This window comes from Ostrinia furnacalis, unplaced genomic scaffold (assembly GCF_004193835.3).
Source record: "Ostrinia furnacalis isolate ACB-3 unplaced genomic scaffold, ASM419383v2 OfSCF2395, whole genome shotgun sequence".
Classification (NCBI taxonomy): Eukaryota; Metazoa; Arthropoda; class Insecta; order Lepidoptera; family Crambidae; genus Ostrinia; species Ostrinia furnacalis.
This window is the reverse complement of record NW_021132634.1, coordinates 659,136-803,314: the sequence shown is the minus strand read 5'-3', so window position 1 is coordinate 803,314 and position 144,179 is coordinate 659,136. Positions and strand designations below refer to the sequence as shown.

Here is a 144,179-nt window from a genome sequence, read left to right as displayed (position 1 = left end):
AAGAGATGGCCCTATACAGTGGCCTACACGTTCCCCAGACCTAACTCCGTTCGATTTTTACGTCTGGGGACAAGCTAAAGAACTGGTGTACGTAACGGATTCAAACAATAGAAAAACTACAACGAATAGAAAACGCCTTAATAGTAATAAAAAGAGAAATGTGGCTGCATACGACAACAGTCGAAATTAGAAGAAGATGTCTTGATTGTATACGTTGCCGAGGCGGACATTTTGAACAAAATTTGTAATAATTAATAAACGATCAAAATAATTATTTTCGTCTTTAATTTCAAGAAATCCACATTGAAAAACGATAGGGAAAAGGTTTTTACATTGCATAAGATAAATAATTTTTACCTTTTAAGTGTTCCACGTGCTAAATTCACACAAAAAGGAGCTATAAACACAAATTTCGCAAATCAGTCCGAGTACAGTCAATGCACTAATTTAAGGAATTTGTGAAGTTGTTGTTATTATTTAAACAAGATTAGTATACCGTTTGAATGAGGATAGACTAGAGAAGTTTTGATAAAATCCGAAGATCGCTATCTCTTTTAAAAAAAAAATTATACCCTTGTAAACTTAAATGTTCAGTCCATTTTTAACTTTTCGGAAAACTTCAAAGCTGAATTTTAAAAAAACTAGATGATATTTGCCAATAAATTTAAATTTGATGCAACCCTACACTAATGCACGTCAAAACAAAATATTTACTTTAGGGCTGCGCCTAGTAGTTTTTTTTAAATCGAAATTAAATGATGCGATTTGGGTATTTTGGTGAAATTACTAAAAAAAATAATTTAAAAGTAGCCGCCTGGTATGGAACGTGTTATGGGGGCTGAAAATGTAGGAAATGACCCATTCTATCCGCCAAATCATTTTGGCACACGATGCGCCAAACACCCTGTATTATTATTTGGGTCCGATTCTAATTTGTATGAATAATCGGCCGATACCAAAGTCTGTAGTCTAAGGCTAAATATCCAGCCTATAACAATAGGTAGGTACTAATTAATGAAACCACATCTACACCCACGTCAAAATCCGCCAAGCGAATTTTTGCAAAAGACATTTTAGGCATTATACATACATACCTACATATGTATAGTAATATAGTTATGTCTGTCCACTGCGTTTATGGCTATCAAAGTAAACAACTCCTAAAATCAATCATTCGGGCTAACTTTTTTTCAAAGAAGCCCACGCGGCGCCGTCGCGACTACGAAAATCTTAATTGGTTCGAAATAATTGGCTGGAAGTTTGCTTGGTGAGGTCATTTTATATGGCTTTCCAGACATTTGGAGGTAAATGTCTGGCTATAAACCAAATCTAGAATATGGTGGTCATTGATCAATATGGGGGTTAGGTATACATATAACTATAGCAGTGCAGGGTTGGTCATGTAATCATATTATAACTTCAATATTTTACAAACCTTCTCCATGGAAAATTATGCTTTTAAATTGTCACAAATTAATAAATAATACACATGAACTACTGATACTCCGAAAATACATAATCCTACAATGCCAAGTAACCTACCTAAATGGTTTTGTAGCGCCTGACATAATATACTAATAGGCAAGCGCTTTATTTGTCACAGACACGGGCATATCCGAATACGAATGAAACATATTTGAAGGCGTTACCTCCAGTTAACTACCTACCAACCAAAGTCGTATGTAACTACGAATAAGTAACTGTAGCTTTCAATTGTAGTTACTTCTTCTATGTAGGTATGTATCTTTTGTTATATTCAAGACAACCTCCGGGTCTACTTAACCATTACTGATGATCATTGCTATCAATGCAATTACGTCTAATCGCCATCGCCATAGTCATCGCGCACGCGGGCTGCACGCGTTGGTTTTGTCAAACCTTTAAAGGTTCGGCCAAACCAACGCGATCACACGCGATCAGCCGACGTGCAGCGATGGCGATCAATGCATTTAAAGGTTCAGCCAAGCCAACGCGATCACACGCGATCAGCCGGCGTGCAGCGATGGCGATCAGACTTCATGACATACCATGACCGTCCTTGCCATGCAGATGCACGCGACTGTTGTCACCCCCTGATGCTTGGCACCCGAGGCGGACCACCTGAGTCTAGTCGCCATCGCTGCACGCCGGCTGATCACGTGTGATCGCGTTGGTTTGGGCGAACCTTAAGAAAGCAGATCAACTGTCTTTACAAACATCGGTGACAATAGATAGACAACATACCCTCAAAACGCCATAGACGAACACCAAATCAGAGAGGAACTTGACCAAGTACATGAGGACCAGTATGATCGATATGACGTATAGACCGGTCATGTACGCTTCAGCATCCGGGTCGTTTTTAATTTCTTCGTTGCTCTGCAGGCTTCCGAAAATCGCAGCAGTCACTATCAAGGCGACCAACATAATGAAGGATAGAATCTGTAAAAAATACTTATTAGTTGTTTTGAAGTGTGTTCTTTCTTAGCTCACAGTGATATTTATGTGTCAATGAGCTTTTAAGCGCGATTATCTTACTACAAGCTGTGCCCGCGACTTCGTACGCGTGAAAATAGTTAATATTTTCCGTTTTTGCAACATTTACTTTTACTGCTCCGCCCCTATTGGCTTTAGGGTGATGTTTATACTTATAGCCTAAAGCCTTCGGTAAATGGGCTATCCAACAATTTTTTTTTTTTTTGTAATCGGTACAGATTTTTTTTATTTACAGTGGACCCCCGGTAGTCCGACAAACATTTTGCAGGGCAGTGTCGAACTATCGAATTCGTCGGATTATAGAGTACTGCCTAAGACCCCCTATAGTCCGGATTTTTTTTACAAAAGAGTACCTTGTAATCCGACAAATTACAGATCCAATGATAAGATTCTTTATACATACATATGTACATATTATGTACTCTGAAATACCTACTAATTATACTTCATTATGTATGTCAAATTTAGTAAATTAAACAACAACAGAGAGCTTACGTTTTATTATAAAATTAACGTCATTAATGCTATAGAACTTACAAAAAATATGCAATAACTTTTCATGCTTAGTGAATACGTATTCAATAATAAATAATAGACCATGTCGGATTACAGGGGGCGCCGGATCAGACAGGGGCCGGACTACCGGGGGTCCACTGTATCTTCATTAAAGAAACATACAGCCTTGTTTGATACATTCAGATTTTTTTCCCATCCAGCATCGCCATCTTTGCATCGCCATCGCGCACGCGGGCTGATCGCGTTGGTTTGGCTGAACCATAACATGTTACTCGTTTGAGTGTGACTGTGTGACTCGTTAGGAACAAGCTAAACAATAGCAATGGCTTACTTTAAGACGTGCCATACGACACGATACGATACGATAGTGCTCACCTAGCCAGGACAAGGCCTGCTCCGGTCAAACCGGCATACCAGGAGGCACGATTTTAAGGAAAGACACGCTCTGGGACGGGAGAGGACGGCCGACTAGCCGCTGCGTCTTTAAACCGCAACCGGTCGACCACAACCAAGTAGAGCATCGTGCGTCAAGCATGCATCCTGAGCCTGGTCTAGGAAAATAGGTAAAGACGGGTTATCGTTGATAGGACTGAGCGTTGATGCGATGAGATGGGCGGTCTGGCCTTTGATGAGATGGCTTACTTTAAGACGTGCCATTGATAATAAAATAATGCTAATAAATGACGTCTGATAGGTACTCAATTAAAATTTCAAAGTCCAAACTCTTACCGAATTTATGACTCCACATATGATCGTCCCAGTTTTTAGGTCAAAAAAGAAGCAGCACGAATTCAGTTGTGGAAGTCCCATTTTATCTGAAACATAATAAGGTTAATAATTAGAAAATTAAAGCCCCTATTGAAATTACAAAGAAGTCACATTTTTTTACTTTGACGCTTGGACGAATAAACCCGTTACCCGACACGTTACGCTTGTAAACATCCGTTTTTTTGACCGGACAACGCGACGACCCGATTTCTTCGCCGGATTTAGCGGTGAGGTATGGTTTATAATGAACGTGTGCACATGCATCTGACAAAGGTCCTGCGACAAATTGACAACAAACAAAGGATATCCGTTTTTTGACTGTCCGTCGTCCGGTGAAAGTGTATAGGAAAGGAGATGTGAGCTGTGCGTAGCTGTCAGCTGTCAGTCTATTGTCACCTATTGCTGTCCTCGAATCGTAAAGCTGGTGTGCGAGGTACGGGGAGAATTTTATTAAGGCAATGGGGGATGAGGCGCGCCAAGGATTGTCAGATGTCTGGCTTTAGTCGGACATTTGGCTTTTTACGGACGTGTCCTGCCAAATTTTATCTCGTTTGGCCTGTCCGGCTTTTTTTAGGCTTTTATGTGGCTGCAGGGACTTATGTGCTAACTTTGGAATAAGACACTGGCTAACATAAATCTACCTAATGTTTCATGTAGGCAGTGCCAGATTAACCCATAAGTGAATGTCCGGCTTTTAGGGTAAAATGTCCGACCCAGTCCGGTTTTTGAACGTGGTAACCCTACCGCGCGAAGCCCGCCCGCCCTGCTCGATTCCGCCCGCCCCGGTCGAGTCCGCCCGACAAATCAAAATAAGTTCGCCCGGTCCGAAGTCTTTTATAGAAAATTGAGTTCGCCAGGCACTTCCGGAAGGGATGTGCAAATTGCGATAAGGACTTCCTGCTGAAAATCAGTGTCAAGACATCCTACAAGGTGTACCTACCCTATTAACATGCACATATTTGCCTAAATAAAAGTTTAATTATTTTTAACATTTCTTATCCTCTTCACTCGTTAAATAATTAATCAATTTCCACCGAAGCTGAGCGGAAATGTGGAAATAACGAAATGTGATTGGTAAATGTATTCGAAAACATCTCCTCTCCGTTTTCGTGAAAAACTGATTGGTATTCGAAATACGTCATCTCCGCTCCGCCTCTCTCCGCCTAGTCGAGGAAACCGGGCCTAAGATTCTGGCAGATATGTTTATTATATTTTAACATATTAAATAACGTGTAACTTATAAAATTCGATCAAGCAATCAAGCTAATTACCACACAATTTTTGTTTCACCACAAACCTTCCTACATTTGATAATGATCGATTGGATTATCTCAAGGTGTTCGCAAAATAGTACCTACCTATTTCACATATTTTATTCCCCATTGGAGCAGTTAATAAATGTGTAATAAAACCCGCTTCAACGATGGCTCAGTCGGCTTGAAGGCTACATTTGCAATCTAATTTTAACCCCTCGTGGGACCGGGGTTGATGGAAAGGGTGTAAGATGAGTCACCGTCTACAAGTTACTACGATTGACCTTCATGAATAAATTATTAAGTGTTTACATAGATTATGAATAGTTAAGCATAGTTTAGGCGTTAGGCAACAAACGCAGATTGGCGCTCTAAACTAATTGCCATTAATCTCAATTTAAAAGCATTTTGTAGATAAACATTCGAAAACTAGTAAGTAACACGAATGCCAATAAAGTTACACTACACTTAAAACAGTATTGTATTCAGTAATTTACATTTCAGTCAAGCATTTAGGTAAACTAAAAATGATGGACCAATCAAACTGATGATGGACGAAATAAGGAAATTTTAAAATACCGAACGCGATTAGATGGCGCTTTAGTTGCAAAAAACTTTTTGTCCGTTGAGTTGTTCATTCGACAGACAAGACCTCGAAAAGGTAAAAAATACTGACTTTCCAACATATTAACAAAACATTAACCTCCTTACTAATAAAAAGTTACACAGTTGTTGAAAACTGTTTTAAAATGACATTTCCATACTAAACGTCGCTTTAAAACACTGTTCAACGAGCGTGTAAGTTTTATTAGTAAGGGGGTAAATGTAAATGTAAATGAAAACCCATTACAATGGGCCTTTGTTGGCTAGTGTGAAATGTATGTTAATCAATGGAAAATCACAACATATGTGTGTTTCATGTCACATATGCTTGCACGCACTTGCAATGAGACAGGATTGAGAAAGAACAAAGAACATTAGTTATTACCTACAACACAATTTAGTCGTACAATCTTAATTCAGACTTACCTGCTAACGATGTCCTATGTAATGGAACTTTTTAGTAATGCTTGTTACCCCGAATGCCAGCTGTCGGCGACACAGTCGTGTACGTTCTAGTGGTCCAGTGGGTGGCAGGCATCGCTCCCGACGGCTGGCAAAGAGTATAAACTTGGACCCGAGCAGAGGAGACCGTGAAGGACCTAAATAAATGTAATATCCCTTACATAGCGATATTTTATCGGCTGCCAAATTAAGGATAGCTTGTACTGGTGGAGGGTACAATGGACATAGACTATACTTTAGGTTTAAAGACTTATTCTCAAGAACAACATGTAGGCATAGTTCAATTAAAATAAGATAAATGTTAAATTACTAGCTACCCGCCCGCGTGGAATTTTCAAAAACCGGGACAAAAACTATCCTATGTCCTTTCCCGGGACTGAATCTATCTCTATGCCAGATTTCATCAAAATCGGTTCAGTGGTTTAGGCGTGAAAACAAGACAGACAGAGTTACTTCTATTCTGGTAGATAATGCCACCCGAGATCAAGTCCGCCACTAAAACATTTTTACGTAGGTATAAAACCTTACCATAACGCATATCTCTCGTCTGCACGTCTGTATAATATTATTCTATGGCCGCCCAAGGCGTCTAAATGTCTAGCTATGGGATCAATAAGTCTGACTCAACCTTTGGAGAAAGTCTCGGTATGAAAAAAAAAGTTCATTTACTTTTAGAGACGTAAAATGAAAATAGCTGTAAGTAGGCATTTCTAATATTACATAGGTAGGCGTACAAGCAGCACCGCCCGAGCTTCATCTTTCTTTAAACGCTAATCTATACCGGAGTAGGTTGTGTGTGACTACATTTAAAAATCATTTTAACTAAGTAATTTTGAGATTTGGGAGATTTTATATAAATAATAAATATCTTTGGACGATTTCACACAGCGCCATCTAGCCCCAAAGTAAGCAATTAAATGCTTGTGATAAAGGTGCTAGCTATCATTTCAATTTCTGCCCGGCCGGAAATCGAACCCGGGACCTCTCGGCATAGTAGTCTGTTCTGAACCTACTACACCAAGATTATGCAATATGCATCATATTTTTTTGACTGATTTTGTGATTTAGGAGATTTTATATGGAATTGTGTAAGCATTATTATGTATCACTACACAACGCAAGACAACAAGATGCAACGTATCACCACGCTGCCGACGCAACGTACGATCCACAGTAGCACTGTGCATCGTAAACGTAGTGCCGTAGTACCACAGTAGCACTGTGCATCGTAACGTAGTGCCGTAGTACCACAGTAACACTGTGCATCGTTAACGTAGTGCCGTAGTACCACAGTAGCACTGTGCATCGTAACGTAGCGCGTTACTATTGAAAGGAAATTACGCGACGCTATCAGCAATGCGTCGCATGATCGCATCGCAAAGTAACGTAGCGAAATTATCAGAATTGATGACCTTTGTTATTTGGTATTTCTAATTTACATCATACATAAAATACCTACATGAAATGGAACATTTAATGTATCATACATTTTATCAGTCACGTACAAAAAGTTTTTTACTTTAACATGCTTTATGGTATTAATGCCACTTTCATAACTAATTTCAACACGAAGCTATTATTATCAAAGTTAATTATTTTAGATAAAACCGGATGCTGGATCCATAATGCCATTCATAAATAAACAACAAAATTATATGTATGAGGAAAACACCGCAAACAAATACTTTAAAAGTTCGTCTTATGGCTCCTACATTCCGTTTTGCGAAAAACAACTGGTTATTTCTTGACGTCACTAAAGGTCAAAAGCGTATTTTATATCCCGTTTTGTAAAGCTATGAATAAAGCTTCTTTATACGGCTTCGCTCACGTGGATTTTTTGTCAGAAGAAAGAAGACAGACGAACGTAAAAATTCTAAATTATTCTGAAACATTACCAACTTCTTTTACCTTAAAGCCTGCTCTCACCAGCAAAGCTTTTCGTAGATGGCACCAGAGTCCACTAGAACTTATTTTAGATTATGGTTTCATTGGATTTTCACATTAAAATAGTGCCAATTAAAATTTATGTCAACTTTTGAAACTTTGTATTTGAAAACTCTTATTTTATTATGTTAGTCGTATGTTAACTCGTCGAATCCTAAGGCTGAGTTGCACCAACTTATTTTAACCGTAAGTAACTATGATAATGACCGGTGTTTTTTGTATGGAGTTTGACAGATTTTCGACATTTGTAAAAGTTAAAATAAAATGGTGTAACCCAGCCTAAGTTATCCATAATAACACCACGCTAACAATTGATTTCTTTTGTGTCTCGCTTGGCTGCTAGGTACCTACCTACCTACTTGAAGGGAGCGAAAGATAAATGTAATTATTATTTCTATTGATTTTAATCTTAACTCCGCAATTATGAGATTTGTTCTGTTCATTTTCGTTTTGTTCGTCATAATACCTACGCAGGCCAATAAAAAACATACGAAGATGCACTGCCTAAATTAAATAAATAAACTAGTTAAATTCGTAGCGTGGTGAGCGTGGTGGATCCCTATTTCGTCGATGACGAATGAAAAGTGAAAACCTCGGGAGTAGTGAAAACAATTTTGTTCAGGAGAGACGAAAAACACCAGACACAGAGTACTCTCGAGGTTTTCATTGAACGCGATAGATGGCACTACAATCATGCCATTCAAATATAATATAGGTGACCTCGAAATGTGCGTTAAAGTGTTTTTGGTAAAAAATAGACTTACGAGGTTTTCACTCGTCAACGACGATTTGGAAGTGATGAAGAAAGAAGACCAAAGTTGGAAGCAAGCTTTATTCGAACTTCAATCACAGAGAAACTGGCATTCTTTCCTCCAACTGCCGAAATACAATAATGCTGTTTATTTTCTTTTATGGGGTCATACTTAAGTTAAGACACGGTTGCAGCTAGCCAGGTTGACTTGGAACAAGCCTTACCACCAACCAACAAACCAAACAGAAAATGTTGCCTAGTAAGTACCTATTATATACTGTGCCTCAACTGTGGGTTGAACCCGGGTATGAGACAGTCGGTCCTGCTACTAGAGCAAAGATAATTAATTACTTACCTCAGTTATGTATACCTAAATGCAACTACAAAAAAGAACATTTTCGTAAATACTAATTTGTATTCTGTTGCTTTACTTACTTACCTAAATAAATAAATAACATAAATACGACAAAAAAGTTTAGATTTAGTATCAACAACTCAAACTTTTATGCGAAATTATAAAGATGACTAAAAGACAACATACTCGTACTACTGGTGATGTGGCAACTTTTTAACTTGCAAGGAAACCCTATTTCCTATAGTAGTTAGACAAAATTAATAAACACTGTAAGCGCTACTTTAAAATAAGTAGACAAAGTAGGTAAACAACTTTTTACAATGAATATAATCTTATGTTGCAGACTTAATACATATTTATTTAGTTACGAAAACGCTACAAATAAGTAATCTAGGTGTTTTTATTTTCATTCTGATCAAACCTGCATGCATGAGCTAACTATGCATTCATAGTCTGAAGGTTACTCGATGTTTTGCATTCGTCAAAACAATACTAGCCCGCCAACCGGTTCTTGATGCTAGCTTTGGTTGGGAATTCACAAAAAAATACGTCAGGCACGCAGGAAGATTAAACGCGCGTCTGCGAACCGGAGAGCGCTCGTCGTCTACAAAGTTCTCGCAGTCGGTCAGTTGTGTCGGGCTGTTGTCGAGTGGCAAACGTCTCGTTGTGTCATCTTTATTTTAAAACTACTGAAATGTAAGTATAGTTTTTTATAATTTTCTAGGGTATCGCTTTATTTAAACGATTATTTTTAGACGCAGCCTGTTTTATGTAAATTTATATCTGCGCGCGTAACGCAATAATGTTTATTTGTAAACTTTCGTTTTCACATCGCGCCGCGCCGGCCGGTATTTTACGCACTTGTTGAGAAGTAGGTTTTTACGGATTTTTAATAATACAATAAAAAATATTTAACATCTTTTAGAATTATTTGGATAGCTTGCTTATTTTTACTGAGATTGCACAGAACTTTAGTTAGTTTAGCACGCACTTGGGTCCGCCATTTTGTTAACGTTTCGTTGGTATTTTCGAAAGAAATGAGAATGAACTCGTAAATTGTAAGAGTTGCCAAAACTGTAATCAAAATTCGATTTATTAATATCAGTTTTTCCCAGCTTGCAGTTTTAAATACCAGTCCTACTTTGTTTCGAATAAAAAAAATATTACACAGGTTTTGTTTAACCGTTGAATCACTGATAGTTAAATAAGTACCTTAGTTATTAAACTAGACGACAATTTTTCCTGCTAAACCTATTGTTTAAGTAGTTTCTAATGACTATAGCTTAATAGCTATATCATATCAGCTCGAATTTACGCAACGCGTAAATAAATTCCAACCTACCTGCATAATTTGCATAAGTACTACCTACTTATTCTGAATTCGTTTTTAGTAATGTAATGATAGTCTTGTTTCAATACGTGCTCCACGTTCGGTAAATAAATAATTAGTACCTACTATTTACAACAATTAAAAAGTTACGTCCAACTTATCTTTTGTTGTATATGCAATTACCTAGGTACTGAGATATGCTTTATTAAAATAACTTTTATTTAAACTTTATCTCCATTACTCATTAATTATATTTATGGGCTATTGTAACGCAGTATTTAATCTTACCTTAAAACTCCTAAGCCCACTCTATTTTCTGTTTGCTCTGGGAGGGTTGACTAGAAGACAATTCTACATGGCAAAAGACCTTTTAAAGGTTAGTGTAAGGTTCCTTTATTCTACAAACCCTTGGAATGTCTTAAAAAAATGTACGCAACCAACGTTGGCTAACTTTTTTCTCCAAATCTTTTGTAGTGTTATCGAAACTTCTTGGGTATTCTCATCCCCACGTATTGTGTTAATCTTTTTTACGCATTACTATTTTGTGTTAACCTGTTCTTTGTGAATGAGTCACATAATTACAATACGTAGTATTTTGAACGATTTTGGATAGTTATAATCGTTTATAATACCACGCATTTAGCAAACTGCAAAGCAGACATATTTTATATTCATGTGCAATTTAAGTATATCAATAATATCATTGACATTGACTTAAATAAATCGCAATTTGGTGGTCATTAACAAAAAACAAATGACACAAGACTGGTTTTTATGAGTTTAGCTTAGATGATGATGTATTGTTATCTACATCGTTGCAAGTTTTGGTTTCGTTTATTTTATTTACTAACGCAAATAAGACATTTTTTTCCTAATGAAACGTGGCTGATACTGAAATAATAAGTGATTAAGGACTGTAGACCTACTTTTACGTCCTTAATACGACTGATAGTAAAGACTTTATAGGGCGAACAGGCGTCTGTCGGTATGGGGCCGACACCATGGCGCCTTTTAGGGTCGTCACGAGCTGGGCCACAAGGCCACAACCACAAAAAGCCGCCAGCTGCATATTTACATACCTACTTGTATATATTTTCGTGTGGCGGGGCGTTTACCCCGGTATGCCCGTGTAATGTAAAAATGTCGGTGTCGGCGTTTTGTGACTGTGGCGTGAAGCCCGTGTGCGGCAACCCTTAGGCACGGATTGTAATAGAGTAGATCATCCACTTTATATGTAGGTATAGGAAAATCAGGCCGGCAATTTCCGAGACTGCGGATTTTGACAACATAATAAGAATGTTCAATTTGAGCCTGGATTCGAATGTAGGACTTTCAGGTCGCGAGTCCATATGAACACAAAACTGTGAAACACGTTCCCTGACTACGATTAGACACTGTAGGGAGAACTTAACTAAGTCATGTAACTAGGTATTTTAATTGACTCATAGAATCATCAAAGGAACTATTTTAATTGACTCATAGAAAAGGAAATCGAACGTCACTAAATGTAGAGTCCATTATGTACAAACATTAATAACGAGCGCATATTGATTGTGATCCGAATAACAACTCAACCGAAGTCCCCTACAAATTGTATAGGTTAGATCCTATAGATCTTACTTCTACTGTTATTGATTGACAGAGCTTATAATGACTACACCGTAGACAATGGCATTGACATCGACGAAACCTGTTTTCGCAGAAAAGTCTATTGCTTAGAATTCCCTCTTACAAATAACATTTACCAGTATTTAAGTAATGGCCTGTTTTATGGAACTGCTAATATTAAGGACAATACATACCGTGAGTGACTTTTGCAGCAATATAAACGCGTTTAGCATCCCAACGCTGCAAAAAGTCGCATGTGTTTAAAGGCCCTAATGGCAACAACTCTTGCTATCTTATATTATTAAGGGCTTTAGATACTGGGAAATAAATGTTTATTTTAGGTAAATAATGCTATTTGATGACTAATAGTGAAATCAGTCGTATTGGTCATCCCGGGGTTCCCGAAGCTCTAACTAATCGAAGGGTACTTGTAAATAAAAGATAACTGCTCAAGTATTTAAATGAATAATTGAATCAATAAATGCATAGTACAGCGACAGCACATCAGACTAAAACATTTTCGTTGCAAAGTCGCCCTTATCGCAACTACGTAAGATACCACAGTGTTTACGTTGACGTGCTGTCGTCTATACATAAGATAAGAAGCGGTAGGTACTTAAAAAAAAATAACAAGTGACAATCACGAGAAAGACAAAAGGCACTCGTAACTTATTATGGTTATCGTTTTGAAATAAGGTTTTATGGCGCGTATTAATAATTAAGACGTAGGTACTGACGACAACATTATCAAGCTAAACTAACACCTACCTATTTATTGTAAGAGCGAAGATGCAAAAAGATTGTACCTACCTATGCTGTTTGATTCGAACTGAAATCGTATCTTTTCCTTATGTATTTTTTGTGAATTTTGCAATTTTTATTTGTAAGTATTTTTAATTAGGCTTTCAAAGAGTGCCGTTAGTTGTAATTTTTGTATTTTTTTCCCTAAGTTACTAAAATCATTCACCGCGAGGGGAAATCCTAGTAAATAAAATATGAAACTTTAATGGTGGTGACTGGTGTGGTGACTAATAAATATTGTGCAATGTACAAATAAAAATAAATCATTTAGAATAAGTAGTAATTCACGTATAAAAATAGGTGAAACTTGACCTACTTTAATCGTAGGAAAAAATGTCCAAAAATATCTGAGATTTTTTTTATTTTTTTTTCTTTCAATTACTTATTGTAAAGAAAACGTCATAACTTTTAAACTAAGAGGTACCTATATCCTGATAAAATAAAGAACATTAATAATGCTAAATAATAGGCGATACTAATAAAATACATAAAATACCCAGAGAACGGCAAGAAGTAATAATAAACTGTTATTTTTGAGAATAGCCTGTATTTTAATTTGTGTTGTTTTGGTTATTTGATAAATTTCTCCAAATAATGCCCCTATTACAGGTGTTTTTTTTATTACTTTGTGTTATTCTCTATCGTACCTATTACCTTTGTAAAACCAAAAATCTCATGTCTCTATCCCTCCCTATCACAACGTTTGCTTTGATCGTTTAATATCGAACTAATTAGGACTCGTATTTATAAAAACAAAACAAAAGTACCGAAGAAAAATAAATAGTTGTTTTGAGAGTATATCACAAACCTGTTAGTGTTTTACGACGCAAACTCGATGGCCTAAGGTCACTTTGTGATATTACTTAAATCCAATATAACAAGTAAACTTACGATAAGAGAAAATACCCACTTACCTTACTACTTTTATTATCTCGGCCAGAATTATACTGTATTACCCGTTCGCACTAAGTTTGCCGGTCCGTGGAATGCGCGTCCCCTCTCGCAACCGCGATTAAACGCAATTAATGTGTCTTATTTTACGCAAATACACAATTTTTATCAATAATAATAAATAAAAAATATTTTAATAAAAATATTTTAGTTTGTTAGTTATAGTGACGTCATATCGCCAGCGACAAACTTAAAGCGAACGGATAGTAATAAAACGCAATTAAATACATCTTTAACAGCTCATTTTAAAACACGCTTTTATTAGGTCGTCGTGTATGTAACTAACTAAGTATAATGGAATCTAAGAATCTGAATTAGGTAGGTACACGCATTTCTAATTCTTGTATCATATGGCAATCATAATTATGTAGATTAGATGACAAAATAATAATACAATACATATTATGGTAGTTACCATCGAGCTGGTCTGATGATGGGACTGGAAGGTGGCCATAGGAACTCCTAAACGAAACGGCGGAATCGCATCGAGTTTGGATTCATTGGATTTGTATTTTCGAGCACTTTAGTGTTAGATGATGACCAGGGTGCTGATGATGGAGTCGGGAGGATATTTGGCCTCTTGGTGCAGTAATTAAAAGTGTGTTTTTAGATCTAAATATTAATTTTTATAGGTACTCATACTACTCATTCATTTCAAAGTAAACAACTACATGTATAGTTTCTCACTGCAATTTCGTCATCATGAATTTTGTTTTTTCAGAAAAAACAAATCGGGTTTCGACTAAAACCCTTTTTTCAAACAGTTTTTTTTTATAGCACTGGCCGTTCGAAGACCCTTTTTCTTTACGATCCAGTGTACCAAAAGCATACAAACACAAAATATAAACTGAAAAAAGAAATAACTATTTTTAGGGATATTCCTCGTATAATAACTCTGGATTTGAAATCAATGATACCAGCTGTCTGCCAATTTACGGCGCTAAATGTCATGTAGGTTGAGGTGACTCACACACACAACTGCCTATTAATAAATACTCTTTCAGAAGTCTAGAAAATAATATATTTCACGCGTCTGTTCAAACATTTGCTCAATTTTCACGGTGTCTTCCTTCACTTCGATTGTACTCGTATAGTTTCTGTCTGCAAGTTCGATTGCAGATTTTAGTTTTTTTCATCATCATTTTCATAGGATTTATCATTTCTTTATTTCAACATAATATGATTTTTTTTATTATCCAAGGCAATGATATAATACTTGAATATGATAGCGCACACTAAGTTTTTTGTAACAAAAAGACTCCAAGGTTATCAAAATTAGTTCAGCGTTTTTTAAACATTGAATTTAAATTGGGAACTAAAACACATACAGACTGATTAGACGCAGACTGACCTTCACATTTTAAGTATTATTTATTATAGACATTTTAATATGAGCAAATGCCCAACTAAGCTTGGGTCTAGTAGTCATTATGGGTGGGAAGATAGATTTTTTTTATTTCCTTGTTTTTATTGTGGCTTCGTGTTTGGTCAAATTGTGGTAATGTCCCTTCTATCTAGTAAAGTTGTTAGGTAGATATAGCTCGATGACATCACCCGGTTGACTTACGCTTAGATCCTTGGCCTGGATTGCCATTCGATCGGTAGCTTTTAATAAGATTTCGGGAATGGGAGCAGAGATATTTTAGCGACTGATACTCGTATTAAGTATAGCGACTAATTATTATCAATGGTGTTGCGAATACACTAAGAAAGATCAGATTAATTGTAAAAAAATAAGAATTATTAAAAACGCCAACTAACAAAAAAAATAACAATAAGTAACAACATTGACGATTTGACAACATAAAACAAAATAAGTTATGTGCAATAAAATGATTCCTAAAACAGGTAAATGTCACAGAAAACCTCTAATTTTAACTACATCGTAAACATTCGATTTATTACAATTGAGCAGTAAATAACTGAATTATAATCGCACTAGGCAAATATCGGAAATGATTGGTAATTAATTTTATTTGATTTGTCAAATATCGTTTGGTTAAATCGTAGGTAGTATAGGTAGGAGATTATTAATTAATTAATTAACTTTATTTTATTTTTATAATTATGTGTTACATATTAAGCTTTTAGGAAGGAACGACTGAAGGAAGATCAATATAATATTGATAATTAAGACTGTATGAATCATATTTACTAACAAGGAAAATGATTTTCGACATCTTATTTATGAAGAATCTTAGTTCGCTGTTAGTGGAATTCCTGTGACACAGGTATTAATTTCCAAGCGACAATATCACGTTTTCCTGTTATTTTACCTGCCTTAGTACTTACTAAATGCCTTTAATATAAGCAGTAATTAAACCTACGCCTTTTATGGTTCGGCCAAACCAAGGCGTGTACGATGGCGATCAGACTGAAGGTTCGGCCAAACCAACGCGATCAGCCTTTGCTCAGCCTTGGCTTAGCCGAACTTGTGGCCGAACCTTAGTCCTTTTAAAAAGTCCTTTAAATTTAAACTCTTTTACTCTCGTTCCACTTGGGAACGCCCTCAGATCCCCTTCTATTATCTGAGGGAACGCCATTTGGGATCAACATCGTAATTGGAACAACGGTGTGTACTTACTCAACTATGCTATATTTAGGTCGCTTACAATTTTATACGAGATCGCAGACAGCTCCATGATCGTTTAACTAAATTGAGAAGTGGGTAGCGTGAATTCACTTCGCGGGAACATTGAGCAGAAACGACGGCATACTTAGGTACCTATCTTCAGGATGTTTGGAAGAGATCGCTTACAAGCGATAAAGCAGTTTGAGTAGTTCCATTCCAATTATTATCAATTTTCGTGTAGTGTCATTACATAAATACCACAACTAAACATTAGGAAGGTGGCATGTAAGTACACCTACTTACTTTACTTTTGATTATAACTCATGACACATCACATGTCCCCCGCATGATCAAGTTGTGACTTACTTAGAAAAGGCTCTTAAGCCTTTTATTGATTACTTTTTATTTTCCTCATACATTGAAAATTTACACATGTTAAGATTTACTATAAAGTCTATATTAGACCGTCAGTCTACCTAATAAGGTAGGTACTTTTTTCAAGTATTTTACGAGAATAGCGATAATGTTTCATTGCACCTGCATCATCACAGCTGCAGTTTATAAAATTATTGCATTACATTATTAAAAATCACATTACCTTTATGGTCATGTAAGGTATGTGGACACCACATGGGGAATGTGGCTTATCTTATCTTGGACTTTGAAACTCCATATGACTACGTTCTGAGAATCTGAAACCGTTCCGTGTCCCCCTAATAACCTTGAGGACAATTCCCATGTTTTTAATGGAAAATCCCTGAAACAGTCTATTCAGTTGGGCTTTGTAATATATTAAATTAAATTAATTAAGGGGTTTTCCATCCAAAACGTAGGAATTGTCCTCAAGGTTATGGGACCCGTAATGGTTCAGATTCTCAGAGCGTAGTCATAGTAATTACTTAACCAGCGGTCCGCCCCAGCTTCGCACTTTCCCGGCTTTTCTATTCTATGATATGCATGTTTTATACATTAGGGGAGACTGGCCCAAAGCGGGCACCTTAAGGTAAAGTAGGAAAAAAACACACAGAATAAGCAAAACGGAATAAGTTTTTATCGTGATCAGTTACTACATTTATTGTAGTTTGACATGGCGATTTCAAATCATTCATTTGTCTAATATATAAAAAGTAGGCACTCAAATACGAAACTCTATCACTTGCTCACTTTGCCCGAGGGGGTGGCCTAAAGCGAGCACCGGCACACGGGCAAAACGGGCATGCAGAGGGCAATAGTTTTATTTTTATTTTTACTATATAATTTTGACCTTTGAATAATAAGGAATGTCTCTATTCAAACACAGAATGAGAATCATACTTTCTGTATTGCAATAAAATAGATTCTAGACATAAAAATTCATCAAACAACATAAAAATTAAAACATAAAACTAATCAGAAGGAACTCTCTTTGAATAATGCAGTCTTGATTCATTGTCTTTTAGTATTTTGAAGCTTTTGAGCTGAAGTATTGCAGCTTCACTCCAAGAACCTTGTTGTGATTTTCTTTTATATTTATTTACCATCTAAAAAGTCAAATAATAAGAGATTAATGTCTACACTAAAGTCTGTTTTTCTTTGCTTGTCCAATATTGTAAACAATCTTAATATTTCTTTTTAACGAAATAATTCGTTTTAAAATAAGATAAACACAAAGCTCACAACCTACATAGGTAAGTCATCGTTGAACACCGATATCTTTTCAAATCATATAATTTATTAATTTTTTTCACTGATATTACTTTAAAAGTTATAAAAAGATTGTTTACATTGTTCGACTAGCAAAGAAAAACGGACTATACCTACACGATAAATATAGAGGACTAACAATGAAAGCAAGTTAGTTTATATGGCTATGAAGAGGGTAAAGTGAGCATGCTCATTTTGCCCTGCTCACTTTGCCTTTTGCACCACACCACGTTTCATAAAACATAAACTATAATTCCTTTTTAATAATTTTCAAGGAAATATCCTTAAAACACGGTTAAGTAGGTGCAACACATTACGCATACATTGATAATAACGTACGTCACTCAGTTTAATCCAAAACACAATGAACATACCTTTGTTTTTTCAAATAAAATTGACGAATTTCGTTTATCGCTGTCCACGCGTGGTGTTGTTACTCGGAGGTGGTGCACACGACTTCCGCGGGAGCGGCGGGGCGGGGGGATAACGTTAACAAGACAAGACAACAAGTCGAGCAAATGAGTGTAAGTTTAGAGGGGGGTGCCCGCTTTAGGCGGAGTGCCCGCTTTGGGCCAGTCTCCCCTAACCCTTCCTCTTGAATCCACTCTATTTAAAAAAACCGCATCAAAATCCGTTGCGTGGTTTTAAAGATTTAAGCATGCATAGGGACAGACAGCGGCAAGCTACTATGTTTTATACTTTGTAGTGATAGTGATATTATGAAAAATCCAGGTCACATTACACATTCCAGCGCGGCCAGCGCGTCAGTCCAGATGGCATCTGTATCACAAAGATTCCCCTGTTGCTCGCCCATTTACTTGAATCAATTAACAAATAAGCATCAAAAGGATACAAAAGGCCATATTATCAGCCTTCAGTTATTACGCTAGTCACACATTTTGTTTTTATAATACAACTAGCTTTCCGCCCGCGGCTTCGCCCGCGTGGAATTTTGTCTGTCTCAGGAAAATTTTATCGCGCACGTCCCTGTTCCAAAAACCGGGATAAAAACTATCCTATGTCCTTTCCCGGGACTCAAACTATCTCTATGCCAAATTTAATCAAAATCGGTTCGGTGGTTTAGGCGTGAAAGAGAGACAGGTACAGACAGACAGACAGAGTTACTTTCGCATTTATAATATTAGTATAGATAGTCCAATTGCCAACACCTGGAACTTACTTTTTTCGGTCTAATGTGACCATAAGTATTCTCGTCTACATTTTGTGATACTAAAATACTTCGGAGTGAACCCACTGTATGGCTATTTCTTGGGGTAAAGTGTACAAAGTTAATGAAACAAAACTAGGGTGCCCCTCCTGCTTGCCCAATCTAAATGTTATATCGAGCAGTTACGTCATCAAGGGATTTGTCGTACCACAGGGTGCGGTGAATCAGCAAAAATATTCGATTTCTCATAATTAAGCTTTGTGCATGATTTACTAGTAGATAAGTGGTTATTGTCTGGCTAAACGTAGCGTTCAAAGGTGATGTATCTACTGTTGAAAAAGAAGTTGCAATTATCACTAACACATTCATTAATTATTTATTTTCCCTAAATTGGGTTTTAACAAGCACTTTAACACGTTGAGTGCGAAACCAGGTCTATAGACCTTGTGTACGTCTCGCTTACCGTGCGGCTAAGAAAATTATAGTCTTCCTTGTCGTGCGAAAGGCATAACTTCAATTGGGTCCGGTGTAGGAAAGTGATGAATATATATCTATGATGTATTCTTAAAATACAATCCAATGATGTACCTACCTTAATACCAGGTTTTTAGACCTGGTACCGCACGGAAGTAATAAAATGTCTTCACAATGCGAAACCAGGTCGAAGCACCTTGTACCCTGCGCACCTGGTACCGCACCCCACGCTAGCTTTGTGCAGCCAGTGTTGCCTCGCATTCGTAAGAAACGCACATGTCGACATGGCGTCAAGAGAAACAAACAAAATCAAAACTGCAAATTGATTATAATTTAATTTGCTACACGATTTATTGCTAATTTAAATAGTTTTTCGTGACAAACATTTGAAGTTGTAACTAAATGTTATTAAATAATATGTTTTCTTTAAATATAGCTTATTTAAGTATTTAAGCACGTATGTCTTATTTGTAAAATATTTAGACTAAATTATTAAAACATCTTTGTTTGTTACTTTTTTAAATTTTTATTAAAACTTAATTTAAACTATCGATATTTGTATTTCACATCCCTAGAATACCCACCAGACTTCCCTACTTCAGTGCGGCACAGGGTGCATAAGCCTTGTATTTTGAATATAGCTATAATTTCTATACTAAACAAGTTATTCACGAACGCCTTCAGGTGTATGTCAATAAATGCATTATTATTAATATTCAAAGAAAAAAAACACAATATCTATTAACATGAAGCCAAAAATAAAATTAATATATCTTAAATATTACAAGGTCTTTAAGCCTTGTGCCGCCACAATGTAAGTTTTAATACCAGGTTTACTGACCTTGTACCGAAGGAATGGAAAGTATTAGAAAGTTACTGCCGCAGCAAAGGTGTTAACTCGTCTAAAAAGGTTGGATTAACCCTTTTACTATCCAAGTGTTTGCGTGCACACACAACTAGTACTTAGTGACCTCCATCAGGTTACTTCTACCATTTTTAGCATATATCAAAACGTATTGTTAATTCACCTGTTATCCGTATGGTATCCGCATGTGCGAAATAAGTATAAGTAGACGTACCTTATTTGTTTTAAACTAACTGACTGAGGAAAATAACCTTTGAGGAAAACTCTGCAGAAAACATACTAAATGATTTTAATGGGGGACTTATCAATAATAAATAATTATTTTCATATGAGTACCTACCTACCTATTATTATACGAGTATTGATTTTGATTAATCATATTTACGACGCCCAATGATATTATAGATTTTATATAATATCATTGACGACGCCCAATTATTACATGATTTATAGAAAAATCAGGAAGTGATTTATAAAAAAATCAGGTTTTTGTAGGTTGCACAGAAACCACTTGTATGTTTTTGAAGAAGATGCATTAAATTCGGAATTTCTTCACAAAGAAGGCATATAATTTAAGGCTTTACCCGTTGACAAGCAAGGTTATCGGGACAAAGGACGGCGCATGCTATTTTTACTGGCAGCATGACGTCAACCACTCCATGCGTATTCGTATCCCAGTGGGTGCCCTACTGAAGGTTGCCGTTCGTAGCTTTTAATTTGAGAACATTTACTACAGAATGGAATATCTGCTGTTTAGATAGTCAAGGATTATTTTATAGGAACGCATAAACCTACACGGAGCCTCTTAAATATTAGCATAATACGATAACTCTTCGTGTTAACTCTATCTATAACTACAGTCGCAGTAATGTTTCATTATGGAACAATAATTCTGATTTGGCGTAGGTACAAACAAAGCACATTAATTTTAACCTTGTAGTAGGTACCTATTATTAAACAAAAAAACAATCTTGAAAAACGGTTCACAATTGTCGGAGTAATCGGTGAACATACTCTACATAGAAAGAAAAAACTACATACAGTGGAACTTCCTCCTTTTTGATGTCGGTTAGCAGATTCTGTTTTGTGTTAGTGATTGGCGCGAAAAAATTTACTCTCCGTTTCTGTTTATTATTATTTCATTTCACGTTGATTAAGTTCTCAGAATGAAGCAGATGTTTATACCACGATAGCATATATCAGCCGTTTTGTAACTTAAGCCGTGTTGGCAAAACATTGGAATGCACAGGCGACGGCTGGTCAAAGTGGTCGAGCTAAGCCCAGTAGCATGTTATTTAGTTTTAATAGGGGTCATTTTTCAATAAAAATGTATAGCTTTATGTGCTGCTTGTCTGTAAGTACCTAGTTAATTAATTTAAATAAAGAGCAATTTTTTAAATATCTTACTAATTACAACAATAGGTCATTATTAATAAATAATCAAAATCAACCCAATTTTATCGGATAATTCGCAATTAATCAATTAAATGTAATTTTTACCCGCCCGCGCCATAAGGAGGGTTATGTTTTTCCTAAAACACTTGAGATTATACCTAGGTACTTGAGATTTCCTGATAACTCCAGTAACAACTGGATTTTTTATCAAACAGGCTTGTATATTGGAACTTTATATGATTCACATGGGTAGATGCATGATAATTGTATGTGTCATTTTTGATAACTTATTCACTTTGATTGCGAAATGTAGGGCATTTCCAATAATAAACATAATAAACAAGCTATTACTGGAGGTTCCGTATGAGAATATATTTTATTTTTGTTTCAAGAGATTAAGAATAATACAAATAATTAACCTACATAGACTAAATATTTACAAATAAAAAATATGTCCCAAATCGCTGTCCAAACAACGTGACATGGTGCCCAGAATGCTGGCTGCATTTCCACGCTGAATGGCCAAACTGATTCGTTGGCCAAGAAATGCGCCAGCTCTTCTATCACCTGTACAGTCAATCAGCCGCTTGGCTAATTCCCTGTACAGGCGATGAGCACTTGGTCCCCACGGACCTAGCGTCTCGACCCCAAATGGCTCAAACATGTTGGTACTACTAAGACCTACATATTTGCGTCGCTTTGAGGGATTCCGCTGATNTATGTGAATTAAGGAACAAAAAGACAAAACCGAATAATTGTGCACGCCATGTGTGTGTTAATTTTAAGTAAACGGTCCGAAACATTTTCAAAGCTCTGTAATTTTTCGTCTGTGAAAGAAGCAAACGCTTCCTCCAATATAGGAGACCCAAGGAGGCGAAGGGAATCTCTTTTAATAATTTTAATATTGGGAGCTATGGAATTAAAATTCGAAATGACCCTATCTGAATTAGGGCAGGAGTCGGCTACAAACAATTCACATTTTGAAAAATTTAAATCTAAACCGGCTTTTTCAAAGTTTTGTGTTAACATATTATTATTTAAATCGGCCAAAACTGTATTAGGGTCTCCTCCAAGGGTCCCGTCGTCTAAATACCACACATTTAATTTGGAATTTAGTAAAGTAGTTATTTATTCAATGTAGGATGTCTACAAAAAAAGATACAGTATGTTCACACGACAACTATCCAAAATGGTGTCCTATTCCGCAACGACCAAATCTGAGAGGAGAGAGGTGGTAGAAATACTTAATGAAATCGGATTGGTTATTCAAAACTCAAAACACATCTTCTCTGATTTGGTGGAAACCGGGCTTAACCCTTTGAAAATTTCCTTTACCATACGGCCAAATCTTAGTGAATTTTTTCATAGTCAGTTGGCACCTTTAATGCTTCTACAGAATAAAATTAACACCTAAAATTTTGTAAAGTTTAGTTTTAAACGTCTGCACTGTTTTATCGCAACAAAGCATTATAATGTGGTGTAGTTACTCGTGTTACCATTATGCAGACTTCAGCATTTACTTATCTGACCTGTGTATCGGTTTTATATTTATTGTAGTTTAAATTGTAACTGAACATACATTTTGTTGCAAAATGGAAGATTAAATAAATAAATAAATAAAGCTTCCACCTTCGGCCTGATCGTCACTTACCATCAGGCGAGATACAGGCCTAGAGCTTCCTCGTTGTGGATAAAAAAAAATAGAACTACCTAAGATGCCACAGTGGCAAAGTGTATTCAGTCCCTATTTCACTCGATAATAAAACCTATTATGATAATATTTCAGTCGAAAATAACTTAACGGTGTCATTTTTGGACTGTCAATTCGATGATCGGTAGTTTGAATCCCGTCGTCTATCATCATCAACATCATCTCAGCCATAGGACGTCCACTGCTGAACATAAGTCTCCCAAATTGCTTTCCATGTTGCCCGGTTGGTAGCGGCCTGCGTCCAACGCCTTCGGACGGACTATTATTGTGGTATGATAGGTATTAGAGTCAGAAATAGAAAAATACAAAGTCGGAGAAGTTAATAAATAACATGCGATTTCAGTATTTACCTACTCTCATGGTTATTTCTGAGAAATGTACTGCTGTTATGATAATATATGATGTGTAAACAGACGACAACTGTTACACCTTTTTCAGTTCAAATGTGCGATTTTTCCAACTAAGTAAATGTACCTACTAACTGCAAATGTGTAGCACATGAGATATCTACTACATATCTCATGTGTACCTACGTAATAGAGGTTCGTAAGGCTAAGGTGCCATCTACTGTGCCATAAAACACCTTTTTACATTATACTTCGTGACTCTATATTGTATTGATGACAATGCAAATAATTGCACAACAACATCAATTATTTCAGCCAACCGAGCATACATCCTCATTGTAGTAGGGCCATAGTAACATTTTAATTTTGTGTCGTAGCTATTAAATTTAAATTACACCAAAACATAATTTTATATGTGACAAAATTTATTTATTATTGCCCACACATAAAAATAAGCGCTACAAAAAGGCGAGCTGCCATGTGGCATTCTCTAACAGCTGACTTTGGGCAAAACAAAGAATTTGAGTAGGTTAATTAGTAGACTAATAATGTTTAATATTTTAATACTTTAATATTTTCAGTCAAAAAGAGGAAAATGTGCATTATTGCATTGTTTAAGAGAAAAATAGGTAACAGGAAAACGTCGAAAATAATCCTACTTGTATATCTATCTATACCTAATTCAAGAAGGAAATGATCACATGGTTTTTTCCAGTTTTACCTTACATCCATAAATCATATCATATAGATAATCATATAGATTTGTAAATTAGTTATATCTCTTTGTAAATTAGTAACCTATAGTTCTCGAAAAATTACTGCGTATTCTCGCTTAAGCCAATCCAAGCGAACCGACACGTGGCGTCGCGAATTTATAATTTGCGTGCAGTCAGCGTCAAATACTCGGAGCTCGTGACACCCAAAACAGCCAAAAAGTTTGTTACAAGTCTTTATTACAATGAGGGTTTTCGTGAATGAAAAATCCGCCAGATGGCAATACGTAGACGCGAGGTCCAAATGCTGCATGATTGGTTATTTTTGACATGACATTGACAGATATGTCAAAATCCACCAATCACGCAGCAGTCAGACCCCACATCCACGTCCCGCCATCTAGCGGATCTTTCATTCGCGAAAACCCTTATTGAAATAAGGTTATGTTGTCAACTTTTTGGCCACTCTGGGTGTCATGAACTATTGACGCTGCTGTAAGTTGGCGTCTAAAGGTGTATTTACATTACATTTGGGTGTGCAACGTTCAACATGAGACTCGCGATTTGGTGCTTAGCCGGTACTATCACGTTTCATAAAAATATTACATGCCTCTCCCACGCTATGTAGCATGTGAATACCTACTACACCATAAAACACTCCTTCAAGAGTAACAAAAATAAAAATCGTCGCGATTATCTGACGCTGTAACAAAGCTTATTTTATACATAAGTAACTAGCTTTTACCCGCGGCTTCGGTCATCAATTATAGCTTAATATGTTATTCTGGGTTATAAACAATAATACTGTAAGTTTTATTAAAATCCGTTCAGTAGTTTTTGCGTGAAAGAGTAACTAACATCCATCCAGCCAGACATCCAAACTATTTTCGCTTATTTATTTTGTGTTAACTGGTGTTTTATTATTAGCAAATGGCGCGTAGGCAATTCAATTGCCGATAGCTACTAATATTTTCAGTCCACGCACACTACATACCTACTACCTACCACAGAATAAATACAAGTAGTCACACTACGTAGTCGGCAAACTAATTGCTTTGTGTCCATCTTTATTACAATTTTAATTCAGCTAGCTATTTACTTATTAAGTTATTATTATCAGTAAAATCAATAATTAATCGAGTCCACAAGCAAACAAAAGTCCGCCATCTTATTGACGTAAGTCACAACAACCTGGAAACCTCCTTTCCATAACTTTTACATATTTATAGGAGCGCTTGCTTTATTTCTCAATCTCATCTCAATAAAACATGAAAACAACACTTAGTTTTATCTTTTTTATCATGTTCAACTTGAAAAAAAAGCAAACAAGGATTCTGATTCTGAAAATATAACATTTTGAAAATGTAGGTACAACAGTAGGATATCAGGCTAAACCTTTTTTGTGGGAAAATGCCTCTTATTACAATTAATTAAGAGCCACAGTGTTTATCTTGGTGTGCTGTCGTTCGTACAAAAGCTTATTTAGCTTGAATGGAGATATAAGTACCTAGTGTACTTTTACATATTTCTTATTACTTTAAAAGCTTTAAGAGGAGCGGTCTATTTTAAAATTGAAACTGAAAGTAACTGCCACACACCTTTAAAGCCAACCTACAGGCTGAAAATCGCTCATCTAAGAAATGATTGAATTGCTCTTTTTGACTTTAATTCGCAATTCGTTCAGCATGTTTTTTTATTGTTGTGAGACCACTGTGTATCAAAGATGCTTTAAATGTAATTTAATACACAGATCAAAGACTACCGCGTTTAAATTATTTATTCTGATTTCGTGTGAATTATTTTTTTCACTTGATCGAGTCTATTGTACAAAATGATTTGACAGATTACTCGTAATCTCGATTCAAAATTCGCTCTACACATCCAGTCCAACTCCCAAACAATGTAGCTATAGCATGAAGCACTGGATCACCTTGAAATTCGGAGGCGCCATTATGGCCGGCCCGAAATAGAACCCGAGGCTGTGGGCGCGGTCTGCCGTGGACTACACAGGCACTCCATAGCTAATGTATGGTTTACTTTATGGGCATGGGGATTACATCAGCCTTTATTGTAGGTAGTGGTTTCGTTGTATAAATCTTTTATGCGTTTAATTAAAATGTTAGCATCAAGGTAGTAAAATATGTAGGAAGTTTAAAAAAAAATAACACAATGTGTTGTGGTGGTTATGCGACTCTCAGAATCAGAATACTCAACAAAGAAAGAAAATGTCGGACAGGTAGAGAAAATCAGAGTTTTGAAAAACAAACTGAACAAATCTGAAAGCCACTGAAAATTAAATAATAATAATAAAATTAAAATGATTTATTTTATTACGTGACTGAAAATCATTAAAAATATGTAAACAATAAAAATATAACTCAAAAAGTTGAACCACGACATGGAAAAAACAATAAATGGATCTCAGTTGTAAAACTGCATAATGCCCTAAATTATATTTTTTCCTTTATTACCGGTCTTCCTTTATTTTTTTTATTGCTGCTCTTTCAATCTCACAAAAACTGCTCAATGTTTTAAATTCTTTTATATGACCACAAAGTGTTAACCTTTTAAATGTCTTGAAACTATTAAACTAAGTAATTAAGTAACTGACATGACAAATTGTTGGTTGGTGTAATTTGTTTGGCAAAATGAGGTTGGGAATAAATTAAAAAAATAGAGCGGGAAGCTTCGTTACAAATAAAGAAACACGTGTTGCATTATTTTTTGTAGTCGTTTTTTGTTAAAAAACGTGATAGTATCAGAGTTGTAGTGCCAAGGTCATCGCGATATTTGGCGGTGGCATCACCGACCGACGCACTGGCCGGTCACTTTGAATTGTAGATATTTGAATACCTCAATGCATAAAACATTGCGCATATTGTCTACATTATCTAGTTGTTTGTTTGTATTGAATACGCTCCGAAACTATTGGGCCGATTTGAAAAATTCTTATTTCTGATGAGCATAGGATATACAAAGTTCGCCGGGTCAGCTAGGGATGTAAGAAGCTAGGGATCCTAGCTAAAATAACTTCTGAAAATTTTATCAAAACAAATACTAAATAAATAAGTACGGTAATTTACATTTACAATGTGTAATATTTTTCTGTGAAATATTTGCTACACTTACCTACCTATCTAGATTCATATAAGTTTGCTCTATTATTGTTTTACACCTGTTATAATACCATGAACATGTAAGCAAATAAATTTCTGAATCTGAAACATTTTTTGAATAAATAATTCACAAGAGTCGGTTAATGTTTGACCGTCGAACTTTTCTTGTGACTCACTGAATTTTTTATAGGAAAGAAATTAAATTGAAGAATCGTTTTAAAGTTAGTAAATCAAGTAGGTGACATACCTACCTACGTCAAGGATAAATTTGAATTTAAATAGAATGCTATGACAAAGAAAAAAAAGTTTTCTGTAACTTTTCACTGTGTAATAAAGAAAAAAATCCAAAAAAGCTAGGAAAATTGGGTTTTCTGATGTCCGAAAAATTCTGATCTCAACACACCATGCTATTTTTATTGTTCCTAAAACCTTGAAAGACCATCAAATTGTTAAGTGGCTTAATTGGACATGTCATTAATTGCTCCTGTGCCTACTGGGGCAATGTCGTTAGGACAATAAAATAATCTATGTCTAAGTCGGCATAATTTGTAGCATTTTTTAACGGAAGAGGGAATATAGTCGCCACCATATTTTGAACTTTATTTCTTTGTCTTAAGGTCCAAATACCATGAAAAATGGTTGTTATGTCTGTTGAAGGCCTGCTCCCAATTAAGCAGAGCTTGTATTATAGCGATTAGATGTACGGATAGACGTTAGATAGGTACATGTACTACCTACTTAACTAAATAGATGTCATATTAAATTATCGTGTTCATCACACTTTATTGTCCCCTTGCGGTTGTGAAATCGCACGCAACTCTAATTTTCATTTTTCTACTCGTACTATGCTTCCAATAACAAAAAGTTTGAAAACAACATTTTGCTAAAAGTATAAAAGTACAACGTGAAAGCTTAAAAATAATTAAATTGTGAAAGTATTTTTAAACAGAACTACCTACTCGTTATTAAATACATAAATTAAATGATTTAAATAGGAAATTAACACAATTTTTTTATTTTTTACAGACACAAAGATGGCGGCTCTACTTTTCGATACGTGCTGTGGGTGCATCGAGCTGAGGACGGGGTGTCTGATCATCGGATATCTTAATCTGGTAAGTTCTATGAGTATATTTTCAATTCATTTTCATAATAAGTATTTAGGCCCTTTTTAAAGCAAATATTAGCTGTCTGCCTCTACATCCACTTTGGAACGACAAATCGGCTGGCAACTGGGAAGAAACTTGTTGTGGAAATAAGGGTTACTTCATCATCATCATCCACCTTGTAGGTGGACGTCCCACGCTGCGTTTTCCGGTACGCGGCCTCCATTCCAGAACCTTTGCCCCATCGGCCGTCAGTTCTGCGTACTATGTGCCCTGCCCATTGCCACTTCAGCTAGCTATTCCGTCGGGCTAAAGGTTTCTTAAAAATATTAAAAAATATAATGAATTTAAATATTAGGTAGTTGGTAAAAATATATCTGCTTTAATAAAACTGAGGTTATAGTTTCAAAATCCAAAATTTTTCTGTGCATATAGAAAAACTGTGATGATAATTAAGCCTCTTTTGCTTTGTTCTCTATCTCTAAGGACCCTAGCGGACAGTTACACATTCGCGCTGTGGAAATGTCTTGCGCAGAGACTGATCACCGGGGCTTCACCCCCATGGTCCGTCTCTGCACAGGGTACGATTCACTATTATGTTTATTACGAATCCGCATATGGACTTTTTTAAACTTTGTGAAATTATAGTCTATTATTTATTTAACTATGAATGATTGCGATTTTCCAGGTGTTCAGTGCCATCGCCGTGATCATGACGCTGATTCTCGGTGTGATGGTCGGCGTGGCAGTGAACGACAAGGACGTCCAGCAGGCGCTACGTGAGCAGGGTCACTTCCCGACGGAGGCCGCCGCCGCCGTCTCCGTGATCGCCATCATCTTCGTCGTGCTAATACTGCTGTTCCTGATCTTCAACATTGTGTTCCTGGTCGGAGTTCACCAGGTAAAAACAATGCTGTTTTCTTTCTTTGAATTTTTCCGTCGGTTAACTTATCAAAAAATACTCGACACGTATTTTTCGCTTTTTAAAACTAATGATAATTGAAAGAGGTAAAGCGCACCAAAGTTCAAACGAAGAGGCTCGTGACGTCAAGGCGTGCTTAAAAGTGTAGCACTTTGTGACGTCACGTGGAACTTCAACGCATCATAACTTCTTATTTACTTGTTTGATTGACAAATAAAAATATACGTGTCTAATATATTTTAATTCTGTAATTGACGGACTAAAAGTATTTTTTTAGGAAAGTAGCCTATTGTTTTTAAATACTTAGTTAATATTTTATTTTTCGTGAACAAACGATAATAAATGTAGGTACGAGTATATCGTTAAAACAAACCGTTTACGTTATCGGCAGAGGTCGTGAGTCTGATCCCTGAGAAGATTTAACTACCTACTTAAAAATAGAGACTAGTTCATTATAATATAAATTTTTAATTTGGACGTCGCGTCCTTTATGGGCGTATGTCTAAGGTCAAAAAAACCCTGTCCGTTTTATTACATCTACACTACAGATGAAGAATGCGCTAGAATTGTTAACAATCTTTTTGTATTACTTATTAGTAATCTGTCCTATAATTACGGAGTAAACTGTGTGGAACTGAAGGTACAGAGCCGCTAAAAACCATCAGCGTTGATCAGAAGAACTGAATTACAATAGAAAAGTTCATAAAAAAATACTTCTAAACTATCTAAGGAGGCCGCTGTGTTGGCCAGTTTCCAACAACTGTTTTTATCCACAACGAGGAAACTTTTGGCTTGCGTCTTCTTATCTGATTTAAAGTGATTGATTCACATGAAGATGGACGCGAGTTTGACCTGGAATCCTCAACAATAGAGGAACTGGCTATCTTGTCTCTAACTGACGGAGCACAACAATGCTGTTAACATCACTACATAGAAAACAAAGTCGCTTTCCGCTATCTGTCCCTATACATATATGCTTAGATCTTTATACTACGCAACGGATTTTGATGCTGTTTTTTTAATAGACAGAGTGATTCAAGAGGAAGGTTTATATTTACTTAGCGTACCGTGCAAAGCCTGAGCGGGTCGCTAGTTACTGTTATACCTTAGGTAAGATGGTTAGTAGCTTTATTAAACAGTTTGATTTAATTTTCAGAACAAGCGCGGCCACGTGAAGGCGTACCTGATCTTCCACGTGATCTTCTTGATCCTCTACACGATCTCGTTCCTGGCTTCCTTCGCCAGCCCCCCCATCAACGGAGGCGACGTCGCTTCCAAGCTGCTTTCCATCCGTGAGTTTTCTTTGACATTATTACAGCAGTTACGGGTTCGAGCCCGCAAGATACAAAATGTTAGTCATTAAAAAACTGAAAACCCAAGAGAATAAACTCATTAAATCTCATTTTATTTTTGCAAGTAGGCTTTTAAAAAGCACTTTTATACGTCCCAGTATTGACCTTCACTTTTATTGGCGGTCAAGAGTACACAGGAGTTGCAGTGGTTGGGACGAGAGGTGGGAATAGTCCCGTGCGTTCACTCTCAAATAAAAATCATTTTTTCTTTTCCAGTTCTTTCAATTTACTTCCTTCTGGTAATAAGGAGCTACTATTACAAGATGGGTGACACCAGCCGCCAGCCCGCCATCTACAACACTGCCTAAGCAGATCTACTGAACAAACGTCATTTTGTATCTGAATACCTCAATGACGTCCCTAATGTATTCGATTTTACATTACCTACCTGAAAAAGATTAAAGTACAATACCAAAAAAATATTTTCGTAAAAAAATCAATTCACTTTAGATGCCGAACTACCTCGTTTGCTGTCGTAGAATTGGAAACTAAATGTTAAAAGCCTGTAGCACGGTTTTTTGGACCTGAAGTACAAAATATATTACTATTAATGAAAATGAACATTGAAAATAGCCTTGTTTTTCATATAAAGTGTTTAATGTAATATAAAAAACGATTTATCTATTGTTGCATAGATATTTACCATCACTGTGTTATAATTTTTTAAAATTATAACGACTTGTTAAATCAGTCATATATAGAGAAAAATCCTTTACTTTCTCAAACATTACATTTTTGTTGTTATTTCTAATAAAAGTAGTTTTAGTTGTAGTTATGGTATTATTACCTTTGGATCGTGCTCTCTATTCTATGTTTAAAGGTTGTTAGAAGACATTTATTTTGTTTAAAGCACAAGATATAAAAATAAACTTAATTTAATTCGTTTGATTACAAAATTGAATCCGACTACAATTGAGTTTGTATATCAATTAGTCTTTGAATATTTGATTATACTCGTGTGTCTAAAGGCCGTTCAATGTCTAAAAATATATTTAAAATGTAATTTTCGTACATATATAAATTTTGAGAGTTTACATTTGCTTAAATAATTATAAGTTTTTTACATGACGAAGATAAACGTCACTATTTTTATAGTCTTTATAAAGTGTTAAATGTGCCATTTATGCCGGCTCTAACGTTTAAGTACCAACGACTAAAAGTAATTTGAAACTTTTTGATTTTATTTGAAATATTTCATACCCAAATAATGTTAATGAGCACAGTTTTGCTACGCAAAATTTTTGGATATCTTTAATTTTAATTAATATTTACTGTATCTTTAAACAATGCATTTTGTAATTAGGTTAAATAGCTTATGTCTGTTAATAAACATAATAATAAAATCTGTTTTTTAATGCTAACTCATTTTAGAAAAGTTCTTGATAAACAACGTAACTTAGGTTAAATATAATAGTAAAAATATAGACACTAAAGTTTTTAGAATTATGAAAAAAAAAACAAATTCATATACACATACACAGAAACAGGACATATTATAGGTAATATACGAATAGTAGATCAATCGAAAAGCTTGAATCGGTTCTTGAGTACCTAGCTAATTCATACTAACGAAGCTTTTGATTGGTTGTCCTATGCTCTATCATACTTGAAATAGAACCGAATTTACAGATTCGTTTTGTATTAGAATTTGACGCCGGTTCCACGAATAACTAATTATTGAGGAAATAAAAAAATTTGTACTCTACAGAATAATCAATTCGCACCCTTTCTTACCCGTAGTCTTTATCAGTTTCCGTCAGAAACGAGTACGAGACGGAATTAATTAACTTCATAAGTTAATTTATCACTATTAAAAAATTAATAAGCAGGGAACAAGAACTCAACTTTCAAATAATTATTTATTAATAATTAGGAAAGGAAGTTTCAAAATCCAAAACACGCAATTTTTGCATTAGTTAGTGCCGTAGGATGGGATATGTGTACCTACTGGAATTTTCCAATATTTTTGAGCACGCAGTATTAGTAATTACATAGAACAATTAATTATTGTAAGTCAATAATTAATTGTTCTATGTAATTACTAATACTGTAATACTTTTGTCGTTAAAAAATAACTCGCTGGTTTAGCAAGCATGTCAATTTAATGCATTTATTTACGCCGGAAGATGCAAAATGTATCGTATTTGTTTTTTTTATGTGACAGGAGGCAACCGAGCAGACGGTTACAGGCACTTAACTGAATTACCGTTCATCAGTTGGCACCACTGCCAGCACTAGCGAGGCGCCATCAGTCTGCTGAGAGCATAATATTATACCTACAACTAGCGGCCGCCCGCGACTTCGTACGCGTGGATCCCGTTTTACCCCCTTCATCTATCTTACGCGGTTTAGATTTTTTCATACAAATGTTTTTTCCCGCTAGCTCCCGTTCCCGTGGAATTTTGCAATATCCTGTTGTAACTAAGCTTTAAGTTTACTAAGGTACCTGCATGCCAAATTTCAAGCGTCTAACTTAAGCGGTTTAGATTTTTCATACAAAAGGATTTTCCCGCTAATTCCCGTTCCCATGGGAATTTCGGTAATTCCTTTCTTAGTGCACCTCTACGGTACCTAAGCTACGTTCCTTCCAAATTTCAAGTGCCTACGTTTAGCTGTTTAGGCTGTGCGTTGATATGTCAGTCAGTCAGTTTCTCCTTTTATATGATTATGTACGAGGGCGGCACTGAAAATTTCGGGAATCAAGGAAGTGAAACAACATTACTATTTAAAAATGTATTTATTGCTTTTAAAAGTATTCTCCGCGAAATTTGACACATTTTTCCATACACGAAACCAATAATTGAAGCAACCATTGCATTCGGAAGTTTGGGTCTCCAAAATGGCCGTTTTGTAGGCTTCCACAGCTTCTTCAGGTGATGAAAATCTCTGACCACGCAATTTATTCTTTATTTTAGGGAAAGTATAGAAATCATTAGGCCTTAGGTCGGGGCTGTACGGCGGATGGACTAATAATTCTATGTTTTCTTGCTCTAAAAACTCTTTTGTTCAGTGCGCGGTGTGAGAACTCGCATTGTCGTGATGGAGGATGATGCGGCGGTTGCAGTTCTCTTTACGGAGTTCAGAAACGACCTGTGGCAAACAAATGCTAGCATACTAATCTGCATTAACCGTTCTTTGTCCCCCAAGAGGAATAGTCGCAACATGGCCGGTTTTGGAGACAAACGTGGCCACCATTTTTTTTGCAACACTCCGTGAACGAACAATTTTTGTTGGCTTTAATTCATTTTCGAACACCCAAACTCGTGACTGGTTTTTTGTTTCGGGTTCGTACGCGTATATCCATGATTCGTCACCTGATACGATGTTGTATACAGCATTTGAGGATCCTGCATGTAATCTCCCGAGAGTTCTGACGCACCAAGTAACGCGAGCCGCTTTTTGCTCTTCACAGAGCGAATGCGGTATCCATCGGGAAAACAACTTTTTTACACCTAATTGTTCATGCAAGATTATTTGTATTTGACTCATGCCAATGTCTAAAGTTGCCTGAATTTCGCGGTATATCACATGTCGATCTTCTTCAATCAGCTTACGCACAGCATCAACGTTTTCTTAGGTGACTGCAGTTTTTGGACGACCTTGACGGGGATCATCACTGAGCTTGACACGTCCACGTTGAAATTCAGTAAACCAGCGATAAATTGTGGTTTTGGATGGGGCTTCATTACCAAATGCAGAAATCATCCGGTCAACACACTGTTTTTGTGTTAAACCACTCCAAAAGTCATAATAAATCATCGCTCTTGAATTTTCTCGAGTCAATTCCATTTTCTCAACGACTAAACAAGTTTGACAAGACCTTGTGATACGACCGAGAATCTTTATTTAAATAAATAAATGGTATACGATTTTTAAAACCCTGGAGTTTGCAATTAAATAGATTTTAATATGACTGGAACAGTGGAAATATTCCATTCCCGATACTTTTAGTGCAGCCCTCGTACACGCGCACTGTGAGACCTCATAGTAATGCCTTAGTCTGGGTTTTTGCTCAGTGTGAATGAGTAGGAGTCTAACAATACTACTACAATATACTGGATTATTACTGAAGATGGTTAACTAGCTATTGGCGGCCAGAGGGCCTAGGCTGAGTTGCACCACCTAAATTTAACGGTAATAATGACGATAACCGATGCTTTTTGTATGGAGTTTGACAGATTTTTGACGTTTGTCAAAGTTAAAGTAAGATGGTGCAATCCAGTCTTAGTGTGAGTTTACATCAAACGCGCTCATAAAAAAAGTATGAAAATTTTAGTTCCTGAAAGTTTCCGCTAGGGGCGCTGAACAATCCGTCATACATGTATTTTTTACGCATTTGATGTAAACTCACACTTAGTCCTCTCTGTAGTGTCAATAATGTGTTTACAGCGATGCCGCGATGCCGTGAAAAACCATGTTAGGAAATTCACCCGATTGATGCTAAGCCATTATCGGCACAAATCTAGCAATTATTGTATTTGTAGTTTACTAAAATGGTTGGTCAGTTATAAGCGATAGCGGATTAGGGCGGGTAAGCGTAACAAGCAAACGGAAGGTAAAGTTTATTCTTCTATTTTATGCTACAGTTGTTAGCACGTAGATCCATTCTTGTTGCAAAATAACTTGTGTAACAAGACAGATGTATCTTATTATTGTGATACCGTGAAGCACTAGGTCTGTCTCCATTTTTTCGGCCTTAGTTAATTTTTCTTTACCTACCTAATTGAGTTCATGCAGCTTAAAGCTCAAAGCTCTTGCCACACTTGCTAATTCCGTGGGTGGAGCTATGCCTTGTTGAAAAAGAAAATTTCGTTAGAAAATTGGACTCTCTCGATTCCAGCATCGATTCGATCAAGCATTGAGTGTTTGCCGATCTAAATATTGATTGGATCAATCTTTAATCTTACTTGCATTTAAAGTAAAATATCGCTACCGCTTATAAACAGCTGACCTAATCAGTAGTTTACTTAAATCGTGTTGGCGCCGATTTCTGCGCAGTGACCCTCCAGCATGGATCGCGTCACGTTCGCGGTGAACGGCGTCAAGTGTTCCGGTAAGTCGGTGTTGAACACCAACAGCAATTGACAATCGGTCGGCTAGCCCACTTTTTGCCACTTCTGCAGTGGTGCAGACTCTGCATCGATACCTCTGCAGGTATCGAATATTCTAAAAATAAAATATCAGACAACGATAACGATAGCATACCTAAAATACATGATTTTCGTAAATACACTAATAAATTCCTACACTTTGAATGAAATAAAATCTACGGATCGAACCCGTGACCTCTGGCATAGCAGACCGGTACGCAAACCACTAGACTAAACGTTGGTCAATACTATTTAATATTATACAATAATACTTAATATTATACAAAATAATGCGTTTATATTAGCTTGTACCTAACACTCCCTCTTAGTGCATGCTACATGAACTAAGTTCAAATTACTGAACAAAAAGCTCCCCTTAAACTCTGATAGCCATGATCATAGTGACTAGGTACTACACAGTACACACTCTTAATTTGACCAATATATCTTCAATCTGTTAGGGAACCGACCCGAAAAACTTTGGGCGCTTTCTCTACATTTAGTTGGGGTAAAATCTCAACCCTCTCGGAGTGGTAGCCATTTTAATATTTTTATTGTCAAGTCACATGGTTTTAAAAATAGTCCCGAATAGGAGGCAAAGAGTGGCAACCTTGTCTTATTATAAAAAAATTAAACCCGGGACCATCACTGGTTTACCTTTTAAAGTGTAGGCACTTCAAATCATTATAAAATAATATGCCATGTTGTATAATTTGGGTTGCACTTTGAAAATCACCATTCAGAGAAATCGGTAATAAGTACTTAGGCATTGTTGGAGAAAATTACACTAATTCTCAATAATTGAATAGTAGTGGAATACAAATCAATGCCAAGCAATAATTAATAGATGCTCGTAAAAGGATACTAACGCATTGAAGCGTAGGTCTTTAAAATAAGGTTTTGTTGTTGTAAATAGGTGTGTAGAGCTATATTTAGCTCTATCACATCTACCCTTCGTTTCTGGAACCTCAATTAGAATTGCGTATTTCTAATTTGCAGTGGGTTCAGAGTTAGACTCTGATGTCTCCCTGAACGACTATGTGCGCGAATACCTCAACCTGCGCGGGACCAAGTACATGTGCAAGGAGGGCGGCTGCGGCGCATGCGTCGTCGCCGTGACTGCGCCGGACCGCGATGGCCATAACAGGACATTCTCTGTTAATTCCGTAAGTAGGTATACGACACGACCGTAAAAAGCCGGACACCTGGCGTGGCAACCCTAGGTGAGGAAGACGGTGGGCGGAAATTTGCATCGTGCGGTCCACACAGCTCATGACCGCAGTCTGTGGAGAAACACTATCTGTGGTCGCAATCCTCATCAGTGAGGGACGGAGGAAGAAGAAGAATTTCAGCCACAGGATGCTGAGCATAGTCTCTTCGAATGACTTCCAGATTGGCCGATTGATCAATTACTCTTCTCTTATCATCATCAGCAGATCATTAGACTCCATTACAGAAACACGACCTTCACTTCCCACGCTGGTCAAACGGTAAACAAATCGTTTGACCTGAAATTCCTATTTTATTAATCTCACTTAGCTGCCTCTTGACGACATTCTCGGAAAATCATAATATGGTTCCGTATCCTATCTACTATATGTACTACCACTATATTATGTAGGTAAAGCCTGGTCCGTGAGCACGTAGAATTTTGTCCAATGACCCCAAGCTACCCATCCTTATCGCTCGCGCGTAATTATATTCACACTCACTGCGGGCGCGCGTCGCACAGTCGCGACAGCAATATAATTACGCGCGAGCGATAAGGATGGGTAGCTTGGGGTCATTGGACAAAATTCTACGTGCTCACGGACCAGGCTTTAGACCTTCCGCTAACTACGGTAGGTAACCTCATATAATATTTTATTTGAAGTGTGATGCAACATTCAAAAGTTTCTAATGGCACCCCAATCAATTAAATACTGTAACGAGACTAATTTAACAAACTAATGTATTTTTCAGTGCTTAGTCTCGATAACATCATGCCAAGACTGGGAAGTGACCACGGTCGAGGGTATTGGCAACAGGGGGCGCGGCTACCACCCGGTACAGAAGACGCTGGCGGAATACAACGGGACCCAGTGCGGGTACTGTAGCCCAGGGTGGGTCATGAGCATGTACAGGTAAGCAAAGGCTACATCTAAACTTAAAGGACCTTGAAAACGAGGACAATTTCTGTTTGCTCTTAAGTTAAATAGCGTGAAATAAAAAATCTGTTACTCCAATTTTACATTTTACCGGGGCACTCATAAAAGGAAAATTGTTCATCAGCTCTACTCGTATATCAATACGATCTCAATTTCCAGCATACCTTTAATTTGGAATATAAAGTAGTTTTATTGTACCTTTTATGTCCCACAGCTCTGAAAAACCAAATCTAAGTTTGCCACGACTACTTGTGGCCTTAGTGTGACCAGAAATGTTTATGACTAAGTATTACCACAGATAATAATAGTAATATAATACTAGGTATTACGAATTAATTGCGGTAAAAATGATGCTCGGCTTTTAGAAATAACTAACATTTAACAATTTTTGGTGTCTTTTAACCTTTCAGCTTACTAGAATCGACCCCCGAAGGGTTAACACAGGATCAAATAGAAAACTCCTTTGGAAGTAACACGTGCAGATGCACAGGCTACAGGCCTATCCTAGATGCGTTCAAAAGCTTTGCCAAAGATGCGCCAAAGCCTAATCTAAATGACATTGAAGACTTAAATCCCTGTAAAAATAAATCTTGTAAAGATGAATGTGACAAAAACTGGTGTTTCGTCAATAAACCCGATCCAGCTGGATATAAGAAGATCTTTCTGAAGGATGGCCGAGTGTGGTACAGAGTTACAGAAGTTAAAGATATTTTTACAATACTGAACGACGAAGGACACGAGTCGTACATGCTTGTTGCTGGAAATACATCAAGAGGTGTGTTCTTTATGTAATATTTTAATGTAAAGTTTTAGTATAGTTTCAATTAAGCTTAATGACTAAGAATTAATTATTTTATTGGTATTTTCCGTCTCGTTGACACCTGTTGACACTCAATATAAATTACAGGAGCAGTGCCAATATTTGGCTTTCCTAGGGTGTTGATAGACATCAGTCCCATACAGGAAATTAAGGGATACTACATTGACCAAAACCTCGTCGTTGGAGCAGGCACAACCTTGTCAGATCTGATGGAAATTTTCGACCACATATCTAATACAAATATGGATTTTGCGTATTTGCAAAAACTCTACGAACATTTAGATTTAGTGGCTCATATTCCAGTCAGAAATGTAAGTTAATTAGACTAGACCAAAAATAACTATGTAGTTAACTTCTCGGATTTTCTTTGGTAGAAAAATAAATCAATACTTAATCGAAAAATATCACAGCCCTGTACAGAATTTTTTAATTCCTTTCCACTTTTGTTTTCTATATGGAAATCTAAACCAGACTGAGGTCTAAAGACTCCAAAGTTCTCTAATCATAGTTTACGATAATGATACCAGATCGGAACCATTGCAGGCAATTTGATGACCAAACATAGAGACCCAAGGTTTTCGTCAGACATCTTCCTTCTGTTTGAAACAATTGGAGCTTTGTTAACCATAGGTAAAGTATTTCAGTTTTAAAATAAAATTTAAGAAGGCTGTATCTAGGCTTAGATAACCAAACATACTAAACACGCAGAGCGAAAGTAATTTTCTATGATCCCGATGGACAGTGTAATAATGGTGATCATGTGTAGAGATAAAGATAAATGCTGAATTATTGATTGCGATTTTTTATAGTTCACCAAAATGGTGCGATTGAGGTGACTCCAGAATACTTCCTAGGCCTCGATATGACTGGACGCGTTATAACACACGTCAAAATACCACCATTCTCAGAAAATTATCAGTTTACATCTTTCAAGGTAATCTATAAAACATGAGTATCAATCAAGCACAAATAATAAGCAGAGCCTATGGAAATCATAATACCTGTTCGATTTATTACATCCAAATCTACAATGGTATCTACTTTATGAAAATACCGTAGCGATCACTAAATTCAATATTACAATGGGTAGAGTACCTATAAAGGCTCTATTTGATTTTAGACAAAATGTTTTTCGTAGATTATGCCACGTGCTCAAAATTCTCATGCTCAAGTTAACGCCGCATTTTTATACAAATTTGATCACCACGACAGAGAAACTGTACTCTCGGCAAGCATTGTCATGGGAGGCATCTCAGCACACTTCACCCATGCCAGGAAAACAGAACAATATCTCGTGAAAAAGAAAATATTTACCAATGAAGTGTTACAAGAAGCACTCAAGATATTAGAAAAAGAAATTAAAGCTGAAGAAATATCGGGCGACTTAGAACCGGAGTACAGGAAAAAGTGTGCTCTTGGATTATTTTATAAAGTAAGTAATTAGGATACAAAACTTTAGTGATTTGATGTTGTAATTTATTAATGATACAATGTTAAAATTCTGAAATGTTTAGGGTTTACTGAACATCATTCCACAAGACAGACTTAAGCCAAACTATCGTTCCGGAGCTAGGGATCTTAGAAAGACTAGACCTGTATCAAAAGGAACGGAAGTATATGACACGAACCCTCTTATATGGCCAATCAATGAGCCGATGCCCAAGATAGACGCGCTCATACAATGCGCCGGTGAAGCGCACTATGTCAACGATCTTCCAACGCAACCCAGGGAATTGTACTGTGCCTTTGTTACATCAGATATTTGTATTGGAGAAATCGAAAGCATCGATCCTACACCAGCGTTGGTGAGCTATATAACATGCTACAGATAAAAGGGACCAATGAAACATTATAACTCTTTTAATATATGCCTGGTTTATTTGCAGAATCTACCCGGAGTAATAGCCTTCTTTTCAGCGAAAGACATTCCGGGCAACAACTCATTCTTATCCCAAAATGTACCCAGTCTATTTTTTCCTGAAGAAATATTTGCCGATAAAACCGTCAAATACTACGACCAAGCTGTAGGGTTGATTGTTGCTGAATCAGAAAAACTAGCAAACAGAGCTGCATTGCTTGTAAGAATCAAATATAAGGTTGATAAGAGAAAAATATTACTAACAATAAAAGATGTAAGAGAAAATGATCCCAGTCGGATTACCCTGCTTCTGGTACTGCCTGCTAGAGATAGAGGAACAAACGTGCAAAGAGTCATAAAAGGAGGTGACGACATTTTTGCTCAATATCATTTTACGATGGAAACTTTATCCACTGTGACCAGACCCAGCGAAGACGGTATCGATGTTTTTATTTCTTCGCAATGGGCAGACCAAGCGCTGGTGGGTATATCTGAGGCGCTCAAACTGGAACAATGCAGGTTAGTGTTCGATTATTCCAATGATATCCTTCAAATATTAAACTAAAAGTAATCAACAAAATTCCTAGTAAAAATATAACCAGTTTTATGAAATGCTATTTATAATATTTACTTGAAATCAGTTATAAATAAGTATAATGAAAAATAATTATTAAAGTAGTTAATTCCATACGTACGATGCGCTTGAGTTTTGAGGTGTGTTTTAAATGGAACCGTGTCTGCAGAATAAACTTGGAAATACCTCGCTGTGGTGGTGCTTATGGTGCGAAAATTACCCGGGCGGCGCATCCGGGGACTGCGTGTGCACTAGCTACTTACCTTTTGCACAGACCTTGCCGCTTTGTGATGAGCATCCAAGCCAACATGAGAATAATTGGCAAAAGATTTCCCTGTACGTCAGATTACGAGGTACGAAGTTTTAGTCCATTCAACTCTAGTGTAACCTACAGTCAACACAAAACAGCACATCAGAGAGACTGCCATTTTTGTCACTTATTAGCTCCTGTTTGGTAATTGATAGGTACTCCAAGAAACACTGTGGCATATATTTTACTAGTACTAGTGTAGTGTAAATGCCACAATGTTACTTGAGTGATGTTGTTTGTACATATTATGATCTTCTTATGTTTCAACTTTTCAGGTAGGAATTGATGATTCAGGACGGATACAGTACTTGGAATATCATTTTTTCGAGGACAATGGATACATATTCAGTGACTTGGTTATTCCTCTAGCCATATCAGCTCTGAAGAACTGTTACGATAACAGAAGATGGCAATACAAGATTTTCAGTGTTACAACGGACACTGCTTCTAATACATTTGCAAGAGCTCCAGGTAGGTTTCATCAATATTTTAGTAGATGTAATATTTTAGTATTTGCTTTTTTATTATTGTTTGCTTTCTAGGTGAATTGGAGGCGATAGCGATGACAGAACACATCATGGAGAAAATATCTTATGAACTTGAAAGAGACCCAGTAGAAGTTAGACTAAATAACCTGAGCGCTGAAAATGCTGACGTCAAAGAAGTAGTTCAGACACTCCTTGCAGATAGCGAGTACTACAAGCGCAAAGAAGAAGTCAATGAGTTCAATAAGCTTAACCGGTGGAAGAAACGAGGATTGAGAGTAGCATTCTTGAGCTGGCCTGCGCCTCTTTTGTTAGATTATCACATTCTCTTAACGGTCTTCCACGGAGATGGCACTGTAGTGGTTTCACACGGTGGAGTGGAAATAGGCCAAGGCATCAACACTAAAGTAATCCAGGTGGTGGCATACACGCTAAATATTTCAATAGATAAAGTAAAGACCAAGCCAACCACAGTCGAAAAAAATCCTAATGGTTTTACTGTGGGTTCGAGTCGAACTACCCAAGCGTCATGTTATGGTGCTATTAAATGTTGCCAGCTACTTTTGGACCGCCTGTCAGTTGTTAGAGAGAGTTTGAATAATCCAACGTGGGAAGTGTTGATAAAAGCTGCCTACGATCAGGGAATAAACTTGCAAACAAGTTATCGTGTAACATCCAATGATCAGAATACTTATAGATCAGCAGGGGCAGCTTGCACTGAGGTTGAATTGGATATTCTAACTGGGGAGCATGACATTAGACGAGTAGACATAGTTGAGGACGTTGGTACGAGTGTTAACCCAGAATTAGACGTAGGACAGGTAATCAAAGATTCGGCTATTTGTTCAGCTTGATATTTAATAAGTTTTAAGAAATATAGCTACTTAATGTTCATATTTCCAGGTGGAAGGTGCTTTTACGATGGGCCTGGGGTACTGGACACACGAACACCTGATATACGATAAGAAAACAGGAGAACTGCTAACCGACCGTACTTGGTACTACCACGTGCCCCTTGCCAAAGATATACCCATTGACTTTAGGGTAAAACTGCGGAGAAATTCATTTAATCCCGTAGGGACTCTAGGAGCTAAAGGTAAAATGAATTTAAGTCATATTAAAAGTCAAAAGTTTATGGTCTGCCTATGGACATACCTATAGATTTACGAAGAAAGATTTAAAGATTTTTGTTCCTACAGCGGTGGCTGAGCCGCCGACATGCCTTGCGGTCAGCGTTGCCTTCGCTCTTAGAGACGCCATCGCCGCTTCGCGAGAAGAGACTGGCTATCCAAGGAAAGAATGGTTTGACGTAGGTCAGTCGGAACTCATAAACATTAAGGGCTACGCAACAAGCTACCGCTTGATGTCTTGGGTCTGCATTATAAGTTCGGTTCACATATTTTATGTTTTTGTCGTCATCAAATGTGATAGCTTATTGGTTTCAATTTATAATGACGTCCACTGCTGGACAAAGACCGCCTCCCCCAAGGATTTCCACAGGTTCGGTCCACCTAGTGGAGACTATTACCCTATTATTAAAAAAAGTAATTATACTCGTACAAAAATATGTATAACAGGGCGCGAACACTACAGTTTTTTTTTGTTATCTCTCAATCAAATGTATAATATCTATACTAATATTATAAAGCTGAAGAGTTTGTTTGTTTGTTTGTTTGTTTGTTTGTTTGTTTGTTTGTTTGGGCAAAGTTTGTATGGGATAACGAGATTCCTTCGTTCAATCTACTTCAAATTTCGCATAAGCATTCTATAACAGAATTAATGGAAGATGTGTTTCGTATTTTAGTGAAATGCACCCCCTAACTATGTTAAAAAGGTTTAGAAAGTTATTTTAGTGGTGATTTGCTTCAAAGTTGATATTAATTACTCATTAGTGCATTTTTTTTACAATCATGTCATGTTAAAGACTATCATACTCTAGGGGCCTCCACTTAACCTCGGAGTTGGTGCCCGCTGCGTGCGCTCGCCTAACAATGCATAGTAATGCATGACGGTCAAGCCGCGGGCACCTGCTTGCGCTGTATACATAAACTCATTTTCGCGCGAGAGTATTGGCGGAGGCCCTTGAGGTAGTGGGAGTAGTCTTGAGGAAAAGCTCCTTCTCCCACGGCCAGTGGCATGCTAGAAGCTTGGTAATTCTAGCACCTGTAGGAAAATACTTAAAAATCGAATGAGATCGTTTTCGACTTCTCCGCGGACGAAGTCGCGGGCAAAAGCTATTTGTAAAATAATTAGATTAAATTATTAAAAGTGCCTACCCAAAGTCATTATTCCACGCGGACGAAGTCGCGGGCACAGCTAGTTTAATACAAAATCCAATTTATACTTATTGGACGAACTATGTTTTATCTCATATGATTTCGTTTATTGTGACGATTCGGGATAAGAAAAACAGATGTTGTTTTAATGATTTCAGATGGCCCCTACACACTCGCAGTGAACGTGTTAAAATCAGATGTGCGTCTCGACGAATTTTTGTATTATTAACATTTTTAAGTTATTATTATGCTTTGTTATTAAAACTCTATTTTCGGGATGTTTAGGTATTTATTTCGCTTCGCAATCGAAATTCATAAAACTAAATCTTTTCTTCAAGAGTATCTACATATAATAATCATGATTATCAGAATAATGTGCTGTTGCAACGCATACAAGTCCTAGTATTGTAGAGTGCAGATAGCAGTTTTTTCGCATGAACTTGGTAAACGTTTAACTAAACTATGGCAGACTGCTATTTCATTTATTTATTAGTTGTTCCACAACTACAACGACGTAAACTACGAGGGGAGGCTGAAAAGTTTTGAGCCTAGGGTATTAAAAATGCCGATAGAAAAGTGTGAAAAATATATTTTTCTATTTAATCTCCCTCTACTACAACGGACTTCTTACATTTGTGTAAAAGAGCTTTTAACCCACTGAAAAAAAAATCGCAATCTTTGCCTTCGAAATGAGTCTTTAACGCCGCCTTCCTTCCTTTGTCACTCAAAAATCTTCGTTCCTGGAGGTCTTATTTCCAATTTGAGAATTAGACAAAATTGCTAGAGAATCGGACTAAACTGTGTGGTGGGTGATTAATTTCTTAAAATCCAGTTTTACCCGGGGTAAGCCATGCAACATGCGCGGTGTGCGCGGTTGAATTGTCTTGCAGTAACAGATTTCCTTTCACCAGTTTGCCTCTTAATATTTCAACAACCACTTGACGCACTCCTATCAACAGTACAGCATAATAATCCCCGTTTATTGTAGTTTTTTTTAAGTAGGTAGTCAATGAATAAAATTCCTCCACAATCCCAAAAATAGTGGCTATGAGCTTAGGTGTCGATCGCTCCACTTTGAATTTCCGCGGCGGCGTTTTCCCTTTTGAATCCATTGCAGTGACTCTTATTTTGACTCTAGATCGTACTGCCGGATCTATTATTTATCAATAGTGATAATGTGAGAAAAAAATTGTTAGGATTATGGTCAAAGATGTCTTAAAACTCCTGCGAAGTTGTGACTCGACGCTGGTTGTCGAGCGGCGAGAGCATTTTTGGCACCCATCGCGCGCACCCCTATTTCATGTGCAAATGAGTATGAAAAATATCGCCGTTACGTTCTTTGTTAATGCCTATGGCTTCAGCTATCTGTCACAACTTAATTCGCTGATCTCTAAAGCACGATTTTTTAAGTTTTCATTATTTTATTCGTTAATGGCGAAATCTGGCCGCCCTGACTTGCGGTCATCTTTTAGAGACTCCCTGCCATGCTTGAACTATCGGATCCAATATTTCATGATGGCAAATGAAGGCCCAGACTCCCCATAAACTGTAGACATCTCTTCAAATGTTACCGTCAGCGTTTGGTTCCTCTTTTTGAGGAGTTTTATGACAAACTGTGTACTTTGATTTCGTACATTGCGCGGATGACTGAGACATGATGATGTTTACTGATTAATTACTAAAAGCGTGATGACGCTAATGAAATGAAACTTTGTACATATACTAAGGAGGTTATTGGCAAATTAAATAAATTTAAAGCGAGTCAATAATAGCACTTGAAGATACTTAGGCTCAAAACTTTTCAGCCGCCCCTCGTACGTTTCGTGACATAGCATCAAGTGAAGAAGCTTTCTCAACTGCACAAAACGGGGACCTCACTGCAGTCTAAGCAAACCTAGGTAAGTACAATGATACACATAGATAGACTCTCCCGTATATTTGTAACTTAATATCATCATCATCAAATAAATTGGGTGTGTCGTAACATTAAGGTTAATATAATGAACGATTGTAATTGGCTCCATGGCGATAAACGGTCATAATATACGAGTACGTCCATTATGGTGAGAGCGGATGACAGAAAAGTCGAGTCGCTCGCGAATACTGTCACGTCACAGTATTGTTTTATTATTATGTACCTACAAAAATATTATTTACTTACTAAGTAGATAACAATTCGATTTACGCAAAATAAACGTTTGCGGTAAAACAATAAAACAATGTGACGTGCATTTTGTAAGAGTTAGACGCACGAGGAAAATTTAAGTGACGGACAATACAGTGATAGAAAACACCCTCATAATCGAAACAGCATTGGGTGAAAACCAGTGAATAAAGTTAAAGTGACGAGTGAGTGCTGAAAATAAATCTAACGTTCGTTTCTCACGAAATCCTACCCTGATTACACACTATCACAGAGGCAAAAATGTGTAACTATCTATTGATAAAACCTGCCTTTGCTTAGAAGTAAACTGAAAAAACTCCTCCTAAAGTAGAACCCACTTCCCGGACATATAACGGATAAACGGACGACCGAATAATAACAGATCTAAAATTAAAAAGATACCCGTTTGCTACCATCCGATGGCTGAGCTGGACGGACGTGCGTATCTCTACCCAAATAAATAAACAAAGGTATGTCAATATTGATATTATTCCTAACTTTTGCTTTTAATTTTGCACTAAATCGAAAAATACAATTTAATATTTACATACTTAGATACTAAGGCTGAGTTGCACCACCTAACGATAACCGGTGCTTTTTTATAGTTTTTGGCAGATTTTTGACGTTTGTTAAAGTTAAAATAAGATGGTGCAACCTAGCCTAAAATATTTTCAAACTTACAAAAGTGGAGAATAAAATAGTCTTAAATAGATTAACCATAAAAACTTAAATAACATTTTTGGAATGATACTCGTACTTAACACTCAATAACAATGAGTCATTGTTGTAAAAAGTTTATCTGGTTAGTTTATTGAACCGAAAGTTGGAATTAACCCATCTGTTTCCATTATTGAGGACGTTATCCATATTTCATTATTTATTAAAATTCCAACCAATATTGAAATTCCTTTTAGGAAGTACAGTTGATAATACATACTTTTTATGTAGCATTTATTAAATTACAACATTTTTAAGATTTTCTGACTGATTTTCATCATTATACCTACTTAAATGTTGTAGGTAAGTATTATCCGTAGTACAAATAGGTGCATAGATCCATATTCTTGATTGATCCAGATGGGAATCTAACGAAACTAGGATTCCTTACCATATTGTGGTGCATCAGTCACTAGTCAAGTTGTAAACAAACATATTTAAAGAATTAAAACAGCTGTATACAATCTTCTTCGTTTCATTCGTAGTTCAATGTTACGGCGGTAAAATAAACGTATAGTCTAGAAATAAATAAAAAATAACATACACAGTGTATGTCTATATCCACCACCTGCTGAAATCATGGAAAATACTTTGGCAATGAGTCAACGCTGGATGAGGTAGAGTCATAAAACACACAAAAAAACGACAAAATAGTAATAAATAAACTGAGATACTTATTTAAACCTTTGTCCTGTCACCTGTCATCCGCAATTCCGCATTGCACTGTAGGGAAGTCGAACCTTGACTTCGAACTCCTCCTGGGCCATTCTTATTCTTACGCATTTTTGTGTGAGATGTAAGAATAGCATATGTTTTTAAAGAAAATCAGTGCACTGTATATTAATTTACTTAGTAAAATACCTCTATTAACTAGGCCCAATATCATTTTTATCATAAAACTATTAGAAGAATATTTAAAAAAAGTTACAAGTCCAAAATGTCACGGACCGTGTAGTGTGAGATTCCCGGATTTGGACATACAATATTTTTTTCTGAAGAGATGTTATGTTATTTTGATAAATATTACAGTAATTATGCAAGATTAATACATGTTATATAAGACTGTTAAAAATTTATATCAATAATAATTACCATTTTTGATTTTGAACACCAAACATTGTGTGAGCAGTTTTTGTGTCACAACCACGTGCGCCACTTTAAATATGCGTAACTCGGTAAAAAACTATCTTTGATATTGACATCCCTTGCTAAGTTTTTTTAGAACAGTAACATTGTCATCTTATTAGATTTGCAAATGGCTGAACGTAGTGAGTGAGCCGCGTTTAAGATTTACTAATTTGTTAAGCATATTATCATATCGAAACCATGTAGGTAGCATATCGGAAGCATGATCAGATAGTGCCAATAATAAAAAGTCTATTTTTTTATTATCTAGTAGATATATTAACTACCTGACGGTATTTTTGATATCAATTTTAATTAAATTTTTGGATGTTCAGAAAAAAGTACATATTACCAAATAACACCTTTGTTGATGAAACCAATTTAGTGTATTTTATTGTTAATCAATTTAAACTATTATGATATAAATTTAACAACATAAATATTATTATTTACAGTAAAAATGTAAAACTGTCACATCCGTGTCATGCAGTGTCACAGCCGTGTTTACGTAGGCTATTTTGTTTCCTTTCCGAGGGCTTTAAGGTTGTCCATATACATCAAAAGTATGCTTTTGGTTTATACTTTCGATACATATCGCAAAAAGTTTAAAAAAAAAATCTTTAATTTTTAAAAAAAAATTGGCACAAATTTAAGAATGGCCCTCCTAAGTTCTTCTGATTAATTTCAAACAAAAAGGATTAATTCTACTCATACAACAACCGTCCTACAGGAGCACTATCCAAATTGTGATGTAAAAATTGTCTGGAAGGGTATATTTTTTTGGGATATTTGAACTTCCTTCTCTTGAGAAAGGTTGTTGCATTTTACCAGTAGAATCAATCCTTTTTGTTTGGTCACCCAACAGGTCACCCTGTAGAGACATTTGCTGAAATTGTATGAAATTCTGTGTAATAAATAATTTAGTAGGTACGCTATCGTTTTCTCTTATTATTCTCTCAATGCCATTGTCTATAATGCGATACAGAGTTAAAAACAAATTCTAAAAATAAAATTTGTTCCGACAGGCACTATAATCGGTTTTGATACATTGCAATTACGTCTGCTGTTATTGATATGATGTGTATGACGTGTTCATTTAAATTGTGAGAAGTTTATTTATTTTCACTTCATATACATTAGCACTCACAAAATAAAATCAAGATGGTAAATTGCATAAAACTTTGTAGCTTGTATTCAGCTCTTAGGATTAGCAGTATTGTCTTTTACTTATTTAATGAATATTTTGATTTTCTCTTCTAGGTGACCTAACCAGGAACATTGGCATAAGATCCGAATTGCGATCGAAGCAGGATCAAAATGAACAGCAGTGCTAGCGCTCCATCATCAGAAGACTTACTTAATCACGATGGATATCAAACATTCAAAGTGCTTTGGCTGTGTGGGATCGTCATCTCCATTCTTTGCTTCTTGATCCAAATCACGTTCTTCATTTTAATCAGAAGCAGCAGGAAGATTGATGAGAAGATCCTTTGTCACATAACTTTCACCAGGATCGTTGCCACAGTTTTTGAATTTTGCGTCATGTATGTTCAGCGGTTTTTCTTTCCCTGGCGGGAACTAACCTTTGGTATTTACTTCACCAGCGATTTCGCGATCGTCTGCTGGATGCTTGTGTTTACAAAGCACCTGTACGACAAGATTGTTATCGTCTTCAACACTACAAAAATAAAACTAATCATTGTGACCGTTGCTGTGTGGTTAACCTCCGCAATTTTTGGTGCTGTTGCTGTTTACCTATTACGCTACAACACCGATTACTTCATAAAATTTTGCACATTCTTCTACGTTATCTTAAAGCTTGTAATACAAATTGTTAATTCATTAATTTACATTAGAATATTCTACGTTGCTTTCAGGAGACGGAATAGTAATTCCAGTGATTCGGAGAGTGTGGTAAAAGTTGCCTGTGTAGCATTTCTTTTGATTGTAACTACGTGTATTCAAATTATAGTTACAGATATAATTGCGATTATCAAAGGGACTGAAACCAATTTTGTGTTGGTGAAATCCTTTTGCGTGATTAACTCTGTGCATGTGGTGCCCTTGACAGTTATATTTATAATCATAATGAAAGCCAAAATGAGGCAGACCATCACAAAGACTGTTACAGTAAGGTTGATGGAATTGGTGACATGATGGATTTTAGTGTAGAGATTTACTGAAATAATTAGGGGAAAGTAGTACGAGTTGATCCCCTGGGGTAAGATGATCTTTCGCGATTGTGCTGAAACCACTAACGTCATTTAGTTTCTTTCACTGGTAAAACATAGCTCTGGACACATCCCCGCCTCAGTCAAATCGTAATGGTGGCGTGAGCGATACATCGAATTTGACGAGAAAAAAGAAAAATTGTGTACTTCTGATCTAAAATAGGCATGACTTTGAGCTTATGTTACTTTTATTCAAACAATGTTAAATGTAATTACTGTTGTCGTTAGGCTTTCTATTATGTTTAATTTTAATATTTTGGCCATAAAAACGTAGCCGCGTACTTGTAGATTATTTTAGCAAATATTTAACAAAAAGTGGGACTTGGGTCAAGATGATCCCTTCCTATATGTACGAGATGATCCCTGGGAATTAAAACAAAAAAGTCAATGGAGTAGGTAAAGGGAAGTGAAATAAAAGAAAGAGAACTTCATATAACTCACCTGAGTCTGAAGGAGATGATACTGAGTGGCTGTACTGAACAGAAAAGTTTTCAAGCGATACCAAGGGTGAAGGATGGATAAAATGTTATGCATGTGGAAAATGGGGCCATAAAGCATGTGCTGGGGTAGAGGGTGATGAAGCAGGTGAATTTATTTGTGATATATTCAACACAGCTCCAGGCAAAAAGCTTTATTTATTTAAACGCTTTTTAGCAGGTACTAAGCAAGAATCAGTTATTTTCGTAATTTAATTCGTAACTGTTTTTCTTTTCTAACTTTTTAACGATTTGTCCGCATAATTAGGTACTCCGAAAGGAATATAACCAGAAAAGAATAGATCATAGAACAGAATCATAGGGATCATCTTACCCCTACCTGGGGGATCATCTTACCCACAGGGGTGTACAAGATGATCACTTTGTAAGGTTTTGCAAAAAATGAAATATTTTAATGAAACCTCAATTAATTTCTGGTTTTGAGTATAAGGAAAGTTGGATAGATAAATATACTAGTAGTAATCGTCTTTATTTTTGGTTTACATTGAAAAATATGTATTTTACAGCGATTCCCGCTTAAGGGGATCATCTCGTACTACTTTCCCCTATTTATGAAAAGGACGAAAGCACAAAGTGATTTGTACCCTATCCTACTAATATCGTAAATAAATGCAAAAGCTTGTGAGAATGTTTGCTACTTAATCTTTTACGCAAATACTAAACATAATATTATAGTTTTCGATGAAACTTTAGTGCTTTAATTTAAGTAGGTATGTTGTCACAAACAATCTGAATTTCACGTGGGCGAAGCTGGGGGTAAAAGCTATAGTTGTATAAATAAGTAAATATAAGTATAAGCACAGTATAAGACGTAGAACTGGCATGTTGACGCCACCGCGGTTTATTATAACTGCGATCGATGCCGTCTCAATGTCATTATCTATAGGATATCAGTGGCCAGTGTTATTTCTTGATTGACCGCGTTCGGTGAAACTAGAACTTTGTATTTAGGTTTGGCAATGTTTTACCATTTTTACTATAACCTAAGCTGTGTTATGTACTTAGTTGATGATATTATTAAGTTAAGCAGAATATTGGCAATGTATATTACCACCTAAACTGTAAAATTTTAATGTAACTATTTATTTATTTAAGATTTAATGTCATGGAATTGATAAATACGACGAACTTAATGCCGTAAAGACATTTTCTGCCAGTTTACTATTCTTTACAAATAAATTATTTGACTGAGAAATATAAAAGCTATTACTTTTAAATGACTTATTGTCTATTTAATATGCATGTATAAGATTAGTTTAGATTTTTCGTGTGTAAATAAGTAAGTAGGTACTGTCGCATTTATAAAATTATATTATCCACCAATAAATTATTCTCCATTAAAATGTGATGTCTTAATTTACAGCACCTTTAATAATTCAAGCACTTAGTTTATCATAATTATTTAATGATTTCCTATATCAAGAAACTACATAATAAAACTATAAACTAGGCCAAAACCTCACTGGAAACCTGCCTGCTGTATTATTCAAGCCAAATGCACTGTTTCCTTTTCAAAGTTCAGTGGTAATTATCACTTATTGCTCAATTAATGTAAAAAAAACTACTAACACCAATCGATAATCAACCGTTAATCGGATACACTCAATTACAAAACAAGTTGAGTAATGTTTGTAGGTACTTGATTTTAAATAGGCGAATTATACAAAAACAGTCCAAAGGGCTCAGCTTATTAATTGATAAAGCAGCGCTGCAGCGGTTGCGCAGTCATCCGCAAGGCCATGGCCGTCCATCAGTCAGCGGATGTAGGAAGCGCCACATCGCTAGTTGATCACTGGCGGCCGCACACGCGCTGGCCACTAACATTAAAAGAAAAACGTTTTTCTTTTTTCAAACTTTAAAAAATTCCCGCGTTCGTGTCACCTTCATTTGTTTTGTGTTAATTTAGTTGCATATAAAGTTCTGTAGTAACATTATTAAAATATTATTATTATCTGTATCTGTGATTAAATATTGCAACAGTTATCAGTTTGAAGAGTTAATAAATTAGCAATTAAGACCAACGAGCGTTGGTCACTGCAACAATGAGCAGACAACTGGACACGTTCTAGAGATCGACGGCAACTGGTATTTGTAGAACATGCACCGAATTTATATAATTAACCGCACATAAATATAGACTGACCGAACGAACGATGCGACCGAACGGATCGTAAAGCGTAAATACCTGCTTATATTTAGCAGTTGAGTAAATATGTCGCTGTGTTTTTCTCATTTTATACTTTGTTATCGAGACTTTAAATGTTTATAATAATAAAAACTTGTTTATGTTAAGTGATACGTAAAGTGTATAATGAAGTATTGGATAAAACTCCATTATTCTTTTATGTAAATGCAGTGTGTTAGACATTTTGTGCCTTAACTTTTTTCAGCAGCAACTGTGGAGTGAATTTTAATGTTGATATACAGGTTAGTGTGTTTTAATCTTATTAAAAAGAGAATAAAACGTAGAGTTCTACAGTCAGTTTGAATTATTATCGTAACGCTAAGTAGGTAGGTACATTACATAGTAAAGCGGTGAATAATCGCTACAAATGTTACATTCTTAATTATCATTATGGATGAATGTGTAATAATGAATCACTAAAAAGGAGTCGCGACTATGGTCAAGTGTAATTTTGAGATAATAATTCTGATTGAATGGCAATCATGGAAGAGTCACTCAGTCACACTAATCAGTGTAGTATAATGTACTACCTGGCAAAAAATATAGATCGAAACATTCAGTTATGTTTTACTGAAAATTAAAGACATAAACTAAGAGTAAAACCTTCTACCTTCTACTCTACCCCGGAATAAGATGCCTACTGCTACTCTATGAAGTATACAGTCACCATATCAAAATACATTATTGTAAATTGGCCCCTATTACAAACTATATAAAATTAAAACTGTTATGCTTGATGTGCAGTCGCCTGTACAATGGATAAACAAACATAAATCTTGGTTAACGACCATTTGCCTCAACGTCTCAACTCATCGCAACATTTTTATGTACTTACGTACTCTACCATTGTTTTGCGTAAATACTCCTTAACACATTGAGTGCGAAACCAGGTCTATAGACCTTGTGTACTACGTCTCGCTTACCGTGCGGCTAAGAAAATTATAGTCTTCCTTGTCGTGCGAAAGGCATAACTTCAATTGGTTCCGGTGTAGGAAAGTGATTAATATATATCTATGATGTATTCTTAAAATAGAATCCAATGATGTACCTACCTTAATACCAGGTTTTTAGACCTGGTACCGCACGGAAATAATAAAATGTCTTCACAATGCGAAACCAGGTTGAAGCACCTTGTACCCTGCGCACCTGGTACCGCACCCCACGCTATCTAGTTTCGTGCAGCCAGTGTTGCCTCGCATTCGTAAGAAACGCACATGTCGACATGGCGTCAAGAGAAACTAACAAAATCAAAACTGCAAATTGATTATAATTTAATTTGCTACACGATTTATTGCTAATTTAAATAATGTTTTTCGTGACAAACATTTGAAGTTGTAACTAAATGCTATTAAATAATATGTTTTCTTTAAATACATATAGCTTATTTAAGTATTTATGCACGTAGGTATGTCTTATTTGTAAAATATTTAGACTAAATTATTAAACATCTTTATTTGTTACTTTTTTAAATTTTATTAAAACTTAATTTAAACTATCGATATTTGTATTTCACATCCCTAGAATACCCACTAGACTTCCCTACTTCAGTGCGGCACAGGGTGCATAAGCCTTCTATTTTGAATATAGCTATAATTTTTATACTAAACAAGTTATTCACGAACGCCTTCAGGTGTATGTCAATAAATGCATTATTATTAATATTCAAAGAAAAAAAAAACACAATATCTATTAACATGAAGCCAAAAATAAAATTAATATTCTTAAATATTACAAGGTCTTTAAGCCTTGTGCTCCACAATGTAAGTTTTAATACCAGGTTTACTGACCTTGTACCGAAGGAATGGAAAGTATTAGAAAGTTACTGCTGCAGCAAAGGTGTTAAACTAAACATAAAAACAATGCAGACGCACATAAATAAGTGGCACTAAGTAAACGAATAATAACAAACCCAATGGTAAACGTTAACACTATTAGTGATACAAATCAATATTTACAAGACTTAAAAAAATCATTACCTAGTAGTTGTTAAATTATCGCACCGCATTGTTAAATTATCTTAAATTCGTAAGCATATCTTCATTTCCTGACTTTACTATAATCATATCCCAGTTCGGTATGTATGCTTAGGTTAGTAATTAAGCCAATCCTTGGAATTCAATCAACTTTCTTAGCATCCTAAAGTATTTTATTATTCTCGTAGTCTGGATAGGCAAGGTTATCTAAAATTGACGTCCTTGACCGAAAAATATAAATTTTAATGACACACGCTCAAACTCTTATATTAATAACACTACTTAAATATTTTAACAGTAATATTATTTACTGTACCATACCTATATGCCTATTGGTTGGTATAATAATTAAGTCAACATCCTAACTAGTTTATTTGGTTTAAGAAACCGTACAATTTTGAAACGTAACTTCTACTTTTTTCGACCATTATTTTCCTTTTTCATAGACTCTACACTACGAATCTTGAACTACGAAATAAAAGCTCTCCTTTCCCCCTTAATTACGCAAGGACTTTTTTATATCCCATATCGCAAGGCACACGTCCTCTTTGGCATGTCCATTATTCGCCTCGCCATTCCGCCGGGCGGCCGCGCTATATGAATTTTTTATGTCGAATTCCCACGACCATATTAAAAGAGTTGTCCCGCCAGAGACATCGGCGACTGAACACACTGAAATAGACGCGCTTCACGATTTTGTCCGCATTTTTTTAAATCGTGAATCGTTCGGGTTTTTATTTGTAAAAGTAAGTGGTTGCGATATTTAAAAAATGTATGAAGTTACGAAATTAGTGCCGTGTGAAGTGACCTCACAGTTTTTAATAAATAAATCGGTGGTGATATTTTTTAAGTCTACACGCGAGTAGTGTCGTCATTCACGACGTGATAGCATTGTTTACGTGCTGTGTTTATTTAAAAACAAACCATAAAAGCATTATTTTAGTGTCTGGCAAAGATCATAAGCTTTGATAGAGCTTATTCAACTTTGCAAACTATAGGTACAAACATACGTTTAGTAGATCATTGGGATCAGAATTTTCAATAAAGTTTAGTTATTTAATCGTCTCTGTTCAAATGAAGTATTTGATAAGGTATTTCTGTAATTTAACTACTTATAGTAAGTAGTACTTATAAGTAGGTACCTAGTTCCCTATTAGAATTTTTATCAAAAATGTTAATTTGTCACCAGTGTATAATCTCCAATTAACGTCTCGCTTAGTATTATTTTATCCTACTTTTGGTACTTTCTGTTTGTAATGTGTGTTTCTGTTATGCAAATAAACGTTTTATCTATCTATCTATCACTTAGGTACAGCTTAGATTAGAGTTTACAAATTAGATCAAGTAGGTACTTAGTGGCTAGAATTATGATCATGGTGTTACCTATGAAATTTGCATTTTTCAGAGAGAAAATGCCTCTGCCGATGGTGAAAAGATGCTGTGGATTTCTTCCTTTGGAGGTCGGGTTCTACGCAGTATGTCTCTTGTCCATTGTAAGTACTTTGAAAACAAAGAAAAAAAATAAAAAAGAATGATCACTTAAATATTTTTGCTCTATTTACTATGCACGATGAGTCAACAGATGACTTTTATTAATGGTATCAATCAATAAAGTCATATCAATAGTAATAAACATGTATACCACTATTGTGAGAAGGCTATTATCCAATTCTGTCGTTTGACCCAACGAAATTCCATAACTGGGTCATTAATCTAAATCTATGATACCATTATTAGAATAAAAGAATCAATTTTTTATACGTTAACTACAAATGACTGAATCAATTTTCTATAAATAATATTATCTTATTTTATACGACAGACTTCGTTTACTTGAGATATTGACTTATTTTCCGTACTCAATTTCCGCTCCAATTCTGAGAGAATTTATGGGGAAAAAAAGGATATTTAGGACATTTAGGTCACCTAGATAGGATCTCGTGAAAAACACAAAGGTTCGCCATTATGTTACTTCCACTATTCGCTCCATGGGGCATTTGTGTCATTGAATGAGTTGCCGAACGAGTAGATTTTATGCTTATTCATTTATCTACATAAGCATACTAGGTATGTGTTTAAGACTGTTACCAAACGAGGAAATGTTTTTTTTTATTATTTGTATTACTGTCGACGTTGATCTGAATATAATAAAGGTATAAATGAAAAATCCTTTTCACAATTCAAACTTTTAAGTAGACACTTGGCGAATTTATGACAAGCGTCACGCAAAAAATAAACACGCACACTGTTGTAACGGTAGTCCTTTTGCACACAAACGAATTAAATTGTAAAATAATTACAATTATAATTACAATTATAATTAACTATCAATTTAAACAAGGAATGTACAATCTCATTGTATGACTATTACGTTATGTACACACTGCATGTGAAGGCTTTCTAGCGTCTAGGAAATGCTTTATGCCTAACTATTCTCACGAGAACAGCGGTAGATTATGTAGGTTATTACTTGATGCTACTTGTCGTTAATTACCAAGGTATATGTCCTACCCACCTACTAAAACCATTGCTAGTTCCCTCTTTCTCGCGAATCAGCGCAGATTAAAAACCCTATGCTTCTGTATCAAAATTAAATATAGAATGAATGCAGCACCCAATAAAATTGATCCCAATCGTATAACTAATCATTATAGAGTCCCCTCTTTCATCCCTTATTAGTCAGACTACGGAGAACTCCTTGTACCACAACTCTCCACCAAGCCCCTTTCATTTTGTCTCAAACCAAAAATAAATCCAGGTCTCAATAACATGGATTCTATTCGTTTTCCAGCTGGGCTGCGTCGCCAACATCACGGCGGGTGCCTGGAACCTGCCTCGGCACCGGGAGAGAGAGCCTGAGGACAACCTCATTTCCATGAGCATGGTCATGTTCTCTGCCCTCAGCACCATTGGCAACCTGGTGGCGGGAGCTGGCGCGTATTTGGTGAGAAATATGATAGAATCTACAGGTTAGGTCGCAGGTCCTTGGCAGTAATCTGTTTAAATCTCATAAACTCGAAGGTGGAAACTATGGTCATGAGCTTGGCATCGCAGGCAAGCGCGTATTTGGTAAGAAATATGGTGCAAAACCTGAATAACTATCTACCTACAGCTTAGATTGCTGGCAAAGTAGGCTAATCTTCACAAGTTTAGCATCAGCGAGCGGGAGCCCGAGGACAATCTCATATCCATGAGCATGGTCAAATGGTCATGTTCTCTGCGCTCAGCACTATTGGTAATCTGGTGGCGGGGGCAGGCGCGTATTTGGTAAGATAGTGTCTATCCTGAAAAAGATTCTACTGCAGCTTAGATCCTCGGTGATTGCAGTCACAATTATCAGGAGCTTAATATTAAAGGTGATCTGGTGCAGGGGGCTGGCGCGTATTTGGTAAGAAATATGGTGAAAACCAATCTGCAGTTTAGATCGCTGGCGAAGCTGGCTCGTCTTCGCAAGTTTAACATCAAAAGCAAACTAGTGGCAGGGAAAGAAAGCCAAAGGACAACATCATATCCATGAGCATGGTTATGTTCCCTGCCCTCAGCACTATTGGCATCCTGCGCTTATTTGGTAAGAAATATGGTGAAAAACGTGAAAAATTATTTAAAGCTTAAATTGCTGGCGAAGTAAGCTCATCTTCACAAGTTAATAACCAAAGGCAATCTGGTGGCAGGGAGCGGGAGCCCAAGGGCAACCTCATATTATCCATGAGTATGGCTGGTTAGTCAAATATGAATTTGATTGATCATTTTCTTTTTCTAAGACTTTTTGTGACCATCAGTCATGTATTTTGTAAAGCTACGTAAATCCTCGCCAACAAAAGTAACGGTAAACAAGCATAAACCAGTGAATAGAACAAACAAATCATAATCTATAGTAGCCATTCACATACCTACTTATGAGAAAATATATGCCATATCCCAGCCATTACTTTAATTAAAACAAATGAGTCTTCCTAGGACTTCGAACAATGGTCTTGAAACTACGTAAATATAATTTTTAACTGACTATTCTTCTTTTATGCACTTTTGTGACTATTTTTCACGGAAAATTTTCGAAATTTTAACTTTACTTACATCTCTCTTCATCGTTCTATATCACTCTATGTAGAGATAGGTACTATTATTATACAGGTAGACCTTTTAGCGATATTATGACCGTCTATTGTACGAGTTAGTTGTATAGGGGCGTGGACTACGAGGTCAAAGCCAGATAAGTAAGTACTGAAAATCGTAATAAATGCAATAAGTACAGGCAGAAGTTAGTACTTACTCGTATTTGCTAACTATCCCAACAACTTAAACAATCTAAGCGTTCTACGAACAAAATAGCCTTATACAGTACCAATTACTAGCCTAATGTTCCTTCCAAGGCCACAGCCGGAAGATAGTAATTTCATAATGTGCTTCAATCATTTGGCAAATAGTAATGATGATGCTAAGCTGAATAGACGCAACCGTTTCTAATTTTCAATACAAGTTGACTGTAGATATTTCTGTATTTTTGTCAATACTGCATAATACTATTCAGAATTAAAGAATAATAATATCCTTCGAAATTAAAAACACATACGATTTCTGGTCGTGTCCTTCGGTCAGAATCGGAACAGAATCCTTACTTGATATATGAACTCACCCTCCCCCAAGGTTTTCCACAATGAACGGTCCTGCGCCGCACAGTGTTCTTTGTCCAGCAGTGGACGTAATTTGGCTGAAACGACGAACGAACGAACTCTCCCTAATTCGTCTGGCCATCGCGGAGAGTGTAGGTCCAATCCTCCATTTGCCTCAATAAAGAGAGTCATGCTCATGTAGAGACTAACGCCCGTATTCACAAACATTACTATGAGGTCTCACAGTGCGTGTGGACGCACAGGATGACACATGAACCAATCACAGAGCTCTATTCAACTGTGCATCCGATTTGCTGCTTGAAAAAAAAAAGTCAAAATTTCTTTATTTGTTTAGACTAATAAATCCCATCAAAAACAATACTTGTCAAAAAAACCAAGTCTCGCNAAGAGAGGGCAATAGATTTGCTGTTTCATTAGAGCGAGAGGCAGCTAGGTTTTCTCACTCTAATGAAAGTAAATAAATATCGGGGTGCCATCCGTACCCAGTCAGTTCCGCGTTTTCTCCTCAACAAGCTACAACACCAAGCTCTCGCCACTGCTCCGAGGAACCGGTCACAGTCTCAACCACAACCGAGTTATCATTTCTGCGCTCCCCGCCCCCTTCGTCTCGCTCTCCCGCTCGCGCTGCACCCCGCATCGCGCCGTGTCGGCGTACGGTATCAAGGGTCCGCACAGGGTTGCAACCCCATACCGTCCGGCACAAAATGTGATCATATTTTTTTGTGTTCCAGAGGCGTCCCGGCTACCTGCAGCTGGCTATCGTGTTCAACTCGGTGTTCATCCTGTGCATATTCCTGATCGCGGTGGTGACGTGCCTGTTCAGTCCCGAGCTCAAGAAGAGCCATTTCCTGGATTCCGCGGGAAACATCGCTCTGGTGGTCATCATGTTCTTTGCGGGAGCAGGTGGGAGACAGTATGGTACAACATCTTGGGCCGTTTTAATAGATATTTTGCAACAAAAATGTGCTCTACATCTCCAATCTTCAAGTGTCAATCATGGACAATAATGTTTTTGAAAGAACCTACTTTCCGGGTTCGATTTCCAGTGGGGGCAGATTTTTCTGTTCGGTTTGGTTGGTGGTATTGTTATAAGTCCGCCTGGCTAGCTACCACTATTTTACCTAAGTCTGTGTCGCCATAACAACAATGTTAACAGCATTGTTGTGTTCCGGCAGTTAGAGGTAAGATAGCCAATTCCTCCGTGGTTGAGGATTCCGGTTGAAGCTCGCTTCCACCTTCGGCCTGATCATCACTTACCATCAGGTGAGATACAGACCAAGAGCTTCCTCGTTGTGGATAAAAAAAAATACTTTGACCAAACTTACCTTACTTTAACGGGTTTACTTACCTTTGTTTGTCATACGTGGTTCACTTTGCGCTGAAGGGCAGATCCTTAGTTGTGAACTACACTTACGCTGTACCACAGTCTCGTTACCCAAATTAATTTCGTTGTGGGTTTACTCTACAGACTTTAATTTATGTATCTTATTTGCTAACTCTTCACTGCCTTAGTTGGATTTTACGCGGACATTTACAGGCATTTTGTAATTGAAACCCTGAGTTAAAGGAATGTCTCCTATAAGTTAAATACAATACTTTAAGATACAAATACGAATACGAACTCGATGGAGAGACTGGTAGTTCAGGGCCAGGTTGAAGACAGGAGAGCACTAACCGTCAGAAACGGAAGCACATCGCCAGGAGAGCTACCCTCGGAGATGACATCGCCCCACCATGTACCTCGTCAGCGCAACCACGACCACTCTGACAAGAGTGCCCAACTAACAAGAAGAAGATACAATAGTGTCCTAGTTTTTGTAGTGTTTATCGCGTTACTATAACAATAGCAATCACCTTTATTGTTCCAGCATACTCCGTGTACTACTTGGCAGTAGTGAACTCCCTGTATCGTACCATGAAGGACGACGGTGACAGTGCGATACCCATTTGAGGGCAGTTCCAATGGACCACTTCGATCACGAACGACATGACCAGCCTGTTATAGTGTGACAACTTGTGGTTTTAGTGACGTGATTCTCTGTGACAAGTTTTTTTGTGATGTGATTATGACATAATATCTTTGGCCTTTTGGTCGGGTGTTATTTACATGACAAATGTTTTGCGGTGACCAGTCTGGATTTATATTGACTGGACGGTTAACTTGTAAGTGTATTCAAGGTGATTGTTGGTATTGTATGTGTAAGCCATGTAGTTTAGTTGAGCCATTGTTATTTATACTTAAGGTTTAGAATGAAGAATATTACGTACTTTTAAAAATGTATTACCTAGGTGTTAAGTTGTTTGGAAGTCACTACTTATACTCTGTTGTTATCAAGGTAAATCTATAATAAATATGCAATTAATATTTCTATTTAGCGAATGTCCATTGCGCGTGTTTAAATATTAATAAATAATAATTTAAGTAACATATTTTATAATGGACAAAAAATATTTATTTCTAGTCATTCTACCTACAATCATAATCGCTTAAGCTTAATATAATCATACATAGATAAACATATTATAAGACAAGTATTTGAAATCATTGTTGTGTTTATTTATTTCGATTTAGAAAATTATTGAGATGGAAAACTATAGAAAAACATGCCTTTCACGAAGCTGTAAAATTGTTGATTATTTTGAAATATTATGCTTGCGATATCCGTCCATATCTAATTAGGAAATTTATGGGAACAGGTATCTGTAACCATTAGATACAAAAAATAAAAACAATTCTTGCTATAACGTTTTTATTTAAATACACAATGCATTTAACAAAGCGTTGTACAACAGTCACAAACATCAAAATTTCTATAAAATTAAATTCAATTCACATTGTAAATAATTGTTACAACATTTAAAGCGTTTTAATTGATCGATAGTTGTGCAGACATCAACTTAAGGCCTATTCACATTGAGAAAGGCAAAGAAATCGCAAAAATTGATTCTGTAACTTACCAATATACTCATTACATCTACTACAATAATAATTATATTCGAAATTGAATACAAAATAATAGCACCGCATTAGACTCTGTACGTAAAAGTACAAGTCTACCAACATTTTATTGTCTTTTTATTTAAAGTTGTAAAAATAGTTTTAAAAAAAGAAGATAAGATCAATATGAATAGGCCTTGATAAAATTTAAATACATGCATATAAAATATTTCTAACGAAGTTTCTAATATGTATACTTGAAGGAGTACATTCATCGTAAAGGACAGGTAAATAGTTATATAAATAGTCAAGACTTTAGGGTAAAAATGCAAGAAAATCCCATTTATAAATCCATAAATACTGATAATTTTAAATAAAATGTAAATATATCGTTTGCAGGATTCTCTTATATTTTTAAATCGATTTGAGAAGCAAATATTAAGACTATAAGAAGTTAATATTCATGTAACAATATTATATTAAGTATGTATAATAACTTATTTATAGCTGGGGTATTTGGGGTACCTATAATTCTGTTGTTAATAAAATGTAGATTTTTTTGATAGGTACTATTAATTATGTATTAATAATATGTATACATACCTTGCATTATGTATTAATTAGTTAAATAATATAAGTCCTGCCAGCTATAAAAAGTTTTTTTAATATGTATTGGAACATACAATTACGACAAATATTTTATAGCAAATATATTATTTATCGTAATATACATTTTATATTTGATATTATTGTTTCATTTTCTGAATGTTAGTAATTGAGGACCCTGTAAGAATCGAATGCTTAGTTATATTACAAGTTCATTAACAGAAATACAATAAGTATGTAGATAAAGGTATGTTGTTGTTAGTCATAGGAGGTAATTTACATTATAATACCAATATTATAAATAGTCTGGATTATTTGCTTCTGCCGTAAAGATCAAGGGAACTATTGGACACGATTAACTATGATCTAATTAAAGCGAAGGACGTATTATTGTCTTTCTTTAATTTGATATCTAAGGAAGGTTACACATTTATAGCTAGAATTAGGCTAAATGGCATCCACGACTGTATACTCAGTCTCCTACTGGCAGTTAATATTGTAGGTACTCGCTAAGAAACTATTGCTTAATGTCATGCAAAGATCCTAATTAACAATAAATAAATATTTTTTAGACAAGAGTAACTAACGCCCGTATTCACAAACGATGCTTTCTTAAGTGAAGCAGCAAATCGAACACACAGCGTTGAATAAAGCTCTGTGATTGGTTCGTGTGTCACCCTGTGCGTCCACGCGCACTGTGAGATCTCAAAGTAATGTTTGTGAATACGGGCGTAAGTTACTTATGTTGTAATTTACCAAAGGGCTCATAAAAAATGTATTTTTTCCGTCCATTTCAAAATTGAAATATCATTTTTATTTTTTTTACAAGGAAAAATCTTTAAAGTTGTCCCTATGTTTTCAAAAATTGTTTTTGTCCTTAATAAAACTGAATCTTTTGTTCAACTGCATAATATGATGATTTATTTTATCATTATAAAATAATTGGTAGCCAATAGCCTAATTCAATATTACCAAGACACAATGCATTAAGAACCAACCATCGACGTAACCACAGTATTTTAACTAGTTCTAAAACTGCGAAGTAATACTATAATATAGCCTGACCAGGAACATAAAAACCCTCGCCATGTTGCGGAAAACGAATGGTACTAATTTCTTTTAATGGCAACAGTAACTAAAAACTTCATTGAAATGTCACCTAACATGTCAGTCTATTTCTGTCAAAGTGTAAACAAACTTTATTTTAAATGTGCGCAATTGATTTTGTGAATTATATTGCTAAAATCTTTTTATAGTCGTGAAAGTAAAGTGGTTCACTATGTGTTAAAGTATTTGTCGAAGAGAAATAATAAGGGTTCGACAATATTTTCATTGAATAATGTTTCCGACAAAGGTTGTCAAATTGACTGACATGTTTATCGTATAGTACAGTCCACTATGAAAATGAGCTGTGGTTTGTTTCAACTACCTATTTTAAAGATTTTTGTCACTTTGTAAGTGTTGAATTTTATGGAATTGGGAAAGAAGTACCGAGTTTGAAGCGTTCATGAGCAGACATTGCAGTTTAATATTCAAGTTCTGAATTTGATTATTGATGAATAATAAAATAAATCCTACTAGCTCGATTGATGGTTTCATTTAATTTATTTAAACCAGGTTACCTATAATAATATTTTTTCGTTAATTTATGAAAATATCAAATAAGCCCGTAATCCTGAATCCTGATACATAAAGTTAGGCTATTAATTTAACACAGGTACGACTGTACTCAGTGTTGCACTATCAAATGCAATCGACGCGCCTCTATGCCAGGGTTTTTATGTTCCTGGTCAGGCTATAATATGATATTTAGTCCAGTCAGTAAAGCATTATAGATGGAAATCCGTGAAACAAAATTTTTGACTTCGGGACTTTATTTAGACTAGTTAGGAGGTGAACATAGCAAAAGTCCCCACCCTTAGCCCTTAAGCCGGCGGGGAGAGGGGGGTTTAAAGGTACCACTTTTCGGTTTTTCGCTTAATCCTCGGAAACTATGCGTCCTAGTGACATGACATGACTACTATGAACCAAAAAAAGCTTATTCAATTTGCTACAGGCGAGATAGTCAAGTTTTTCTATATCTTGTATAGTTTTCGCGGCAACTGCTCTACAAGGTCTGTAATATTGGAAATTTTATTTTTGTCTTACATGTTTCCATCAGGAGAAAATCGACTAAATCAACATTGAGCTAATATTCTAGACATGCGGGAGTATGTTAAGCCTAGTTCCAGGGAGGGGACTGCACCATGCGTATATTTAGACGAGCCAATTGAAGCCACTTTTGACTCCTCTTCACTCAAAAAGTACTGTGCATTAACACTTCAAATTTGGCTCATGGGTTGAGACTTGCAAAATAAACATCAACTTCAAATTTCATAAATATACCTCAAACGGTTCTTTAGGTATCAGAATTCATTGACTGGACTAATTAGTAGGTACAATCGTTGCTATTTCAAATATGTATAATAATATTATTATAAATTATTTGACTTTTCGCCAAAAATATTAGGTACGTCCTGATATAATTTAGTTTCAGAGTCGATTTAAGATAGGACAGAGACTTTGATATTATTTTAGTAACTTTAAAAATCCATATAAATCTTCTTTAAATGTAGTGAACACTATTAAACTATGAAAAGATAAGAGATGCGATCATATCACAAACATTTTTAAGATATGTAAAATAGCTGGTAATAATGCAACATTCATATTTTGATAATGGCCAGTTGTATTGGCTTATATTTCGTTGATATTTAGGTAAAACAAAACTTTCTGATATCTTCATTCATAGAAAGCTCATGCAAAACATTGCAAGACAAATGCATTGCCTAATAAAATAGCAGTTCATGCCTAAGTCATTCAAAATGAGAGAAACAATGATGTTTACTTATTACTACTTAATGGAAGACAAGTCTCTAATTTTATGTCAAATGATCTACCACATTATTTTTACATTTATACAATGCATCTGACTGAATCAATACATAGCCAAAATTATTTCACAACCTGAATTTATATTTACGTAAGAAAATATGATTATCTAAACTTACAATCGGTGCTAATTGAATCCGGTAATCTTGGAGCTAATAAAAACTAGTCTCTTGGACCATTTTCATGACACCAATCCCTGACACAACCCAATAAGCCAATCCACGATTACGTCAATGGGATTGGATTGGAAACATGTACACTAACATTATTAGTTAACTAAAACAACACTAATGTACCTACATAGAGACAATCCATTACAATTGGTTGTATTTCTTTGGATTTTTCTATTTAGGTAAATCATTCATTACCTACATGTTGTCTCTATTTTTATTATGCCTATGTCGGGTTAGCTTATTGGATCGCCTCAGGCTGACGTCGTGTTTATGATCCATAAAATGGTTTAACTGTCCCCGTAATCTCGATCGACACTAATGATACTTTTTCCCTATTTTGAGTTTAAAGTAGAACTATAGTTATCTGCTATTATAATAAATAGGTATTTGCCAGCAGGTGACATTATGACAATAAACTCATCATGAAATGTCACAAAGATAACCTGGATCACTAAATAAGCTCTACATTGCTTCCTTGATTCCCGGATTCAACTGGCGCGGGAGTTGGCTTTAGTCGGCGTTTCATAATACTAAGCAAAATAACAATACAATGATCCACGGACGTATTCTTCAATTCATAAATCGGACTTAACAGTGTCAGCATTCCAAAATACGAGCACCTATTCAAAAGTTCATTTTGAAGCAAACACATCGTGTGTCCAACTTCTCGTATTAGTGGTCCTAGCTCCTTTCATTCTTGTATAATAAACATTCCTTTGCCAATCAAGCTCGTTGACGTTTTACCTATTTCTTTTGGTCCTTAAATCATTTGATAATTTAACAATTTAACCATTGCAAACCTATCGAGCTGTTAAAACGATAGGCTGATTCTCTTCTTTGGCATTTAATACAATACAATCACAAAACTAAATAACATCATTGATATGGCACTTACTACAACTATTATCCAATATTTGATTTGATTATAATATTACAAATATGAAATGGATATTGGATTCAAAATCTATTAATATTATAACAGTATAAATTTTCTATACACGAAACTAATTTGATAAATACTTCTATCTAAACATGATTCAACAAACTAATTTAAGTAAACACCGATATAAATGCACGATAATTCTAGTTACAAAATCTTTTACAAGATCATTACTTAAAATGGATCGAACACCTTTGCGATGGAAGGTCTCTAGTTCTAGCTTATAACCCAGGTGCATAAAGGAGGGTTTTCCAAGTAATAATTTATTATGTTTAAGCTTACGTTGGTCTGTTTCGTTGTGACTTAATAGCAACGACGCATTTAATATGGAAAATGTCGACAGATTTGTCTTTATGCCGTAAAAATACCTATTGCAAATGGTGGCTTAAGTTTTGTTCGACCTATAAAAATGTATAGTTTCATAATCATTCAATTCATTCGCGGTAACTTGGTATCTATTTTGTCTTAAGAATTAAAATTAATCGATTGTATATTTTAACTGGCAATAATCGCAATAACAACTTCACAAAATACGTAAAAATTACGAATATAAAGGAACTTGATTAAATACTCCGTAAAATTATAAAAGAGTTAATAAAATGCAAAATTCGATTAACGTAACGCGATCAATAAATCGAATATTATAAAAACTCTTTAAAGAACACCGTCTTCGTTGATTGATATCAGGTAGCTTCGTATCACGACGATGTAGTAAATGTTTTCAGCTGAAAGAAGTATGAAATTAATACATTAAAAGTGGAATGCAATTTATGCAATGCACCAATGCAACACAAAAAATAAAAATACTATCTAAAACATCTTCAAAGAAACATTGAAGAAATTCCTCTGACTAGTAACATATCGCTTTACAGCATGTTATAGAACTAACCGTAATTTTCTTGTGGTGAAATTAGGGAAAATCTGACTGTAACATGCACAAAATCCACAAGCCTCAAGTTTGTGCATGTTTTAATCGATCGACTATGAAAATATGTACAACTTTCAGCAATTATTTCAATATTGTAAAATAGCCTTAAGTTTTCTGAAAAACACAACATCTCTTTTCCAATCCCCACAGTATGTTACTTTAGCAGGGCAATCGCACTAAACCTCTTGGCCATTATGCGTGTGAAACTGGTGAAACTTAAAGCTTTTGTTAACTAAAGTATACTGATACTATGAACTTACCCAAGAACAGGATCTGGGCAATCACATTCCCCGCGTCCATGTGGAACAGGCTCTTGAGGAAGCCAATGATGAATAGCACCAGAAACACGATCCAGAAGATGCAGTACTTCTTCATGATGCCGCATTTCTCCTGAAAAGCGATGGGATAAGGTAAGTCCTCAGTATTTATTTATTTATTTGTTTAACAATGTTTCAACCCTTCTGAAGAGTGCTTAAGTAAGTAGTACTTGTGTATAGTACAGAGGAAATTAGGTCGGTCCTGAATTTAACTTTCAAGGGACACTTTTAGGCGTGTGCTGGTACCAAGTTTATAAAGCATACTTAGGGTAGGGTATTCTAATAAGCCTAGTGATCTCATAATTTAGAAAGTACGTAAATTCGAAATTGACAGTCATATCAGAGGTCTATAAAGTTGCTTGTATAAAAACTAGATTTTAAGTTAGGTAATCCAGTGTCAAGACCCAATACGCGTGCTTCCTCCATTGCTAATCCAAAATATACAATGCGTGGGAACTTACCTTATAAACCGCAAACACGAAGACCATATCTAGCACGAACTTCACGAACAACAGCACGACAAGTAGCACGACGATGGTGTAGACCACGGACGACATTGTCGCGTCGCTGCCGTCCCGCTTGCTGGCCGCCTCCGACGCCTCCTTGATGTCCACCGCGAAGGTTATCAGGATTATGGCTAACGTGAACGTAAAGATCTGGAAGGGTGCATTGAGATCTAAGTGTGATATTCGAAGACCTTAGGTCTCTGGCTTCTAAATATAGTCATCCCACTAAATTCATTGTCACGTAAAATGTTGCCAAGACAAGACCATATGACTCGCATTGTGAAAAAGTGATCATATTTTAGTAGAGACAAGCTTCTAACTCTATTATAGGATCTAAATCTGCATGCCCTAACTACACAAACTCTACACCTTAGTCAAAATGTGAGGCATGGTCGTCACATGGATTTAAGATGAATTAGATTTACTGCTCAGGCTAGTATGTCTCGCAATTTGTTATTAATGACACTAGAAATATAATGTAATTAGCAGACCATTATAGGTCCATTAAAGATCCCAGACCACGTCCCAATTAAAACGTAATGACTCTCACTGAAGATTAGAAACTGTACTTTAGTTTTTTAGTGAATTTCAGTGGTGATGGCAATCTCAAGAATTTTAAACTAATATTAAGCCACCCGACCACCAACAACTATTAACTAAACCACGTGTTCTATTTATAAAGTAACTGTAGTTAAAAAATGTAGAGTGTTCTTACAAATATTCCAACATGTAACTAACTTTCATTCTATCATCCATCAACCAATAAATAAGTAAAGCACCTATAAAATTTGTGATTGCAAGAAAACGAGACCTTTAAAATGTTTAACCTTTCAAATAATTAAAAATACTCACTGAATTTAATATGCCCATAGTAATGCATCCTGTTTTTAAGCCGAATACGAAGCAAAACTTATCCAACACGGGGAGCTCCATTCTTGCCTGAAATATAGGAACACAATGTTAGAGAATAATATTCTACTTGTCAAAAACTTCACTAAATATATAAGTTTTTCTCTGAAATTCGTGAATACATACCTTTTAAAAGAGGAGATTTTTTCAGGAAAACCTAAGCAACACACACTTTGAACTTATAACCAACACTGAACACTTGAACGAGAACCTTAAGTGAATCACGAAATTACTGAATGAGAGGCATTCCTAACAATACGTAGCATACTTAATTATAATTGATCGATTCACAACACAAATTGCCAACTGGCTCGATTTCAGCACACACTTAAATTGGTACAGTTGTATAATATCATTTTAATACATAGTAATTCCGCGAAACCATTGTAAAAGGGGCAACTTCAGCCTGTAAGGATAACTTTGATTGAAGTCTACGAATATTTAAGGAGAAGCCTCCCTCGATGTTGAATAGTTAAAAAGAACTTCTTTAACTTGAAGTCCAATCGATTGAAACTCCTATGACATGTTATTTTAGTACATAAATGGTTTTGAAAGCAATATTTAGGGCGAGAGGCGAACGTCTTTGAAAATTCCTGAAACCTAAATGTAAGCTACATAAGAAACTGAAGTGGATCCGTTTCAGTTTCAGTTCTAAGTCAGTTTTTATACCTGAATACAAGCCACAGTGGATTTATTTCAGTTTCAGCACTAGTTAATGTATGATACTACCTTTGTTGTGGAAGCAAATATCAAAAACATGAGAATTTTCTGTCGTTTTGGCTACTATGAACTATGTATACAATACTATGTATACAATTTTTGGTATCTTTTCTTTCTTTTGTCTTATAAGCCAGTTATAATATTAAATTATGTACCCATGTAAGTAAGTACATATCGAGCCTTTACCGCCAAATTATCGTAAGCGACACTTTTGTCAAAAAACCGTTTTTTATTGATTCTAGTATTTTAAACCGTAACGGACCCATCCCTGTTGGTGTTTCCCGCCAAAAACAAACCGTTACAAAGTTACAGCAAGTGCTAAAATTATCGTGAATACACATTTTTTCTAAAACTTAACGTAAGCGACACATGCATTTTATCGCAAGCGACCGCACTTGTTATCGCAAGCGACATTAGCGCTTCACTGTAGGCGTTTACTAATAAACAAACCTGCCCCCCTAGACAAAACGCATTTTTTGATCGAATCGAAAATCGAATCCGTCAAAACTCCATACAAAAAAGGGGCTTTTCGACCACTTTTCGACTGGTTTGCGATTATAATTTGCACTTTGTCTAGACCCACTGTTGTTTATATCAGCAAAAGTTCTGATGCAATTAGAGATTGCAATCGAATATTCGAATTTTTAATTTCAAATTATTATTCGAATAAATAAATAAATAATAAATAAATCTTTATTAAATAAATCTTTATGAATAGTAAATTAACATGTATTCGAATATTCAAGTANATGCAATAAGTGGTTGAATAAGTGGTGTTAATTGATTTGTACAAGAAGAAATTTCTCATGAATAAATAATTTTTGATTATTATGTGGATATTTCATTTAAAAACCTTTTAAAATGCCTATTTATTTAACAATTATAATTTCTTGGACATAGTAATTTTGATAGGTAATGTTATCGTAAACGCCCGAATATCTATAGACTGTGACAGCAAAAATATTGTATGCGCCATAAATGGCATAAATACTCATTATTTTTGTTTTATTTTCAGTCATATATTTAAGGGCCGATTTTTCAATCGTTAGATAACTTTTAACTGAAGATTAAGTTTGGCACATAGACAGTTTTAGTATGGGAAATATGTCAAAATGACAAGGTTATTCTTCAGTTAAAAGTTATCCGACGATTGAAAAATCAGCCCTTAATCTCTAAAAATCATTAACGTATGTCATTTTTCTTGTTCTTAGCACACTTCTGATTAAAAATATTTAAAAAAAACCTTCTCCTGTAAAATTTGGTTTTTGTCGGTTGCGCTAAAATGGCGGTAAAGGCTCGATATTATTATGTATCTCTATAAAATAATTCAGAAAACAAGACAGGACATTGCGAATATAGTGGATTCGGAAGATCTTCATCTTAACCAGGATTGCAGCGACCTTGCGCAGTGGATGCTGGGGCGATCAATATCACTCGGGCGCGCTTCTCGCCCCTCGGGGCGCGTGGGTGCGCCCTGTAGGCTCAGGGCTATGACCTAAATTGATACTATTCTTGTTACCTACTTTCATAGTTTATCTGCTAGTTTTGGAGGTGTTTTTCGCTTTTTCTTTAGTCTCTGGGGCAATTTCATGCCATTAGTTAAGAAGTTAGGGGAATGATCTTTTGATACTTTAACCGTATCTGCTATTCGTGTAGATTTTAGTTATGTTAGCAGTGATAAATATCACGATATTTTGTGACTTATACTAAAAGTATATTAATATCTTTTATGCTTCTTAAAACAATGTTTTCATCGTGATAAACGTTGTGCCATTATCGCAAATATAATAATACTTAAGGTTCGGCCAAACCAACGCGATCACACGCGATCAGCCGCGTGCAGCGATGGCGACCAGACTTAATGCATTGATCGCCATCGCTGCACGTCGGCTGATCGCGTGTGATCGCGTTGGTTTGGCCGAACCTTTAATATTATGTAGGTACCTACTATCTGCTTACCGATCTTAAATGAATTTTATGTTAATCGTGCACTATTTTACATAATTGGCGGCTAGAANCTTTGATTCGATCGAGACTTAAGCAGTGCTGCAGTCTCTCAGACTATTGGTATATCGAAGTGCTGAAATGCCTGTACAGAAACGCTACCATGTCGGTCCGAGTACAGGAGCAAAGCACAAGGGTGATTCCTCTGCGGCGAGGCGTGAGGTAGGGAGATGTTATATCTCCGAAACCGTTGACCTCTGAATTAGAAGATGCTTTCAAGCTCCTTGAATGGAAAGTATTCGGCATAAATACCTATTATTGGCAAATACATCACTCAGCTGCGGTTTGCTGACGATATTGTGGTCATGGCAGAATCGCTTGAAGACCTTGGCACAATGCTCGAAGACTTTAATCGAGTCTCCCAACAGGTAGGCTTTCGGATGATAATGGACAAAACGAAGCTTGTCCAACGTCCATGTTTCGGTTAGATCTCGATTCTCAAGACTGTTGACTGTTGGCAAGTANAACGCGATCACACGCGATCAGCCGCGTGCAGCGATGGCGACCAGACTTAATGCATTGATCGCCATCGCTGCACGTCGGCTGATCGCGTGTGATCGCGTTGGTTTGGCCGAACCTTTAATATTATGTAGGTACCTACTATCTGCTTACCGATCTTAAATGAATTTTATGTTAATCGTGCACTATTTTACATAATTGGCGGCTAGAACTTTACAGCTCACTAAAAGTTTAAAACTTTGCCTGACCCTGACAGTAAAGTTGGCGTTTCAAACATTAAAACAAACATAAAAAGTTTGATAGCCAGAGATGAATTAACAAATTGATTTAACCCTGCTTTAAATAGTTCTCAACGAGCACAAAATCACCTCCTAGTACATTCGTCATTCAGTTTTTTCACACGTTCAACGAAACAAGACAAAACGTTTGTTTCATCATAGAATGAATGAACGGGTGTAAACCACGAGTAGGGCTGACACCTAAGCTCGTAGTATATTCTATTTTCTTTTCATCCCACATTAATAGGTAATTCTTTTTATGTTGTAGTTACTTTTAAGTCATATACAAAGATTTATTATAAATTGTAATTTAATGTAATAGATTGGATTTTCCATTTTTATGACGGATTTCCGCTAACAAATTCCATGGTTTTGATGACTGATTACGAGTTATTTTATAACAAAAAAATACCAAGTATTTTATTGCAAAAAATAGACTTACAGAATATTATTGAAAATCTATACATCATCATATTTTTTTCTCTTTCTATCTTTTAAATTTCATTCCTAAATCATAAAAAAATATTCTACCGTAATACCGACTTAGTAGACAGCCCTACGTCCACCCAATCAAAGCCACGACCGGCGCGCACGCATGCCGGCGGTCGCGTGTTCCGCAGTATTCACTATGCGCTCCTATTCAGTGGTAACCTTTGCGCTCTTTATTTTCCGAGCAGCTGATTCTCTTCGGACTGGTGAGTGATTTTTTAAATAAAACATTGACACTACTTATAATGAAAGTTATACTACGCATTCACTGATAGTCAAGGTTATTTTTGATATAGAAATAACGATAAAATTATTTACGAAAGTTTTTTTACGCGTGGTTGTAACCGGCACGTGGTATAATCGATCAGTCCTTGTTTATTGAACAATATAAAGTGTCTAAACATACAAACTCGTAGATGTTATTGAGAGTTGTTGACATTGAGACACTTGCTGAAAATGTATTTTTTGTTGGTAATCAGTCGCTGCAGTGTTTATTTTATTGATAAGATGATGAGGAAAACCGGTTTAATTACTTATCAAGAAGGTGGAATACTTTTATCATGCAACATGCATTTTTGATGTCGTACAGTTGAGTGGTGGAGAATGCCAAGACTAACGGCGACTTCATCTGTATATGACGTTGTCTGATCAAATATCCAGTTTTATATTATGTACTTTAAAATTGTTAATGGAAAGACTTACTTGTCACAGATTGGACTGGAAATGTTCTTTGCAAGAAGCTGTTATTTGAAAAATATCCCATATGGAATGTATTTTTTATGAAGGACACTTAAATCTATTCTCTAACCTCCATTAATTTTAGTGAACTAACATCTGTTAGTCAGTCAGTCAACACAGTGTTTTATTTCAGTATAGGTTGATTGATAGCCGCGCAACATAACTGACGACGCAAAAACTTTCTGCAAACTTAGTTTATTTGTATAGACACTTGCCTATTTTCAGCTAACGTTAATTCATTGTTTAAAATCGTCAGACAGTTAAAAATTATTTATGTGTTATTTATCTCTGAAATAAGTAAGCGTTTCCGTTACAATCTGAGATTAAACTAACGATAATCTTTATTCGGAACTAATCCGCGATTAAACAAGATAACGAAATCTGTTTAACAACAAAAGTTACAAATTGCATTATAATTATCATATTGTTTGCATATTATTTGTAAATTTTACGGTCTGCAAATGGAGACAGGTCGTCTCAAGGGCGCCCGCAAACTGTCTCAACTGCAAGTTAATAATATTACCTACTTAAGGCTTAGCAAAAAATAATATTGCTTTAAAATCCAAAAAATAGGTACAATTACTTACAAAAGTATTGCTATAAAGCCCAGTTTCCACCAAAACGTCGAGGGAGATGGTTAATTCAAAACACATCTCTCGTCTCCCTCTTCTCCCCATTTTGGTGGGAATTGGCCTAACGAGCTGTTGCTATGAAGCTACGCCCTATAAAATAAAAAACAAACCAACCAAATTCAGCACCTCCTCCTTTTGTAGAAGTCGGTTAAAAATATCTAGAGATATCGAACGCATTACAAATTAATCTTACTCGTATTCTAATGCTAGATCAGCAGTATTGGAAGGACTTGGCAAAGCAGGAACTGGAGGAGGCTCTTCAGTTGAAATGGAACACCCGGACTGCCAAGAATGTGATCGTCTTCGTGGGAGACGGCATGGGGCCCAACACCGTCACGGCCACCAGGATGTATAAGGGCGGAGAATCACACAGGCTCGTGTATGAGAAGTTTCCACATATAGGACTTTTGAAGGTTTGACTACGAGTTTTTAAACATTTAGTCCGTCCAGACATTTGAACGTTTTGAGATTGCGCATCTGGAAGTTAAAAGACTTAATAGATTTTAAAGTAACGTAAAAGATGCTCTACATTTAGTGGTTGGCATGTATTTGTGATTCGTTTAATCAAAGTTAAATAGCCGTGTGGTTCCGGCAGAAAAAACTACGAGTAGGACCAACCCCTGTTTCCCTTGGATGACGTAAGAGGCGACTAAGTGAGAAAATACCTATGCAAACATCATTAGATAAACCCAGTGTGGGGAATGTAGGGCAAATCCCTTTATTTGCCTCTGGTAAATTAGAGAGGATAGTGTTTATACTGTTTATGCAGTGAAAACTAAATTACCTGTTGATGATGAATAGGTATTTAGGTATGTACAGTCCTGGATCTGTCAATAGGCCGTATAGGCCACGGCCTAGGGGTGGCAGATTTCAGATGACGCTTACTCGATTTCAGTAGATAAAAGTTAAATAAAGATCCAACCCCACCCCACCCTAACCTACGGGCGGCAAAACTGTAAATCCGCCACTGGGTATGTACCAACATGATGCAATTTTATGACTATGACTATGGTCTCATTATTCTTATGAAAACTCTTGCAGACATACTCAGCAGACAAAATGGTGCCGGACTCTGCATGTACTGCAACCGCACTCTTCACTGGAGTGAAGATCAACAAGGATACCGTTGGAGTGGACGCCTCGGTGATGAAGCAGGACTGCGCCAGGTCTCTCCTGCCAGAGGCCAGGCTGACGTCATTGGCGGCCGCAGCACTGGCGGACGGAAAGGCTGCTGGTGAGGTTCATTGGATTCTTTTTTAGAGACAGGCATTGCAAATTATTGCTTTTGAATCTATCCCAATTACATACCCACCCTAAAAATAAAGCATTTCCTCCGCGACAAAAAAAGGGATACGAGTAGAGCCAATTTAAATGTCTTACAGGTAGTTCAGATAATTAGGTACTTTCCTACCTACTTAGGTATGTGTAAATGATTACATTACGGTACCTACCTACGAATCGAAATTTTGAAAATATAAACACAATATTATTTCAGGCATAAGCTTATTTGAACTATATTTAATTATGACTTAATCCTCAAGATTACAATACTTAAAATTAACCCATTTATAGGTAGTTTAATTATTTATTTCCTTGTTCATGATTTTCTTGTTGGTTGTCGAAATAAATCCTACTAATATAATATGCGATAAATTATAAATATACCTACTATTTGCCTGTCGATAGGATGTGCGTCATTTATTTTGGCTGAAACCTGAAACGAACGAATTTGGATAGGAAACCACTACTCAAACGTTGAGTCGATTTATCCACACTAATGAACTAATGAACCTGTAAGATTTTTATCATTCTCCTAGTAGGAGATAAAATCTTTATTATAAAGGTACTTCAATACATACCTAATCTTTGTGCCATTTGGGCTTATGTGCAATGACCCTAAAAGTACCTGCTTCACCATTTCCAGGCTTCGTGACAACAATGAGGGTGACCCATGCGACACCCAGTCCCCTGTACGCTCACAGCGCAGACCGAGTGTGGGAGTGCGACGCGTTCATACCCGAAACTGCCAAGGAGTGCAAGGACATCGCCAGACAGCTTGTCGAGGATGAGCCAGGAAGGAATTTGAACGTAAGTTGATGATCACCGAGCACTAAAACGTAGTTCTTTTGAAGAACTACTTAGAACAGTTGAACTTCAAACTCTATGTAGGTCATTAAATTTTTAGCGTTTAGAGTCGCATCTCAAACTAATTTGAAAATTATAAATAACTTGAAAAAATCGAACTGCCTTAGGCAGTTCGATTTTTTCAAGTTATTTATAATTCTATGTAGGTCTTTCAGAGGTGTTAGGTATTCTTACTTCGAGCCAGTGAAATGACAAGATAGAAGAAGTCAATTTCAACTTTAATTCGGTCACGAAAAAGTTTACAGAAAGTCGACTAGGTACTTGGTTACCTACAAACAAAACCACTTAGAATTTCCACTCTAAGGTTTTGAAATAACTCTTTATTTTCAGGTAATATTAGGCGGTGGCAGAAACACCCTGGTCGCATCGTCGAATGGCTCAACTAATGCTTGGGACTGTGCAAGAGTAGACGGACGAAATTTGATAGAAGAGTACAAGAAGGACAAGGAGTCCCGAGGACTTAAGTACAGCGTTGTCATGAATAACGGGGAACTTCAGAATTTTAACGAAAACGAGACCGATTACCTTATGGGTAAGTAGACCTATAACCTAAGCAAGCATTTGTAAGAGATTTCTTTGTGATGACTAAAATATAATTTTTCCAGGAATATTTGCGGACAGCCACATGGAATACGAGTACCAAAAAGACAAAGGGCCTGAGGGTATGCCCACCATTTCTGACATGGTGGAAGCGGCGATAAAAGTTTTGAGAAGAAATAGCGATGGATATTTTCTTATGGTCTGTATTTTCGAAAATTGTTTCTAATGATTGTGCCACTATTTCAGAGTTCTCACTAAATAATACTTATCCTCAAGGTAGAAGGCGGTAACATAGACATGGCTCACCACCGCGGGCGCGCCAAAGTCGCCGTGAACGAGTCAGCAGCGATGGAGGAGGCTGTCGCTTTGGCCATGAGCATGATTGACGAGGAGGACACATTGCTGATAGTCACCAGTGACCACACGCACACGCTGTCAATAAATGGCTATCCCGACAGAGGCACTAGTGTTTTTGGTGGGTATTCAAGGATATTGTTGAGTAAAAGTTGCAACCCACGGAATAAAAGAAGTTCAGCAGCGCCCTTTCTCCAATCCTTTCTCAAATTAGATAAGTTTTCCTAGCATAAGGCTAACGTACCTACCTATAATGGCACGGCCGAAGAAGACCAACGTTCTTACCTTCCTAGTAGCTAGACAAGACACAAAGGAACAAGAAAATGCTTACTACCTATAACAATCTACAGTAATTTCAACATTTCTTTAAGGAATCGCTCAACCATCGCCCTATGACGGCGTTAACTACACAACGTTGTCCTACGGCGTTGGAGGCCCAGACGCTTTCCAGTTCTATGCGAAGACCGTAGACAATGAGACAACGGTGATGCGACGAGAACCGTCACTTGATGACACAGAGAGCATGGACTACCACCAGATCGCTGCCATACGCGGCGTGGAGAACATCCACGGAGGTGGTGATGTGGCTATTTATGCTAGAGGTAATCCCATATTGTTCTTACTTTTCTAAGTGAAAAACAACAAAATAGCTTAGAAGAAATGAAACAATTTTCTTTATTAATTCTTGCTTAGGAATGTAGCATTCGTTCACTAGTTCTGCAGATAAGATATAAGGCTACTGAATGTTAGGATAACAAGAAATAATAAATTCCTATGTCCTCGTGCTCGAACCAGTAGAAAAGCGTAGTAGGTGCTGAAAAAGAAGTGGGTTGTTGTAACCTACCACTATTTCTTCGCTAAACAGAAATGTTTTTGTTCAGACGGCCGCGGCAAGTTAATGTAAACAAACACGTTGCCTAATCTTATTTAGGTAGTTGCAATGTAATAAATAGCTGTTATTTTGTAAAAAAAAAATAGGTAGGTAGAAGTGCTGGTGACTATATCATAATAGGGATGTTTCCTGGGTCAAAAAGCAAGTTTTAATTAGTCCGTCAGTTAACTTATCAAAAAATACTCTACACGTATTTCTCACTTTTTCAAACTAATGAAAATTTATTAATTTAAAGAGATAAAGCGCGCCAAAGTTCATAAGAAGAGGCCCGTGACGTCAATGCTTGCATAAAAGTGCCGCACGTTGTGACGTCGTGCGGAACTTCAACGCACCATAACTATGTAATTATTTGTTAGATTGACAAATAAAAATATGTGTCCAATATTTTTTGATATTAAACATGACGGACTAAAAAATTTTTTTTAGGAAACTAGCCTATTGAACACTTCCAGGGCCGCACGCGCACCTGTTCCACAACGTGCACGAGCAGCACTACGTGTACCACGCAGTCATGCACGCCACCAAGTGGGGACATTCCGGTGCCAACTCATGCGCAGTGAGCGTCGTAACGCTCGTGTCTATGCTCATTACTGTAGTAGTTCAAACATTTTAATGTTCCTTTTTATTAGCGTCACAAAATAGGACATTTATAACCAGTATTGTAGTTACGTAATAATGCAACGTGGTATTATAGTGAGATTCCTTCTAAAACCCTTTTGTACCCTTTGCACCACTGGCCTGCACCACTGGTGGTGCAAAGGGTATTTTGAAATCCCTCTTGCACCACCAACAAATAGTGCTGTGCTACCATCGACTGTAAAACTAGTAGTAGACTGTAAAATACTTAATAATTTAATTGTTATAAATAAATCAAAACCTACCTAAAAGTTTTAATTTGTGTGTGCAAGTGCCTATAAACTTCAGACCCACGATACCACGGGCCTACATCCTACATACAACGAATAAAGTACCAGGGCAACATAACCATAAAGGAGCTATTTTATACATGTTTATTTCGCGGATCAACCAAGAAGAATTTGATATAGCTCCTTTATGATTATGTTGCCCTGGTACTTTAGGAATATTATTCGTTGTATGTAGGTATGAATAGTTGTTATTAATTTTGTTATGTTGTCAAATCTGTCCAGTAGTTTCGGAGCCTATTCAGTACAAACAAACAATCAAATCTTTCCTCTATAAAATATTAATATTATATGATTATAGATAATCGTTTTACAGTTAATGGTAGGGCGGCACTATTGGTGGTGCAAAAGGGATTAAAAAATACCCTTTGCACCACCAGTGGTGCAGGCCGGTGGTGCAAAGGGTACAAAAGGTTCTAAAACAATAATAATTTCCAAATGTAGCGCAATTAATGATGAGTCAGTTGTTAACATACATTTTGGTTTTGCATTTTTATTTACATATTTATTAGTCTAAAGGTACTGAATGAATTACTATAATGTATTTTATAGTATGGTATATTTTTTTTGTGAAAACATAAATCAAGAGGCTAAGTAGGTGCTTACCTACTTAATTTCATGCAATAAAAGACCATATTTTAAAAGCTTTGCTTTATTGTCTTAAATACGGACATCAATTATTGTATAATTTGAGTATCTTCTATTTACTCCATACTATCTAAATAGCATTAAAAGAGGTGTATAAATAGTAAAAATCTTACATTAAATAAAATTTGTACTCACTATTTGAGTTTGCTTTGTAATGTTTAAGTAAACTAATCGTCACAAATCTCATAATTCGTTAAGGATATAAAGAGTAAATACCACATTGGAATAATGTATTAAATACATATTAACAATAAAATTACGATAAGTAAACACTCCAAGTCTCCAATCACTCAGCTTTAGAATAAATAGCAACACATGCCTCAAGTTATAATTATACACAACCAAACCTGCGCGCGCACACGACTTTCTCAGTCACGNGCCTTAAAGGAAAAAAATGCAATCGATTTTAATCCTGACTCAAAGAAAAACGATGAAAGTATTAGAAATGTTAGATCCTTTCATAATATTAAAACTGAATCGATTTATTAAAACAAATAATATAGTAGTGATTGCTCACTATCGACTATCGACTAAAGTTTTCTACAGAAAAGTACACCCTGTATTCTACCAAAGACAGTTAGTTGATAATAAAAAGTAAGTATAAAAATATACTATGACAAATTCGTTTCATCCGTGAATTTAAAACGTTTCAGTTACAATTGAAGTAATTCAATCCGTGTAATAATTACAATAACAGTGTAATAATATAAATAATAAAAACATGTATAAATAGTTATAAGTAGTAAGCCGTGTCAGCGCAGGTTCAGTTACAGGATTACACAGTTCTACACAGTGGCTTACACTTAGCCCTAACATTTTGGATTGGACCCCTACACAACTCTTCAGTTTCTATCCCATGGTTTTCTTTAGTACGACACCAATGATGATTGCCCCAGCCAACGCGAGAAGTGCCCATTTGAGTGTGTTGCTGAAAACAAAAACAAAATAGTCAAACAAAGGCTTTCAATACTATTAATTTGCAAATAGGCGAATTCCCATAATCAGTACGGCCAAATACATTATTAGAAATTATATACAACCCGGTCAAGTTATCTGCGCATCTGGCAGCTGTGACGTCACTACAACCAGAGTAAATACAAATAAGTAGGTTATCTTCATAGAAACGCACCGGGCGCGGTTTGTATGTGAGCGCGCTAATACGTATGCGGCGCGAACGCACACACTGACATAATTAGGTTAGGTGCGCAGTTAACTTGACCGGGTTGTAGGTACGTCGTACTTGATTAACATCGCAATCTGATATTGATTTCCTATTTGCAAATTAATTCATTTTCTACTTATTTATTACACAAAACAAAATAAACAAGTATTTACTTACATAATAACTATTTACAGTTTTATACATTAAGTAACGTAATTGCTATACATATTTGGTACCGGTAAGTGCATCTAATACACTTCACTATGCGACAATATTAATTAATGACATGATAAATTTGTATACTCTACGAAAATTACTATAAGATACAAATACAAAATCCTGCACTGTGACATCTTTTTGAAGTTAAGTTTTTTTTTTATAAAACACACGAAATAAAAAGAAAGAAATACAAGATATAATAAAAGAAAAAGAGACATCACAATTTGGGCGGTCTTATCGTTCGTTCGTTCGTTCGTTTCAGCCGAAAGACGTCCACTGCTGGACAAAGGCCTCCCCCAAGGATTTCCACAAAGACCGGTCCTGCGCCGCTTGCATCCAGGTACTTCCCGCGACCTTCACCAGATCGTCGGTCCACCTAGTGGGAGGCCTGCCCACGCTACGTCTTCCAGCTCGCACTATATTCCAAACAAATTGAAAGTTTCGCAACGAATAGCACAAAAACGTGCTAATAACGGCATTTCAGTCACCCAAAAATAAAAGTTATTAGTTAATTAGCTGCTTAATAATTTTAAGTTAAAAGAATACAATTCGATTTGCCTAAAATAAAGTCGCTAAAACTATCGCATTTATTTACATCGTATTAATGTCAATATTCTTACTTATCTAGTTACGTACATAAGTATGTATTAAATTACGTCATCGAACAGGAAACTATTCATATTACGTCTATAAATATCAAGTAAATGGATCTTCCTTTATTCCAATTAATTTAAACTTGGCATTAATTGCTATATTAACAGTCACTATAAAAACAATTTAGAGTGTCTTGACGCAGAATGTGTACTTAAATGCGCACTTTTCTAAACAAATGTACAGGCTGAAGAATTTGATTCTATAAAATTAGTTGTAAATTAGTAGTGCACATTTTGCGTCGGACCCAATTTAAAATCTGTAAATACATATAAAGGTTTCACTAAAAGCGACTGCCAAAGATCCATCTACCCGCAACAAGCTACACCAAAATGGCTACAAAACAAATGAAAACTAAAACCTTGGCGGAGGAGACGGCGGCCTCCTTCTCCTTAAAACAAATGTTACATGTTAATTTACTCTAGCTACCTCACTATAACTACTCACAAGTGGCAGGCAAACTGTGAACCTTTCATTACCGCATGGCAACCCACGCGGCCGCCTTGAAAAGGAAAACTACCTTCAATATTTTTCTATTGGTACATTTATCAGTATGGGCTTTAAAAAAGAGTTTCAATGTTATAATATACACATTGTAGTTTGATTGAGCTTTAAGAAGGGAAACCAATTCAAATACTAACTGCTAAGACTCCGTATAATCTGTAGAGGTAGGTATACTAATCGGTTTCATAAATAAATGCAAATGAAGAACCTTTCAGTAGGGACCACAATAGCGTCGCATCTCCTCTCTGCCTTTGGCGTCTTCGGTGTTTTGTAAGAAGATCTTGGATGTCTTGTTCGACTATTGTTAAAATAAATAATGTAAAAGAAATACCAACAAAAAGAACAAATAATCTTTTATGTGAGTACAAAAAGAAAAAAAGAACCTGCAGGAAGATCCATCAAATGTTCTCCATGTTTTTGACTCAGTTTTGGGAATGCTGCAATTCAATTAGAAAGATTTTAAGAATGTTCTTTGAAATAAAGTATGAATGAATTTAATTAACAATTAGTCATAGTAACCTTGCAAGATTGCAGCTGGGACATGGAGTACTGAAAAATGGTTTTATTACATTATTAAAATGATATAATATCATCTAATATCAAGTAAGAAGTATTACCTAAAATATTATCAATTACTAGCTAGAAACTAGAAGATAGCAAAAATCTCCACAAACCAACTATCTATTTACCCTTGCTAAGTAACCTAACATTTATAACAACTAGGTACCTACATTTACACATAATATTATCTAGCATACTAAGCTTAGTTAGAATAAAAACTAATTACAATCATAAACCAGTACAGATAACAGCACATAAAGCTGAAAACTGTGGCATCATAATAACACATGCTATTTTTTATCGAAATGATAAATAAATAAATATCCTAGGACTACACTGCACCTCTAGTATCAAACTAAGCAAATCTTGCACTTATACAAATATTATTAAGTATTATTGATGTGCTGTTTATTGAACCAACATTGCAGCAGTTTGTTATCAAAGTGCTGGAAAAAATCCAAAATAATTTACACTGACTTACTGCTACTCAGGTCTTACCTAGGTACTTCAAATTAAGAAAGCCTATACAAATAATATTTGTATGTATGTTAGTAAGAATAATTCGGTAAATTAAGAACTAAAGATAATAAATTACAGAAAAACCTGTAACTCTTTGCAGGTGAACATTTTTTACAACTGCAAAATAAACATTGAAAGCAAATCTTAGTGGCAATAGTATTTGAGCTTGTAATAACTAAAAAGACAAGTGAGAACTTACCAGTTTTGTGGAACATCTTTTCTTTTTTCAGCTGCTGGTAAGGTCCCAATTTTAAATTTCTTCAACAGTTCTCTGAAATCAAAGATACATGACCACAATATTTTTTCAACACATTACACATGTTGTTAGACTATAATTCAACCTTTATTATCTAACATCTTAAGCAAGCACACACTATGTACCTAAACATAACTATGTAGTTTTGTATTTAGCACTTACCTAGCATCTTCACTGTGACCAACGTCTTCAAAAGGCTGGGTGCCGTCTTTTCCAGCATTTTCTAATAATGTATCTTCGCCTCCTGGGTGCTGAAATTAATATTTAAACACCTTACATTAATAATACTATTGTCATTTTTTAAACTACACTGTACAGCCACTAAGTAAATGAATGTATAGATATTTATTATTTACTATGGACTTTTAAAACAAAACATATTGCTGTTAATTTACTAGAACTGACCTACATACATAACTTTAAATTTCTTACCTCCTCCAAAAATTTTGTGACATCGTAAACATCGTTGTGAATTATCATCCACAAACTTTTCTTACTTTTGTGCTTTTTTACTTCACTGATGCTAATTTCAGTAGTCATTTTATAAACTTGTGAATAACTATTTTGAATTTGAATTGAAATTACACTAGTTTGTGCAACCTTTCACCAATAATTTCTGAAAAGCTTGAATGAAATGAAATCAATCACAATGAAATGTCATCATGACAATGTCAAAATCAGTTGGCTGTCAATGTCATTGTCACTCACAAGTCACATGATTCACACTAGTGAGGCGATTGCAGCATTTGCAGCACTTGATATTTTGCATTCGTGTATTTCATAGGTCACGTTAAGCCCATGAAGCTATAGATAAAAATGGAGGCCACACTTGAAACAACAACTTGAGTCAAATACCTACTTATCTCTATCTCGCTCTCTGTGGGCCGACCTCTCTTTTTAGTGTGGACTGTAGTATTGCTATGCTATCTCCTTATTGAAATCTCCTAGTAAATTCTTCGAAATAGCCAATTCACTAACCAAATCAGAAGTTAAACAAATAAATAATTAAATATTTGAACTACGATTATCTAGTTAAATTAAAAATCACAAAATTGTCGGCCGTTTAGGCTTAATGTGTTGGCGAATCAGGGAATTACACTCCCAATTCCTGGGAAATCGGTACCATGTGGCAACATCGGCCCAATCCGGCCCATCATGGCGGTTGTTTACTATTTTGTTTATTATGCAGTTAATTTCGTTTGAAATTTTATACAGGACATAATCATTGTTTTATCACAAGAAAATTTTGTAGTGCGTGGTTGCGGTAGTACGTGGTGTCCTGGAAATGACTTAAGATTCCACGCGTAAGTGTTTATTTCCTGATTTCCGACATTGGATCATTGTAAACATTTTTCACATTTTTCACAGTAATTTCTTCCTAAAACGTTTTACCAGTATTTACACTTGTCTTATCATTTAATGATACCTATGTCAAGAAATAAAGATTTTACATTAAGTTTCATTGACTTTGAGCAAATTTATATTTTTTGTTTATTTAGAAAGAGAGAGCCTGCCCACAGAGAGCGAGATAGTGATACATAAGTTGAGCTTCAAGTAGGTATTCGGAGTGCGGCCTCCATTTTATCTTAAGCTTCATGGTTAAGCCCCAAAATTCACCTGAATGTCTCCAACTTCCTCATTGGCCCTAGAGCAATTCCAAGTATACCATCAATAAAAGCCTAATTAGAGTCATCAAACCTCTCAGTCATTCAATTAGAGCCATTAGAACTTCATAACTATGAGTTGTTTTCTATGTGTAAGCTGAGGACACGTGTCTCCAGCTGACACATCTGTATCTTCGTAAATATTTATGCTACGATAATGTATTATACCTCAGAAATTACAGTCGAATCCAAATAGTAGGCTTTCCACTTTTCAAGACTTTAGCTCAAATACTGTTAAAACCACGATCAAAAAACTATGTGCGAGCTGGAGTACCGTGTCTCCAGCTTACACATCTGTATCTTCGTAAATATTTAAGCTACATCAATGTTTTATATCTCATAAATTAAAGTCGAATAAAAAAACCCGACTTCAATTCTTTCAAAGCTTTATTTCGAACCGTTTTCGAACTACGAACCGATACGTATGTGTAAGCTGGTGACACGTAACACACGGTGGATTATTAAAACCGTATAAGTTAGAGTTGCGTTTTAAAGATCAAATAATTTTTTTTATTCGACTTTAATTTATGAGATATAAAACATTGATGTAGCTTAAATATTTACGAAGATACAGATGTGTAAGCTGGAGACACGGTACTCCAGCTCGCACATAGTTTTTTGATCGTGGTTTTAACAGTATTTGAGCTAAAGTCTTGAAAAGTGGAAAGCCTACTATTTGGATTCGACTGTAATTTTTGAGGTATAATACATTATCGTAGCATAAATATTTACGAAGATACAGATGTGTCAGCTGGAGACACGTGTCCTCAGCTTACACATAGAAAACAACTCATAGTTATGAAGTTCTAATGGCTCTAATTGAATGACTGAGAGGTTTGATGACTCTAATTAGGCTTTTATTGATGGTATACTTGGAATTGCTCTAGGGTCAATGAGGAAGTTGGAGACATTCAGGTCAAAATTCACCGTTTATTACGGAATAAATTAATTAGCAGTCTTTATCCACGTTGTTTGACTTGATAGCCATCATTACTATTTACAATTTAATTTATTTGACTTGCCTGGTCTGTAAATATAGATTTTGTTTTCTTCAGGGTGTTACGTTCTACAAATGGGTAGAGACAGAGTAAAATTTCATACAATTACCTAACGTAGGATTCGACCATTTTGAATTTTAAATAAAATCATCAATGAAAAAATCACATTTCTGAAATACTTCTTAATACTCATTTTGATAAGTGAATACGCATCACTAACAATGTCAACAAATGTCAAGTCAAACCAATCATATGTCAAAAACACATGTTCTAACCTATAAATAATTGTTTATTTCCTCATGCAGAACATTAATATTTTGATGTAATAAATGGCAGAAGCCGTAGTAGAGAAAGATTTTAATGACGCTTTAGAAGAGATATTCCTTAGCGAAGAAGCTGCAAACAAAAAGAGTTATGAAGAGGGTTTCAAAGCTGGTAAGGCAGCTGGTAATCCTGAAGGCTACCACTTGGGGTACCACAGAGGTGCAGAGCTTGGTCGTGAATTAGGTAAGACCATGAAATTCACCGAGACTTTAATTTCATCCAAATGATGCATTAGAGTTCTGGCAGTGAAATGCTATCATTATCTACCTATAGCTTAGATTATTAATCTAAGACCTATAGTAACATAATGCTCTATAATCTATTGTTGTACAATATTTCAGGTCACTACTTGGGGGTTGTAATTCATCACTTGGAACTGAATGAGAAAGCAGAAGTGAAGTATTCAGAAAAGATTTCAAGCCAACTTTTGAAAGTAAAGAAACTTATAGATGAGTTTCCCAGAACGAATGTGGAAGACCAAGACATTCTCCAGCTCGCTGACACAATAAGAGTTAATTATAAGAAAGCCTGTGCATTATTGAAGATACCTTCAGCAAACCCTTACGATGAAGGGGTCTCATTCTGAAGGTAATATATCTATAGTCTGGTCTGCAAGCACGTATAATTTTGTCCAATGACCCCAAGCTATCCATCCTTATCGCTCGCGCGTAATTATGTTGCTGTCGTGCTCGCACACTCACTGCGAGCGCTCGTCGCACAGTCGCGACAGCAATATAATTACGCGCGAGCGACAAGGATGGGTAGCTTGGGGTCATTGGACAAAATTCTACGTGCTCGCAGACCAGGCTTTATAAGACTTCAGCTAAAATACCTATTATAGACATTAGGTATACAAGGCAGTTGGAACAAAATACTCTTCTATTTATCTTGATACCACAGTATTCATTAGAGATGAAACGGATATCCGGCAACTATCCGGTAGGCCGGATATCCGGCCTAAATTTAGTATCCGGCCGGATACCGGATAGTAGCTCACTATCCGGCCGGATACCGGATATTAAAAAACTACGAAAATTTCTTATAATAAAATGAAACACATTAATCTTTGAGTTAAATATCAATAAAATGGCTTATAATAATGAAGGTTTTTATCTAACATCCAAAAAGTTACAAAAAAGCCATATTAAGGCCTTTCAAAAAACTAATTTCCTTTCTGGGCTATCCACTCTAATGACGAATACATAAATAGTAAATATATTTTAATGTCGAAGTATTGCCAAATAAAATAGGCGATCTTTTTTTCACTGGTATGATCTGATGACATACAGGGTGACTTTGAAATTGTTGGCATCCTTTTAATATTATACTACTCATAATACATTCCCTAAATATGAGACAAATCCAAAGAGATTTTTTGTCATTATTTTAACTATTAGTTCCATTCCCCAAATATGAGACAAATACAATGAGATTTTTTGTCATTATTTTAACTACTTAGTTCTAAATACTTCTAGTTACAGTAATTCCATGTATGCGTGTTTGTCTTGTTGGTTGTCCTAATAAATAAAATAAAATAAACTATGTATTTGTATTAGTGTGCTCTTAAAGAGAGTTTAAAACTATTGTAGAGTCAACAGCACATCATCCTATACATTTTGTTGCAAAATAACACTTAATACACTGATATAACATGCCACAGAATGAAGATTGATGCTGTCTTCTGTACAAGATTTGAAATATTGAAATTTTTATTCATTTGATATGACTCATATTTGGGGAATCATGAGTAAAGTCTTATTTTAAAAAGAATGCCAACGATTTCAAAGTCAACCTGTATAATGCAGTTCAGTCAGATTACGCAGCAAGTAAACTAATTGAATTTTCGCTATTCAATCACATACTCACGATGGCAACCGAAATCGCCCGAATTGATCTGCCCCTTAGACGAGTGGCAAAATCTGACATTCTATTCGAACGAATTCGATTTTCGAAAAGTGTGACTTGTCTATAGATGACCCACGCTGAACTGTCCCGCCAAACTCAATGACAGGGGGGCGCTACCATCGTTCAACTANTCTGTCTGTCTGTCTGTCTGTCTGTCTGTCTGTCTGTCTGTCTGTTACGCTTTCCCGCTTAAACCTCGCAACCGATTTTGATGAAATTTGGCATAGAGATAGTTTGAGTCCCGGGAAAGAACATAGGATAGTTTTTATCCCGGTTTTTGAAACAGGGACGCGCGCGATAAAGTTTTTCTGTGACAGACAAAATTCCACGCGGGCGAAGCCGCGGGCGGAAAGCTTTAACAATATTCTCAAATATATTTTAATTAAGAAAAAAATGAAAATATGAAGGAAACAGGAGCAGCGACATCTAGAGCGTTTTAGGGTAGTTAAAAAGTATTTGAATTTATTCACCGATGTCGCTGTTTGGAAGCAAGTTTCACTTCGATGACCGTTGTATGGAAGTTTCTTCACCCTGTATGTCACTGAGACAGTTGTCTGTGGTGGGTGCTTAGGGTGGGTGGTGTGAATTTTATTTTGGTTTTTTTCAATTCTGGATTTCGTGGACTAATGAATTTAATGTGACCTATACAAATATTCCAAGTAAAAGATTAATTTTATTTAAGTAGAACAATGTCACAAGTGCTTGGTTAATTGTGAGATTCAAAGAGTGCACAGACAGAATGAAGCAAGATGTATCATAATCAGTGATACCAAAAAATCCTTTCTTTGGAGTTACACATAAATTATGTAGAATGAACAGACCGCCTTCAACACTTAGTTCCGAGATTCCAGAACTATCAACGCGAGCCAATAATGATGCTACACAAGGAACACCCGCCTTGAGGCTGGATAGAACTAAACCTGCTGGATCCAAAGACAATGGACGTGACGGTTCCGATGATTTGCTCGACCTCAAAGGAAAGGTGGAATCTCGCTTACTGTCTATGTGGAATAACGTCAAATTTGGATGGACAGTTAAACTGAAGACAAGTTTTTCTAAGGAATCGCCTGTTTGGCTGTTGGGACGTTGTTATCATCGAAAATTAAGTCCAACTGGTTCTCTTGAGTCGTCAACTGAAATCGGAACTGAAGCAACTGCTCAGCAACCTATTGAGCAAATATATGGCGAGGGTATAGAAGGATTCAAATCTGATTTTATCAGTAAATTGTGGATGACATACCGAAGAGAATTTCCAACTATGTCTGGTTCTACATTTACCACCGATTGTGGATGGGGTTGCATGCTCCGTAGTGGGCAAATGATGCTAGCTCAAGCATTAGTTTGCCATTTTCTTGGACGTTCATGGAGGTGGTCACCAGAAAAACCTATACAGAATGCAAGAGAATTTCAAGAAGACTGTCTTCATCGTATGATAATAAAGTGGTTTGGTGACAAATCATCAGTAAATAGCCCATTATCTATTCATCATATGGTAAGATTGGGTGAATCTTTGGGTAAAAAACCTGGTGATTGGTATGGGCCTGCCTCTGTGGCACACTGTCTTAAAGCTGTAATGACAGCAGCTTCCAAAGAAAATTATGAGTTTGATAGTTTAGAAGTATATGTTGCTCAAGACTCAACAATTTATGTCCAAGATGTATATTCCAGTTGTCAGTTGCCTAATGGCTGTTGGAAATCTCTTATACTTTTAGTTCCTGTTAAATTAGGTACTGATAAATTTAACCCTATCTATGGTCCATGTCTAACTTCTTTGCTGACTTTGGATTTTTGTATTGGGATAATAGGCGGCAGACCAAAACATTCATTATATTTTATTGGTTACCAAGAAGACAGATTGATACATTTAGACCCGCATTACTGCCAAGAAATGATAGATGTGTGGCAGCCTAACTTCTCATTACAAACTTTTCATTGTCGATCCCCCCGCAAAATGCCTCTCAGTAAAATGGATCCTTCATGTTGTATTGGTTTTTATTTAGGAACTCAGCATGATTTTGAGACATTTGTTAATATTATTACATCATTCCTAGTTCCCCAGGGTGTCTCAGCCAATTTTGAATATCCTATATTCACATTGCATAATGGATCTCGTAGCAGCGTTATGAACCCACCAAATATTAGATATTCCATATATGAAAATGAACAAAACTGGGTTACTCCAAACATTCACGATAGTGATACTGATATTGAATCAGAGGAATTTGTTCTTGTGTGATGTCATCTTTCTACCCACAGGTGGAAAGTTGGAATAGGAGTACTCTAATTATGTTATTTGTAGTAGAATTCATGTAAAAATGCTGTTATAATATTATTATTATTAGATAGTTAATGTTGTTAAAACTGATGAAGTGGTTTTATGGTTGGCATGCATTGTGTCATAGTCAGCTTATCGAAATTGACTACAAATAGAAAATATGTAGTGTATAAGGTAAGGGCATTCCCCAATATTTATTATTATCTGAAATCCAATGGGAAGTCTAATATGATTCCCATGTGACACAGTCTGTGCTAACCATTATACTCTGTATTTGTTTATTTACTCTCAGGCTTGGTGTGCAAAGCTAAAAACTTGCCTGTAAACTTACAGAAAGTTAAAGTAAATACAAAATGTAATTAAAATAAATAAAGAGTTTTATTTAAACATGTACTTATTATGTAAATGTTAAACAATTTATTTAATTTCTACCTGCTATCACTGCTACTCATGCATGTTAAGAAAGTTAGATCAAAAGAACTCACACACACACACACAATCCTGATTTGAAGGTCTATTCTACTTTGATCACCTGTAAAATTTGATCTAAGTGAATTTCATCTTATTATCATCATGAACTTTATCCATGGGTGATCAATTAGAACTTAACAGTCCTATGTATGTACCGATATTAATACTTAGCTTTTCTGCCATAAGTGTATCATTAAATTAATCATTATGAATTAAAGTTTTAATTATTAAATTATTGTTCATTATTTTAGAGCCCTAAAAATACCTGCCTATTTAGTAGTGTACCATCAAACTTTTAAAAAAATGCGCTCCAAAACACCTTGAGAGGCAATTTTGGGTCTATCGCTTTTACTTACCTACTCTTACTCGAGTAAGAGAGATGGATATTTTATTTTGATTAATCGGATATTGCGTTAGAAAGTAAACCTCGCTGAAATGCGACTTTTGTCTCTTCCACGCACTCACCAACAGGTGAGAGAGAGAGACACTCGCCTTCCTGCGTTCGCCTCGTTCCGTATCCGTAGCACAGAATAAGTACCGTAGGTAGGTACCTATATTACTTTAGGTGTGTGCAACTGCGCAGTTAACTATAATCGGGTTGAAGCCCCGTTGAAAGTAGGTACTCTGTGCCTTGAATTTACACGTTGATACCCGAGAGTATGAAGGGTTCTATTACGATATCTACCCGAAAGGAAAGGTGCTAACGCCTTTGTAAAAACTCAAACACCGGCCAAGTGCGAGTCGGACTCACGCACCGAGGCGAGGGTTCCGTACAAACCTAAGGTAGGTAGGTATACAGGGTGGAATTTTGTAATGCCACCTGGAGGGAAAGTACCCTTAATACTGTAGACAGAAAATTTTACTCAAAGAAAAAATTCCTTTATTTTTTAAAAGAAAGAGAACTGCATTCAAATATTTTCGAAAATTTTTCGAAAATTTACCTCCATACCAAAAATTTTTCTGTAAATAGGTAATTACAATAATTTAAGATTTCATGGTTTTCCTTACATTTGATTTATCAAGTTTGTTTGAGAGATTTCATCCTTGTACTTAACCCTAACGATCGATGCATTAAAAATACAGGGTGTAATTTTTAACATAGTTGGTTCGATTCCCGGGTGTAGCAAGTAAATTTTTGGAAATCTTTGAATGCAGTTCTATTTCTTTTCAAAAATAAAGGAATGGTTTCTTTGAGTAAAATTTACTATCTACAGTATTAGTGTACTTTCCCTTCAGGTGGCATTACAAAATTCCACCCTGTATAACTTTTTACGCGTTTATGAGGAAAGGAGTAGGTAGTAACTTTAAAATTTAAAAAAAAATCTACTTACCTACTAGATCTCGTTATGGAGAGAACTCTCCGGCGTACTATGCGGTGCGATACCCGAATCTCATTACACAAGTTACTCTATGACCCGAATGCCCGTTCGCATAAAGGGACGAGTAGGTATACAGAGCGGGTTACCTACACCATCGAAAATCAAAATATCGAACACGTTTTATCGAACGATCGAAATATCGAACGATCAAAATATCGAATGCTCAAAATATCGAACGTTCAGAATATCGAATTTACAAATGATCGAACGATCAAAATATCGAATGATTAAAATATCGAAAAACCAATATAGAGGTTTTAATTAAATGTCACACTATTAATGTATTATAAAACATAAATTCTTAAACTCATTTTTTTTATTTCCCACTTTTGGGTACCATAGTCAACAAGGAACCCTTACCTCCATCTTCCTATACTATGCAACATAAGATCGACTTTCGATATTTTAATCATTCGATATTTTGATTGTTCGATCATTTGTAAATTCGATATTCTGAACGTTCGATATTTTGATCATTCGATATTCTGATCTTTGTTCGATATTTTGATTTTCGATCATTTGTAATTCGATATGGTGTAGGTAACCCATACAGAGCAGCCGTCAGACCAGCCATGACATACGGAGCCGAATGCTGGCCGCTCAAAAAGCAGTATGTACCTACGAAAACCAATTGCACTGCGCTGAGATGAAGATGATCAGATGGGTAGGTGGTGTAACTAGGCTGGACCATAAATATGTAAGAAACACACACATAAGAGGCACCTTCAAAGCATTCAAAGTGAGACCTATCCCAGCTAAATTACAGGAGAGCCATCTGCGGTGGTACGGACACATCATGAGGCGACCACCCAACCATATGACCAGAAAAGTTCTAGACATCCAAACTAAGCCCCGCGGACGAGGAAGACCCCGAATTACATGGATGTCAAACCTTAAAGAAGCCCAAGTTAACAGTAAGACAACCCTGGACCGAGCCGCCTAGAGGCATGAATGACGCGGAGGGCCGTCCCCAAATAAAATGGGAATGGGTCAGGCTAAGAGAGAGAGTTCTAAGTATGGGGAGTGGGGACCGACCCCCAATATTTTTTCTATTTTTATATAAATATCTTAATGCGGTTCACCACAGAATACATCTACCTACATACCCAGTATCAACAGTATAATAGTATAGCTCTAGTTTAGGAAAAAAGACAAGTGGCTGTGACATACGGACAGACAGAATCTAAAACCCTAAAAAGTGACCAAAAGAGACCCTCTCTTGAGAGAGTGCGTGAGCTGGGACCTAAGCAATTTTTTCAGAAACTGGTTCAGGATGCAAAAGTCCCCGCCTCTAAAAGGAATCATCGAAGTCATAGGAGGGTTCCCACTTTTGAGTTTATTGCAATATGTATAATGGTGTTTCCTAGAGAAAAAATATCTATGAGACTATGACGCGATTAAAGCCAATGAAAATTAAATGTTCTAGTTAGATCTTTTGTCCTAAACACTTTTTTCAAATACCTGCCCATTTTCAAAATACAGGTCCGGAAATGTGAAAATTTTCAAAACAAACTCCAGCAGCCAGCTGTTCCTTGCTACTATAACAAATGCAAAACTCAACGACTGAACGGATTTGGTTACAATTTGGTAAGTATTTGGTTACAATTTGGTAAGTATGTTGTCGGCCGTTTGGTGTAGTGGTTCAGAACGGACTACTCTGCCGAGAGGTCCCGGGTTCGATTCCCGGCCGGGCAGAAATTGAAATGATGAATTTTAATTTCTGTGACGGGTCTGGGTGTGACTATGTATTAATATGTATGTATTTAAAAAAAAAAAGTATATAAGTAGTATATCCGTTAAGCTAGCACCCATAACACAAGCATTAAGTTGCTTACTTTGGGGCTAGCTGGCGCTGTGTGAAATTATTGTCCAAAGATTTATTTATAATCTACACCGGCCATTGTGAATCATTGGGGGAGGCCTATGTTCAGCAGTGGACGTCCTATGGCTGAAATGATGATGATACATTTGGACCTGGATTACCATATTGCCACTTTAACACGAGCGAAGTAGCAGGGAACCTGGAGCTAAGGTAGAATAGAATATTGTTTATGTACGGTACGTCGTACCCAGTGGCGTAACTATACCGTTCGAGGCCCGTGGCAAATTCATCGAATGGGCCCTCCCACTTTCCCAATTATAAAGAAGCTGAACCAACAACAATAGTATTTTTTATTTTATTATATTTATTTATACACTTTTATTTGTAAAAGTTGACTAATAAATCACTACGTGAAGTAGGTACATACAAACTTTATAATTATAATTTCTTGATTTTATAATTATTCACTTTTAATTAAAGGTACCTATTGAACTGAAATCACAATTTTATTTTAAGTAGGTACACAATTTTAATTATTAAAATTCCTTTCTTCGGACTTTCTGTTCAGCAAAAGTGTTAATGACATCATCAAAGTTCAAATTTCGGGCCATAGAATTTTCGATGGATAGAATAGCCAAATTGCTTAACCTTTCATGTCCCATNATTAGAGATGAAACGGATATCCGGCAACTATCCGGTAGGCCGGATATCCGGCCTAAATTTAGTATCCGGCCGGATACCGGATAGTAGCTCACTATCCGGCCGGATACCGGATATTAAAAAACTACGAAAATTTCTTATAATAAAATGAAACACATTAATCTTTGAGTTAAATATCAATAAAATGGCTTATAATAATGAAGGTTTTTATCTAACATCCAAAAAGTTACAAAAAAGCCATATTAAGGCCTTTCAAAAAACTAATTTCCTTTCTGGGCTATCCACTCTAATGACGAATACATAAATAGTAAATATATTTTAATGTCGAAGTATTGCCAAATAAAATAGGCGATCTTTTTTTCACTGGTATGATCTGATGACATACAGGGTGACTTTGAAATTGTTGGCATCCTTTTAATATTATACTACTCATAATACATTCCCTAAATATGAGACAAATCCAAAGAGATTTTTTGTCATTATTTTAACTATTAGTTCCATTCCCCAAATATGAGACAAATACAATGAGATTTTTTGTCATTATTTTAACTACTTAGTTCTAAATACTTCTAGTTACAGTAATTCCATGTATGCGTGTTTGTCTTGTTGGTTGTCCTAATAAATAAAATAAAATAAACTATGTATTTGTATTAGTGTGCTCTTAAAGAGAGTTTAAAACTATTGTAGAGTCAACAGCACATCATCCTATACATTTTGTTGCAAAATAACACTTAATACACTGATATAACATGCCACAGAATGAAGATTGATGCTGTCTTCTGTACAAGATTTGAAATATTGAAATTTTTATTCATTTGATATGACTCATATTTGGGGAATCATGAGTAAAGTCTTATTTTAAAAAGAATGCCAACGATTTCAAAGTCAACCTGTATAATGCAGTTCAGTCAGATTACGCAGCAAGTAAACTAATTGAATTTTCGCTATTCAATCACATACTCACGATGGCAACCGAAATCGCCCGAATTGATCTGCCCCTTAGACGAGTGGCAAAATCTGACATTCTATTCGAACGAATTCGATTTTCGAAAAGTGTGACTTGTCTATAGATGACCCACGCTGAACTGTCCCGCCAAACTCAATGACAGGGGGGCGCTACCATCGTTCAACTATATGGTTTCCAACATGGCAAAAATCTGAACCAGCGATCCGGTATTGACGGTGGCGCCCCACTGTCAATGTCATCGACAGGACAGTCCAGTATTTTGGAACTATAGTCTACTAGACGACCCACTGATCGCGTTCGAAGCACCTGTGCGGCGCTAAACTCGTTACGACATGCAACATGACAATGGGACAACTATCCGGCCGCCGGATATCCGGCTATCCGGCCTAGCAGCTCGCCGGATATCCGGTATCCGGTATCCGGCCAAACAACTATCCGTTTCATCTCTAGTATTCATTCATAAATATTTACACACAGAATATTTGTTACAGAATCTAAAGAAACAATGTCTAAGGTCCGCCGTCATCTTGACTCAATTGTTACATTCCTAAACCCCCTGCTACCATTAGCAAACTGTCATATGGTGGAGTTCTTTACCCAAAACCACTGGGAGAGACTCATCCCTGGTAATCTGAAGTCCTCACTGGATGCTCTAAGTTTAAATGACGCTGTGAATTACTTCTGGTCTCTAGCAAAGGGACAATATATTAACGGTAAGAGTCGTAGTTATCATTTGGATTCTGTACTTAGTTTATGTAAACTCTGGTTTACAATTATATTATAGTAAAGTTTATAAGTATGATAGATGATACTGTAGGTGTACATAAATTAATTGATATTTGAATTGTAACTTATTGCATCATTTTAAAATATACAATCATTCCAGACCATTCCGAACTTGGAAAATGGATTGAGGAAGCAAAGTCAAATTGTGTAACAGTCAACAATGAGTACTGCATATCTGCTGAGCAGTTGAACACCCACATCCAGAGCTTGGGTGGTGACATCAAACCAGAAATCAAAGTGAAGGAGTTCATGAATAATAAAAAGAGTTATGAGGTACAAAACGTCAGTATAATACATATTATTATAAGCATCTCTGTAATGCCACAATGTTAGTCTTTTGAGACTACTTGTCACATTCACATGTCAATTTTCATGGCAATTAATACAAAGATGAAGTCAGAAAAGTAACCCATGTCCCACCTGGTAGCGTCCTTGTACGAGGCATGTTGGACCTCGTGCTGCATGGCTCTGACCCTGGGCTACGGCATCCTAAGCGAAATAGTAGGATGTTCAGTTTCTCTCTTTTTATGTCCCGCCTGGTAGCATCGCTTTGCGTCATATACGGCCTCGTACTGCGTAGAAGCTAGTGGCGGCCGCGGCCACCTGCCAGTGGTCCTGATCCTGGGCTACGACATCCCCAGCGACTAGAATAGTACGATGTTCAGTATCTCTTCTTTTTACCAGGTCCAAATCATGTCCCGCCTGGTAGCTTCTCTCTACGAGGCTTGTTCGGCCTCGTGCTGCGTAGAAGCCGGTGGAGGTCGTGGCCACTTGCCCGTGGCTTTGACCCTGGGCTACGGTATCCCCAGCCTCACCATCGACTGCGATGAGAAGACGCTGACCTCGGCCGCAGAAAGGATCAAGATCATTCAGGTAAGTTAAACCAGTCAATTTAATCTATATTTATAAAAGCGAAAGGTCACTGACCGATTGACTGACTGACTCACTCACTCATCACGTCTCAGAAACTACAAGTGCTAGGAGTCTCAAATTTTGCATGGGGATTCCTTTTAGAACGTAGGTGCTCACTAAGAACGGATTTTACGAAACTCCACCCCTAAGGGGGTAAAACGGGATTCACGCGTACGAAATCGCGGGTGGCCGCTAGTTCAGTATTCAGTAATCAGTATTACAGCAGAACCAATCCTCAAAAAAAATCTGGGATGTGGTGAGCACAACCATCTCTCAATAGAAGTGTGACTGTGTGACGTCACAAATCTTTAGCGACAATAGCCCTGTGGTGTCAGTGTCGGACTGACCGAATCGATATTCGAGGAACGCAGGTCTGAATCCCGCCACTGCTTCGGGACTACTCATTGCGTTGAATAGTGGATACGCGACTGACTACCTATATTGGCAGATGAAAGAAAAATGAGCTAAAATAAAAAAATCTATTTTACGTAATCAATTTAAAATTGTGGAATCCACGTGAAACGTTAATTTGCTGTTATTGCATTTAGATCTGTGTCATCCGCCACGTTTAGTGAATTACCGGGGTGGTTGAAACTTGTTTTGATCCATCCGCCCCGTTAAACGATATACCGGGGTGGTTGACACTTGATGTGTTCCATCCACCCCGTTGAACGCTAAGACTATGACTACCGGGGTCGTTGAAACACTTTTTTCCATCCACCCCGTTGACGGGGCAGATCCACCGGGGCCGTTGGGACTAACCCCATATAACCACGTAGGCGTATCAAGTTGCTCAGAGATGACTGATCGACATAATCCCGACTCGTAAATAAAGACGCCCACTCGTATCGAACCCTCACAACAAGTTTTATTTGGTGTTTTTGTGCCTCTTATAGTCTAATAATAAGCAGCTTATTTGCAACAGTAGCTAAATACTACGTAAATAAAAAAAATGTTATAAATATTTTAATAATTCATTCATTAAGTAATTAAACTCAGAATGACTGGGACAAGCCCCGATGGCCGTGCCGATGGCTGTCTCGTAATTTTCTATTTCTTATCGTTTCAAACTGTCTGAAAGTTATGTGTTTACAACAACTCTTTAGTTTCAGTGGTTCATGATTCAATTCCCAATTGAGACACATAATCTAAAATCACTTCTTTATTACAAGAAATCCCAGTTTTGTTATCAAAAAATCTGATAAGCCATACATAAATTACTTTATGCTGTGCCTACACTTAGCAAAGTCATGCGTCGTACTCTTTTTTTGTAAATGCATACCTATTTTTTTACATACATAGGTAGGTACTTACTCGTACTCGTAATAAAAGTACGTAAAGAGTATGTATGAGATCGCAAATAAGGTTTGCGATCTCTTAGAATAGGGTTTTAAAATTAAATACTCAATTCTAGAAACAATGGCACGCCATCGCAAAGAAGATAAAAGATGGCCAAGAAGAAAAAATGTCTAAAGAATCAAATCGGAACCTCCATCGGTTCGCAACCGCCTACGTCACCAGGCACACTGACCTGCGCGCAATAGTCAAGGAGAAATTTCCAGAAATGGAGCAGGAAGACGTGAAGTTACTACTGACGGGTAAGTAAAAAAAAAACAATGGTAAAATTCTCTAATATTCATCATAATCATCATTTCAGTCATAGGACGTCAATTGCTGAATATAAAATAGGCCTCCTGCAATGATTTCCAGATTGGCCGGTTGGTAGCGGCTTTCATCCAGCGCCTATCTAACATTCATACTGATATTATCTGTCTGTTACGCTTGTTAACTGTGGCTTCTATCAGTCGATTACTCTATCTACTGTTTTCGCGCCCAAACTTCTTACCCTTTATCAATTGAATCTATTTTTATAGCAAAAATAAAGCTAAAAAAGGAATATTTTATGTAGTTAATGAAGTGTTTTCGATCGAAAATCGACGCGCGTTCATTAAGATTTCTGTACCGTCTTATTAAAAAAAATCACTTTTTGTAAGGCTATTTTTAACTTAGGCTCTCCTCTTTAGCGCGCGAAAACCTCATTTTGGTTCGTGTACACGCACTATTATGCTTGTTACATATTTAAGCCGCCTACGAATAACAAAATGCACCCGTATTATTCGGTTTCTTGTAGCGCATGATCAAAACGCGTTGATAAAACGAAAATATTCTAATCCTATAGAACCCTTTTAAGCTGGCTAACTTTGAGTATTCACTTACACAGTTTCAAGATAAGTCCTACTCAAACGTACATAATTTGCAACATAACTTCGACATTATTTTTAGCTGGTCCTACACAAAGTTCGGCCTAATAAGAACAATTTCCATGCACAACATGTTTGTGCGGCGTCTGGTCAACTCCCCATTGGCCGGTATTCATGAGCTTCCACAGAAACTGCCTGTTTTAAATTAAAAGTTTAATGAGTTTGCCGCTAGGTATGAATAACGTCTAATGATTAATATTCCATGTAATCCATGTGCTAGAAGTGAACGTAAAATACTGAGAAAAAAATTAACTGCACCTTAGGGAAATTATTGCAATCAGTTTATAACCCCTTTAAAACTTTTTGAAGTTGTGAGGTTTGAAATAATGAACACCATGTTTACGGTACGGAAATGTTCACAGAATAGTAAAATCGTGGACGCACACCAAAAACTTAGATATTGAACTCAACACATTGCATTTCAATTTCTTTTTGCATTTTTTTATAAATAAAAAAAAGGCTAAATTCATTGAGGTGTATTCTTCATTGCTGCCATACACAATGCAATTAACGTTACGAACGTTTCAAAGGGCCCCACACTCGCGGGAACCCAACTCCAAATATCTTCATATGCCAACCATTGAAGGCTGCGGTCTTCAAAGTACCATCTCCTCGTCGAAGAGTATGTTGTTCGACGTCGTTGACGAAGCCAGCTGATTGATGTCTTCCAAAAGGACTATGTTATAATATAAAATAGTTGTACAAAAACATTTCTCAATGTCTGTGTCCCATTTGAGAGTTAAACCCAAGATATCAATTAACGTTACGAACGTTCCAAAGGGCTCCACACTTGCGGGAACCTAGGTCCGGCCTCGCTCCGAATCTTCACCAGCCAGCCCTCGACGGCTGCTGTGTTCAACGTGCCGTGCTGCTACCATCTCCTCACTGAAGACGTTGACAGCGAACTGTTTGATGTCTTCCAAAAGGACTATGGGATCGACCAGGGAGGGGCGCAAGGGTTTCCTATGTCGGAGCATTTGAGAGGTGAGGAAACTATTGAAATCGAATTTAATAACAAATCAGTGTTTACCCCCTCCTATTCGAGTACACTAACCGACGAGCATACATTAGCTTTGTGAAAACACGTGAACAGCTGATATATTCCGAAGTTGTAGTAACTTAGGCTAATTACGTAGGTAGTTGTAACGTATTTAAGTACCCTTAAAAAGCCTACTTACATTCTTACTAATAAATAATGGGATCTACATACACGAGTTTTATCAAACTACTGCACTGATACGCACTGAACTGATGTGCGTCTTGAATAACTATTGTTGTCACACCATGAAAGCCCCAATATCACCATCAATGCCATGGAAGCTCTCATTAATGACAGTTGTCCACACAGGCTACAACCTGGGTCGGAACGCCCGCATGTTGGCCGCACAGTCCATCGACCGAGTTGTGCATCAACAGCAGCTGCCTTCCAAGAGTCTACTGCACAGAGCCTTGCTGCAGGTTTGTACTTTTTAGTCAATCTATATCTATAAAAGCGAAAGGTCACTGACTGACTCACTCATCACGAAATCTCAGAAACTACAAGTGCTAGGAGTCTCCAATTTTGCATGGGAATTCCTTTTAGGACGTAGGTGCTAACTAAGACGGGATTTTACAAAATTCAACCCCTAAGGTGGTAAAACGGGATCCACGCGTACGAAGTCGCAGGCGGCCGCTAGTATTGTTATAAATGTGAAACTGCCTATCCGTATTATGTTTCTAAGTTTTAATAATTATATAGGTTCATAAATTAGATTTAAATAAAGGATATAAGCTAGCTTTTTTAAAATAAAGGTTTGAAATAAGTATGGGATTAAGTATAGTGTGTATGAAAAATCTCAAGTGTTCAAAATCAAAATCAAAATCCATTTATTCGCTTGATAAGCGGTACAGCAGATTGTTGTTGGTTAATGTATAATTAGTAATGCGGCTTATAAAAGTTAAAGAAAATTTCAAAATGTATTAAATATCTAACGCATAAGAGTTTAATAATGGTACTTATTCGAAATAAATATCTTTATTTCATTTGAGACGTGACATCACGGCACCTAATCTAAGTAGGTGGTGCCCTCGGACCTTAAATGTAATAAGGGTGGTAATCCTTTAGTCAGCTTTTGTCGTCACTAGTCGGTGACTTTTAAAGATTTGTACTTATATGCGGTTTTATTTTGTTAAAAAAAATAGTTTGAAAAGATATATTTTTATTGCTCATACACAAAACTGCATAGACCATTTCCCCCCTACCATCTTTCTTAGAAATCTGAATTATTAGGTGACTAACACTGAATGAGTAATCAAACTGTTCTAAGAAACTGGTAACATTTGTGAATTAGGCGATTTTTGGAGTATCGAGTTAATCACCCATCTAAAATACAATGTAAGAAGTGGTAAGCAGGCTCACTTAAAATAAATAACGTACTGCTCATTTAGATTTTTCTCCTTTTTTTTGTTAGCACTCCCTGTGTAGTAAAAAAGGTTTTTTCTTTCTTCCTAATTTCTAATCTAGTAAATCCTAGAGATTTCGTAATCGATACGCTAACGTCATAAGAACAAGTAGATTCGAAATCAACATCAGTAACATTAATACTTATCTAAAAGTAGTGTGTCTAACGCCCGTATTCACAAACATTACTATGAGGTCTCACAGTGCGCGTGGGTGGACGCTCAGGGTGACACACGAACCGATCGCAGAGCTCTATTCAACGCTGTGAGTTCGATTTGCTGCTTCACTTAAGCATTAAGAAGCATCGTTTGTGAATACGGACGTAAGTCTTCATATAAATATGTACCTACATAGTATATTTCGTACATAATATAAATGTGGTTACTACTATCCTTCTCTGTCTGTAGTGTCAATACTTTAACGATTCCGCCCAATGGAATAATACAAACTTCGTTGTAATAGTAGTTTTCTTTTCAGGTGGTTGTTAAAAAGCTATTACCAGATTTCCCACTATCCGAGGGCAAATTAAAGCGCCTTTCGAAGTGTGAAGACTTCCAGCAATATTTCAGACAAGCTGACGCAACTTTGAATTTGAACCTCGCCGATAAATTACCGGACACTTATCTGACAGATATTTGCAAAGATATAGACTGTCGACAGAAGAAAATTGTGATGTTTTATTTGCTAAGACTGTGCTTGGCTCAAGTTATTGAAAGTGTTATACTGTTAGATAGACTTTTATTTTTGTGCGAGAATGGTTTTCAAGATGTGTATTTGGTTAAATTGTTCGATCCGGTATTGTCTCCTAGATGTCACAGTATTGTGGCTGTTAGATAGTAATAATATCGTTTTATTAAAGTATTATTAATAAGAATAATGAAGTATTTGTATTATCATTGCTTGTTTTTATTTAACCTGTCGACTCTTGCTCATTTTCAAAATAAAAGGTTTTTTTTTTTAATTTCTGTTAACTGTAAAATACCTTTTTTATATCACATAAAAGTAATATTATTATGTCAGTGGATCGTAGTGATGGTGACAAATTAATTAACTGTCCAATGTATAGTATCGCAAGAATATCTCGTTCGCAAGCCATATTTCTCTGTAATCGAACGAAAACATCCAAGTTGGATAGCAATATTCGCAATACCGTTAGGTCAGCATGTCAAGGCACTGAAACTATGAATATGCATGAATCGAGCGAACTTCGTACCTGCTGTTGGGCCAACCCAATCGGAACAAAAGTGATATATTGACAGCACAACCTGTACAAAGGAATAGTGATGCGAGATACAAAATACGAGCATTTTTCTCAACCTTACAGAAAAAGGTAAGTTAAATAATATTTTCTTCCGGGTTTAACTGACACTCAAGATTCACCGTGATCTGATTAATATTCGTAATATCGTAGTAACTAAATATCAATGAAATGTTATCAAGAAATGGTCGAAATAACCGAAACATAAGTAAATCAAACGATCATAAGCTCTATTTATTACTCTCAATAAAAGGCGTTTTCTTCACTTTTAATGAGCTTAAAAAATATTATGTGAACCGTCATCAAAGTAAGTTCCAAGACACATATTAATATCGTAAAATTTCCAACGGTTATCCCGAAAACAAAAATTAATTAATATTTTATTGGCCTTGATAGAAGATTGTGGACGGCAATCGTCTATCAATCAGAAGTCTAATAAGATAGATCCGTGGCATTAATACATTTAAAAGGAATAAATACAGAGTATTCAGGTAATAAATTGCTTTAATATCATTTAAAAGTAGGCATTACTCGAACTTATCTTTGAAGCTGACTTCGGTCACGTACGACATACAAATGAACCGTTACGTTATACCTACCTACGTGAATATCGAAGAAAATACGCAAACACATATTAAATTAAAAAACTTTTGATTGCCAATACAGTGCTTCATGTGATCGATTCTGAAATGGTATCTATTGACTTGTGAAAAATCATTTACTAATATAAGTCGGCCGTTTGGTGTAGTGGTTCGAAACGGACTACTATTCCAGAGGTTGCGGGTTCGATTCCTGTGTAGTACAAGCATTTGTGTGCATGAACATATTTGTGTGTATTAGACTGGGCGTTTTCTATGTATAATATGTATGTATTTACAAAAAAAAGTATTAAATCATGTTTATATCCGTTGTCTAGTACCCATAGTACAAGCTTTGCTTAGTTTGGGACTAGAAGCGCAGTGTAAAATGTCCAAGGATATTTATTATTATTTAAGTACATATATTGTCTGATGATTAACGGAAAAGTAATCTGCCTTTTAATACAACAACTTCATTAACGTCTCATAACGTAGTTACAAAACTATTTAGGTAGGTACCTCAGACTACTGGTATCAAATCAAACTACTTATAATTATCATAGATAGCAGGTTATCTTAACCATGGACATCGTTTTATTAAGAGTAGGCGCACACCGTTGATTTTTCGTCGGCCGATAGTTTAGTCGGGCAGTTGATCAGTATGGGCATGTATGGGAGTGCGCACACTACGCCGATTCGATTTGGCCGATTCTTCATACAATTTAAAATCGGGCACAACTATCGGCCAACTAAAAATCAACGGTGTGCGCGCCTACTAAAGGTTAGTTAGAGGCATGATAATAATCAGATTTTTAACAAAGCTTTTTGTATTTTAATTCAATTATTTTAGAATGAAAAATACGTTTCTACTTATTCAGATTTTTAAAGGAACATTCAGAAACCTTGGTTTACAGAACGATACGTAACATAGATACAGGACTTGAAAAATCAACAGTAAAGCCCGGACTAATGGAGGCAGGCACTTAAAATTTAAATACCTCGCAGTTTACGGTGCACGTTAGCAGAAAGCAGCTTAGCGATAGAGAAGGGATGATACTTACATCGGTCATTCTGTTCATAGCTGTTGACTTTTGATGCAGAATTTTAGTACGTGCTATGGTAGCCCGTCACTAGGACACTGTCAGAAAATTACCTACTATGGCTGGGTTGCACCATCTTACTTTAACTTTAACAAACGTCAAAAATCTGTCAAAAAAACACCGGTTATCATCACAGTTACAGTCAAAGTTAGGTGGTGCAACTCAGCCTTAGAATACTTATAAACTGGACCGCAATGAAAAAGGGTCAGTTACAAAATCTTCAATATCTTCAAAAGAACCTGACCTAGCTTTGTAAAATAAAGACTAAATGAATTCAAGCTTTTATTTTTGATAAATAAGTGTAAAAAAATGCGTATTTTTTCCAGATTTTGTTTCATAAAGAAGATTTCTAAAGTTTTCAACCTTTAAGTATAGTTTTAATTCTATGATTGGTCGAATTACCTATTAAGTTTAACTAACTAAGTAAATAAAGGCTTTATGTTTGAGTTGAACTAACTTTTCAGCTTCGTATCAATAAACAGGTCTTTGAACCCTCTTTTAGAAAACTCCATTCAGCCTTAGAGTTTTATGAACCTCGACTTTGACTTCATTCAAAACTTGGATTGTGAAATATTTAAAGAGTTCATCATTTCGAAAGGTCATCTTTTTTTTTAAAGAAAATATTGTGTTATAAAGGTTACAACAAAGAATACATACCTACTTACTCTCACGGAAGGGATTAGTTAGTGGTGAATAGGTGAGCCCTCCCACATTCGGTTAAGCTTTCTGCTGGTAGATCTTACAAAATGCTTTGAAAATGAAATATAATATTTTATGCAATCAAGCAAAAAAAATGTTCGTAGGTACTAAATGTACCTACAATTATCTTTATACTTAATAGTTTTTAACAGCTTATAAAGAAAACTTAAGCGCGTTCTCGGTATTTCTGTTAAAATTTTCCATAAAAAAAGGTTGGCTTTCGTATCCGGGAAAAACGAGTATTGATAAAATAACAATAAAAAAAGTTTTAAAGAATTCTTGTACCGTATCATATCAAAACTTGGGACACCATTTATGTCTAATTTGAAATCATATCGTAGTTGTAGGTAGGTACATATCAGCTCAATACTTATTCCTCATAAAAGGGCTTTCTTAAACATCAAGCCTTACGACACAAAAGTACCTATACAGAACAATAGTGTAGGCGTAAAACCATACAAGTTGTAAATATTAAAATAGAAAATTGTTTTGTGTCCCCATATTAAGGACGTAGTTTTGTGTTGAAAGTTGCAAAATTCTGGCGTATTTTAAAGTAAAGTCTTACCTACAATAAAAAACAAAGCCATTAAGGCACCTTTGTTTTAACTTCTCGACCCTTTCAGAGCCACACAGACGTCGTCGGAACTTTTAAACTTTTTTTTTGTATAAAACTGCTTGAAAACAAAATTTTATGAAAATAGAGAAATGTGACCAATCGTCTTAGGTAACCATATCAATAAACCGAACTAGAAGGGTAATTAATTTATAAAACTGCAATTAATGATTGACCTGACCTTAGGCTTTAAAGTTTAAAAAACTAACCTCTATTCAAACTGTAAGGTGTAATTGAATAGCGATCTTGTTTGTTTTAACAAATAGGAAAGTGCCAATTACTTAATTAAGTGTTTAGTAGCCTACTGTGAAGAATAAAAATGCTTAGGCGTAAATTATTAAATGTTTCCAATGTACCTAATTAAAAGGTTAACGTTTTCCTTGAACAATGCGTCAGGCGACCTTACATTTTTAGCGGGAAAAGTGACACCAAAATTACTCGCGCTTCTCTAAAAAAAAAACAAATTAAGTCCGTGGAATAATTTTACTTTCGTTTTTGTAAATTATTTTTCCAAATAATTCATTTTCATTTATACTTAAACTGAAATATTGGACCAAGTAAAAGCAGTTTAAGTTCTTATCTATAATTAAATATTTGTTTTTTTAGCAGTTTAAGTTCTTATCTATAATTAAATATTTGTTAGTTGTATGCAGTAACTTGAACCGTACATTTAACATAATAATTAAAAAATAAACCAAAAATATTTCTTAAAGCTAGAATACCGACTGAAATACTGTACACCGACATTTCAAGCATCAGGTAAGTAGTTGGAAAACATCTTAAAGAAGCAAAACGCTCCTGTGGCTGCTTAAAGACAATTCCGCCACACCAACGTGTGGTTGAAGATTAATTAGTCAATTTTCAGTTTGGGTTTTCGGTGATTGGATGTGCGACGTGAGCTACAAATATTTGAATTCAGTTTTATTTACAGTAAGAGAGATCTAACTTTGTCCAACTTAAATGTCTTGTTTTTACGAAAATATGACTAATTTAACGCTATTCGTTCCTCTCTGAAGCGTAAATATTGTCGATAATACAACTTTTTTGTGAACCATTATGGTTCGTGACCATAAAATAAAACTCGTGTAGACTCTTTCTTTTTGCAGAAAACTTTCCGTATAAACCATGTTGACTTATAAGCACATCAAATACAAGTGCACGAATATTTTAATAATGAAAACAGTAAGTTTAACTATGTTTTATTTTATTGTCAGTAAACATCGGGATATCCGCAGTTGGGATAAAATAATAATTAATGCCTTATGATTGAATATGTAGGTAGGTTTGAGAATCTCATAATTTTCCTTGAATTGAACTCGTAGGTTGTTCTATTGTTCTAAATGAGTCAGTGCCCAATACCTACCTACAATATTACCCTTACAATATTGTCAAGAACAGACAAGTGTTGATATAGGTATTCTAAACGATATGTAGGCGTAATTCACACAAATAATGACCTTTTTAGACAATGATGCTTTTCTAAGCACAATAAGTTTTGGTTAAGAGCGATCTTACATACATCATACCTTTTGGTTCCTGAAATCGCTATGAACATGAAAAGATGTTCAATTTGCAATATCGAGCTTAAATATATCTCAGAAGTTACTTTGGTACTTTCAGAGGAAGAAAAATGTATGGGTAAAAATAAAATGTTGCACTTTTAATTTTCCCTGACGTCCCTAAACCCTTACTAATGGGTGCGCGTTTCAAAGTTACGTTTTTGCTAGGATTTACTAGTTCTTTGACAGTTTCTTGGGATTCTGGAGCCGGTATTAATAGAGCGATCACAATTTTTAAATCAATTTACGCCTTTACTTGAAATTTATGAAAGACATTTTATTTTATAAGGTCCTAAGTAGAGATGAAACGGATAGTTGTTTGGCCGGATACCGGATACCGGATATCCGGCCAGTTGCTAGGCCGGATAGCCGGATATCCGGCGGCCGGATAGTTGGCCCATTGTCTCGATGCATGTCGTGACGAGTTTAGCGCCGCACAGGTGCTTCGAACGCGATCAGTGGGTCTATTGGTAGACTAGACTGGTCAAACTTTTCGAAAATCGAATCCGTCTGAATAGAATGTCAGACTTGTCTAGGGGGCAGATCAATTCGGGCGATTTCGGTTGCCATCGTGAATGTGTGATTGGATAGCGAAAATTAAATTAGTTTACTTGCTGCGTAATATGACTGAACTGCATCATTTTCATCAGACCATCATCAGTGAAAAAAAGATAGCCTATTTTATTTGGCAATATTTCGACATTAACAGATATAATATACTACATATTTATGTACTAGCTTTCCGTCCGCAGCTTCGCCCGCGTGGAATTTCGTCTGTCACAGAAAAACTTTATCGCGCTCGTCCTTGTTTCAAAAACCGGGATAAAAACTATCCTATGTCCTTTCCCGGGACTCAAACTATCTCTATGCCAAATTTCATCAAAATCAGTTCAGTGGTTTAGGCGTGAAAGCGAGACAGACAGACAGAGTTACTTTCGCATTTATAATATTAGTATACAACGTGTCCCAAAATTCAAGGATAAGCCGGCGCCGCAGGGTGGACATAGTCATGACTGCTTTAGGAAAAATAAGAAAAAAAATCTATCTCAATTATTTTTTAAGTTACACAATAAATTATGAAATTCGTCGAAAATTGACACCCCTTATGATATTTTACATTACAACGACCACAATTTTTCAAATACTTCAGTTTTTTTGTTTGTATCGACAACTTAAATAGTGCTGCTGTCCACCCCAATTCTTAAAACCCTCAGAATCCTTGCAGTTTTTACGCAATAGTGAATCAAAATATGATATTTCCTTAAAATTTTGAACGATTTTTACTTACACTCCACTTTGACTCGTCGTTTTGTAAAAAAACAGTATGAACACTACTGCGGCAAGTTTTTTATAAAGTTGACGCAACTATCCAAGATTCCGAAATAGTATAATACTCTAAGAAAACTAGTCGCAAAAAAGATGNATTTTGGGACACGTTGTATATAGATTAGTATAGATTTGTCATTAGAGTGAATAGCTCAGAAAAAGAAATTAGTTTTTTGAAAGGCTTTTTTGTAACTTTTTGGACTTTAAATAAAAGCAGTCATTATTATAAGCCATTTTATTGATATTTACCTCAAAGATTAATGTATTTAATTTTATTAACAGGAAATTGTCGTAGTTTTTTAATATCCGGTATCCGGCCGGATAGTGAGTTACTATCCGGTATCCGGCCGGATAGTAAATTTAGGCCGGATATCCGGCCTACCGGATAGTTACCGGATATCCGTTTCATCTCTAGTCCTAAGCTTCCTGCGCTGTTTCTTTGAAGTTGGCTGCAATCAGGTCAATTAAAATTTATTAATTTTAGTTTTCAATATAATTCTTTAACGAACTTAAGTTCTAAGCATGGGAAAGAGTCCTGGAAAAACGTTAAAATAAAATATTACTATTTACATGTAAACAACATAGTCTCTAAGTATACACTCACATACTCTAAACTGGAATATTCGATTTTATTGTACACATGAAACGATTTGTTCGATACACACCAACTAGATAGTATTTCGGTATGTCCTGAACTCCTGACACAAGTATACAAATAGAAAAAAATAATTTTTAGGAACGTATTACATCTTAAATTGTGTAGCCATAGCTCTACCGTACAGATGTTTTTATTTTAATTCGATGCCTGTAAAGTAGGATCGGTATATGCCTGCGACTTAACGAGAAATATTTTTATCGACATACTAATCAAAAGCTTTCGCACCAGTATAAATTAATGATGGCACTTCTAAGGATTGCTTTTTCACAACATATTAAAGGTAGCCTATTCGGCAAAAGCGATAACTTTAAAGAGCCTTTGAACGCCTGAATGGATCTCACTGAAAAAAAGTACAAGAAATAGGTAATTTATTGGTAAATGTCGTTCCAATTCTGCGTTAAGTGAATAGGTAGTATAAACAAGGAAGTATTCTGCATTTTACAAATGATCTAGGTCTACAAAGGAGAGATTTTTTTGTCAAATTAATAAATATTCCGAATAGTTCTGAAATCTTTGGTTGTGTAGCGTTCGTTTACTATAGTGTAAGTAGTTGCAAAGTTGAATAAAAATTTGACGTTAAGTCACTTTGAGATGACTTCTTCAACTTCAAATTGCGCCCCCGCTTTTACACAATTTTTTTAGTTGTTGCAATTCACGAAGGCGAGTGAGCTTTACATGGTGTGGTGGCTCGCTACTGTTCGTTTTTCAAGTTTTGATAGACATTACACATCGTTCTGTGCATGTACACACACAAGTAAAGCTCAGTCGCCTTCGTAAGTTCAAGAACTATACCTGTGACTATACTCAGAAGTCTTTAGTTGTAGCACACATTATAGTACGTTTACCAGTGGGCGTGTCGAGAGTGCAGGATCTCCCACGCTGCCTGTAAGCCCACTGAGCTTTTGTACTACTCACACCACACATGATTTATACTCCAAGATCCTATATGTCGTATAGGACACGGACTTTTTGTCAGGATATTATTAGGCACATTTCGTTGATAAATATCTGTGTGTGGGCAGACTTTAAGCGCACATTATGCACACTCGTAGTATTCTCAATGTCTTTGTGAATTATAATTAACTAGCTTATGCCCGAGGCTTCACCCGCGTGAAATTTTGCCTGTCACAGAAAATCTTTATCGCGCGCGTTCCTGTTTCAAAAACCGGGATAAAAAATATCCTTTGTCCGTTCCCGGGACTCAAACTATCGCTATGCCAAATTTCATCAAAATGGGTTCAGTGGTTTAGAGGCGTGAAAGCGTGACAGACAGAGGGTAGGGATTTAAGCTTTCTCAGTCATCATTTGATTCCAAGTCAGGATTTGAGTTTGTGAAGTTAATTACTTTTACTGAAGTGGACGCATTTATTTCATTGCAACAAGTGATTAAGATAGGTGAATATCAAATGCCTTCGTAGCTACGACGCAGAATGCTACGCCGTAGTCGCCGTAGACTACGAGGGAAGACGTGACGTATCAAACAGAAGTCGTATGAATTTCTTATTAAAATATAAAGTATTTTATTGATAAAAAAAACAATAAATAATAATTAAAAACCAATTATTTATTAAATGCTAATAAAAATTAACATAAATCAAAGTCCTAATGCACGTTAAATAGGTACAGTACACGTCTTTCATTTTATTTGAATATGTGATAAACATTTCATTTTACCAAAAATTTTTTTTTCAATATGTGATAAACAGAATATTTGCTTGTTTATTTCATTTTGTAAAAATTTTACTGAATAAGCCTACTTAAAGCCGTTTTCCTATTTTATACAAAGTTTCTGCCTATCAAATTATTATTTTCTTCGAATTCAGTGTACCTAATTCCCTACTCTTGTATCCCCGCAAAAATACTAGCTCAGTCAATTTACGTCGATATTGTGGAATAACCTAACAACACGAAGAACAAAAAATAGCAAGGCTTAGTACTGTGAAATCTAGGATTTACACTCACATACCTAATTATCATAATTATACATGACAAAATCATTAACGAGTGTTGAAAGTTTTTTTCCTACTTTTCATCGAAATCAAATGCTGTGTCAATTTTGATCAAGATTTGGCCCTTGAACGTTATACATATTTATATTGCTTCAGAAAATGCCACAGAAGAACTAATACTAGGATTCGTGATTAAATACGATCGGAAATTCTTAATCCATTTAATACCGAAATATCTATTCTAAACATCGTCGCGGTCCTTGTGCCCGATCATTGAACACGCAAAAAATGCAATTTGCTATCAAATCGGATATTCATGATGTATGAGAATGTAAAAAATGGCCATAATTACTCATAAATAAAGGTCGCGATCTTTTTGTTGTCTTCGGGTGTTATGGTGGGCGACGCATGTTGTGGACCTAGGACGTAATTTATGCGTACAACCCAAACTGTATAATTTTCAAATTCTTAAATTAATTAGCTTGTGGATGGTTTGGTGGATAGTTGCGAATATGTTTTTAATAATGTTTTCAATGTTATAAATTAATTCCATAATTACACATTACTATATCCACTAATCCTGATTAAAATATTGAAAAAATAAACCTATAATTCTTATTGGATATGGACGTAAAAGCAGTGGCTACAAAATAGGATCTTGGAAACATTTTTCTGTAAAAAAACATCTTTTTATTTCAGTATATTTAATATTTTATCTTCATGTAACGAGCAATTTGTTGTCTAATAAATATTTAACATACCTAATTCTTTATGTACATTTATGAAACAAAACGTGAATAAATCATATTAAATATTTATTATGATTATAGCGTATGTGCGTAACGCGCAAGCGGTTACGCTCTACAGCCGGGGCGGTTCGCCCCGTAGCTAAAAGGCGGGCGGCCGCCCCAGACACGGCATTCGCAACACGATGACGCCAGCAGCCTGCACGACCGCGGTGCTCGCCGTGCTACTGGCCGGTTAGTGAAACTTTCTTCATTTTTTTTCTGTGGCATTCAAATTTTTCCTCTTTTGCATATTCGAAATTCAAAATTTGGAGGGCTAATTTTTAGGTCTCATTTGTTTTTTTCGTAATTAATTGTAGTGATTAAGGCAGCTTTGAAGTAAGTGAAAATTACATTATTATAATTAATAGGTAGGTATTTTTAAACTTTTACAGAACTTTTAAAACTTTTTAAAGCATGCATGTAACAGCATTCTACAAAATATTAATGACTAGTATTTTTATTCCATCGTAAATCTTTACAGTTGGATCGATTATGATAATCACACAAATTGTTCAAATTATAATCGCTGATAAGTTTTTGGAACTCGAAGCTAAGGGCCCACCTGTTGGCTACCGACCGTTAGGAACCCACAGTAGTTACCCAAACTGTACTAAACTAAAATATTTGCCCCTTAGTTAAACATTTAGCTAGAATTTGTTCCTACTTCCCTTGCATTTGTTTATGTAATAAACTAAACCGGAGTAACGACTGCGAGCAAAAGGTATCCTCTAAAAAATTAATAAGCTTGCTTAAATATTTGTTCTTTTACGACTGATTCATGCAAACAGCAATTGTTTTTGTTTGCGGTACCTATTAATCAAATAAATTAGAAAAACAGTACTAAAAATTAACCAAACGCTGTATAAATTAACACACTTTTTTGTACATCTTTCGCAAATTATTTTTTTCCAACTTTCTACACAATTTCCATTATGTTGCTAAACTTAAGTGATAAAATTGTAAAAACTAGATTTAAAAAAATTTAACAAACAATATCGAAGTTCTAAACTGTCTGAAAAGCTGTCCCATGCCTATATTTATACTTTCAAGAAACTTCTTTTCTAAAATAAAATAGCTAAATAAATAATGACGCAGTAACTAACCACTAATGTTTCGTTAACTACTGTTATGAACAAAAATAATACATCCCTATTAATGTGCATGACTTGAAAATTTATCCGAAATTCTGTACCTTTCCATAAATTCTACACAATGGTGACCTAATGAACTTTTCCACTGTAGGTATGTGATGGAAGATTTTCTACCCTTTTATCTTCAAAATAAAATGTTATGCTCAAATATGTGTAATAAAAACACACATATTTTATTCCAAGTAGGTAGCATGAAAAACAAAATATTTGTTCATTATTTTTCTGTAACTATGTACCTACTTACTTATGGTAGTTGCCATGTTCATCTACTTAAAACTGGTAGAAATTACAAAACAAGTCATCTGAAAAACAATGATCATTATTCTTTTAATGTTATGGGTACTTATTTATAGTTAAAATGTTTAACTGAAAGATACTCTTAAGGGTATGTAAAATAAAAACTAATTATTATTTAGTAAATTTGGCCCCGTTGATTGAAAAAAGACAATTTATTGAAGTAAACTTGTTATAGAGGCTTAAAAAAGTAACTAATAGTTTGATTACTAAAAGCGGGTTTCGTCCTAAACCTATTCATTAATAAGTCTAATAATAACATACCCACTGCCGAAATGGTTAATGTGATAGTTACGTCCAATACTGATTCATTATTAAATCAATTGACGATTCAACCTGTCCGGGACCCTTGTGATTTTACGGGTACAACCCAATAGGGGTAGTATTTGCACAATGCTTTATTGTCTTAACTACCAATTGCCAAATTCATGCATGTAAATTCAGATGTGGCTTAGCTACCTTCTCAAATATCCTCTGTACGATCACCTAAAACGGCTTATTCCATTATTCCCCATTGACAATCCCCGTCAACGGGGAATAGTGCACAAAAAGTTAACGGCAATGGGAGCTTATAATGTTAAAATAAAATCCTAATAAAACGGGGAATAGTTAACAAAAAGTTCACTAATCCCCGTTGACGGGGATTGTCAATGGGGAATAGTGGAATAAGCCCCTAAAACTGAACTGCAGATCGAAGTTAAATTTAAAAAAAGTTTCTTTTAAATCTTCCAAGTTCTTTTGAACTGTGACAGGTTAAATTAAATTTGCCGTCAAAAGAATATATTGTAACAAAAAGTTGGTTCTATTTTTGTCGAAAGTAGGTTTTGGGACAGGTTTAAAAACAAACAATGAGTTATCCCGGGAGCATAATTAAAAATCGCGCCATTGTACTATGGTACCTCGCCACCTTCTTTTTGCTTGAAATTATACCTAGCTACTGTATACTCGTAGTAGATGGTAGCGAGAAATATCTTATCTTTCCAGCTAGGTAATGGAAGTACTTAGGTTAATTCTCAGAATTTTCTGTACCTCAAAGACATTTTTCCAACTAGAAACTACGTAATTACTAAGTACCTCTAAATCGATTGGATGAAGCTCTAACCATAATTATTTACCTTAGAGGTTTCTTTCATTGGAAAATGTGTAGTTTTTAAAAGATAGTTTTACTGAAGCTTCACACTCCATAAAACTTACCTTTGTCAGTAGGAGTAATGACGCGTTTATTTTGGCAATGTGCTCTTATCATTTGTATTAATAAACCTTTTCTTCCGGACCCTCACATTTTCTAAGTTACCCTGGACCGTATAGGCGTGGTAATAAATACTTGTTAGTGATCCGGCTAATCTCAGACATCAACGGGCGATTATCTCCTACGCCGATGACGCACAAGATCCCCAATCACGACTTAAAGCTATCCCTAAGATATGCTTATTAATTCCGATACGTCCAAAGATTAAAAACATTAGATTTTAGTGAGAATAAACCAGATTAGCAAATCTCGGGAGAAATCGAATCGTAATTCATTTGAATAGTAAATTCTTGCATGATAAGTCCTGTATAGGCTCGAATTATAATGTTAGGCAAACGGAGATAGCTTTTCCTGTGTGCGAGAAAAGAAAACGAGAAAACTCTTCTAAAAAAACAATTTGTTTTAGGCTGAGTTGCACCAACATACTTTAACCGAAACTATAACAATAATCGGTGTTTTCTCTATGGAGTTTGACAGATTTTTGGTGTATGTTAAAGCTTAAATAAGATGGTGCAACTCAGCCTTAATGTTTCTTCTACGTGACTTATAGTCCCGAACTCCCGACTGTCAACGACATTTATCTTGTGTCTTACACTAATTAAGTTGAATTTTAGCTACTAACGCGAGTTACAACTGTTAACAACATGCGTAATATAAAGACGAATTTCGTAGCTTCATTAATTTAAAGTAACTAGACCGCGCAAATTGCTAAACTACGTTCTAAGGTTAGCTTAGCAGCTTTTCAGAATCAAGTTTATTTAATAGAATAATCTTTTTTATTTATTTTCTTTAATGTGACTTCTTTAATAAGTAGGTCCTGGCCGAGTTTTGCACATAAAACTTTTGTAATCTGTGCCTATAGTATAGGTACCATCAAAACTTATGGGAACAATTAAAATATCTTTGTTAACATATCCAAAAATAATAACATCAAACCAAAAATAAAACACATATTCACGCATTCCTTCTAAGGATAATTGTGCAAACAAACTTCGGAATTTTTCGCCAAAATTCCTTAATAAATTGGCTTACAGGCGGCAGTTCCGTGTGAAATTTTAAACATCTCATTCAGAAATGGAAGAATGTGTAAATATTTTGGTGTTTGAGGCAAAGCAACGAACTGTTGCAATGCGCTGTATTTATACATATAATTCCTGGTAATTCACCACAATTTCGTTGATCGATTTACAATTATCCCCAGAACACCTATGGATGTGCATATTCTTTCAACAATGATTTATTAGCACAATCCATAAATTCTAAGCCTAGGTTTAACGTTGCTGGCTGTGGTGAAACACTTTGAACACAACTACATAAGTAACGATGATATTTTCTAGAGTTATTCGCATCTAGGTGTGCTGGGAGACGCTCTTCTCGACCAGAACTTTAACCTTTAAATTCGTAACCTTAAGATATTGTTGCCATTTTGTGTTTTTCTGTCATTTTTATACAGGCAACACAACTTAACAATAATTTATTTTCCGCAAATAGGCATAAAGTTTTTACATACATAAGTATCATTATTCAGTATATTTTTAACCCTACTTCTATTTGAAATCCCAATTGAGTGAATTAAACCTTTCCTGTGATTGTGCACATTAATCAAACTTCGTACGCAACGGGCTATTTACGATGCTTCCAATTTCGCTTTCAAATTAATCAAAAGTTCTTATAGGTAATCCATATAAAGGACTCTACACACCAAACCCGACGGCTTTATTTCTAGAGAATCCTGTCGACGACTTGTACTTTCTATGAGTTTTGGCAACATGTCAAAAGTTGACGACTTATGTCGTTGGGTTTGGTGTGTGGACTGCTTAAAGAGACGCTGAATACATAGAGTGCCTACCTACGAAAGCAAAGAAACAGGTTTTATTATTTGATCCTTAATTGTAATTTTGATAAAACTACGTCTATGTACCTAATTGATGACCACATAAAGAAAATTCATGTATTGTCTTTCAATGTCTACGTCGTTAATGAGACTGTAACTTGATCTGAACATAGATATCTAGTAATTATTACGAGTATTTCAATTAAATCTCGTCATAAACTCATGATATTAAAGTTAAATCTATTTTTATAACTAAATGTACCGAAAATAACTAACGTCTAATAATATCACCATCAAACAATATCGAATTCAGACTTAGTACTCGTACTTACTTAGTTACCTATAGGATTATATTGGATTTGTCTCATATTATTTGGGGAATGTAAAATAACCTACTTTGTATGTAGAGTCTTATTTTAAAATAATACCAATCACCATGTATACCTAAATTCAGAATTTTATCAATCTGTCAGGAAAACTAAGCCAATGCGAAGTAAGGACATTTAGTATAGCTTCCGCATATTATTTTTGTTACTACAAAACCTTATTGTAAAGCAAATAATACAGGTAAAAATAGCGGTAGGGTAATCGACTCGTACGTATTTGGGCGGTTTTACAACTACAACTAAGTGAATTAAAATCACTGCTCGTTATAATAAAACCACCACCATATTGTCGTCTATTTATAATGACAGGAAGTTTCAGTTTGACAATTTGTTTAATTCTGTATGATTTTGTTGTTGACGTCAGAAGGGGAATGAATGGAGGAAAAAATTTCATGTTAGAGGGGAGAACCTACGAATTGAAATGTATGTTTATTATATGAAACCAATTGAGATATACTCGTAGGTTGGTACACGCTAAGATTTGCAAATAAGAAGATAGCATTTAGATACAAATGTATTCATGCAAAGTAATGTTTTGTAAAAGATAAATGTTAGATTTTAGTAATATAATCATAGAACTATTCAAACAAAACTGTGATAGACGACATAGTAAAATTATTTTCAATAACTACCTTCCTACATAACATATATTAATGATTTCTATCACACTGTGCGTGATCTCTTTCGCCACACTTATCATTTCATTAAACGCGGACATAAAAGTCACGTTATGGACAATATGTCGCATCCCGCTGAGGCGTTGATATCAGATAAATACCCACTCATATGCGTGACCAAACGTTTTCATTGGGCTTCCCAAAACCCTCGGACTTCTTCATAAATGTTATAATAGCTTATTTCGGGCAAACTTTTATAATGTCACATGACTCACACTCTGTAACATGGACGCACATAATTATTTAATGAAGTTACCCTTTCATAATTCGTGTTTCTGTAAAAAAATAGTTTGACATCCTATCAGTACCTATTTGAACAGTTGACACAGTGCTTATCTGGATAATAATATGTCGGTATCTGCCTCTATCTATAAATCTAAGCATCATTTGTGTTCTTCCGATTAAGTTATCAAAAAGTTGTTTGAAATAATTGCTGTAAAATTATGACTCTACCTATGTAAAACCCAGTTTAATTTAACTAGCAAAATACAGTTTCACCTTATATTGCTCTAACAGATGCAATTTGATTGTGTATGTACCTACCCAAATGATGGTTAAAACGTCTCTACATTATTGTGCGAAAACCGCATGTTGACAACATCTGGACGTCCTTTCAAGTATGACAGGAAAAAGATGTAGGTAGTACAGTTCGCGGAACGCAATATGTGATATCAACTTCATTCAGATTAATTCGCGCGAAATTTACGAGTGATTTGCTTCGTTGCGTTGGCTCTTTGAAGCATCTTTGGATAGAGAAAAACAGAAATAAATGTAATGCAGAACCTCCATAAACATTTATAATTCAAAGAATACAAAATGTATCGAGCTGTAGTCAGCCATCAAGTATTGAAATCACCGGAAATGTACTGACTAGACTGATACCAAGAAAGTTGACTTTCTTCAGTCAAGCGCAATCGCTTTCAAAGGATAGCGATTAAGGTTGAGATAACAACTTTTAAATGCTATCGAAGCGATACTTTTTAGGGTAGAAGGGAGTAGAACGCTCTCTTGTAGACATTTATAAATATGGCGGTAATGATTTAGTATAATTAATACATAATTTGAAGTTAGAAGGTTTAACTCACCATTAGGCACCAGTCTCAATTTTAACAATTGCCAACTTTTAATCTGAAGCTCTTGCTTCATGCAGCTAAAAAACAAAAATATTTTACATCTAGGTAAAAGCCCCTATTAGTAAAGTTTTGGTAGATAATGTTTGTTAAATAAATATTCATATTGGTAAAGCTATGCCAATACTCTATACTGATCTTTAATAGAGTCTTGAACTTACAGTAAATGCAAAATTAATCAGGTTTAGCCTACAGCCTTGAGCATTTCCCATGCACTTAGATGAGCCTTTGAGTTTTAATTATCTTTCCCGCGTACAAAGTAGAAAGCCTTGAACTCTTGTAAAAGAAGTCTTACTTACAAAAGAAAACAGTACATAGAAAATAGTGCAGAGCCTAAATTAGACCCTTCTCCTCAGTATTATAGTATCAAACATTTTTATTTAATTATTCCGAAAGTGTGCTCTAGTTAGAGATTTATGAGCGTTTGCTCTTTCATGGTAGACTTACTATAGAAAATGCCACCCGGCATTGAGTCCGCCACTGTACTTACATACGAGTAAAAGTTTAAATAAATAAATAGACATGTTAAAAAAATCCCAAAGCGCTTGGCTGAAATTGTTAAAATGCACAAGTAAGTAACTGCTTAAAATTAACACAAACGCAGGAGTGAAATTTCTTTCTAACAGATTTCCCGAAGCCGAACACCTGAATTACCTATACCATCAATTACCTAATAGTGCCTTCGTGGTATGAATGAAATGACGTCTGCAACCCTCGAATTGCTCTAACAAATATCACAGATAATATAATACTAAATATCAAGCAAAAATATCGCTGTAAATAAATGACATTTCGCTCAATGAAATATTAAATTGACCTTACTACTTATGAAGCTACAAAGAAAATCGGCTAGTATCAAATTAGTCCAGTGACATCATTCGTAAGAAATTGATTCATATCAAACCAGTCATTGGACACTGATCGTTTGCATTGACGAGGGTCTGCTCAATCCCTCATATTGTCGTTTGTTAGTAATCTGATGAAGAGAAATTGAGTCCCCTGAGAAACACATGACAATTCCATTTGTCTTGATCCTCAACTTCCTTATGAAATCAAATTGATATGTCGAACTGGAGACGTGATAGCCAATCTGATACTAACCTCATTTTTTATAACTTAGTATGGTAAGAAGTTCTCTAGAGACTTAAACAGTAACTAGCTACCTAATGTTAATATAACGGCCATTCTCAGATGAGCTAGTTTTTGCGTGTCCGGGCTGTTAAATCGTTAAAAATGACAAATTAGAGACATGCAAGTATTTTTATATGTTACTTAACAACCCCATCCAGTTGTGCATTAAATCATAGGCCTCTATTTTAAGTATTTGTGACTTAATTAATTTCATGAACCTCTGTTCTCTAATTACCGTTACGCGTCCGCACACCGACTTAATGTTAAAACTTGGCTGTAATTTTTATGTCTTATAGATTTGGTTTACTCCATTCAACATTTTAAAGAGTACAAAAGATTGTCTTACGCATAGCAAAATATCTATTCAATAGAACCATTCTGTAAATAATTAGAATTAAAAAACTGCTTGTCCGAGCGAAAGGCCTAATTCCCGTGACGTTTTCTGTTTTTGGGCACACAAGCCTAAATAATAATATTTGACACATCATTTACGCGCGCGGCGCGAGCCCTTAGTTAGTTCTAAGACCTGTTAGCAAGTAGACGTCTATTGCGTTGGCGTACCGTCGATGAATTGCGTAAGAGTATAATTACCATATCTTTGGTTTTCAATTTTTCTATTTACCATGTCCTTATTTTTATACTCGATTTTTGAAGGTAGATCCACGTTGTTAATTTAAATAGATTCAGTACTTTAGCCTTCATACGTTGTAGTAAGACAGTATTTGCATACGCTGAAGATTTTGGAAATTTTGAAGAAAAACTATCGTTTTATAATTTCCATGTACTAATTACCGTATATTTATAATCACCGTTGTATGAAAAAAATAAAGTTTTAAAAATCTTGAGCTGTGCACCTTGGTTTACAAAGTCCAGTGAAGTGATACCAAACGTCAAAGAGGGTGTGGAAAATCCTGTAAAGCTTACAACCAAAGACTAGACCTTCATGCAATCTATTTGCTGCACTGCATCCCTTCTAAATTCTAAGAATTCTGCATTTAGGCTCAGGAGAAAGCGAATAGCATCAATCTGAAAACTTATTGTAAAAGAATCGAGGTGACAAATCATGGGATATGCTGAGCTGGAACTGTCATTATTACAAATTCAATTTAATCTGATAATGGGTGATGGCTGATCGCAGATAGATTAGAAAGAGGAAAAATCCGAAAAATCAAATTTGTGAGATCTCCTGATCCATTATCTGTACGTTAAATCGTTTGTACCACATTGAAATCAAATAAATGATGATTAAGATTCTGATGAAATGTGACACGTAGCCCCTTCTGGCCGAAACTAAGTGTTCCTGTTATAGCCTCAATTATCGCAGTATACTGAAAATATCTTAATACAATAAATAATAGAAATGAGTGTTTTCCTTTTTTCAAAGGGTTATTAAGTGTACTTACAGCGTTTTTATGACGCTATATATTTATATACAAATTTATCAATGCAAGATATTGTTTTCTTGCTATTTTACATATTTTTTCTAATTACCGTTACATTAAGTATTAGCCTTATCTAATTACCGTGACCATAAAATTTTTGGGTCTCATTTACGCGAAAACCGCTTGGAATAATTTGACGCCTTAACGATTGTTAAATTCGTACTTTTCATGTGTTTCATATTTAAATGCGTTTAAGTCAATAAAGCCAAATTTCAAAAATAATATGGTAATTAGGCTGAGAACGCCTAATCGTGAGAATAGCCGATAAAAAGAAATGTAACTAAGAAGTGTGCCAAAGCAAAAACTTTTCTTGATTTCAAAGAATTTTATTATTGACCAACGCTGGTTTCTTTCAAAGAATTCATTGAGTTATTCACTGAGACCTAACTCGAGAGAAATAAATTAGTTTTATATTACCCTACTGTATTTTCTAGAAAATTATATTTAGAATGCTTATCCGAGTAAATGGAGATCGTCGACCCAAGAGGTCATACGAATTAAGAAAAAAATCCGCTTTTCCTAACTACGTGTCAAAACTCCCACAAAAAACAACGAACAAAAGATATTCCAGGAAAATGTATACTTCTCTTTTTACAAAAATGTATAAAAATTCTCCACAAAGTGGAACACTAATCTACATTCAAAGGCATGTTGAAATTAAACTTTATTTTTTGCTTTTTTACCTTAATATCGTAGCGTAGCAATGATAGACATATAAAGAACATTACATTATGTATCGAATAAATTGGATTACCTTTATTAAGACATCGCTTTTGTAAACACGACAGGTTCTACGTAGATGAAAGGATATTCTGCAAATTGAGAAATTGGATATCTGACATGTTTAAGATATTATACTCGAAATAAACTCCAAACCAATCCAGATTATAAACAAAGAGAGATGGGATATGAGATATGACAGGATGATGGCATTATTCACTTTATGATTACAAGGAAAGGCGTGTCATTATTTTATGATTACAAAACAAAAAATAGGAACCTAGCAAGATTTTGTAAACACGGAACTGATATCGCCTTATAAGACGCGCTCATAAACCACGCGATATTATAACAAAACCGACCATATTTAGTTTGGTGGTTAGTGCTTCTCTAATTAAACTATAATGGCAATATAGTGCGTTTAATCAAAATATTGCGTGGCTTTCGCGCTAACCTAAATAGTAGCATCATCGTAAACATGCTTACCACCAGCGGAGGCGCCCGCTGTGCTGCTAAACAAATAGTGGCCTGTTGCATCATACAATGCACGCTCGTTAATCTTGTAGACAGACACGTGTAGGTACCATCGGCAATAAAACGATTTTGAAGACCGATGGATCGTTTGTCGCATTGTATATAGTACAGTCGCACCGTCACTATATTGGGGATGAACTGTAGCGCGTGTCGAAATTTGATTGATAACTTTTAACAATAATTACAATCAAAGTCATAGTACGAGAGGGGACCGTAAGATACCGTACGTCACTTGATAAGTCGGATTTGGAAATCAATAAAGTTGCTTGCGGAATACACGACTGTTTTACATGTAGATAATTCAAATGAAATACCTAAGACAGAATGCAAAATAAAAAATACTCGTCTGTTATAGACTTGTGCGACATGGAGTATACGTAATCAATTTGTTGGGAAAAACCGTTCTACACGTTCAAGCGAATCTATTGTTTGTAGTTGAGAGTTTAAAACTTCAATTTATTTTATTTTCGTGGTGTGAAAACGTTTTCCGCTTCAATTCACTGGAAAAAAGCAACAATGTCACAGCGAGTGCCAAATCTATACTTATAATAAACTAGCTGACCCGGCGAACTTCGTACCGCCTTAGCGTAGAGATTTTCTTAATATTTTTTTCCGTAAGAACCATCCTTGGACTTCCACAAACATTTAAAAAAAAGAATTATCGAAATCGGTTCAGCCGTTCACACGTGATGCCGTGACAACGCGAAACGGGTTTCATTTTTATATATATAGATTTGTAGAGAGGTCAATTCTGTACATGAAATATATTTTCAAAATAACTATCAGGGGGTGATTATGATGCCAAAAATGCAATCAGTAACATTTTTGTCTGTCTCTCTGTCTGTCTGTATGTTCCTTATAGAAACAAAAACTACTCGACGGATTTTAACGAAACTTGGTACTATTATTCTTCATACTCCTGGGCAGGTTATAGTATACTTAGGAATTCCCACGGAAACGGGAATTAGTGGGAAAATCCTTTTGTATGAAAAATCTAAACTGCTTAAGTTAGACGCTTGAAATTTGGCATGCAGGTACCTTAGTAAACTTAAAGCTTAGTTACAACAGGATATTGCAAAATTCCTACGGATGCGGGAGTTAGCGGGAAAAAAACTTTGTATGAAAAAAATTAAACCGCGTAAGATAGATGAAGGGGATAAAACGGGATCCACGCGTACGAAGTTGCGGGCGGCCGCTAGTATTTGGTAAAAAGCTTCTTGCCAAGATAACACAGTAGCTCTACATTGCATTTACTCATAACTGACTTTATCCATATTTCAATAAACTCCGGGACACTTCCCGAAGTAAAGATGACCTAATACCTAAATTCATGTTTTATGTTCCACTGAACAAGGTAAAACAGTCCAGTTTAATAAAAGCAAGTATAATAATACAAGCAAGATAATAGTAGGTACAAGCTCTGAATCTGTATGTTACTCGTAAGAATGTAGAGACTCTAGGCCACGGCCAATCATATTTTATACATATGAAATAGAAACAAAAAACCCGACTGGCATAAAACATCGTATGGTCTTCGGTACCCTAGTGCGGCGTAGAGCTTATGATGTGATTACCTTCCATAACTTGACTAGATGAAAATTAGATATTGAGGCATATTATGGGATTACACCCTTGGAAAGGCCTGGAGTTCTCTGGGCACTCGTAACGATCCCAGGCCTCGTAACAATAATGCACCTTAACGGCGAGTCATAACTTGCGTCCCTGTCTGCGTACCTGTTGCCTTTATGCTTAGCCTACGATATCTACTTTACGACTGCCCAACATAAAGAATACAGTAATAAAATTTTTGTGCTAGATAAAGTCTACTACTATCTTAATAAGTGCTTAATCAAAGCTTGTAGCCAAAATATACTTCACGGAAATTATTCGTGATTAGGGTGACTGTAGTCATATTAAGATGAATCGTTGTTTAAAGTGACGTCCACGAAAGGTGCTCCTCCACGCAACACCTACTAAAATCTTAATTTTAATGCTTAATTTACTTTTCGTGGAATTCTACGCGGATGAAATGGAGAGTCAAATCTAGTGATTTCTATATTTAATTTCATTTCACTCAATTTATCTCAATAGCTCAAGAAATCATCCTGAACCTACAAAATTGTGTTGTTGCCATGTGCAAAACTAAATTAAATATAGTTCCACCTTAACATCATTAATAAGATAGAGTATATTTTGTCACGACGAGTTTTATTGTAACTCATCAAGGACGGGTCTAATCAACTGAAGAGCACATGTCCGTTGTCCAAATTAACTAACAGCATGACAATGGCAGCAATTGCCACATGATTTCCACGAAATTACGCGGTGACATACCAAAGTTCATCGAGGGAGCACTACAACGTTTTAAAACAATTAAATCTGCATTAGGCTTTGGTTTATTTACAGTGTTTGGTAAAATACTTTATGTTTCGCCTAATCTATAGCGCTGTTACGGAATGAAAATGGACTCGTATGTAACTGACACCAGCAGTAACTACAGTGATTTTAAAAATGTTTCCTGGTGTCTTTTCAACTAATCTCTTTCAATAAATTGATCGTAGTTTGATTCTAGCTCGTTGAAATCTATAGGAAGAACTTTAAATATCTCTCCTAGGTACACTATGCAAATTACCTACCTAATTGGACCTAATGATCTCTTTCTATAGAGTGGGCTTTTAAGTACAGGATATTAATTTATTACCTTCTTTTACTACCTTACGAGAGCTCTGACGTGAAAACTACTGAAAAGTTTTATCTTTTCTATTGAGTTCGTTTGCCCACAGGTTCCTCAACTGCCGAGGCCCAAAGCCGTGACTATAAAGGGCAGAGCCTGGACCTCCTCAGGCTCTTAGCAGACAAGCCATGGATGGGGCTGGGCCCACACAACCGCTGGGATAGACCGCCCCACATTGAGTCTGAGCTGGCCAATGGCTACGACCCTCGCATACACCCGCACATCAATCTGGATAGCCAGCCGCATGCCATGGATAGCGATGAAGACAACTCCAACTATGTGGACGATGATTTAAGGTTCGTTCTAGAAAAATCACCAAAGAAATATGTATGTTTGGTGATTCCTGTCGTTAAAGACCTGTGATATAAATTATTTCCAAAATAGGCACAAAAAATCTTTATTGCTCGATTTTGGCATCGGTATAAATTATTACTCTATGAGTTATTCTTAGAGATAATCCTTAAAAAGGTGTAGCAAAGGTAAAGATATGGTGGCCACAATAACGCAAAAATAATTTCCTAATGGAGGTAAGTACACAAAGATACCCCATTATAACATTCAACTCTGAAAAATCCCGCGTAGCTAACCTAGTAGGTATCTATTAAAAGCATGGACCGGAACAACATCTGTGTTCGTTGCAATATGGATATGAATCTTCTTTACTTTGGCTCCTTTCAATCCTTTTTATTGAAAACAAATTAATATGCCAGTTGCCCCTCCAAGTAAGCATTTATACTCCAGCGGTCGACTGAGATCGAACTAGCCATCTGCGAATCTCCATACCCCGTTGAACTATGCTATCTTTGTTTTAACATAATAAGTAAGTATATGAATCTTGGGCGTTACTAATAGCAGTGTAGGCACAGGGCAGATCGCAGGATGGCGCAGAAAAGACTTGAGTGACTGCATACAATGGTGTATTTACAGAAACTTGCACCAGGTACAAAGAGCTAGATACAGCGCTGTCTTTAGCACCAGTTTGTTGCAGGTTGAACTCGGAGAAGCGGTCGGCGGTGGCGACAGCTCTGAACTCGGGCCGGCGGAGACGGCAGCCGACGCCGGCGCTCGGTAAGGCCGTCACGCCGTATGTCGGCGTCGGTAAGCAACGCCGGACACACATTCCACTCGTCTCTGTCGTTCACATGCACCCGTGATGATACCACCGGCTGGTGAAGCTAACTTGAGTGTTTTAAGCAGCGCTTCAGGCGCAAAAAGTGGCGCCGATCTTAATATACTTTTAGTGAGCTATCAAGACACGCTCTCTAAAATCTAAAATTTTGCACTGCAAAAGGGCTTATCACTTCATTAGGCCGTGCACTGATTTGACTGTGTAAAGTGTAATTTTACAGTCAATTAAAAACTAAACCAATTTTCAGGGCAAAATGTTTTTTTATAGCATTAATGGGATTAATGATCATTGATGTCAACAACCCAATTTTCTCCACCTAAAGTTAGCGTCTAGACACTTATTGAATTCCTTCGATCAAATCTTTCATCTTAGTTAGAAAGTCGGACAAAGCATCCAAGTAGGTATCTACACCCAATAAAGGCACTTAGCTATGTTTGCTCTTAACTCAAGAACTCTTTCTCGGTTTCCTTCCTTAAATTCGTTAAGGGAATTCTCTCACTTGCGAATTTGTGACAGCCGTGATCCTTCGAATCTTCGTATTTGTCATGACAAATAATAGAGTCGGCGGATTTCCATTAATTACAACATTTCAACATTGAAGATTATCCGACATTATTTCGCAATAACAACATGATTACACGAGCTCAATTGTTAATAAAGTTTGCAATATTCGCTTACATGACTGTTTACATAACTGCTTCTATTTTAAAGTAGCCCTTTACTAGGAATGATCTAATAAAAATCTCAAGTTAGCTTCCCAGTCGAGCAGGCCTTCAAAGCACGACTGTACGCACCTCTTTCATGCAGTATATCGATGTTGGTATTAAGGTAAAATCTATATATATATAAATGAAACCCGTTTCGCGTTGTCACGGCATCACGTGTGAACGGCTGAACCGATTTCGATAATTCTTTTTTTTTAATGTTTGTGGAAGTCCAAGGATGGTTCTTACGGAAAAAAATATTAAGAAAATCTCTACGCTAAGGCGGTACGAAGTTCGCCGGGTCAGCTAGTAGGTTATAATTATAAAACGTTTTACTGTCATTATAGCACTAGTAAAATTAATTTCAATCAATTAACTTTGCTGCCATTACATACGTTCCATTACATTTTAATTGCAATATAGGGAGGCATTGTGTGTATAATTTTCCCTGATCCGTTATCAAGCCGCCAATTTTGTTTTCATTACATTTATGTGAAGATCTTAATGATCTTCAAACAGTTAAGTAACAACAATTTTAATTTATTAAAAGCCTTAATTTGTCAAACGAAAATCAACTTGTAAAGTACGTGCTATTTTTAGTACATACTTGTGTTAATTATTATACTTATTAATATATTTTATTTCAAAAAGCATGCTGTCTCATTATAATATTTAACACTTTAGCACAAAATATTCACTAAAACGTATAATTCTTCATGCACAACATTCATTTTACTGTTATGTTGTTAGTACAAAAACGTGTCAGATTAAAATTAAATTTACTTCATACATTTGCACTGAAAAACTTTCGTCAGAAAAAGTTTGACTTTCAGTAGGCAAGGTAATTTACTCGTATTACATACGGACGACACATTATGAAACAATGTGGTATAATGATGTACCTACTATACTTACGAGCCAAAGTATGGAATCCCCTTGTTTTTTGTTCCGAGCGATCTTAAGAACTGAATGACTTAGTATCTATACAGGGTGTTAGGTAAATGGGTATATGAGCCGACACTAACCCATGTTAACATGGTCATATATGGTATGGTGAAGTCAGAAAATTAATATCTTCATTTTAATTATTTTGATTTTCATACAAATCGGATTTTATAAAATTTATTTTGTATGAAAATAAAAAAAAATGAATTGATAATATCAAATTTCTGACTTCACTAAACCATTTATATGCCCATGTTAACATGGTCTAGAGTCGGCTCATATACCCATGTACCTAACACCCTGTAGTATTAATTTAAAGTTTATAATATTATCTTTAAAATGATACCATTTTTATTTATCTTTTACTTAGGTCTGTGTATTTTTAAAAGCACATAACATATCAAGCAACCGTTCGTCCCTCACGTTGCTCTACTTAGTAAATTGCATTAATGGCAACAAAAACTTTTCCAAAGTGTCATCATTTTAGATAAATGTAAAGTGACATATTTATAATCCATTTATAATATGCAAGTATAATTTTGTTAGTTAATTCATAATATTGTTACAACGGTCCTTCATCGAGTTAAAATGGCCCGTGAAATTTGCACAAAATGATCAAATTGCGGATAAAAGGATGAGGTGACCACCAAAGCGGCTAATACGAATTTATCGAATGCCATTTTTATGCCCACGCTGTTGACGATGCTCGACATATCAATCAATATTCCGAACCCGACAAATATTTAATGTTCTGTGATAAACGGAATTTAAGAAAAATATGAAACAATCACTTTGGGATATTAATGTGTTACATCCTCTTTAAATTCATTCATTTATGTAACAGAAATCCTAAATATAACTACTCGTAAGTAGCAGGCTAATAACGTTCATAAGTTTTAAAAAGATTATAGTTAACCATTGGGTAAAGTGGGCCCAACTAAGTTACGAAGTTCCGTGACGTCTTTAGATAGTAAATATTTTTAGTTAAAGTATTTCAGGAACAGCCCTTTTTTTCAGCGAAATAGTGACGTGCGCGTTATAGGTACAATATTCCAAAGTTTACCAGTACAACGAAGTTTAAATTAAAACCTTGGACATTGAAGCCTACTTCAAGGCACAACTAACTTGTAGTTGTGAATGCATTGTCTCAGAATCTAGGCTAGAGTGGTGCACTTTGTCGGACAAGTAACTTTGATTTCAAATGACTTACACTGGACTCTAAACTTCAGTGGGGACCCCATATAACAGCTCTAGCAAGTAGGCTTAGCTCAGCTGCTTTTGCAATTAAGAAAATAAGATCTCTAACTGATATTCCAACAGCTCGCTTAGTTTACTTTAGTTACTTTCATAGCCTGCTATCATATGGAATCTTGCTATGGGGAAAGGCAGCTGATTTTGAAACTATATTCATCCTACAAAAAAGAGCTATTAGGTCCATTTATAAATTGAAACCAAGAGCATCCCTCAGGGAGAAGTTTAAAGAAATTGGTATTCTCACGGCCGCCTTACAATACATCTTAAATTGTATTATATTTGTTCACCAAAATATAAATAAATACTTGAAAAATAGCGACGTTCACAACTTTAACACGAGAAACAAAAATAAATTAGCTATACCTAATCTTAGACTTCAAAAAGTATATGGTACTTTTATGGGACAGAGTATTCACTATTATAACAAAGTTCCTGAAGACTATAAAAAACTACCCATTAATAAATTTAAAAGTATAGTTAAAGAACACTTACTAAAAAAAGCTTATTACACTACAAATGATTACCTTAATGATAAATTACCTTGGAAATAAGTCTCTCAGGCTCTCACAATGTACCTAATTAATTGTATAGATACATTAGTTGCCATCTCTTTCTATTATATTATGGTGCCTTGCTTTTCTGTCTGGAGTTTTCATACCTTGTCTACTAATTAGTTTTATATCTGGCACTTAGTCAGAAGGGTATCTTGGACTTGTCATGCTCACTAAAATGTCTTTGGGGTAGTGGCGTGTGAGGCGGGTCGCTACATTCCCTACAATATGGTCGAGTGAAGCGATGGCTGGTTCACACGTCATGTCTGTGAACAGGCGCTGCCTTCGGGGACTGGTCAAGGAAAGATATACCTGACATAAAATATATGTATCAAAACGTAACAATTAACCTAGAAATTAGCACGGCACTAAAGAAATATATTCAAAACTGCCACGCGGTCTCGTGCTAGATGGGCGTCTTAAAGGCCACCTTCTATCAACGGGAGCGCGTGGTAAGTAACTTGCTTCTGAATGTTTGTAACTTCCTACTTTTTTATATTTTTAAACCGGTAGACAGTGGTGACTGAGTTTGTTGCGGCGCTTCTTCTCAGCACTTGCCAAATGTTTGTCTCGAAGCGCTGGTAGGGCAAAAAAAGAATGAGACATGTATAGGCTCCTTAAGAGCATTTGACGATTTGCAAGAACTAATTTAATTAGTCTAAACAAATAAAGATAATTTTGATTTTGATTTTGAAATCTCTACATGCCATTCACGAGTTAGATACCGCGTTTATCTATCTATAGCTTTTGTAACTAGAGCAATTTGCACTTTGCATGTCTGTATTAATAAGTTGTCTTTATAATATTTAATTTGTACAACACACTGCCAAAACTTAGTCGTGCATAGATTAATATTTGTTTTTCTCATCGTAATAAGTTTTCCCATTAATTAATCAGTGATCAAATGACATATTCTGTGACACTCGTATTTTCACCTTTTCTTTGATACATTATGAGATGTGACACAGGTAAGTAGGTAAAAAAACGTTAAAATTACTCTTGGCAATTTCATAGCTAGTCCTACATTTCATCTGCCAGTAAAGGATTAGCCAAATTGGTTGCGGTCTACGGTCAGGTTAAAGTGAACGTAGCCCATATCAAAGAACAACATTGTCGGTCTCTATACATTTTGTATTGATGCTATCTATGACAGTGCGAGCACAAACTGATAAGTGACGGGCTGCGTTAATTTGACGTGACCGCAGGCAGACCGCAGGACGCATCCAGTGTGAAAAGTGCTTAAACATTTAGATATCTTGAAAAACTAGTAAGCTGAGTTTTACCACCTTATTTTAACCGTGTCTTTAACCATAACCGGTGTTTTTTGTATAGAGTTTAAGAGCCTGATGTTTGTTAAAGTAAGATGGTGCAACCCAGCCTAATCTTATATAAGTACGTTTCTTCTAGATACCTATTAACAGTAAAACTTGTCTTGTGCAGGGGTTCTCAACGACGTGGGCTCTTTCTTCGACTCCCTGCGCGACAACTTAGAGGCGCTGGCTTCACTGTCTCCCCAGCAGAGGTCCAACCTGTTTCAAGACCCGCCTAATGTTGTACATGCTCCTTCCTCCGGTAAGTTAACAGTACATAATAGGATTTTAATATATGCGCTCTGGCATTATTTAAGTATTCAAAATATATTTCTACAAAAGTCGAACCTAATGCCATATGTGGCATTTTCTCCCAAAACAATTATGCACATTTTTACTAATTTTTAAGTAACCCCTATGAAAACAAAATTCCTATTAAGTGTTACCATAGAGATCACTTAAAAATTAGGGATTGATGGTGAAAACGGGCATTAGAATCGTACGATACCTACATAAATTGTGTAGATGTGAAAAACTCATGTGACTTTACGTGTACACATTGCACACTCGTAATAAGTACTCACGTGACTGAAAATGAATTTACCAAAAAGTATAGCACACCCGATGTCAATAGCTGATTTTTTTTTCGAGAGTATTTACCGTAAAATAACGAATACTAATCTTGTAAGGGATACCGAAGTGAGTTGTAACAAAGGAGAGTTGTGACATTGTCGATTTTTTTGAACTAATTGACTACTATGTGCTATTATGAAGCTCGTAACAGTGCGGTTTTTTCTAGTTTTGAGTTTCGAGCTAACAAATGCACGCTTTTGCGAGTTCATTGGTAGTTAAGAGGTTTAAAAAAATCGACAGTGTCACAACTCTCCTCTGTTACAATAGGCTAGTTTCCTAAAAAAATTTTTTAGTACGTCAATTTTAGTATAAAAAACTATTGCACGCGTATATTTTTAATTGTCAATCAAACAAATAATTACGAAGTTATAGTGCGTTGAAGTTCCGCGCGACGTCACAAAGTGCTGCACTTTTACGCACTCACTGACGTCACGGGCCTTTCCTTTAGAACTTTGGTACGCTTTATCTCTTTACATTCTCATTAGTTTTAAAAAGTGAAAAATAGGTGTCGAGTAGTTTTTGATAAGCTAACTGACGGACTAATTAAAACGCTTGCTTTTTTACCCAGGAAACATCCCTATTCACCTCGGTCTCCCCTGTTGAATTAAATAAATTTAAAAAAAAGCGACAACACGTGTCATAAGAGCAAAATTGATTTATATTTTGGCAAAGAACAATTTTCCGAAGTGGGAACATTAAGGAAAGCCTATAACTGAAACAAAAGAACCGATTCTAGAAGGCAAATCACTTTCATTCATATGTAGGGACTAGGGACTTAACAATTCAAAAAATAAAAATACAAAAGAATAAGGATTCTCATAAAGCACTTCAAAGGTCACAAAAAGTTTGAAACTTTATACAATTACTTTGGCAAAACACAGGATGGTTTATTGTTTAAATGCTATTCATTTCACTCTAAGCATCTTTAAGAATATTTTACAATGGACTAAATGCTTTTTATATAACCTTTTTTTTTTAAATTGACATTTTCATCAATTCGTTCTAATTTGATTTTGATCAAAGAAAATAAGTAATTAAAATCTAGTCCTTTGCTTAAGACCTTAGCTGTCAAAATGTGATTACCCTAGCATTTGTTTGCGATAGGAACCTATAATTAGTTCACAGTAGATTTCATCTAACATTTTTTTGAATGAGAAAACTATTGATAACGAAGAATAACTTACTCCGTAATGTGTGAAACGTAAACGTAATTTATGATGATTATACTTTTCATACAATAGTTACGGATTGAAAAGCCTCTACAGTAGTAAAATAAATTCACACTGAGATGTTACAACTACGCCAAGGCAACCGTAACTTGTATGTAGGACAGCTCCACATGTCCTATGGGACTCTCTAGCCTGTGGACGATACTAATTTAACTTGCTTACAAACCTCTGCTGCCCCATGTCGTGAAAACCATAATACGTTTGTAAATCTTTTGTTTGTTAGTCAAGAGTAGGTATAATAAAATAAAATACCTAACCTAATTTTGTTCACTCACTTTTTGCAACTGAATTTTAGCACATAAATGCAATAATAAACAAAATAAATGATAAAAATAATTTTAAAAAGTTGCCTTAAAAACACTAGTTCCCTTTAATTACAGTTAGTGCAACTTATTAAAACTTTAGCTGTAAGTTTTACAAAACAATACCTACCTAAAGTTGTAAGGGAACATACAATAGGTACTAAAAATAACCTTTTTGAATTGGGAGTGCAAGCCAAATCCTGCATTTGTCCCTGGTAAAGAGACACAAAGATTAAATAATGAGCTATCTCTACATTAAAATTCAACACAATCTGTTTGCGGCATAAACATTTCGTATTTGTACATCTAGGAAAGGTTAATTTTTATCTCAAATCGCCACCGGAAAACTTGCGTATTTAAACAACCCAGAAATGACTGTTGACTTTGTATCACGGAAGTTAAAGAATTTTCCTTGAGCCAGTAGTTCACAGAGTGCAAATCAGTTTCGCGAAAAAACCAGCCATTTTGTCTTTACTTTGACCAAATTACATTTAATTTAAAATTGAGAACCTAAAAAAATACTACAGGAATTAAGCTTCCTTATTCACGATTTAATTTATTTTTGCCATGGACGATGAATGGAAGGCGACAAAAATTTTACGTCTTTTACGTTACGCTGATTTCTTTTCAAGAAGCCAAGGGTCATTGACGAAGGGTTCGCACAAAATAACGTTAAACGCTATTTAAACGCAATTAACGCAGTAACGTGGGCAAATGCTAACTTAATTATTTTTTGTAATTAAAACAATGTCAGAATCAGCCTTAGGAAGGATATCAAAGAGTTAAGAGGTTGTTTACTTTAATATTATATTTTATCGAGCAATTTTGTTGGAGCTGTCAAGTGTTAGACGCAGTTGTGACGGGAGGTGTTAGTGACCTTACGGTTATCATTGAACTCTACGAAGTGAGAATGTCAATTACGGCCGATTAAGGTCATCCGACGGTAACTCACGTCCATACTAACAGCATCAATCACTTCCAGGATACTTGTATGACATGTGGAACGGTGAATATGGATGACGCAGTCCATGTCGAGTTTTCCTCTAGAGTCTGACCTTTAGCGGATTGGTCTGGTGTCGGAGTACTGACTGATAACATCTACGGAAGTGTCTGTCTCCCGCTTTGCAAACGCAAATAAGTCAATTGTGGTTTCTTTGAACTTCTGATTAAATCCGTAAAGTTCCGAGTCAGAAAGCTGGCTTCTCTAAATCCTTAATCATCAGGAGGTGCACTGAAAGGAACGAATATTGGGCCTTAGGAGTAACACGTACCTATTAGCATTCAGCAGTCCTCTTTGTCATTGGACATGTTCCAGATTTATTTAAGCCTTTATAGGCTTTATACAATTTTATGAATAAAGGATAATTAAAGAAATTGCCTTTGTCCTTCCAGATTTAAAGAAAACGCTGTGTCTGTGCTTTGCGTTATCTAATTTTAATTTCTATCCCGCCCACGTACATGAGTCATCCTTTTTAAACGCGCGTGGGTGTTAACACCTTGTGACCCTTATAATGATATTTAAAAATATCTTTCAAAGTTACGCGTTGCATTCTTATATTTAGTTGAGTGGGTAAAAACGTGCTATGCCATATACTTAAATAAACACAAAACAACTGCAAATAATGTAATCCACACTCGTTAGGTTCCGTGCGTACGTGCGTGCCTTCCAATTTCAGCTGAAAATACATAGTACATGCCAGCTAAGATAGCGGGTTTGAATCCTGCTATGGGCGAATATTAGAATTAGTTCTACGGGCGGACAATAGCAACTATTACCTATATTGCTACACCGAGCCCATTTTTAAAGCATCTTCTTTTCAACCGACTTAAAAAAAAGGAGGAGGTTCTCAATTCGACCCGTATGTTTTTTTTTCTATGTTTGTTACGCGATAACTTCGCCAATTACCTATGAACCGATTTGAACAAATCTTTTTTCGGCGTATAGGTAATACCTCAAGGGAACTTTTTTATACGCAATATCTCCGCCGATTATAAACCAATTTGAACGATTATTTTTTTGTTGAATAGGTATTATCAAAAGGGTGGTCTCATGCGAATTTGAAGAAAAACTGGTCATGGTAGGTACAACTCCTTAATGCTTAGGAGTTGTAGGATAATTCTTTAAATATTATAAGTACAAATAGACCAACAGTTGTATTCTTTCATGTTTTTAAGGTGGGCTGACGGTTTAAGGTCTTTTTAGGTTTCCTATATGGTAACCTGTATTTTGTAGGGAATATTATTTTACACTAGACATGAAGAATATGGTCTCAATGTACTGCCTACCTTCAGTGGTAACATCAAGGTAATAATTAGTTAACTAAAAAGCAAGAAATAAGTAAAATTTTATAAAAAAAAATAAAACCGAAACCGGTGCAGGCAAACTTTACATGTTTCATAATCTTGGCACCGACTCCAGAAGTATCAATCATGGTATACCTACATAAATATTAATAATTCGTCCTAATAAATAAGTAGGTAATTAGTAATTATTTTTCTACTTTTTAGTGAAGGTTTTTTGGAGTCGGTTTTTTATTTATCATTATTAGGTACTTACGATGTTTGTTACTAACTCTATCTAGTGTCTGATATACAGATTGGTATACAATAGAGTATTCATGTTCAAATTCCACCAATTTTACGTTTATGTCCTGGCAATATCGATTAATGCAGGTACACGCCTCGGATCGTAACCGTAAAATACACATTTGTGTCAACACGACCTATAACTTTTAGCACTTACAAATATTGAAATGATCCCCACGTCATACGATATGCAAAGGTTGAATAAATTGAACTTTTTGAAAATCAGTTTATGATAATGTTTTGTTTTAAAAACGGTAAATTTTGCAGTAGTCCGCCTCATTTTTGCTTGCAATATTTTATTAAGAGAGTCAAAAAATATTTTAGCTAACTCATCTACACAGGACTGCAAAGAAAAGGAAATGAACTAAATTAATTCAACCTTTTTATTTGTAATAAATGTAAAATAAATAAAAATGCGTAGATTTTCCAGGGTTTTGTTAGTTAGTTCAGGTACTTTTGTTATAGAAGATTTTCTAACCGACCCTTTTTCTCATGCAATGAAAAATACAAATCACAAAAATAAATAAATTGAAAACAACACCATTTAATTTTAGCAATAAATAGACAATTTCCTACATAATTAATTAATAGCAGAGTTTCAATCTAAACTTATTAAACAGCGAACCTTTTATTGAAAGAAGTTAACAAGTTGGAAATAAATAAGAAATAACTAACTATGTATTCTTAGGTAGGGGTCGATATTGTCTAAGAATAAATAATGAATTATGTTCGATTGCAAATTATTCTTAGCTAAGGAAATCAATACTACTGGTCCGTTACATTAACGTATTCTTATGACGAACGCATGCAGCTGGCAGAACACATAAGCGGTTTTTAATAGAATTGTCATAATGCCATTTGCATTTTTATTCGCTAACCAATCTTTCGAATATGCTTTAGGTAATCAATTTATTTGTATCTTCCTTTGTGACATTTTACTTAAGCAGTAAAGGAAATAAATACTATACTGGTATGCTATAAGCGAAATCCTAAGAGATTTTTCAGAGTGACTACTTGGTAACTAGACAAATATTTAGACTAGGTACTAGACTGAGTCAACAGAGGTAACTAATAGTCCAAACTCCATAATCAAATTCTATTTCGTTTCTTTCTTTTTTTTTATTTGTAGCATAGGTAGCTTTCTTTTTCTTTAAAAATAGGCGGCCAGGTTTAATCCCTATCTTTTTTTATTTGCGACGTAGCTTTTTTCTGTAAATTAAAAATACTTCCATATTTTTCCCCACTTTTCTCTGGTCACTCTTTGGTTAGGTAGTTTCTCTCATTTACAATGGTGGTTTTGTTCAGGTGGCGGCGGTGGCGGCACCGGGATGAGGCGCCTGCACGCACTGCGACCACTGAGGCCCACTGGCAACATTAGGTGGGCATATACTAACTCTTTATTTGGGGAACTGCTCTGCAAAAAAATGCATTCTCATACTTGCTATAAGGTTGATAATTCCAAACTATTTTACGGAGCAGGTCCCCTAAACTCCTTCAACCTTTTTTCATTTGTTCATGCTTCTTGAGCTATCTTGCCCCATCTACTTCTCTATTTACACACTATGTATGAATATTTGTAATAACTGTCAAAACTCTGGTGTCGGAGAACTTAACATTTTCCTTCGAAACACGAAAATACCTAAATTTGTTTTCAAACGAATATTTATAAGTTATTATTGGTTTATCCTAAAATCTCAGATCCAATACCATTTAGCAATTTAGATCCATACACACTCATTTTAATTATATTGCCTCTGTGTTGTTTACTTTTAAAATTAACTGTTTCCGTAAGTGGCTGCTAAAGTACAAAATTGGCGTTATTTTCCCAACAGATCCATTTCAAAAACAATTTACTTGTCGTTGTCAAATTAAATACCAGTACCCGTTTAAGTAGGTGTTAAAAAGGGAGCTTCCTCTTCTACCTCGGTCCTCACTTCGTCCCCTGTCACGGAGTTTTCCAATCATGCGAGGGTATTGTCTTCAGGATTATTTGAAGGTCATGATGGTCCACTTGTCTTCCTGTGACCTGTGTGTCTAGACAAATGTACCTATTTGCTATAGTGTAGAAAATATTGAAGACGATCACGATTTTCATTGTGCACTGTTTTTCTTTGCGTTCCTGCTTGTGTTTTTTATGAAGAATATTAGTAATCTATATTGCAAAAATTACAGTGCCCCTCGTACTAAGCTTTGTATAATCGTAATCTTAGTAAGATTTGCTGTCTAGAATTCTAGTGACTTTATTTTAAGTCTTCTTTTGTAGTCTAGCTTATTGAAATTTCAGACATACCTAATTATTTTCAATTGTTAAAGAAATAAAAACTTGCAAAAGGTCATCATTGTAAGTATTGGACGGAATTACTCGCTTGACTCTTAAATACCTACATGAAAGTTTAGTTAATATTCTAAAAAATATCTCGTATCTAAAATTGTCTCTGACGCACGTGTAAACGTATTGTTAAAAACTTTGAATACACCAACACACATTTATCAGCAAAGTTTGTTTACTAAACTGTGGAAACTAGGCAATTTTGTGATAAGTACGTGAAACTCCAAAAATATCTATTATATTTTTCTCAAACTTATCTAACTACCAAGATTTTTAACAAACAAATCGTGTGATTTATCTAAGATTTATTTCAATATTTTTTTCAAATAACTAGAAACTTGAGATCTTTGACGATATTATTTCTATTTATTTTATCTAAATTCTAAAATACATAAAAAATACATTAAATTAGCGGTTTTGTATTTTCACACTTGATTTCGTTACGGCGTCGCTTGTCAAAGACAATAAACTAATCGTTATCTTTCCTTATTGCACACCAAACAATTTGTCATATTTATTTTAGTCATACAATGACGTAATTTTAACAAAAAGCTGGACTTTGTGTAGACACTGTCTAAACAACTATTAAAAAGTTTTAAATGTGTCACCATCTAAACATGATTTACTTACAGACAAAAGAAAACTGACGCACATAATAATTTTATTACATTGTCTTGGTCATGTCTAACTTAAGTTATTATATTATTTATCACATTCAATGTATAAAAAGCCTTAGCCTCTATAAAAACGTTTTAATGCAAATAAGTTATACCTTGATTTTTTAGAATCCAGCAGAGATGTAAACAAACACTTTCATACACAATTACACCATAATCACTTACGTGTTCATAATATCATACACACTATTTAACAAGCCCATGAAACCAACTTTATTTTCACGTTTATACGAGTTTGAAATCAATCTTTGAAACAAATTATTTTAGCAAAATACGTGGACAATGAAAATTTGTGACATTCTCAAATTGACTTGACGTTTAAAATCATGTGTTATCTCCATATTGTCTATGACTTGTCTCTGACACATCAGTGCCGTAACCTGTGAGTCATAGACAATAATCTGTAAATTTAATCGATATTATTTTAAGTATTCACTTATTCCGATTACTGATTAATTTTAAATAAAAAATATACGATACTTTGTTTAGTTTTCCAGCGATAACTTCGACAATATTGGAGATAACGTAAATTTATTTTTCTACTTTTAGTGTTTACTTTTTCGGAGTCAGTTTAATTTTTAGTCGGTTTTATTTAAACGAAATTATTTTACTTTTTTATGCAATTATGCTTACGTATTGTTCCATTGTTTATTTTTAAGAAAATAAAAAACTTCTTTCAATGAGGGTTTTCGCGATTGAAAAATCCGCCAGATGGCAATACGTAGACGCGAGGTCCAAATGCTGCATGATTGGTTATTTTTGACATGACATTGACAGATATGTCAAAATCCACCAATCACGCAGCAAGCAACAGCAAGCAACAGAAGTTTAATAACTTTACGGATATCATTGATTGTTTTACTGTCCAGTGTGCTTTTTGATTACATCTGTGCAGAGTTTGTTTCCTGTTCTCGAAAATTTCATAATCAGTTCACATTTTCAATGTTGCGACTTTGTTGCATATTTTTAGTATTTTGACGATCACCCGGCGATGATACGCAAGTACTACAACATTTCACTTCGCGATTAACGAGAGGTTTTGTCGCATCACTAGTTCACAGACTAGAAATATTTTTATGTCAGTTGGCCATATTTGATGACATTTCTGCTGATTTCTAAAAAATTAGACTGTAGGCTCGAGTGATCTGTCATGACACTGGACTTATCTCTCCACGCTATTAATGTAGGAATAGCATTCCTAGTTGATTTCTTTAAAGGCAATGTCATTTTTCATTGGTTCTGTGCCTGATTATTGATTTTCTTTTTTCAATTTCTTGCTCATTTATGAACTTAACATACTAATTATAGCACCAGCACATCAACCTGCTACTAAATGACACCTTTTCTGACTTTTCTAACTTTAAATGAAGACCTAAGGCTCAAATTAATATTTTAGGAAACTCTTGGCAGATTGATCTGCTGGGCACATACTTCTAGAGATTCTGTACAAAAATTCAGTCTAAAATATTGTTGTACGTAGATCTTACAACCGCAGATCGTTCGTGGAGGCGGACGGGACTTATCCCGGGGCGAACCACCACGATCCGGGCCTGCTGTGGACCGGCCTTGGGCGGTAGACGAGCCGGGCGCACCCCCTCGCGACTAATCGCAAGCGACCAGTCGCACCACTACGCCAAACGCCCCACGCAGCACTTCGAGCCCGAGGCCGGCGTCAGACCACCACAAGTCAACATTCGCAACGCAGACCTGAAAAAGTATATTAGCATTTACGACGTCGAATCCCTACCGCATCTCATGTTAGCGTTACAAGAATTTTGTTAGTGGTACAACCGATTGTTTAAACTCCCGGTACTGGCGATGAGATTGATTAAATAAAACTTTTGACTCAACATTTTATTTTCTTCCATTATTATAACAACAAAACTTGCCCTGCTACCAATTCGGTGTAGAACATCATAAGCAATGTAGAGCCTTTGAATGTTTAATTATGCGTGAAAGATTACCTTTCATCTCCACCTTTCAGGTAATAAAACTCTACGTAAAAAACAAAGGCTCTTTAAATAACATCACAATTTAATTGACTCATGGTCAGTACTTACCTGAGAAGTACCTAGTAGATAATAAACGTATATGTATTTAAAATACTTACATAGATAAAAGCTATATGATTATGGTTGTAGTCAAATTAATATCAACGGCAAGAAAGGCTATTATTAAATACAAAAAAAATTAACAAATAAATTCGATAAGATTGAAATCGTAAAATAAAATAAAAAATAATTACTTTAATTAAAATTATATTGGAGGAAATAAAGACATAAAACTAATTATATTAAGCAGACTTCAGATCAATGACTAACATTATTTTTACACCACACTTCTATGGTTTACTCTATAATACAAATAATCAGTACTTTTTCGTATAATGAAAACCTAAGTAGGTATTAATATTACCAATTCGTACTTATTAACTTTGCATTACTGTCTGATTTTTATAGATAGATAATGAATTAACTTTATAATAATCATGTACATACACGCAAACTGTTTAATCGGTAAGTCATTTCAATTGTTATGCGAGTGTATTCATTAATGATTCTGTAATATTGTCGTTTGAATGTATCTAGCC

The 144,179-nt window shown here is 35.7% G+C and overlaps 12 protein-coding genes across 20 annotated transcripts in view; 8 read left to right on the top strand and 4 right to left on the bottom strand.

Annotated features, from left to right (window-relative positions):
* Positions 1-6,379, bottom strand: part of LOC114355372 (uncharacterized) — a 9,859-nt gene extending 3,480 nt beyond the window's left edge. Inside the window, exons 1-3 of the mRNA XM_028308179.1 lie at positions 6,042-6,379; positions 3,721-3,806; positions 2,224-2,421 (exon numbers count right to left, since the gene is read on the bottom strand). Coding sequence (XP_028163980.1) covers positions 2,224-2,421; positions 3,721-3,801 — 279 coding nt within the window. The 5' untranslated portion in view covers positions 3,802-3,806; positions 6,042-6,379. The remainder of the gene's footprint in view (positions 1-2,223; positions 2,422-3,720; positions 3,807-6,041) is intronic.
* Positions 6,380-9,651: 3,272 nt separating this feature from the next.
* Positions 9,652-31,627, top strand: LOC114355357 (uncharacterized). Its single transcript, XM_028308156.1, has 5 exons — positions 9,652-9,823; positions 28,888-28,976; positions 29,656-29,868; positions 31,046-31,181; positions 31,458-31,627. Exons 2-5 carry the CDS (start codon positions 28,896-28,898, stop codon positions 31,547-31,549), a joined length of 522 nt encoding a protein of 173 aa, XP_028163957.1. The 5' UTR covers positions 9,652-9,823; positions 28,888-28,895; the 3' UTR covers positions 31,550-31,627.
* A 4,487-nt stretch (positions 31,628-36,114) lies between these two features.
* On the top strand, positions 36,115-45,070 carry LOC114355388 (xanthine dehydrogenase). Its single transcript, XM_028308211.1, has 16 exons — positions 36,115-36,294; positions 37,331-37,497; positions 38,294-38,454; positions 38,889-39,253; positions 39,386-39,609; positions 39,826-39,928; positions 40,108-40,232; positions 40,437-40,730; positions 40,813-41,103; positions 41,185-41,675; positions 41,900-42,083; positions 42,316-42,511; positions 42,583-43,346; positions 43,429-43,621; positions 43,725-43,838; positions 44,960-45,070. Exons 1-16 carry the CDS (start codon positions 36,252-36,254, stop codon positions 45,028-45,030), a joined length of 3,786 nt encoding a protein of 1,261 aa, XP_028164012.1. The 5' UTR covers positions 36,115-36,251; the 3' UTR covers positions 45,031-45,070.
* Positions 45,071-46,622: 1,552 nt separating this feature from the next.
* On the top strand, positions 46,623-51,033 carry LOC114355380 (uncharacterized). 2 transcript variants are annotated; one of them, XM_028308197.1, is made up of 2 exons: positions 46,623-46,699; positions 50,068-51,033. In XM_028308197.1, the coding sequence occupies exon 2, from the start codon at positions 50,125-50,127 to the stop codon at positions 50,962-50,964; it is 840 nt and encodes a 279-aa protein (XP_028163998.1). In that variant the 5' UTR covers positions 46,623-46,699; positions 50,068-50,124; the 3' UTR covers positions 50,965-51,033. The 2 variants fall into 2 exon arrangements, with proteins under 2 accessions (XP_028163998.1, XP_028163997.1); XM_028308196.1 differs by having other exon boundaries at positions 46,623-47,435.
* A 1,926-nt stretch (positions 51,034-52,959) lies between these two features.
* On the top strand, positions 52,960-63,578 carry LOC114355384 (uncharacterized). 3 transcript variants are annotated; one of them, XM_028308203.1, is made up of 6 exons: positions 52,960-53,620; positions 53,926-53,962; positions 57,099-57,186; positions 58,485-58,637; positions 61,056-61,227; positions 62,193-63,578. In XM_028308203.1, the coding sequence occupies exons 2-6, from the start codon at positions 53,949-53,951 to the stop codon at positions 62,273-62,275; spliced, it is 510 nt and encodes a 169-aa protein (XP_028164004.1). In that variant the 5' UTR covers positions 52,960-53,620; positions 53,926-53,948; the 3' UTR covers positions 62,276-63,578. The 3 variants fall into 3 exon arrangements, with proteins under 3 accessions (XP_028164004.1, XP_028164005.1, XP_028164003.1); XM_028308204.1 differs by lacking the exons at positions 52,960-53,620; positions 53,926-53,962 and adding an exon at positions 56,255-56,439; XM_028308202.1 differs by lacking the exons at positions 52,960-53,620; positions 53,926-53,962 and having other exon boundaries at positions 57,043-57,186.
* Positions 63,579-68,134: 4,556 nt separating this feature from the next.
* LOC114355386 (uncharacterized) lies at positions 68,135-70,605 on the bottom strand (the record flags this gene model as incomplete). The annotated part of the gene is made up of 4 exons (XM_028308209.1): positions 68,135-68,637; positions 69,101-69,230; positions 69,619-69,813; positions 70,516-70,605. Coding segments are annotated over 4 exons (486 nt in total), but the record flags the coding sequence as incomplete, so codon positions are not given.
* A 4,016-nt stretch (positions 70,606-74,621) lies between these two features.
* LOC114355362 (Alkaline phosphatase 12) lies at positions 74,622-81,506 on the top strand. The gene is made up of 10 exons (XM_028308161.1): positions 74,622-74,728; positions 76,103-76,305; positions 76,934-77,126; positions 77,817-77,980; positions 78,368-78,569; positions 78,643-78,776; positions 78,854-79,052; positions 79,303-79,533; positions 80,276-80,526; positions 81,161-81,506. The coding sequence occupies exons 1-9, from the start codon at positions 74,629-74,631 to the stop codon at positions 80,434-80,436; spliced, it is 1,587 nt and encodes a 528-aa protein (XP_028163962.1). The 5' UTR covers positions 74,622-74,628; the 3' UTR covers positions 80,437-80,526; positions 81,161-81,506.
* Positions 81,410-85,919, bottom strand: LOC114355363 (cytochrome b5). Its single transcript, XM_028308162.1, has 4 exons — positions 85,699-85,919; positions 85,429-85,517; positions 85,210-85,281; positions 81,410-82,322 (listed from the first exon to the last, which is right to left on the bottom strand). Exons 1-4 carry the CDS (start codon positions 85,804-85,806, stop codon positions 82,244-82,246), a joined length of 348 nt encoding a protein of 115 aa, XP_028163963.1. The 5' UTR covers positions 85,807-85,919; the 3' UTR covers positions 81,410-82,243.
* On the bottom strand, positions 83,186-85,197 carry LOC114355364 (uncharacterized). 2 transcript variants are annotated; one of them, XM_028308163.1, is made up of 4 exons: positions 84,450-85,197; positions 84,314-84,367; positions 84,139-84,228; positions 83,186-83,928 (listed from the first exon to the last, which is right to left on the bottom strand). In XM_028308163.1, exons 1-4 carry the CDS (start codon positions 84,521-84,523, stop codon positions 83,838-83,840), a joined length of 309 nt encoding a protein of 102 aa, XP_028163964.1. In that variant the 5' UTR covers positions 84,524-85,197; the 3' UTR covers positions 83,186-83,837. The 2 variants fall into 2 exon arrangements, with proteins under 2 accessions (XP_028163964.1, XP_028163965.1); XM_028308164.1 differs by having other exon boundaries at positions 83,186-83,817.
* Positions 85,920-88,593: 2,674 nt separating the features above from the next.
* LOC114355360 (methyltransferase-like protein 25) lies at positions 88,594-105,012 on the top strand. Its single transcript, XM_028308158.1, has 8 exons — positions 88,594-88,840; positions 98,223-98,444; positions 98,618-98,790; positions 99,202-99,390; positions 100,844-101,027; positions 102,471-102,674; positions 103,039-103,148; positions 104,608-105,012. Exons 1-8 carry the CDS (start codon positions 88,819-88,821, stop codon positions 104,965-104,967), a joined length of 1,464 nt encoding a protein of 487 aa, XP_028163959.1. The 5' UTR covers positions 88,594-88,818; the 3' UTR covers positions 104,968-105,012.
* Atg4b (Autophagy-related 4b) lies at positions 90,724-93,135 on the top strand. The gene has a single exon (XM_028308159.1). It carries the CDS (start codon positions 90,969-90,971, stop codon positions 92,391-92,393), a length of 1,425 nt encoding a protein of 474 aa, XP_028163960.1. The 5' UTR covers positions 90,724-90,968; the 3' UTR covers positions 92,394-93,135.
* A 9,729-nt stretch (positions 105,013-114,741) lies between the features above and the next one.
* LOC114355368 (uncharacterized) lies at positions 114,742-143,752 on the top strand. Of its 5 annotated transcripts, none has more exons than XM_028308171.1 (6): positions 114,744-114,850; positions 127,990-128,236; positions 128,929-129,038; positions 133,964-134,095; positions 139,889-139,961; positions 143,085-143,255. In XM_028308171.1, the coding sequence occupies exons 1-6, from the start codon at positions 114,802-114,804 to the stop codon at positions 143,164-143,166; spliced, it is 693 nt and encodes a 230-aa protein (XP_028163972.1). In that variant the 5' UTR covers positions 114,744-114,801; the 3' UTR covers positions 143,167-143,255. The 5 variants fall into 5 exon arrangements, with proteins under 5 accessions (XP_028163969.1, XP_028163972.1, XP_028163971.1 ...); XM_028308170.1 differs by having other exon boundaries at positions 143,070-143,255; XM_028308172.1 differs by having other exon boundaries at positions 114,749-114,850; positions 128,929-129,008; positions 143,070-143,255.
* The last annotated feature ends 427 nt before the right edge of the window (positions 143,753-144,179 follow it).

What these genes read in the sequence shown, in the direction of transcription:
- LOC114355380 (XM_028308197.1), top strand. Translation starts at nt 50,125, where the DNA reads ATGAACAGCAGTGCTAGCGCTCCATCATCAGAAGACTTACTTAATCAC.
- Atg4b (XM_028308159.1), top strand. Translation starts at nt 90,969, where the DNA reads ATGAACAGACCGCCTTCAACACTTAGTTCCGAGATTCCAGAACTATCA.
- LOC114355357 (XM_028308156.1), top strand. Translation starts at nt 28,896, where the DNA reads ATGGCGGCTCTACTTTTCGATACGTGCTGTGGGTGCATCGAGCTGAGG. An exon ending in TCATCGGATATCTTAATCTG is followed by an intron (nt 28,977 to 29,655) that starts GTAAGTTCTATG and finishes GCGATTTTCCAG; the next exon opens with GTGTTCAGTGCCATCGCCGT. An exon ending in TCCTGGTCGGAGTTCACCAG is followed by an intron (nt 29,869 to 31,045) that starts GTAAAAACAATG and finishes TTTAATTTTCAG; the next exon opens with AACAAGCGCGGCCACGTGAA.
- LOC114355362 (XM_028308161.1), top strand. Translation starts at nt 74,629, where the DNA reads ATGCCGGCGGTCGCGTGTTCCGCAGTATTCACTATGCGCTCCTATTCA. An exon ending in AGCCAGGAAGGAATTTGAAC is followed by an intron (nt 77,981 to 78,367) that starts GTAAGTTGATGA and finishes CTTTATTTTCAG; the next exon opens with GTAATATTAGGCGGTGGCAG. An exon ending in TGTGGCTATTTATGCTAGAG is followed by an intron (nt 79,534 to 80,275) that starts GTAATCCCATAT and finishes GAACACTTCCAG; the next exon opens with GGCCGCACGCGCACCTGTTC.
- LOC114355360 (XM_028308158.1), top strand. Translation starts at nt 88,819, where the DNA reads ATGAAGGGGTCTCATTCTGAAG. An exon ending in ATAATAAAAAGAGTTATGAG is followed by an intron (nt 98,791 to 99,201) that starts GTACAAAACGTC and finishes TCTTTTTACCAG; the next exon opens with GTCCAAATCATGTCCCGCCT. An exon ending in AAAGGATCAAGATCATTCAG is followed by an intron (nt 99,391 to 100,843) that starts GTAAGTTAAACC and finishes ACTCAATTCTAG; the next exon opens with AAACAATGGCACGCCATCGC.
- LOC114355364 (XM_028308163.1), bottom strand. Translation starts at nt 84,523, where the DNA reads ATGATATTATATCATTTTAATAATGTAATAAAACCATTTTTCAGTACT. An exon ending in CCCAGCTGCAATCTTGCAAG is followed by an intron (nt 84,368 to 84,449) that starts GTTACTATGACT and finishes ATTGAATTGCAG; the next exon opens with CATTCCCAAAACTGAGTCAA. An exon ending in ATTGTGGTCCCTACTGAAAG is followed by an intron (nt 83,929 to 84,138) that starts GTTCTTCATTTG and finishes TTCCTTTTCAAG; the next exon opens with GCGGCCGCGTGGGTTGCCAT.
- LOC114355363 (XM_028308162.1), bottom strand. Translation starts at nt 85,806, where the DNA reads ATGACTACTGAAATTAGCATCAGTGAAGTAAAAAAGCACAAAAGTAAG. An exon ending in GGTCACAGTGAAGATGCTAG is followed by an intron (nt 85,282 to 85,428) that starts GTAAGTGCTAAA and finishes CTTTGATTTCAG; the next exon opens with AGAACTGTTGAAGAAATTTA. An exon ending in AAAGATGTTCCACAAAACTG is followed by an intron (nt 82,323 to 85,209) that starts GTAAGTTCTCAC and finishes TTTTGTTTTCAG; the next exon opens with CAACACACTCAAATGGGCAC.
- LOC114355384 (XM_028308202.1), top strand. Translation starts at nt 57,061, where the DNA reads ATGATCATGGTGTTACCTATGAAATTTGCATTTTTCAGAGAGAAAATG. An exon ending in CGGGAGCTGGCGCGTATTTG is followed by an intron (nt 58,638 to 61,055) that starts GTGAGAAATATG and finishes TTTGTGTTCCAG; the next exon opens with AGGCGTCCCGGCTACCTGCA. An exon ending in CATGTTCTTTGCGGGAGCAG is followed by an intron (nt 61,228 to 62,192) that starts GTGGGAGACAGT and finishes TTATTGTTCCAG; the next exon opens with CATACTCCGTGTACTACTTG.
- LOC114355388 (XM_028308211.1), top strand. Translation starts at nt 36,252, where the DNA reads ATGGATCGCGTCACGTTCGCGGTGAACGGCGTCAAGTGTTCCG. An exon ending in GAACGGCGTCAAGTGTTCCG is followed by an intron (nt 36,295 to 37,330) that starts GTAAGTCGGTGT and finishes TCTAATTTGCAG; the next exon opens with TGGGTTCAGAGTTAGACTCT. An exon ending in GGACATTCTCTGTTAATTCC is followed by an intron (nt 37,498 to 38,293) that starts GTAAGTAGGTAT and finishes TGTATTTTTCAG; the next exon opens with TGCTTAGTCTCGATAACATC.
- LOC114355368 (XM_028308168.1), top strand. Translation starts at nt 114,802, where the DNA reads ATGACGCCAGCAGCCTGCACGACCGCGGTGCTCGCCGTGCTACTGGCC. An exon ending in TATGTGGACGATGATTTAAG is followed by an intron (nt 128,237 to 128,928) that starts GTTCGTTCTAGA and finishes AGTTTGTTGCAG; the next exon opens with GTTGAACTCGGAGAAGCGGT. An exon ending in TGTACATGCTCCTTCCTCCG is followed by an intron (nt 134,096 to 143,084) that starts GTAAGTTAACAG and finishes TTACAACCGCAG; the next exon opens with ATCGTTCGTGGAGGCGGACG.